This window comes from Hoplias malabaricus, chromosome 4, assembly GCF_029633855.1.
Source record: "Hoplias malabaricus isolate fHopMal1 chromosome 4, fHopMal1.hap1, whole genome shotgun sequence".
NCBI classification, from domain to species: domain Eukaryota; kingdom Metazoa; phylum Chordata; class Actinopteri; order Characiformes; family Erythrinidae; genus Hoplias; species Hoplias malabaricus.
The window spans coordinates 10,312,082-10,456,260 of record NC_089803.1 but is presented as its reverse complement, the minus strand read 5'-3'; the positions used below and the strand labels follow the sequence as shown (position 1 = coordinate 10,456,260).

At 38.8% G+C, this 144,179-nt stretch overlaps 9 protein-coding genes and 1 long non-coding RNA gene across 10 annotated transcripts; all 10 read left to right on the top strand.

Annotated features, from left to right (window-relative positions):
* Positions 1-8,543: 8,543 nt before the first annotated feature.
* LOC136694911 (tenascin) lies at positions 8,544-48,350 on the top strand. Its single transcript, XM_066668740.1, has 18 exons — positions 8,544-8,934; positions 9,743-10,088; positions 10,554-10,771; positions 10,865-11,392; positions 13,545-13,660; positions 24,399-24,552; positions 25,387-25,665; positions 34,173-34,295; positions 35,029-35,172; positions 36,178-36,297; positions 38,984-39,139; positions 39,496-39,638; positions 40,597-40,729; positions 44,769-44,914; positions 45,116-45,212; positions 46,965-47,126; positions 47,548-47,711; positions 48,120-48,350. The coding sequence occupies exons 1-18, from the start codon at positions 8,544-8,546 to the stop codon at positions 48,216-48,218; spliced, it is 3,519 nt and encodes a 1,172-aa protein (XP_066524837.1). The 3' UTR covers positions 48,219-48,350.
* A 3,889-nt stretch (positions 48,351-52,239) lies between these two features.
* On the top strand, positions 52,240-58,974 carry psmb10 (proteasome 20S subunit beta 10). Its single transcript, XM_066668355.1, has 8 exons — positions 52,240-52,464; positions 54,216-54,309; positions 54,406-54,503; positions 56,070-56,210; positions 56,513-56,628; positions 57,361-57,419; positions 57,852-58,003; positions 58,788-58,974. The coding sequence occupies exons 1-8, from the start codon at positions 52,400-52,402 to the stop codon at positions 58,897-58,899; spliced, it is 837 nt and encodes a 278-aa protein (XP_066524452.1). The 5' UTR covers positions 52,240-52,399; the 3' UTR covers positions 58,900-58,974.
* Positions 58,975-59,895: 921 nt separating this feature from the next.
* LOC136695257 (histone H3-like centromeric protein A) lies at positions 59,896-67,024 on the top strand. The gene is made up of 5 exons (XM_066669228.1): positions 59,896-59,998; positions 61,334-61,483; positions 63,329-63,444; positions 64,778-64,852; positions 65,614-67,024. The coding sequence occupies exons 2-5, from the start codon at positions 61,372-61,374 to the stop codon at positions 65,740-65,742; spliced, it is 432 nt and encodes a 143-aa protein (XP_066525325.1). The 5' UTR covers positions 59,896-59,998; positions 61,334-61,371; the 3' UTR covers positions 65,743-67,024.
* Positions 67,025-76,498: 9,474 nt separating this feature from the next.
* LOC136694910 (LIM/homeobox protein Lhx9-like) lies at positions 76,499-80,414 on the top strand. Its single transcript, XM_066668739.1, has 3 exons — positions 76,499-76,515; positions 77,687-77,901; positions 80,085-80,414. Exons 2-3 carry the CDS (start codon positions 77,773-77,775, stop codon positions 80,412-80,414), a joined length of 459 nt encoding a protein of 152 aa, XP_066524836.1. The 5' UTR covers positions 76,499-76,515; positions 77,687-77,772.
* Positions 80,415-88,884: 8,470 nt separating this feature from the next.
* On the top strand, positions 88,885-90,802 carry qrfp (pyroglutamylated RFamide peptide). The gene is made up of 2 exons (XM_066668738.1): positions 88,885-88,892; positions 89,678-90,802. The coding sequence occupies exon 2, from the start codon at positions 89,678-89,680 to the stop codon at positions 90,203-90,205; it is 528 nt and encodes a 175-aa protein (XP_066524835.1). The 5' UTR covers positions 88,885-88,892; the 3' UTR covers positions 90,206-90,802.
* A 2,391-nt stretch (positions 90,803-93,193) lies between these two features.
* On the top strand, positions 93,194-100,357 carry LOC136694908 (zinc-alpha-2-glycoprotein-like). The gene is made up of 5 exons (XM_066668737.1): positions 93,194-93,334; positions 96,167-96,439; positions 97,416-97,703; positions 98,875-99,159; positions 100,224-100,357. Exons 1-5 carry the CDS (start codon positions 93,274-93,276, stop codon positions 100,355-100,357), a joined length of 1,041 nt encoding a protein of 346 aa, XP_066524834.1. The 5' UTR covers positions 93,194-93,273.
* Positions 100,358-102,328: 1,971 nt separating this feature from the next.
* Positions 102,329-104,406, top strand: LOC136695440 (uncharacterized). Its single transcript, XR_010802293.1, has 3 exons — positions 102,329-102,462; positions 102,583-102,654; positions 103,025-104,406. It is a non-coding gene; the product is annotated as an uncharacterized lncRNA (long non-coding RNA).
* A 142-nt stretch (positions 104,407-104,548) lies between these two features.
* LOC136693730 (class I histocompatibility antigen, F10 alpha chain-like) lies at positions 104,549-121,364 on the top strand. Its single transcript, XM_066666864.1, has 7 exons — positions 104,549-104,891; positions 108,097-108,369; positions 110,580-110,867; positions 112,265-112,549; positions 113,202-113,321; positions 116,272-116,316; positions 116,909-121,364. The coding sequence occupies exons 1-7, from the start codon at positions 104,828-104,830 to the stop codon at positions 116,989-116,991; spliced, it is 1,158 nt and encodes a 385-aa protein (XP_066522961.1). The 5' UTR covers positions 104,549-104,827; the 3' UTR covers positions 116,992-121,364.
* Positions 121,365-122,719: 1,355 nt separating this feature from the next.
* Positions 122,720-131,582, top strand: LOC136693731 (class I histocompatibility antigen, F10 alpha chain-like). Its single transcript, XM_066666865.1, has 7 exons — positions 122,720-122,893; positions 125,281-125,553; positions 125,641-125,928; positions 128,017-128,301; positions 128,622-128,738; positions 129,325-129,393; positions 129,775-131,582. Exons 1-7 carry the CDS (start codon positions 122,830-122,832, stop codon positions 129,822-129,824), a joined length of 1,146 nt encoding a protein of 381 aa, XP_066522962.1. The 5' UTR covers positions 122,720-122,829; the 3' UTR covers positions 129,825-131,582.
* A 3,748-nt stretch (positions 131,583-135,330) lies between these two features.
* On the top strand, positions 135,331-143,601 carry LOC136693732 (zinc-alpha-2-glycoprotein-like). Its single transcript, XM_066666866.1, has 7 exons — positions 135,331-135,452; positions 137,506-137,778; positions 138,318-138,605; positions 139,004-139,288; positions 139,543-139,656; positions 140,054-140,122; positions 141,812-143,601. The coding sequence occupies exons 1-7, from the start codon at positions 135,389-135,391 to the stop codon at positions 141,850-141,852; spliced, it is 1,134 nt and encodes a 377-aa protein (XP_066522963.1). The 5' UTR covers positions 135,331-135,388; the 3' UTR covers positions 141,853-143,601.
* The last annotated feature ends 578 nt before the right edge of the window (positions 143,602-144,179 follow it).

Sequence of the window (144,179 nt, the reverse complement as noted above, 5' to 3'; positions counted from 1 at the left end):
GTGTGGTGTGTTCTCCCTGTGTCTGTGTGGGTTTCCTCCGGGTGACTGTCTGTAAGGAGTGTGGTGTTTTCTCCCTGTGTCTACGTGGGTTTCCTCCGGGTGCTCTGGTTTCCTCCTACGCTCAAAAAACACACATTGGTAGGTGGATTGTCAACTCAAAAGTGTCCGTAGTTGTGAATGTGTGAGTGTGTGTCGCCCTGAACTGGATAAGTGTTATAGACAATGAATGAATAATCGTTCCTTGCCTGTGTTAATTTTTTTTTTACACCAGTCTGTGGCTTCAGATCATAAGGGGTTAAAACAGATTCATGAACTGTGGGAAATGAAATCATTCCTGATGATCTTGGAAGGATTCAGTTTTTTTTCTTAGAGTAGAGCTGGCGTTTTTTTGTAGTGACATGATGTAAACCCCTTACACACCGAGAAGTCTGCCATGTTTCTACAGTAGCCTGGAATAAACAAACAAACATGGGCTCTACAGGGGGGTCTTTCACCTTCTGAGATGAAGTCACCGCACCATTCACCGCATCTTCACCTACACACATGAAAAGGGAAGCATGCATTCAAAAAATTATACTTCAAATTTTCTTCATTTTTTAAGGGTTGCATGTAATTGAATCATCTACGTCCAGAGATATAATCTGAGAAACATGAACTCATTCTCAATTTTTTAAATCTGGAAATAGATGGTGTAATTTCATGCTACCCTTTGACATTGAAAATAATTAAGTCATTTAAAAGAGTACTGTTTTTCTTGTGTGTACAGTGATTGCAGTCAGCAGCATCACTACTACATTTTAATCACTTTGTGAGAGATCTAAAACCCACAGAGCCCTTGTTCTATTTCCAAAATGCATCCACAGCACACTGTAGCATGGAGGGCTGATGGGAAAGTTAGGGCTCTGGTTTTGTTTACTCCCTCGGATAGCGTTATTCTGAACTATAAATATAACTAATGGATGTCTGGACTTTTAGAACTGCCCACAATTGACCAGTCAGCCTCCTTTGATTTGGGAATTGAGTCGTGAGTTTAGATGTGGAGAGGAGAGCCCTGATTCTAGGCCAGTTTTCACTGAATTCTCCTGTGTCCACAGTGTCCTACTTCTCCAGGAACAAACAGCACTTATAACAACCAGCGTTTACTTTATTCACCTTCCTCCACCTCTCTTTCCATTCCCCCTTCATCTCTCCATCTTTCTCTGTTGTCCTTCTTTAGCTCTCTCTCTTTATACAAGCGATGGATTTAATTTTTAAGGAGAGGGTAGGAGGGTGTGAAAAAAACTGAGAGGCAGAGAGAGAGAGAAAGAATAGGCAAAAGTAAATGGACACAGAGTAGCTGATATATGAGCGTCTGGGGGAGAGGGGAAGTAATTTCTCCAGCTCTAAGTTTTACAAGTTTTTTTTCCAGACGAGTGAAAAATGAATAACCTACTGCTGTTAACCCCCCACCCTTTTCTCTCTCTCTGTGCTGCTGTCATTTCTGTCTCATTTCTTATCCTTCTTAATTTACCTCCCCTCCTCCTCATCTTCCTCATGAGGGGGACATTATAAACCTGTTGTTGTATTTTCCCATTGCTGGACAGCAGCAGATTATGGAGGTGTCTGCTTTCTGAGCTTGTGGCTTTACCCTTCAGCCGGGGGAAAGGGAGCCTCAGTTCCCTGTGTTGTGTTAAGGTCTGGCACCTGTAGGAGTTCAAGTACTAAAGGAAAATTTGGTGGGCTTGATATTTGCTTTTCTGGGTTTTATTTGGCGAACAGACACTAGAGGTAAAGAACAGATACTGAGTTGCAAGGGTGAGTGGCTACTCCAGGACAGAGCAGTCAGTGTCAGATAGGTCAGACCCCATAGGAAAGAGCAGACAGTGTTGGACAGAGCAGCAGTGTTAGAGAGAACAGTCAGTGTTGGACAGAGCAGCAGTGTAGGACAGAGCAGTCAGTGTCAGGATAGGTCAGACATTGTAGGACACAGCAGTCAGTGTTGGACAGAGCAGCAGTGTTGGAGAGAACAGTCAGTGTTGGACAGAGCAGCAGTGTAGGACAGAGCAGTCAGTGTCAGATAGGTCAGACATTGTAGGACAGAGTGGTCAGTGTTGGACAGAGCAGCAGTATAGAACAGAGCAGTATGTGAGACAGAGTGGCCATAGAGCTGTAAGAACCATAGAGTGGTCACTGTGTTGTGTTGTGAGACAGAGTAGTCCCAGAGCTGTAGGAACCATAGAGTGGTCACTGTGTTGTTCTGAGAGACGGGGTGGTCATAGAGCTGTAGGAACCATAGAGTGGTCACTGTGTTGTGCTGAGAGACAGAGTGGTCATAGAGCTGTAGGAACCATAGAGTGGTCACTGTGTTGTGCTGAGAGACAGAGTGGTCATAGAGCTGTAGGAACCATAGAGTGGTCACAGCGTTAACCACTGTGGTCCATGTTTTTTTTATAGCCCAAGCTCCACATGGCTAACAGAACATCCCTGCTGCAGCGATCAGCAGCAGAGGACAGGGAAGCTCAAATTTAAGGTGGAAGGTCACAGAGCTCCAACACAAGTGTTGAACATGCTCTAGTTTGATGCTGTACAAAATCTGACATGAGGTTTATCAGTGTTCCCTCTCTGCTCTTCTCTTCAATATAGGGTTTACACTGGAACATTGCTGTGAGGATTTGATGGCATTCAGCCACCCAGTGATGTGGTGATGCTGAATGAGGATTCATTTTGCCATGACGGCTCATTCCAGAGATATTAGATAGATCTCCATTACTCCACAGTCACATTTTAGTGTTGCATGTCTTTCTATGAAGGTTATACAAATATCCTTTGAGTTATTTGCTGGAGTGTGTCCTTGCTTTTGTAGAGTCTTTGTATCATCGTCTAAAGGACCATGTAAGGCACGAGTGTCATTTCCTGAAATACAACACATTTCTCCTGTTGTTTTGAAGCATCTTCACAACATTCTCCACATGATTATGATCCGTCCGCTGTTATTATTAATATCATTATGAAACACAGAGCTCCAGAGTCTCCGTGGAGGAACGCTGTCCCTGGATCCCCGGCTCACAGTTGCCTGATGAATACCAGCCTTTTACAGTCCTTCAGGGGCATTAAATTATGAAGCTGTATAAGGAGCTGTAGTAAAAATATTTAAATGCATACATTAAGGTGGGGCTGAGCCTGCATCATGAAAGCAAGCTTTGACTAATGGGCAGTCACTTTGACCTTTCATCTAAATCTTGGTGGAAAAGAGAGAGAGTCAACAGACTGCACACATTAGACAGGCATTATTATTATTATTATTATTATTATTATTATTATTATACACTCATTGACAAAAAAGTAAGATGGAGCAGTTGCAGTTGAATGAAACCTTGTGGCTTTTAACCTGTTTTACCCCTTGGTTTTTTAGCTATTTTGTCATATTAAGACCTGTATTTAAATGTTGTTCATCTGAACTGTATGTGATGCATCTGCACAAATTTGTCTCAATTTGCCTGTGCATATGTATTCACCCCCTTTCCCATGAAGCCCTAAAAAGTTCCGGTGAAGCCAGTTACCTTCAGAAACCAAATGCTTAGTGAAATGAAGTCCACCTGTGTGCAATCTAAGTGTCACATAAACAAAATGCACCACTAACCAAACAACACCATGAAGACCAAGGTGATCTCCAAACATGTCAGGGACAAAGTTGTTGAAAAGCACAATCTAGGGTTGGGTTATAAAAAAATATCAAAATCTCTGATGATCCCCCAGAGCACCATGAAATCCATGATCATTAAATGAAAAGAACATGGTTCCATAACAAACCTGCCAAGAGCGGGCTGCCCACCAAAACTCTCAGACCGGGCAAGGAGGGCATTAATCAGAGAGGCAGCACAGAGACCAAAGGTAACCCTAAAGGAGCTGCAGAGTTCCCATACAGAGACTGGAGTTTCTTTCCATACGACCACAACAAGCCGTACACTCCACAGAGCTGGACTTTATGGACGAGTGGCCAAAGAAAAAAAGCCTTTACTTACAGACAAAAGTATGAAGGCTTGTTTTGAGTTTGTCAAAAGGCATGTGCGAGAAATGAATGGAGGAAGGAGCTCTGGTCAGATGACACCAAAATTGAACTTTTCAGCCACAAAGCAAAACACTATGTTTGGCACAAAACCAACACATCTCATCACCCCAAGAACACCATCCCCACAGTGAAACATGGTGGTGGCAGCATCATACTGTGGGGGTGTTTTTCAGCAGCAGGGACTGAGAAAAAGGTCCGAGTCGAGGGGAAGATGGATGGTGCTAAATACAGGGATATTCTTGGTCTGTCAGTGCTTTGAGACTGTGACGGAGGTTCAACTTCCAACAGGACAATGACCCAAAGCATACTGCTAAATCAACACTTGAGTGGTTTAAGGGGAAACATGTATTTGAATGTTCTTGTCAAAGCCCAAACCTTAATCCAACTGTGAATCTGTGGTTAGACTTGAAGATTGGTGTTCACCAGTGGAAACCATCAACTTGAAGGAGCTGGAGCAGATTTGACTTGAGGAATGGGCAACAACCCCAGTTTCAAGATGTGGCAAGCTCATAGAGATTTATCCAAAGTGACTTGCAGCTGTAATGGCTGCAAAAGGTGGCTCTACAAAGTACTAACCTTAGGGGGGTGAATGGTTATGCACACTGAAGGTTTCTGTTTATCTGATTTGTTGTTTGCGTCACAATAAAAAGAAAATCTAATGTTCAAATATGTAGGTATGGGCTGTAAATTAAGTCAAGTATCAAAACATGAAAATTGCCAAAGACTCCCCATATCATCACACCAGCAGGATTGAAGCACTTAACACAAGAGCTCCATATTTGAACCTGACAGACGCTACATCCCAAACAGAACCTGGATTTGTCACTAAAGACAATTAGGTCCAAGTTCATAACAGTCCAGGTCACTAGTTCACAACACCACTGCTCCCAACTCCGCCTAACAGCCTGGTCAGAATGGCCTAGATGGGGGCAATTCATTGAAGAGGTTCACTACCCAAGAGGTTCACTACCCAAAGTAGCCTCTGAGAGCTGTTTTATAGGGCAGAGTTGGGCACTAGGTAGTATTTCTACTTTAAAAACACAGTTTAAAAATCATTGTGATGCTTCATTGTGCTTTAATAGGGAGAACAGAGCCTCTATTTTTCTGGGCTCGGCACTGCAGAAACAGCACTGTGTCACTACTGAGAGAGGGTGGGACTTTCCACTGACCACAGCGCCCCCACACAGGGCTTGATGTGATATTGGATCTATATCTACTCAAACAGTTTTTTGATGAAGGTAATTGTAGGTTCATTGCACTCATTATTTTATATTGTATCACTATTCTACTGTAGGTTTAGATGATTAGGGCCCTCAACACACCTCCAAATATTCCACTAGGACCAAGACCAGCTGTAGCAGAATGAGAGCGGGAAATCTTCAAGATCTCTCAGCAGAATGGCATGAGGAGACCCCACCCATGTGTAAACAACACAAAAATCTGTGCCATTAAATCTGAAAGCCTTCAAAACCCACAAAGAATAAAGCTCACATTTATCCCACAATGACAAGTGCAGTACATTTGCAAATAAACAACAGTTGTCCCCAAAAAATGCAAACAGTTGTGTTCTCTGTAGGGTGTGTGGGGAGTTAATTTCACCCAGAATATCAACAAAACATGTCATCTGACCACGGATGTCCAAACCTGGGCCAGAAAATATGAAACATTTTCAATCTGCATTTAACCCATCTGTGGGTAGCGAACACACACAGTTAGGAGCCTTGCTCAATGGTGTTTCAGCCATGGATGTTGAGGGAGGAGAATGTGCTGAAACTGAGTCATAAGGCTCTGAAGAGGGCCAGTGTTATTGAATGTCATGAAGAGTTGAAAGAGATGTCTTCAGAGTGACTTGGTGTTGGTTATAACCAAAGTTTACCATGTCCTATGTCAAGCATGGGCTAGAGGGGTATAACCCCCCATCCTCCCCCCAAGAACTGGACTGTGGAGCAGTGGAACTGTGTTCTTTAGAATGGTGAACTTTCATCCAATACCTTCTGGATGAGTTGGAGTGGTTTGTGAGCCAGAACTAATCATCAAACAACAGTACCTGACCTCGCTAATGTTTACGTGGCTGAATGCCATAAAACTCATACAGATGAGTTTCAACATTTGTGAGTAAGTGTGAGTGTAGTCACAAAAACAATCAAGCTTCATCCTTCAACAAACAATTGTGTGAAATAAACAAGTCCTTGCCAATATTTATGTTAATCCAAGGGCAATGACGTACCATCCACAATCCTTTGTTACTCACTTCTCTTTGGCTAGGCATGATGGAAATCTGTGTGTCACGGCTGAATACAATCAAATCCTCAAAGACATATTCCTGCAGGAATGGGCGAATGACCTTCCAGTGTCAGACACCCTTGAGGTCAGTAGATACTCTGGTAATTAAAGTAGCAACAGGCTTTTGGTCATATATCCTGTGCTTTCAGTCTGGATCTTAGAGTAGCAGAGCTCGGGGCAGTTCAGATTTGTGGTTTTTCAGCTTTTATGTGTTCACTTCAGCTCAAGACAAGTTTGGTCAATAACTGCCGAGTTGAATTAGATTTACGCTGGAGCTGGAAAGCACACTGCGCTGTAGAACTGATCACCAAGCTGAGTCATATGTGTACAAAATGGGAACATGCAAAGGCTTCTCAGGATTGAGAACCTCGCTCCCATACTTAGGATTCAAAATCATATCCAAAATCATAGCAGGATTTGGGACAGCACAGTGGTAGGTAGCCACCAAGCTCCAGGGCAAACGTCTCAAAATCCAGGTTCCAGATCAGGATTTATAGATGGCCAACCTGTATTACACTACCAGGCTAGTCAGGTGCATTAGCAGTTGCAGGTATCAGCAGGCCACTTTAAAATCCCGGCTTGGAACCTGGATCCAAAGTCTAGATTTGAAGACTTCTGCTCTATGCTCTCTGGCTCCTGGGTTAGAACCTGGTCCTCATTCAGAGGAAAAAAGAGATGGGATGTAGATAAGGGGCAGCATCTGCAGTGATGCTATCACTGTACTGGACAATCGTGGTGAAGAGGGAGCAGAATGATGCCTACTGAAACCCTCCCACTTGAGGTCTACCAGGCATGGCCTACTGGGAGGAGGCCCTGGAGTAGACCCATGTCCTGGTGGAAGGATCACTTAGGAGTAGCTGGTAGATGCTACAGGGGACAGAGATGCCAGGGTTCCTTTGCTCAGCCAGTTGGAAAGAGGAAGAAATGTTATATGATTGGACTAATTCTCAAATAGCCAATAGATATCTGAGAAATTGCCAATAAAAACCCTGATCAGTCAGCTGTGTTGCATCAACTCTCTGTGTGGTGAAATATCAGGCATCACACAGTAGATCTTGCCTCTTAAGCCATGTCCTTTCTGGTGCAAAATAAGCTTTAGGCAGCACTGAGAAGAAAAACTTGCTTGTGTCATGTATGTGTAGCCGCTGAAATGTCATCTGGATACTTCAAGTGGTTCACAGATCAGTGATGCTTTATTTAGCGTTAAATTGACTGCCCTAGTAGCTGCTTTCTCTTGGATTTCTCCTCAGAGGGAGAAACAATGAAATTTACTCATGTTGCATAGTCACAAGTGGGAAATTAACACCATTAGCACATGCTGTGAGTCTGAGAATTTATTAAAAAAAAGGAGGAGACAGATCACTGTTTGAGAAATGAATGGAAAAAACTCATCAATGTGGGATTTATAGGGAAACTTGCCATTCAGTGAACTGCACAAGCAGGAAAAGACATGGAATATGGACAAAACTGAAAACATTGAACCAAAACAATATAATAAAGGTTTTACTATTTTTACTTAATTTTTACTTAGGACTTGGTTTTATGTTTGAACTGCTTTCCTCATTTAAATAGACAGGAGCCTAATGTTGCACGAGTGGAGATAATTACTTAAGAGCAGTTACCAAAATGACCACTGAGTAACCAGATACTGCTTTAGCCTCTTGAGACCCAGTGTCCTCATATGGGGACATTTGTCTCTTTTGGGAAAACTACTTACTGTAGAAAATGTTGTTTTTTGACTAATTGGTTCCTTCTAATCAAAAATGGCAAGGATAGTTTTTAATTGTTAAAATAAACTACTGTCTCCATTTGTAGACATTGTTTTTTTGCAAAAACGACTTCCTGTACAAAGACAAAATTTAGTTTTTATACTTGTTAGGACATACTAATCCCAAATAGCTAGGAGAAATTAAAAATGCAAACCAAACAAAAGTCTCAGAATGTTGGATGTGTCCAAAATATTAAACAAATATTTTATATTTTTGTTCCTGAGTGTCCCCTTCATTTACAGAGTGTAATTCATATTTACAGCACTGTCCTTCAGGTTCATTTCTTCAATACTTCATTTCAGGTTATTCTGTGGCTTTAAGACAAGCAAAGGACCATCAGGTGGATTAGCAGAGTCCAGAAAAGTGAGGAGGCATTGATTTGGGACTAAACCCAATCAAACTTGGCCTAAAACCTTGATTAAACTTCACTCCAAAGGATCAACATGAACTTTTTCTTCCCCCTGATCCTCCTCCTGCTACCAGCCCCAGCCTTCCTTTCCCAAGACGCCTCTCTGCTCTCCGTGACCCAGAGGATCTCCAGGGACACTAAAACCCAGGGGGTGAAGGTGCTGGTTTCTGAGCCATGTGTAGAGGGCCGTGAGCCGTGTGAGTCCAAAGAGGCCAGGGGGACAGAGCTGGAGCTGGAGCCTGGGGCCCCACTGGTTCTGACACACAGGATCCGCCTGGTCCAAGGTTCTGGAGGCTGTGCAGGCTGCGAGGGGGAATTTGCTGCTCTTCGTGCTCGTATCGAGAGGTTGGAGAAGGAAGTGTCAGAGCTGAGGGAGAAATGTGGAGGTCCTGAGGGGGGCTGCTGTACCTCACAGCAAAGTAAAGGTAAAAAAGGTGCTAAACAGAGAATAATTTTAATGCGTACTTACTTTAGTTTAGTGTCTTCTCAGTTTAAACTGTTTGTATAAGATAAATCACTCCCATGCAGAACTACAGAAGCAAATTTCAGAAACCAAACATGGCTTGGCTGTTTGACTACATCTGAGATCAGCAGGAGATTAAGTGCTCTTAATTTTTCTGCAAAGGACCCCTTTAAAACTGTGTCAAAACAGACCTCACCACTAAACTCTCACTATCTGAGCCAAGCTGTGATCACATTAATAGTCTGGCAGTGTGTGTGTGCACTGACGTCAGGAAATCACTCTCAACTTCGGACCCACCCTCATGATTCACCTTCATTAATACAGCAGACATGAACAGTAAAATCATGCAGTTACTAACTGCATACCAACACTGCCCAATGAATAAAATCTCCATTAAGCATAATATTACATGACAAAGCAGATAGCTTCTTAAATTTTTAAATGCAAGCCAGTTGTAAGATTATTTAAACTTATTATTTCCAAGTCAATCTGAAGCTTTCCTATTGATCCATTTGTTGTGAAATCATGCCCAGTGTCTAAAGAAGCCAGTGGGTTCAAACAGTGTAGAGAAATGGAAATCAGAAAAAAAAAAATCTGGACGAGTTAATAATTAAGTCAAGCTTCTCAAAGGTTCTCCATTGGTGCAATGAAAAAACAATAATGGTCAAACTAATAATGAAATATTGCCTAGTTGCCAACAGCAAAACCCAATCTTACTAAATAATAGGAGTAGTCTATTTCTGGTTTTTCACTATGTTTTCTCCCAACAGGAGTAGTCTGCACCACTGTCCGTCCCCCAACCGATGAGTGTCCAGACGACTGCAGTGACCAGGGCCGTTGCGTGGATGGGAAGTGTGTGTGTTTCCCAGGATTCAGTGGACCAAGCTGCAATGAGTCTGACTGTCCTGGCAACTGCAGCAACAAAGGAAAGTGTGTGAATGGTCAGTGTGAGTGTGACCCGGGCTTTACCGGGTCGGACTGCTCCACTAAAGCTTGTCCCAAGAACTGCAGCAAACGTGGCAGGTGTGTGAATGGGAAGTGTGTGTGTGATTCTGGTTTTACTGGTCTCGACTGCTCATCTCGAGGATGTCCAGGGAACTGCAACAATCAGGGAAAGTGTTTGAATGGGAAATGTGTGTGTGTATCTGGGTTCTTTGGTCGGAATTGTTCAGAAAAATCCTGCCCAAAGAAGTGCAACAACAAAGGCAGATGTGTGAATGGGCAATGCATGTGTAATGCTGGGTTTTCTGGGCCAGACTGCTCTGTTAGGACTTGTCCTGCGAACTGCAACAGTCAAGGAAGGTGTCTGAATGGGAAGTGCATCTGTCAATCTGGATTCTCAGGTCCAGACTGCTCTGAAAGGACCTGTCCTCGGAACTGCAGCAATAAAGGCAGGTGCAACAATGGGCAATGTGTCTGTCACTCTGGATATACAGGTCCAGATTGCTCCAAAAGAACCTGCCCTGGAAGCTGCAGCAATAAAGGCAGGTGCAACAATGGGCAATGTGTCTGTGACTCTGGATATACGGGTCTGGATTGCTCCGAAAGAACCTGCCCTGGAAACTGCAGCAAAAAAGGAAGGTGCCTCAATGGACAGTGTGTCTGTAATGAAGGATTTGCCGGTCCGGATTGCTCAGAGAAGACGTGCCCATCCAACTGCAACAATTATGGAAGGTGTGTGAATGGCAAGTGTGTGTGTGAAACAGGGTTTTCTGGACCAGACTGTTCCACCAAGTCCTGCCCCAATGATTGCAGTGATAGAGGCCAGTGTGTAGATGGACAGTGTGTTTGCGAGGCAGGTTTTACAGGTCCAGATTGTTCCACCAAGTCCTGCCTCAATGATTGCAGTGATAGAGGCCAGTGTGTAGATGGCCAGTGTGTTTGCGAGGCAGGTTTTACAGGTCCAGATTGTTCCACCAAGTCCTGCCCCAATGATTGCAGTGATAGAGGCCAGTGTGTAGATGGCCAGTGTGTTTGCAAGGCAGGTTTTACAGGTCCAGATTGTTCCACCAAGTCCTGCCCCAGTGATTGCAGTGAAAGAGGCCAGTGTGTAGATGGCCAGTGTGTTTGCGAGGCAGGTTTTACAGGTCCAGATTGTTCCACAAAGTCCTGCCCCAATGATTGCAGTGATAGAGGCCAGTGTGTGGATGGCCAGTGTGTTTGCGAGGCAGGTTTTACAGGTCCGGATTGTTCCACCAAGTCCTGCCTCAACAATTGCAACAACAAAGGCAGCTGTGTGGATGGAAAGTGTGTGTGTGACGTGGGATTCTCTGGACAGGACTGCTCCGCCAAGTCCTGCCTCAACAACTGCAGCAACAAAGGCAGGTGTATGAGGGGTCGTTGCATGTGCCGTCGAGGGTTCGCCTTGCCAGACTGCAGTGAGTGTGAAGCTGGCTTCACTGGACCCGACTGTGCAACAGGTCAGTGCTTTACAACTTCTGTATTAACCCCTTAAACGGCAGCCTTCTTCTTCAGACCAAAGAAGAACTGACTATTCTTACCTCCTCTCAGTGTTTTTTCCTTTGAGAAAGGTTTTCTCAACACTGTTGTTTTCTGCTTGACTGTACATTTAGCAGATGTTCTTATCAAGCAACATGCCATTTAACCAGTCTACAGATATAGGTGAATGTAATATTAGGAGTCTTGCCCAAGAACTTTTAATTGTGTGGCATAGTGTGCATGCCCAGGCATGGAATTGCTCATACAGGTTTATGAAAATGTCAGATGTAAAATGTCCTCTACTAATTAAGTTCAGCTGAACTGAGTCATGCATCTACTTGTTATTTGTTTGCCCATGTGTCTAACTATATTTGTGATGTTGTTATATCTGAGATGTTGTCATAACCAATTTTTACAAGACAGCTTCCCAAACTGCATATTTTTTTTCTGCATAGTCCCCATATATGGACTGGTATTTGTAAAGTTTGTTTTGCAACTTTAACAAAGGACATTTCAGTTTTCTGTGAAAAAGGCCCTTGCGGAATAACTAGGAATAGAAACTACTGTGAAATAAATAGGTAAGTTACAGGAGTGAGGAAATGAAGTATGCCTTTAATAAGACAATTAGTCTGACCAGGCAAAGGGCCACTGATTGATTCATCAGATTCGGAAAATAAATCCTCCCAGGCCCAAGCTGTGTTATTTATGGGTTTGTAGACTGGTAGAAGTGCTATCAAAAAATGACAGTCTTATTTAACCCTCTGGGGTCTTGGAACTTTTTCTTGATTATGGCACATCTTTTTAAATTCTCCTGTAACTGCACCTGCTCACTATCTGTTTCATATCATACTGTTCAGAACAATTTCAGCTCTCACTGAACCCCAAGCCCCGTTTGACCCAGAGTGCCCTACTCAGAGATAATTTTCTTTGAAGCTGATAAGCTGGATCCCTCCTTTACAAACTCTCCATCTATCTCTGTGAAAACTGTGGAAATGAGAGATCATCAGTAAGAATCACACTGAATGGAAATGGACACAAGAATCCACCAGTTAAACAGTTAGTGAGAGGCAGATCTAAGATGTAGCTTGTGTGCCTCAGCCGTTATTCATAGTGTCATAACTCCAGATGTGAGGGGCGTATGATTTCATGAGGAGACAGAATGGAAAAGGCAGGGTTTACAGATTTAAAAAAGTGTGTGTGCTGTGATATCACTACAATATTAATAACAATATCCGTAAACTTCAAATCCATAGACCCCAGAAGGTTAATGGATCGTGTTACACCCCAAATGTCTTTCCCTATCATGGGAGCAGTGGGGTTAGAACAAATCAAACAACAGAAGGTGTGAAATTCTTGTCGGGGTACGACCTTCTGTCTCCTTTATTGCATTTACAGTAGTTGCAATTTCATGACAAACTGAACAACAGAAATATTCCAGTATGATCTTGATTCAAGTCAAGATCAATTACAAAAGGAGAACTTTTTTTGACGTTCTCATGTTTCAGATTCCAGAATATGGCATGGGCAGCTTGTCTGACTGGGATGTTCATGTTTTCCCTTTCTCTCTCTCACTCTCTCTTTCTCTCTCACTCTCTCTCTCTCTCTCTCTCTCTTTCTCTCTCACTCTCTCTCTCTCCCTCACACTCTCACTCTCACTCTCTCTCTCTCTCTCTCACTCACTCTCTCTGTCTCTCTCACTCACTCCCTCTCTCTCTCTCACTCACTCACTCCCTTTCACTCTCTCTCACACTTACTCACTCTTTCTGTCTCTCTCACTCTCACTCTTTTGCTCTCTCACTCACCCCCCCTCTCTCTCTCACTCACTCACTCCCTCTCACTCACTCCCTCTCTCTCTCTCTCTCACTCTCTCTCTCTCTCTCTCTCTCTCTCTCTCTCTCTCTCTCACACACACACTCACTCTCTCTGTCTCTCACTCTCTCGCTTTCTCACTCACTCCCCCTCTCTCTCTCTCACTCACTCCCTCTCTCTCTCTCTCTCTCTCTCTCTCTCTCTCTCTCTCTCACTCACTCACTCTCTCTCTCACTCACACTCTCTCTCTCCCTCTCTCTCTCTCTCTCTCTCTCTCTCTCTCTCTTGCTCGCTCTCTCACTCATGCTCTCTCTCTCTCTCTAGCTCTGAGTGGTGTCACTGGTCTCAGTACAAGGGACATCACAGAGTCTTCGGTCATTTTACTCTGGACTCCACCTTCTGTTCAATATGACAATTACCTCGTCACCTTCACCAGTACGGTAATTACTCCACCACACATCTGCACCAGCATCAGGTCTTCAGAAGCTAGGCATCAGTCCAAACCTCTGCTGTCTGGTGTTCTGGATGTTTTCAGGCTCTGTTTGGATTCAGACCAATATCAAAAGCCTGACTAAAGCTGTAACGTCAGCCAAGCGATTCATTGCGATGTACAGTTTCCATTTTCAGATTCAGCCACTTTGTTTCACCACAGTAACACACACAAAGCAAGCATCCTCCACTGGGTGGTTAACCACAGACCACTTCCTGCCTCAGATATAAACCTCTCGCAGTAACTTTCTCTTCCAGACTGCACCTGCTGGCCCATAACAGGTCAAGAGAACCACATAAACACCATGTGTGTGTCGAGGATATGTGGGAGGTTATGTTGTAAAATTATACTCCAAAGTGGTAAACTTTAAAGAGATTTAGCTCCTGTTAAAATTTCAAGAAACACCATAGAATGGCTTTGAACTTTGTCTTTCTTTTTGAAGTTTGGTTTTAAAGACATTGATGCACAATGACATTTCATCTTTGCCTGCTTACAGCAACACTATGTAATATTTTTACCTTCAAATTACAGCTTTAAAATCACTGTGACACTCTACTGACCTGTAACAGGGAGAAGAGAGCCTCTGTTGTTGCTGCTTCAGCTTAGCACTGCAGAAACTGCACTTTGTAACTTTGGAGAAGGGTAGGAACATTTCACGGACAGTGTTACACCAGCCACTCCACCTACCAACGTGTGTGTTTGTTGGTTTGATGAAACCAGAGCAGGCTGAGGAAACCCACGCCGATGCAGGGAGAACACTCCCCACTCGTTACAGACTGGTGATTAGTAATCCTGATTGTGGTCGTTATGTTTTAGTAATTCTGGAGTATTTTCCCTCCGTGTCCCAGCTCTCTGAAGCACATCAGCCATGATGTCATCCCTGCAGGTTTTCCCCAGGGTCCCGACACCAGCTTTAAGACACGTGCCTCTGAGACGGGGCGAACCGAAGTGAAGCGAAGTGAATAGCTCCGGACTGACGCCAGTGCAGATGTTGCAGTGGCCGTATCCCAGACTCAAGGCTAGAGACACTGTCCGCTCAACAGAGACAGAGCTTACATCACTGTTTACTAAGTCAGGCCTCTGTTGTTGTTGTGTTGCTGTGTTGGCAGTGGAAGGGGTCAGTGACTTGCAGTTCTTATGGCAACTGGAGATATGTAATGTCTTGGCAGGGCAGGCTTAGCACTGGTCATTTTTATTGGGGCACAGACATCTGTCTAGTCCTGGGTGTGTGGGGTGATTTTGTTGGACACAAAGTCCAGTCATGTAGATGTAAAATCAAAGGTATTGGCCTTTTCCCTTGCCCCATCACTCAGCACAAAGCTACCTGAACAGTTAGTGTTCTCCTCTGAGCGTGTTGAGCTGATGGAACATTATCAGCGGTTAGTGTTCTCCTCTGAGTGTGTTGAGTTGATGCAACAGTATCAGTGGTTAGTGTTCTCCTCTGAGTGTGTTGAGTTGATGGAACAGTATCAGCGGTTAGTGTTCTCCTCTGAGCGTGTTGAGTTGATGGAACAGTATGGGCGGTTAGTGTTCTCCTCTGAGTGTGTTGAGTTGATGGAACAGTGTCAGTGGTTAGTGTTCTCCTCTGAGCGTGTTGAGTTGATGGAACAGTATCAGCGGTTAGTGTTCTCCTCTGAGAGTGTTGAGTTGATGGAACAGTATCAGTGGTTAGTGTTCTCCTCTGAGCGTGTTGAGTTGATGGAACAATATGGGCGGTTAGTGTTCTCCTCTGAGTGTGTTGAGTTGATGGAACAGTATGGGCGGTTAGTGTTCTCCTCTGAGCGTGTTGAGTTGATGGAACAGTATCAGCGGTTAGTGTTCTCCTCTGAGCGTGTTGAGATGATGGAACAGTATGGGCGGTTAGTGTTCTCCTCTGAGTGTGTTGAGTTGATGGAACAGTATCAGCGGTTAGTGTTCTCCTCTGAGCGTTTTGAGCTGATGGAACAGTATCAGCAGTTAGTGTTCTCCTCTGAGTGTGTTGAGGTGAATAGCTCAATGTATTTTGCGATGTCCCAGGTAGTGGATAGAACAGGCAGCCTCTAAAGGTGGAAATAAAGAGAAGCCAGTCATCCCCAGATTTTGGACACTCGTGTAATCAGAACACTCTGTCTGGGGGAAAGGAGTCGTTCTCCTTTGATATGGCCCTAAAAGAGGTCTTTGATTTAGCACTCTCAGCTGGTGAGAGGCAGTAAAGCATTCAACCACACCAGCATCATTCAGACTCTTGCTTCCCCCAAGCGCAAATCCATGCTTTGAATATAGTACAATCCTATATAAACCTGTCCTTCAGCTGCTGTAACTCATTCGCACAAGAAGAGTCCAGGCCAGGATTTTGTGATGAACGAGGGAATAAATTCAGACTTTATTAGTAAGCTGTGGATGTATGAAGAGAGCCACTAAAAACTGGACATTGATGGAGAGAGCTGAGTGTGAATCCAAGCATTGCAGCTTCTGCAAACGACGTATATTACATCTTCTTCTGGAACAAACAGAGTGGAGCTTACCTTGTACACTCTACAGAGAAAATACACTAGATGTGCCCTTTAAAAAGAGTGGATTCAGCTACTTTAAGGTGCGCTGCGTCAGCCGAGATTCCCAAAACCGAGAGTCTGCCTGAAGGGTATAAACCACACCCTCCCCCAGGGTTGGACTGGAGAGATGGAGCTATGGCCTTGATTCCAAGATGATTACCATACCTCGTTCCCATGCCATCAAACCCACGCAGCAATGTTCCGGTAACTAGCTGGTAAATACACTTGAGTTAAAACAGTGTTAGGCGATAATGAGTATATTATCCAGGCCACAATCTTGAAGAAATCCAGGCTGAACCGACATTTTATGAGCACTGAATGAGAGCTGTACGTCATTTATAAACTGGACGTGTCCAAGGAAAGCTCCTCAGGACAGCTGTTTGGCTCCTGCTTCTGCAGAGTTAATGCAGCACTGAGCACACAAATTGCTTTTGAATGTAAATTTGCCGGACAATCCAAGGCCCAAAGCGAAGGCGGGGGCAGCAGAAAGAGACTGGATGAGGGTGTAATGGTTACTGGAATCAGAACAGTGTGTAAATAAAGCGTCACTAAGTGATAAAGTCACTCAACTCGTGGCTTAAACTGTTTACAGGTCTAATGCCCTCCTCTCATCTCCCACTTACATTTCTCTCTTCAATTAAAGACTGTCCAAATGAAAGAAACGGGCCTCAGTGGGAACAATTCCTTCGCAAGCTGTGTAGAGATATTATGAGGTGTTTTGAGAGATTATGACGGATCATGAAAGATTATGAGTTGTTATGGGTAGCTATTAGACATTGTGTGGAGTTATTGAAAGTTATGAGGGGTTATGGAAAGTCATGAGAGAAGAGATTAAAAGAGGTTATGAGGGATGACATATCGAACTGGCTGGTTAAAGATTGTTGGATTATGGGTTGTGGCATTGGATGTTTCTATTTGCTGAATGCCATCAAATCCTCAGAGCAATGTACCAGTATCTAATGTCACGCAGAAGCTTTTACTGCAGCAAAAGAGGGACAGCATGATCACAAACCTCCATATCCCCATGCTTTAGGGACAGAAGGTAAAAATTGTTTTAAGCCAAAAGATCTGAGCTGTTTATACACGGCCTGAAAAGAACAAGGACACGCGCTCTGATTCTAGACTGTACGTATTGTGGAATTTATTACTGGGTATACATTTTAAGCCACGATGCATTAAGTGTACAGGCTCCAGCTGCACATGTGTGTAATCATGTGTGTGTATATAAAAGCCCTCATTGTTGTTCATGAGTGCTCACACTCAGAGTGAGGGGCTTTATTACCACTGTTCTGCCTTTAGGAACAGTGACATCATGTGGCTTGGAGGATTAATTAATCTCACTGATTTTAAAACCCAAGGTTAGGACGTCACCCTGCCCACACACCCTGGACCGCACACACTTCCACACATCCACACACACATTTAGTAACATTGATTCCAGCAGCACTCAGTTGGAATCACCTCCATGGATAATCTTCACCAAAAAAAGTTTACGTAAAGTTTATTTTATTAAGTAAACTTAAGTAAAGTTAAAGTACATTTCCCTATTATAATATATTTACTACAAAACGTCATATATATATCAATGTGCTGGTAGTGTACTTGTAAGTGTAGTACTACAATTCTTGGAACTAAATTGGCTCACTTTTTGGATTATAAAAGTATACATTTGGTGTAAATGCAGTACATTGTGGATACACAACTAGTTTACATCTAAGTTTTATTTTGTACTACAACTGTATCAAAAGTAAACTAGCAGCTTATATACGTTGTATATTCTATCCCACTTATAATTATAATGGATATTGATAATATGAATTAACCCTGTTAAAACACGCTTAAACCCAACATGTTATTGTGGTTAAAAAAAAAGGATTCCTAAACTGTGTGAAAAAGAGACATAAATATCTGGCAACCCTGAGTGAAAAAGCAGCTTTAAAACTGTCCTTAAACCTAAACCCAAAACTAGCCCTAAACGTAACCTAAAGATTTAATTGCTGAGTCCAGAAAAGCAGTGTTTATGATTGTGTAATGCTGTCATTAAAAGTGAACTCTGCTGTCTTCATAGCGCTTCCTTGCGTGCCTTACATAGAGTCTGAATTCCCCGCACCGAGAGATCTCCATCCAGTGCCTTTGGGATGACTTGGCTATTCTGAACTAAAGATACAATATCAGACATTGTAGCTAAATTGTAGACCAGATTCTCACAACACAAACTGTATTTAAACAGACCTGTCATATTAGAAGATGTAGCTAAATGCTACCTACGAGCCAGTGGTATGACCTCACTCAGATCAGGAGGGCTATTTTAGGCTCAGGTGATGTCATTGATCCAGTCTTTGATTTCTCGTATCTGATCAGTATGAGGTTCCATTGGACAGAGTGTTTGAGCAGTACACATGGGCTACATTAGTATCTGATCTCTACAGGATTGTTTTCTTAAGCCCAAGCTATTCATGCTAATCGCCATTCCATGATTCCTGTACAGTAATTGTCCTGCAGTAAACATGTGTTCTCAATCTGAGCCCGGGGGATGATGCAAGTGGCGGAGTGATAAATCGGACATAGGTCGAACAGGCCGCGACCACCTCACATGAGGAAACGCTTATCTCTTCATCCAACGGTGTTTCCGTTGCATGAAACAAATCCGCACAGCTTCTCTGACTTCCTCTGGGATTACAGCCAAATCTGACAAGACCGCAGGCTTTCTCTGAGGAGTTTGGAATATTATAATAACAGTTATGCAGTAATGCAAGAGAATGGAGTGCTATAACGTGAGATATTGATGGTGATGTGCTGCGGTCAGAGATCAGTAAAACAGTGAAAATATCTCACGTTATAGCACCAACCTCAAATGTATTATTACAATTACACCACAGTTCGTTATCACAGTTTATTATTAAGTTACTGCTTAGAAAACAGAAGAAAATTATTTGTTTATCAAACTTTCATGACATAATATAATTCCATTCAGTCACACATTCCTTTTTGACCTTTTCAACAAAGTCTGGATCTTGACCTGCTTCCGTTAATGATTTTATAACCTTGGTTCTTTCCAGCGAGCCGATCCATCTTTACCCCAGTTTTGATTGGAACCAAGGCTGCATTATTCAGAGCTGTTCTCGGTCTAAATCAGGACAGCGCCAGAGCCAGAGATAAACAGATAGTGTCAGTAAAATGTCATGGTTTATCCACGGCTTACAGCGGGTTCAGATCATAGTGATATACAACACAGGTGTAAATGACGCCAAGTTCTCTCTGTTTACGTTAAGAGTGTGTGCTTTGGAGTGTGGCTCCAGAACCATCAGCTAAGCTGGTGAACGAAAGCAGTGGAGAAAAAGACGAACCTCGACTTGAGTTAAACATAGTCACAGAAACCACACAGACGTAGCATTTTCCTGTTTTTATTTCCTTGCGATTTTCTTTTGTTTACAAATCACAAAGCGGATAATGGGTCCACTGCACCATAACTCTTTACTCTGTTCGAAACCAGGTGTGTGAACTTGAACCGGTACTCTGTTGGTTGAAAAGGTCCAGGCATCCCACCTCTGAGTTGTAAGCGCTGCCATCATTGCTAGGTTACGTATATTTTGCCGAATAATACCAGACGAGCTTAAGTCAGAGTTCCGTTATAGTGCAATATCATCACTTGTGATTTGTGAGTTTGTGAGTAAGTGTAAGAGCGACTGTTTGTGGAAGTAAGTGAATGTGAAAGTGGGTTAGTGTATGATGGAGTGAGTGTAAGGAAATGAATGAATTACCGAATGAGTAAGTGAATGTTTGTGTGATTTAGTGTATAATGGAATGAGTGAGAAAGTGAATGTGAGTGAGTGAATGGATGTGGGTGAGTAAGTGCATGACAGAGTGAAAGTGAGTGAGTGTGTGGGTGAATGGAGGGGTGAGTGAATGAGTGTGCGAGGAGAGAACATAAATGTAAGTGAGTGAGTGAGTGAGTGAGCCTTTGCATTTGAAACCTATGTTTTCAGACTGTTGTTGTGACACCATTAACAGGTGGTGGTGGTGATGGTGATGGTGGTGATTTGTAAACATCACCTTTATAGGACCCAGTGTAAGGCACTGCCACTGTCCCCACTACAGAGATTGTGTGCGTGTTCTGCAGTAGTATGTATGTATTTAGAAGATGCTCAAGCAGAGAGCCGACCTGACAGAGAGTTCAGGGGATGCTTTACACACCTCCCAGGTTCAGTCTTAGGACTTGGGTATTTCATTAGTTCTGCGTCAATCCCAAACACATTCAGTCCACATCCTTTCAGACCCACAGTGTCACATTCTTCTTTTCAGACTGGAAGGATGGAAACAGGTGTTTGTGTGTGTGAGTATGTGATGCTCACATAGATTGACTACATCCACTTCAGACACAGTGTGTATAACCTCTACAGATACTGAGCACATGAGTCTGCTGTCATGATGCACAAGAACAGGCTTGAGCTAGAGGAGTGCACAGTTCCCCCTCTGAGCGTGGAGCGGTGGAACTCTGTTCTCTGGAGCGCTGGAGCTCTTTGAAATACCACAGGGAAGATACGGAATCCAGAACTGATCATCCAACATCTTCAGCTAAGTGTAAAAATGGGAGGAGGAAGGGGTGATACAGTCAAGAGAGAGAGAGAGAGAGAGAGAGAACATTACTGTACTGCAGGGACATTTGGGAATGAACTTATTGTCCAGGACACCAGGATGTCATCCAGAAGATCACCAACATAAAACAGAGAAGAGAGAGAGAGAGAGAGAGAGAGAGAGAGAGAGAGAGAGAGAGAGAGAGAGAGGAAAGCACATTTCTGCCTCCACCCATAACGTGACAGGGGTGGGGTATGAGAAAGACAGAAAGAGTGTGAAAAAATGAGAGGAAGAAGTGGGGACACAAGGGAGAGTGTGTATAGCAAACAAAGGGCATGGACAAGAAGGAGAAAGGGACAGTTATACTGAGAGACAAAGAGAGAGAATCAGAGAGAGAGAGAGAGAGAGAGAGAGAGGAATGAACAAGAAGAGAGAAAGGTCAATGAGGACACAGAAAGCAGCAAGAGCGAGCGAGAGCGAGAGAGAGAGAGAGAGAGAGAGAGAGAGAAGTATATATTGAGAGGGAAACAGGGAATGAGGAGATAGATGAGTGTAGTTATGATAAAAGGGGAGAGAGAGAGAGAGAGAGAGAGAGAGAGAGAGAGAGAGAGAGAGAGAGAGAAAGATAGAGTGACAGAAAGAGAGATAGAAAGGCTTGGAAATGATGAGAAAGAGTGAGTGAGACATTTATGGAAATTAAGACAGAAAGACGGGTGAGAGAGAGAGAGAGAGAGAGAGAGAGAGAGAGAGAGAGAGAGAATGACAGGGAGCGAGAGAGATATTGAAATGCAGGGATATTTGTGGAGAGCGGAAGAGATACAGATGTGGGATGCTTGTTGCTAAGAGAGGCATAAACATCGTCTAAAACATCACGCCGGCCAGAGGAATGACCTCATAGGCCAGCAGCTGGGACACGCAGATGAAAACGAGCGTGAGATGGACAGAGTGATGGATAGAGAGAGAGAGAGAGAGAGAGAGAGAGAGAGCAAAATAAAAGGTGGAGAGAAAGGAGGATTGCCCCCTGTTCACTGCTCAGTGGCGAGGTGCCTCACCTTCTCTTCTGGGACCAGTTGCATTTACAAACCTGCATCTTACAGCTCATCCATGTGTTCTGAGATGAAGGGGATTCATCAGGATTGGACGTTCCTCCTTTCTACTTTTCTGCAAAGGCTTTATGCTAGATGCTGGAAAATTGCTGTGAGCATCTGATGGCGTAGAGCCACATCAGCATTAGCGAAGTCAGGAACTGATGTCGCATAATTAGCTCTGGATCACTCACACTACACTGGAGCTCCCTCCATCCTGAGAACACGGATCCAGTGTTCCACAGCCCAGGGCTGGGACATGACTAGAACTGGGGAGCACCTCCAATTTGGAGCAAGAACAGCAAAGCTCTAATTTTATGGCTGGAAAGTAGGCTTCCTGAAGCATAAAATGAAGAATGACAACTTGAAGTTCCTCTCACTGTGAGGGTCTGAACTCAAATGCTTGGCACGCTTCGAGGAACGGAACGCAGGGACTTCTGATGAAGTAGTGAGCTTATGCTGATGTACTGGCTGGTTCAGCAATGCCAGGCTTAATAAAATACACAAGCAAACCTCAAAGCAGTAGTCCACCGAAATTTCCAAAATTCATCCATATTTAAAGGGGACATACGAACAAAAGAAATTACACATTTTCAGTGCAATACCACATTAATAGCCCACCAACCCACACACTGTGAAGCAAAATCACCCGGCCTGTTTCCTGTGGGCTGAAATCATTGGATTAGCTGTTCTAATTCTGCTCTGCTTCTGACATCATGTGCAAGACTAAAATTGCCCCACGCTCTCATCTGAATCTCTTCAATCACAGAACTCCACCCACATTGATGTGAGTGCACAAAGGCAAGGTTAACCTTAATCTAAATGACCGTACAATCAGAGTTTTAAAATGAAACCACATCTTCCTGTGCTTTGTCATACAGACTGGACCTTCTTTTTTATATTAAAAAATGAATAATTTATGTCATAGTCTCAAACTGCTCAACCTCACTCTCAGTAAATTGGTGTACAACTTCATTCATCTGTGTGTTGTGTGTGAGATTTGAAAACACAGTGGAATTCCTCTTTAAAGCTCCAAACTCCAAGATGGATTGATATTTTCTGTTTTAATTCAGTATGTGATTAAACAAAGTCATTCCTCCATTTGGAGTCATGCTGCGGTCTATTATCTCACACAGTTAATTACTTGAACATCATCAGTTAAAGATGTCCAGAAACACACACGGCCTCCATGTGCTGTTTATTTATTTATTTATTTATTTGTTTATTAATGATTGTGATGTTGGGGTCCTCTAAGGTCCAGGTCTCTTGTTTGCACTGACTCGCTGTGCTGGACAGTCACAATTTTAACAAACATGTCAAATAGAGAAACCACAGGATGACAGATTTGGCTCAACACTTCTCCTATTGGTCAAACAGCATTTTTGTCTCATGTGCAGTCAACAACAAAAAAGAGTTTTGTCATGCTTCAAATATGAAAAGGTTGTGGTAGTTTGGTAAAAAAGCAAATTAAAAACAAAGAGCAGTGTTTCTGTGAATCCATTTGAATAAGTTTTCAAACAAATCCAGTACAAAGAAAAAACATGCAATTTTTTTTTAACAACTAACAGTAACTTTTGTCTATGAAGTGCATCTGAGATAAAGAAACAAATTACTTTCTAGCCTCTTTGTTTATGTAACTGGTTTATGCTCCATAGAGTGGGTCTGTTATTTCACTATAGATTCTCTGCTACATCAAAGTCACTAGGTGTCAGTATAACAGCTGTTTTTAAAAGTCTTTGGAGAAATCAACTATTTTTCATTCATTCGCTCATTCATTAACTGTAACCCTTATCCAGTACAGGGTCATGGTTTGTGCGGAGCCTACCCAGAATCATTGGGCGCAAGGCAGGAACACACACTGGAGGGAGGCGCCAGTCCTTCACAGGGCGACACACACACACACATTCACTCACACACTTACACCTACAGACACTTTTAAGTCATCAGTCCACCTACCAATGTGTGTTTTTGGACCATGGGAGTAAACCGGAGCACCTACAACCCCAGGGTCTTGGAGCTGTGTGACTGTGACACTACCTGATGCACCACCATGCCATCACTGTCTTTTGTATGTTTTTAATTGAATGTAACAATGAAATGTTAATACAAGGATGCTAGGAAATAAAACTAGTCTCCAGGGTTGTCCCATTTCTTTATGAGTGAGTACAGATTGACACCCAACCGTTTAAGTGCAACTGGAAGGAGTTAGAGGCATCAAATATGAAATGACTGTATAATTACAATAATTATACCATAATTATAAATAAACATAATTGTTTGCTTGAATTTAGACTGTGTAAATTTTTTGATAAAGATATCAGTAAAAATGCTCCAAGATAATAACCCTATTAACTCCCATTTTAAATAAAGCATGTTTTCTTTTCACCTGTAAAGTCACCTTTGTCGGGATACAGAGACCCCAAGCAAGAACAGCTTGTTTCTTTGTAGGCAAACCTACTTGTTAATTTATCAACACTAATTCCACCACATCTTGCAGAAAGAGGGCGATCAGAGGATCACGTCTAAAGTGAACGGCAGACTGACCTCCTACTCTCAGTCTGGCCTGGCCGCTGGACAGCGGTACACTGTCACCATCACCGGTGAAAAGGACGGAAAAACAGGAGCCCAGAGTGCGACTGAGTTCCAAACCTGTGAGTCCAAACAACACACCTCATTTTTACTCTGTTTTATTTGATTTGGATAAGAGGAGCACTTCAGTAACTCAGGAACACATTAAAAAAAAAGTTTCCTTCTCCCTGTTTGTCTTAGTTATGGATTACATTTGGTGAAATTATATTCAGTAACTTTATTACAGTACAGTTGCTAATTTTTACCACCAGAAATGACCAAACAATATTAATGAAATTGTTATTATGACATTTTTAACTCAAATGACATGAAGAAAAAAACTTAGTTGTAGTCTTAGATTGAACCTGTTAATGTTTCATAGAATGGGTCCTTCACATGGAGGCAGTCATTTTTAAAATAGGTTTAGTAAAGAAACTCTAACACACATCCAGGCCACTAGGTGTCAGTATAACAACTGATTAAGAGTGTGAAGAACATAAAAAAGACTTGCAGGCTAAAGTTGCATGAATCAAAAACAACAGTTGCAGATATTCTTATTAAATGTGATAACAATTTTAAATATGTTACAGATGTATGAGAATGCAGTGTTAGGGTCTAGCGCAAGTGGTTATTGGTGTAGCATGCTGTTTTTATGTGAGCAGGGAACTGAACCCTAGGTTGCCATTAATCCAATATTTTCTGTTCCTAACAATTTTACAGTGACTTTGCATTTGCTTAATATTTAAATAATTAATATAATTTAACAAACTTAATACTATTGAAGTAAACAAGCATATTATTAGAAACATAAACCAAACAAAAAGGTTTACCTTATCAGATATTTTCGGTTCCTGAGCACTTCTTTCACTTTCTCACTTGACAACAACTCTAACTTCATCTACCATATTCTGTTTTAGTGATTGCTGGCCCCAAAGACCTTGGGGTTGTGAAGACAAGCACAACATCTGTTATCGTCCAATGGGAGCAGGCCTTGGGGGAAATTGACAGATACATCCTCTACGTTTCACCCAATCAGACGGATGGGTCAGGGCAAGGCATACAGGAGATGAAACTGCCACCAGAGAGAAATTCTGCCCAAATTGAGGACTTGGAACCTGGACGTTTGTATGACATTTCTCTGGTGGCCGAAAAAGATGGATCACGGAGCTTACCAGCAACTGTCCAAGCAACTCCTGGTGAGTATGGATAGAAAAAAAGGGCTAAGTTCTCTTTTGAGATTTTGCAGGCTCCTGAGAGATTTGACCATCAAGATGGGACATAGACTCCTTGTTTTTCCCACAGCATCCTGGATAATATTGTTTAGTCTAAACACTACTTCTAAACACTGCTTTTTATCCCACAGATAACAGAAAGTTCCACTGTCCTTAACAATACCAATCAACACTGTACAAGCCATTCTGTAGACCCAGGTCTATGGTCATAAATACACCTTAGGCTAAATTTGATTCAGGTGATAAAATTTTTGCTATAAGATTATTCTCAACTGTGAAATTGATGTTTTCATTTAGTTGCAGGCAAGGAACTGAGAGGTATACCTGCTAAAGTGGAATAAGGGGGATCTAAAGAGTGTCCAATGGGAAATTTCATTAAACTAATTCTCAGTTTACTGTTTGACTTCATCCAAAAATCATTTCTATCCAAACTGAGAGGTTGTAAGGAACCTCCCTGGTCATCGTATTTGGCTGAAGTCATCCAGCTGACAAAATGCTCTTACATCTTGAAATGCCCTGGAAAAAGCCAGACCAACCTCATGCTTGAAATCCAAGCCCTCATTAGTCCAAATGTAGAGCTGCTGGAAATTAGCTTCAAATGAGGTAAGGCAAATGGTTCCGCTCAGATGAAGCAAGCCCATCAGGAAGAGGTAGAATGAAACAATAATATTTTCCCTCTTCCTCTTGTCCCTGGTGTGGTGATGATGATTCATTCTATTTCCATCTCCATAGACGGCCCATCCTTAACAAATATCTGAGTCTTAACAAAAATATGAGCCTTTCACTCATATTTTAAGAGCTAATCTCTCTTCTTACTTCTCTCTAGGAAGGAATGGTGGTGGTGGAGCCATGCTGATATCATACAGTTACTGTGAATGCAGATTATGAAGTAATAAATGTCATTTATAGCTGGTGTAAACAATGGACATTCACCCATAATGCATTAACCTTACAGTTCAATCAGCAGGACTTACCTCCTTCTAGCCAGCCAAGTCAAGGGAGCAGAGGAAGGCTGGTTAAGTTGATTCCAGCTTATTAACTTCATTCATGCCTTTAGGAACTACTACAAAAACATTACCCAAGATGGCTGTGGAAACTGTGACCTTGATGGCAGTACTAGAAAGTGATAGGAGTGATAGCAAGACTTCTGGAACCAACATAGGCAGGACTGCTGTCTTCCGGAAGAACCAAGGACTGGGTGAAATGGAACAGAAGAAGCCTCTCAGAGCTCAGGTTTCAGGATCATCTGAGGATGCCAGTACACTCAATATAAACATATCTTCCCAGTTAGGGCCAAGTGCATCCACTCGACCAGGACAAAGACTGTCTACTCAGCCAGGGCACAGGCCAATGTTTTTTCCCAGACCTGGCAGCCGACCAGATACAATAAGACGACCAAATGTTGGGATGTTGCGTGTCAATGGTACAAGGATACATAATGGAGGAGGAAGAGTAAGTACCTATCCTTTGAAAAAACCAACAGGAAGGTACTTATCTGAAGGGCCAGGTGCAAAGAAACCTTTAGCAGTGTCTGGACTACGACCTCCAATTAGCAGAGAAAGCAAAATGGCCTTGGCCATGAAAGAAACAGGTTCCAAAGGACATGAAGATGAAAGCCCTTCTAGAACGAAACCAGTAAGCCACACAAAGAATGGCACTGATGCCTCTTTCTCCCTGTACCAGCCAATCACAAGTGGAAATGGAAAACACGCAGATTCAGTGAGAGTCTCAGAGGTGTTTCAGACAATCTCAGCACCAACTGAAGAGCCATTGGAGCCAACATATACAACTGAAAGGAACCTCACAGCTCACATCAATGGAACAAAATGTGTGAGAAAGGTCTTGGTAGGGCATAAGAAGGTACACATTAATGGGGGTTCACATGGAAATGGGCAGACTAAAAACATGACAGTCATAGTAGGTCATGTTAATGGAAATGACCTCTTAGAGAAGCTTTTTATAGGTGGGATTTCAAGCACAGTTGATGCACCATTAAAAAGGGCTCATCCCCAACTTGACAAAAAAAAAGTGGAAGAGGTCAAGCATGTTACTTCAGAGCCGACAAGCTTCGCACCAAAGGTGTTTTCGGAAAAGCCCATGAAAGTAGACAACCAAGTAGAGGAAGCTGGGACACGTCTGCCATACAGCTCTCCATCTTCCCCACCACCACCCTCACTTCCTCTAGCTTCCTCTCTGCCTATTCCATTTCCATCTAAAATACCAAAAAGTCACCCCGGTACAAGTCAGCAATTAACAAAAAGACGAACTACTGGAACCTCTCCCAAGATGCCACTAATATTCAGAAACAAATTAGAAAAAAAGACACCTGGGATACAGAACAGGCCATTTACCAATAAAACATCAGCTCAGATCTTCAAAGAGAAGCATCCAATTAGAAACAGCCATTCTGAACCATTGTCTCCAACATTATCACTAGGACCAAAAATCACAGAAGGCAGATTGACCGCTTCTCAGGGATCTGTGAATGATACACAAGGATTAAAATATGAATCTGTCCAACGATCCAGTGCTGCTCCATCATTAACCAAAGAAACAGCACAAGTCATCTCAGATATTAGAAAGATGGGTGCACAAACTGAAGGTGGTATAATGGAACCTGAAAAGGCCAGAAATGGGACATCACCACTATTCCGTCGCACACCATTTAGAAGCACAATCAGGAAAGGACCTTTCCTAAGCCGAACCAGTCCAATTCTGAAGCCTCTTCAACATCCCCAAAGGAATCCACTACATAGACCTATCCTGCCTAGGATCCCAAACAGAGATAATATCACTGTTAGGCAACCTACTCCCAAAAAACAAGCAGAAACTGGAATCAATATAAGTGGTTTAAGTGCCCAATTTAAACCAGGATTCTCAGCAAGAGGAAAAAATGGTACATTCTTCAGACTTTCATCAAACCTTCACAGACAATTAAGGATAAATGCTACCACTATTCCTAGTGGCAATCAAGACAATAAACATGAATTAAGTACAACAGACAATCCAACAGTTACAACTAATGAGACATCTCAAGCTGTTATCAGAGATTCAGAAGACAGCATTGATCATGTCATGCAAACAGTTATAAACAGAGGTGACATCAGAGTTAAGCAAAATGTTCCTTATGACCAAGTAAAACCTGAAACCATCAGCAGCCCCCAAAATGGCTCAAATCTCAACCTTAAGCCAGGGTTTATGCAAAGTAGGAAAAATGGCACTGTGATCAGTCTTCCACTAAAACATACTCAAGTAAAGCCAAAAGCTACAGCTGCTCAGCACCCAAAAGGAAACAAAGAGTCCAAAGGTGAAACAGCTGACAAAGACCCAAATCCTGGTCTCCCAACAGATACAGATAAAGGCAACCTATCCAAAGTAACTCTCTCAACAGAAACAGGTGCCAATAAAGAACCTAAATATATTGTCCCAGTGGATGTATATGCTAACATAGATTCTGAAGTTACCCTCACAACTGAAAAATCTGCAACTGAAACTAACAACACATTTAAAGATAGAGATTCAGAAAGCATCACAGCTAGGCCAAAGGTTACCCAGGACCATATGAAACCTGACACAATCAGTAAGAGGCAAAATGGCTCAAATCTGGTTACACCAGCATTAACACTACGAAGACAAAATGGCACTGTTACCAAAATCCCACAAAAACACACTCAACTAAAACCAAAAGCTACTCTTACTCGCAGTGATCCAAAAAGAAGGATAGAGTCTAAAGCTGGAAAGGGCTCCAATGCTGGTCTTGTAGATGTCAAAGATGCAAGAAAAGACCCTAAACCTAGTCTCATTGCAGACACAAATACAGGCAAAATATCTAGAGCTAATCTCCCAGTAGATATAGATGCAAGCAAAGAACCTAATGTTGGTGTCTTAATAGACAAAGACCCAAAGTCAGATTCAAAATTTATTCTCACAAGAGATAAACCTGCCATTGATACTACTGCTTCATCTCAAAGTGCTGCTGGAGATTCAGAAAAGAGATATGACCCTCAAGCTACGACTATTGCAGCCAGACAAAGGATCCCTCATGTCCAAGTGAAACCAAAAATCATTGGCAGCCGCCAAAGTGGCTCAAATCTCACTGTCAGACCAGCATTACCTGGAAAAAGACAAAACACTACTGTGCTTCGATTTCGACCAAAACAAACTCAAAGTAAAGCAAAAGGCAGTCTTGCTCATGGTAACCTAAAAGGCAGTCAAATGTCCAGTGTGGGAAATGGCTCCAAAGCTGGCCTTTTAGCGGACCAGTATTTAACTAAAGACACTAAACCTAATCGCACACTAGATAGAGAAATCGGCAAAGCCTCTGAAGTTGCTCCCTCGACAGGAAAGGACAAAAACCAAGAACCTAAAATTGCTCACATCGGAGACAAGACGGCAAACAAATCTAAAGGAGCATTTGCATTTTTGAAGCCTTCAGAGAATGGAATTGATCATGTTGGGATTCAGAATGTAACATCTACAGGATTTATAATAATCTGGGGAGCCCCAAGAGGAATATTTCAGAACTTCATAATAACTGTCAGAGAACAGGAAAGAGGAAAATCTGGGCAGGGGGAGCAGGGAAGTGAGGATAAAGAGGACCACAAAGTGGAACAAGTAAACATAAGTGAAGATGCGAGAAAGAAAGAGGAAAATGAGAGGGAAACAAATGTCATCGATAGGTCCTCTAAAATCCAGACTGTGAAAAGGAATGGCAGTGACGATGGTGGAGTAATAAAGACATTTACCAAAGTGGTCCCTGATTCTTTTCGGTTATATCCTGTCACTGACCTCATCCCACAGACTGGATACTTTGTGTCCCTTATTGGAAATGGTCCTGGATTACGTTCCAATACTCACACCCTCATCATCAGTACAGGTACTCAGAACCCGAAGTGACATACTTAAGTCTTTCCTCTCATATTTAAGATACCACTGAAATAGTACTGTGCATCTTTTCAAGGTTATACTTTTTGTATTATGAACTAGTCCTTAGCTTTTTAACTTTGTCCATTGCTTTCTGTGTCATTCGCTCTTCGTAACTAAAAAGAAACATTAATCAAAGCTGTGATTTGTTTCCTAGACTAAGCTTTGATTACATTCCACACAATGCAATTTTAATAAATTGTGAATCATTTCTGTTTAATGCTAACCCTGTGTTATTTGTTGTGTTACAACTGGTGGTACAAGCTTAAAAACAGGCATGTTTTATAAATATTAATGGATTATAGAGTTTAGATCCATTGAACTAATGGATGGCATGGAAACACTAAATCAGCAGTGTGTCATGATTCCTCTCTTTGGGTCAGTGTTTGTCTAGTTTGAGGAGTTTGTTGCATTCTTCCTGTGTCTGCATGGGTTTCCTCCTACAGTCCCAACACTGGACTCTTTGCATTTTGAAAGAAGCTAGTGTGCATTGGCCAATTACAGATAAGATTAGTGAAGCCCAGTTTTATAAAGTAAAATAATAGACCAAATATTTGTAGATACCAGCCCATTCCAACATTCCTTCAAAGAGTTATATTAATGGGTTATTTTTCCCCTTTTGCTAAAGTAACAGCCTTTTTCCCAGGAAGGGTTTCCTGTAGGTGTTGGGACTTTGCAGTGATGATTTGATTGGATTCAACCACATATAAATTTTACTGATGTCAGGTGCTGATGTTGCATGATTAGTTCTGAATCATAAACAGCACTCCAACTGTGGAAGTGTGGAAGGGTCTGTTTTTTAGCTTTGTACACCAGTGTCAAATTCACACCTTTGCGTCGAAGTGTGCGTAGATGTGTCGTGAATATCAGCCTCCATTAAGTTGCTTTTATAGTGATGTGCCCATTTATACAAATGCACAAATGATAAAGAAATTGAGTAATTCTCCTGTATAATTTCATATTTATCAAAGGGATGAAAGTGGTGGTCTTTACCCATTGACTCCTAAACCTTCAAATGGACACCAAGCAGCTTCTATGATGATATTCACGAGACAGTCTATGAAAAAATGAGAAAATAAGACAAATTAAACTCAATAACAGCTATGCTCCTAATCATTTACTGCTGGTTTGATCTTCTTTCAGCCAGGATAACCTCACAGTCAGCCATCCTCACTGATACTCTCTCCACATTCACCCAAATGTGCGGGTAAGACCCAGGCTGGCCCTGAGATGTCCTCCTCCCGAAAGCTAGGGTAGATAATATAAGCACAAGGAATCATAAGAGTGACGCAATAAACATCAATGAGCTAAAACTTATTTACCATGTTAGTAGACATTAGTAGCAAACTATTTGAATTAGTATTAGATTGCACAAATACTATATTATTTTAACCCAATCCATGCCTTGAAACACACATTCACACACACTAGGAGGCAGTAAACACACATGCCCGGAGAAGTGGGCAGCACTAGCCACGGCGCGTGGGGAGCAGTTGGGGGTTGGGTTACTTTGCTCAAGGGCACTTCAGTCATAACCTGCTGACTCTGGGGATCGAACTGGCAACACGCCTAGTTCCCTGACCACCAGGCCACAGCTGCCCCCAGTGTTCATTTTGAGTGTTCGTTTAGGTGTGTAGTATGTCTCTGGGTGAGGGCTAAAGCAGAAAATTATCTACTATGTGGTTCCCGTATTGCAATACCCATAAATTCAGGTCACATGGATTTTGAAGAGTGAACACACAACCATTTCCCAGACTGCATTTCCCAGACTAGCAATGATGAACATGTGTACTGTCACTGAAAGATCACACTGCAAAACATGATGTCTTAAGTCACATTTCATACATTTTTATTTTTCTCATTGTGTGAATGTTGTGAGAATACTATAAGATTATTAAACCTATTTCTGGAACATTTTGTTTGCTTTTCATTTTAATTTTATTCAGTAAAAGTGTCTTATTCTGTTGACCGATGGCCCAAGGCTTCATCCAGTTAGAGTCTTTTATTGGCTCAAAATTTGAACAGGTTTATGAAATCATTTTTAAGCTTATGGTTTTATAAATTGCCAACACATTACTGAGATTAAAGAGGTCTCCACTAGGTGTAAGCTTAACCAATGTCTGAAATACCCACTGTCAAAAATATGACAAGGTTTAACAAAAATAAATAATTTAAAATCTATTTAATATATATAACTTTTCTCATTATGGGAATGTTGTAGATTATGTATGTTGTTTCAGGACATTTTACTTGTTTTAAGTAAGTTTGTATATATATATATATATATATATATATATATATATATATATATATATATATATATATATATATTATTTAGGATTTAAGAGGTTTTTAATTATATTTTTATAAAGTTTATAATTTTGTTGTTCAGTAGCAGTGAAAAATGTGTAGTCTAGTTTGTCTAGTTTAGTCCTAATTTGAGTGATATATTGAGAAATATTACTTTTATTAATATTAGAAAGATTTATGGTGTTTTCACGTAATAAGATATGATGTTTTGCAGTGTGAACTTGACTGAAATCTGGGAAATCCATTCCTTATGTAACAGATATGTTGACTTTCTTTTAGACATTAAGTCATTTTTATGTATTTTTAAAAATGAGAATCAGAACCAGTCAAGTCGCAGCAGGAACGACACAATATCCATCAAATCCCAAGCTCTTTGTCTTTTCCAAAGTGACCTATCTACTGATAAACTTCTTGAACTCACTTCTCTTCTTCATCCTCACGGCACTCACTTCTTCTTTTATGGTTTTCTTTCGTTTTTTCCTAGGATCAAAAGACCTGCATCATCACTACGGTCTACTCTCTCTCTCTCTCTCTCTCTCTCTCTCTCTCTCTCTCTCTCTCTCTCTCTCTCTCTCTCTCTCATCCAGGATAAGTTTCCTTATTAACCCTGAGTGTTGTATTTGTATATAGAGTGGTGTATATACTGTATATATGTTTTGTTTGCACATATATACATCAGAACACATTCTATGTGTACACTAATAATAACCGGCAGTCAACAGTACACTGATATGAAGCTTTTAAGAGATGCTATGAGAAAATTTACAAGCAATTTTTAAAGGGAAGTAAAGGTTATTGTCTGCTTTATTGGCCCCTCTTTCATTCTGTCTTCCTTTATTTCTTCAATCCCTGAATTTGTTTTGTTCTACTTTTTTATTTATTTTTTTCTGCAAAAATATAGTGAATAAATTGAATTAATCTCATTTGGAATTGTTGTAGGAATATTATACATAATTAAACATGTTGAAAGTACATATATGCAAATTAATTTAATTTAATAATTCCATATAAAATTTATCTTAAAGTCTTGTAATATTCTTAGATTATTTCAGTTATAGAGAGTTTCACTAGATGAGGTATAATTCTGATTTTCTTCAATACTTTTTCCCTTTTAGTGCCTTAAAGCTTTTTCTCTCAGTGTAAAAGTTCTCTCTCTCCTCTCCTGTTTCTGCTTTTTTAGTTTTATCTTCTCTGATGTTCCTTATAGTTATTTCTATGTGTTTCTGGTGGTCCCTCAGGCCCTGAGCCCCCTTCAAACCTGGTGTTCAGTAAAGTAACCGACAGCTCTCTGACAGTGTCCTGGACCAAACCTAAGAACCCAGTGTCTGGATTTAAAGTAACTTACACACACAAAGAGGACGGTGAGACGCTTAAAGAAACAAATTTTCAGCATTTACATTTCAAAACATTGATGTACCATTAAATAATATGACTGTGAGATAGATAGAAATCTATGAGATAGATAAAAAGATAGACAAACAAAAACTAGCAAGGAATATTTATGATAGTAATTTAGAGTTTTATAATTTTACAATAAAATACAACAACTTTGTTTTCTTTTTTCTGATTTTATTTGTGTAATCTAATTTAACTAGTTTTAGTAAATGATAATTTGGAAGAAATATTTACAACATGTGAAATAATGTCTGTTCATAACAATTAGACACGTTGGATAAAATAATTTCAATCAAGAAACAAATAATTTACTAAAAATTAAGTAAAAATTATTAAGAAATAATATAGAAATAATTTGAAAAACCTTATACTATTTTAGCTGATAGTTTATCAATAATCTCCTACAGAGACTAAATTGAAGGTATTTTCACAAAAGTATATATTTTATTTAGTGTAGTTTTTATATAATCCGAAGTTTATTCATTAGTTTGGAACTGGAAATTCAAGGCTAATCTTTCTAACAAATAGAGGACACCTATGAACCACAGACAACTTTCCAGACAATTGTTTTAATAACATGTATTATCAAAATAGTTAGCCTATATAAAATGTCTCAGAATTTGAGAATAAGTCGAAATGTCATTGCAAATAATAAACATGTATCATTATTTTATTGATCCTGATATTCTGTGATTGTAGGAGAACCGTTCTCTGTGTCGGTGGATTCTACAGACTCAGCTGTGGATCTTTCCAAACTTTCTCCTGGATCTTCATATGAGGTCAGCGTCATCTCTGTGCTCGGGCTGGATGAGAGTGACCCCATCAGCAGGATTGCATTCACACGTAAGAGTCTTTGGAATGATTTTATAATCTAGTCCAGGTGAGGGCTCAGAATAATACTCTCCATTTTTAAGTTTTATGTTTTAAAATTACAGTAATGCCCCTGACTAATGTGACTGCCCCTGATCAAATGATAAGTCTTGTTGGTTTTCTAAGAGAACATTGGTTAGCCAATGTTAGTACACACGTGTACGTTACTACACATTTCTATTTCATTATTAAATATTTGGGATTTAACATTTTAAGATAAAGTTTGCACTGATCCCAATTCATGTTTATTTTCCCTAATAAGTATATTTAAACCAGGACCTAGGCCTTATTGGACTGTGTTAAAGTATTTTGAACAGAGTCTTTTGAACAGAGACGCCAAAACCTTGCACTGGACTGTTACCTGCTTCAGTGTTTAATGATTTTCTGAGCTTTTAGTAGCAGATTTTTCCAGGAGTATGTTCCTCCCCATTATAGTCCTGCTTTCAAGTTTGCTTTTTAAGAGCATGTTAAACAGTCTCGGCTCGTAATGGCTCTAGCAGGTGCAGAGTCTGGAGAAGTGAGGTTTTAGCGTTTCTCTAAGGACCCTGAGTGGATGCGGCTCCAGAGAGAGCTTGGCCGACGTTAGCGCGTGGATATTTTTGAATGCATTCACAGATCACAGACGTTAACTGAGGAATCAGAGATTTTATGCAATGACCATTCCTCATCTTGTAAAACAACTGCTATACTGACATCTAGTGGCCTGGATGTGTCAGGGATTCTGTGCTAAAACGATGCTACAACAGCAACCCCAATTTCCCTGTTTCCTTTCTTATATACTCCAAAGTCTTTCTGTAATCTTCACTCTTTGGGCCCCTTTTGTCTGGATGCCTCATATGCCCTTTGTTTATTTTTAACTTAACTTAATCCCATTTCCTTTAGTACTGTACGTAGTCAGGGTACTTGTCTTTGTTCATTGTGTTACAGTCATACTTGTCTCCCTCCACCCCCATCATTATGCTGTCTAATTTTTCTCAGTTCCTGACACACCGGCTGATCTCAGGACCATAAATGTCACGGAAACGAAGGCCTTGTTGCTATGGAGACCAGCCTTGGCGACCGTGGACCAGTACGTCATTGTCTATGGCTCAGAGGAAGGTAAGCCACATCTCAGAAACACACATTCGCTAACGGGAGTCTTTTAAAACAGCATGGTCTGCACCAGTACAGCCTTTCACAAGGTGTTTCACTCTCAAAGCCAGGTGGATCTTAACAAACAGGCTCCAGACTACACAGTAAAATCAGCACTTAAAAATATAATTTCCTACAGTGATTTCCTCCAAACCGAGTTATGTTTTTAAAGCCCACATGCTGGTCACTGTTAAAACTCAAGGCTGTGTGTTCAGCTCGAGGAAAAGTGCAGACAGAAAGTAATTTGCACATTAATGTATTGTGTTTATTAAGTTTGGGAACAGTTTAGCAAAGTTAAGGTTCACCCACTGTTCAAAGCTTGTCTGATCTTAATCCAAAAGCATGGAATATAATGAGATGCTATGGAGTAGCTGCATATGAGCCTCAGATCACCATGCTCAGTCTCAAGAGTCCACCAGAGGGACATTAATCCCCACAAAATTGGGCTGGGGAGCAATGGGACTCTGGCCAATAGCTTTGGGAGAAGTCGAAGTGCCAGAACTACTCTTCCAAAATCAGTACTTGAGGAATATTTATGTGGCAAACATCCATCAAATCCTGACTGAAATGTTCCAACATCTAGTGTTAAGCCTTCCCAGAAGAGTGGAGGTAGTTGCTGCACCGAAGGAGGACAAAGACCCTGTTGTTACCCTTGATTTCGGAAGAAATATTGGGCAAAGGTTTTGGATGCTATACCTACTTTAAATCATTCACTGCACATTTTATGAACACTGCTCTGAACACACAGTTGTCCTCAGCCTACACTCGTCCAAATCTCTGGCAGCTTCTTTGTCCCTTTCTATTTTGTGAGCTGTAGGACATGTGTGTTTTCTCACTCAGATCCTGTAAACGGCAGCCTGTTTCTATATGAGGCAATGGTGATGGAAAAATGACTGTGATTTTCTCCAGTCGTGTGACTCCAGTCATTTCCATTCAGTGGGACACCTTATACCCCTTTTTCCATAAGTGAACACAGTTCTGGTTCTTAATGCAACGTCTGTGACCTGCTTTGGTCAAAACCCCCCTGTGTAAACAGCCCTGTTCAGAACGCCCACTTTCAGCACCTGTTCCTTTAAATAATAACGAGACGCTCACTGTTCACCCCGACGCCGAGCTCACAGCAGTGTGGAGCAAGGAGCAGAAACTCTTATGTCTACACACTCAGTTTAAGATCTTTTAATATGAAGGAGACACTGTGTGAATTGTGTGGGGCTGTCAGTGATCTGCAGAACAAACATCATGGACTGTTTATTGTTGCTGGAGATTTCAACCTCAATTCTTCCTAAATTCCATCAGTTTGTGGACTTTGCCACACATTGGACCTTGTGTATACTAACATCCCCAATGTGTACAGAGCGGAGCCACCATTCTCAGGCCACCATTTAACTCCCACAAACTGACCAAACTGACAAACTACCAGCAGGTAGGAACCTGGCCAACAGAAGCCATATCTGCTCTCCAGAAGTGATTTGCGCAAACAATATTGGGAATATTTAGGGATGGGTGTGAGTGCTGAGAGTGACACTGTTAGCTTGGAGTAGTACAGAATCTTTTGCTAGCAACATCGGCAAGGTCTCCAAGACCATCATGACACACCCCCAACTAGAAACTGTGGATGACTCCTGAGATGGGTGTGCTGCTGAGGACCTGTGACTCAGCCTTCGGAGAAGGTGACAAGGGGGCTTTACGTACAGAAGATCTGTAAGGTGTGGCACTTGTGGCAGGTGATTAACAACACTAACATCAAGACAACAACACCATTGTGTGATAGTGATACCTACATGGTTTGAAGCACACAATGATAGGGCAGCAAGTAAGTCCATGCCTCAGCCTAGAAAACAGAGTACAACAGGTGTTGTACCCTGGCTGCAGATGGGAGGAATACTCTGCATAGAGTCAATCCACAGAAGGATGCTGGACCTGATGACATTCCAGAGACATTTCTGATACAGTATTGTATTAAACATTAATCTTCTAGCTGCTACCTGTGACTGCTATTCCTGCACTCCTATTTTGTGTTGCACCATGGTCCTGGGGGATCATTGTCTCATTTTTTTATGTATATTTGCATATAGCTGGAATCAAAATAAAGCCTTCTGAACTTGAACTTGTCTTTGCTCTCTCACATAAACATGGGTCCTGTGCTGTGATTGGACATACTCAGACGAGGGGGCAGGGCAATAGTAAAGACTCTCCACTTGGTGGTCTCCTTTCATAGTGTGTCAGTTGGTGGGCTTCAGATCTCAAAATTAATGTGCACAAGTACCACTGCCCTAAACAGTATGAAACAGTTACAGAAAACCAATGAATAAATGAATGGATGAATGAATGAATGAATGAATGAATGAACCCCCCCCCCCCCCCGAGTGCTGATATACAGTGTGTCCAAATCTGCGCCCTGTTTACTATACAGTGCACTATTTATGGGTTCCGCCATTTTGTATGACTGTCCGAAAACCTAGTGCAGTATTTTCAGTACACTGAATCATTCCCACAATGCACTGCAAAAGTTAGTGTACAACCCATGTACAGGGAGCCATTTCGGACACGGTGCTAGAGTACACAAGCTGGGACCTTTTATCTCTACATGTATCCCTCATGTTTACAGGTGTGTTTTATTAACCCTTCGTTAATGTGTGTATCTCTGTTTCAGTCCCAGGCTCGGAGCTGACTGTCCAAGTGTCTGGTAACGCAGCAGAACAACAGCTACAGGCTCTCAAAGCTTCCACTAAGTACACCGTCACCATCGTGAGCCAGCTGGGAGACCGCAGGAGCCCAGGATCCACCACCTTCTTCACCACAACCAGCGGTTGGTCCTGAGATGACATAACTCAACCTGTCCAGCTCAGTTCTATCCACACGTTGATTCAGATCATTAACAAATTGATTCTTATGATTATTGATAACCTATTAATCCAGCTATTTATAGAAACTGAGAATCTCGTTCAAGAAACACACACATCTTCACCTTAGAATTCCTGATTTATGTCATGGGGATGTGATGTTTGAGTTAAACCTAGTGACCTCCATGTTGTTTACTTTCCAGTTGAAGTTGAAGTTGAAATTATAAACCCTAATTTCTACTACACAATGGATAAATTATAAAAAGTACGTAGGAAAACCGGTATGTAGAAAAAATAACCCAGCCTCCCCTGTCTGTGATAGGCTCAGGTGGAAGGGGGGATGGGCCTCGTAACCTCACAGCCAGTCAGGTGACCCCTCGTACCGCTGTGCTGTCATGGAAGCCTCCTGCTGCAGCGGTGACGGGCTACAAACTGATCTACTTCACTGAAGGCCAGGAGATTAAGGTGAGACCAGCAAATGAGCCCTGTCCCAAAACTAGTATTAGCTGGCTACAGTCTTCAGGCTCTCAGACAGCACTGAATTAAAATCAGATAAGTTTCTGTAGTGGAAATTACTGCATGGGCTCAGGAACACTTCCCAAAGCCACTATCTGTAAACACAGTTCATCACTGTCTCAATAAACACAAGTTAAAACACAAATGCGAAAATAAACCAGATATAAAAAGGATCCAGAGACTTCACCGTCGTCTCAGGACCTGAGTTCATTAAAGACAGACTGAGGTGAAGTTGAAAAGTGTCCTGTGGTCTGACAAGCCAGATTTTGAAATTTGTTTTGGAAATCATGGACGCTGCATTTTCCGGACTAAAGAGGAGATGGTTTTATATACATTTTTCTCAGCATCCCAGCTCTTAAGGTAATGGGGTTTGTATATGACCCTCACAACCAATTCTATTCAGTTCAAAATGCAAGTTTCTCTTTCTACTCTGTTCCCGTTTTCTCTATATTTCTCTTATCTTCTCTGCTTGGTGTATCTCTTTTGCTATGTTTAAGTTCATTGTTGTGCCCTCACATAAACACAGGTCCTGGGTGGTCTTGTTTCTCAGTGTCTTGGATGGTGGACTCCAGATCCAAACATCAAATTGGACATGAACTGAACAAGGGACTGTTTCATAATATGTCCTCTTTAAAGAAATTGGACATAGTAACGCATTCACATTCTAAACTGGCACAAGCAAACAAGACTGCGCGTGTGTGTAATGGAACAAAACAGAAATACTATCACTGATTATAGTGGGGCTTTAGGTCAGTGACTACACTGACACTGTAGCTATTTAAATATATTCACTATTTTGAGATAGTAAATACATTATATATTATTATACTCATAGTTGTATGCATTTAAATGAGCCAGTGAGCTTCTATACTCCGACTAACAGCTGTTTGGTGATATTGCTTTAAAGGAAGTGCTCCTTGAGCCTAACATCACTGAGCACAAGCTGATGGGACTGCACCACTCGTCCAATTACACAGCTCGACTGCAGGCCCAGAGAGGTGCCCTCTACACAGCCGCCATCTCCACTGACTTCACTACAGGTACAGTAGCCCACAGCTCACTTCAGAGTTTATTTTTGTGAGGGATGGCTTTGCGTCCATCCAGTATTAATGTCTAGTGGATTAATGTCATTAATGGTTAATGATAGCAATGGTTTCTCCTCTTCTGCAAAGTGTTTAGACTCAGTGTTAAACAATGCTGTGAGGATTGATGGCATTTGGCCACATGAGATAGTGAAGTCAGGAAGTATGTTTGGATGAATAGTTCACTCTCAGAATATTAAAAAAAAAAAAGTTTATGTATTTCTTACAGTTTATTTTCCATCTCTTTCTCTTTGAAATTTTATTTAAAATACATAAATTTTTATTTGTAATGTTGCAATTGTAATTTTTACTTATATGTAAAAAAAATAGTAATAATGTAAGTATTTGCAACAATAATAATACATGTATTATTATTAAAATATAATATATATTTAAAAGCAGCAGGTAGTGTCTCCATCACAGCTCCATGGTGTGTTTGAGTCCCGCTCCGGGTGATTGTCTGTGAGGAGTGTGGTGTGTTCTCCCTGTGTCTGCGTGGGTTTCCTCCGGGTGACTGTCTGTGAGGAGTGTGGTGTGTTCTCCCTGTGTCTGCGTGGGTTTCCTCCGGGTGACCATCTGTGAGGAGTGTGGTGTGTTCTCCCTGTGTCTGCGTGGGTTTCCTCCGGGTGACCATCTGTGAGGAGTGTGGTGTGTTCTCCCTGTGTCTGCGTGGGTTTCCTCCGGGTGACCGTCTGTGAGGAGTGTGTATATATTGTATATTTAAGTTACACCATGTTACACAGGAGTATATACTACTAACGTAGGTAGAAAAGTATATTTCTTTGAGCTGCTGCATCATCACTAAAACACATGCAGACCGTTTTTCCTGCTAAAGCCCCAGTCAGACAGGGTTAGTTTTATGGAGCTGGAGTAATGTAACTTTACCACAGGATGTCAGTAATATTTATGACGGATTTGCACTGAATACGAAATCTGTGGAGATGGGAGTTTCTACACGATTTAGACATCCCACCAAACAGCTGCAGTGCTACTGGAGTAGCCCTCAATGAGCTTATCTTCCAGTTCTTCTTAACAGACGCTGGGTGAGGTGAGGGCTATAAACTCCACTCCTTCATAATCCTTCACACAATTATTATAACTGCTTTTTACTGTAGGTAATGTTGGTAGGTAAATGAGCAGGATACAAGTTCCTTACATGTATGTAGCTGCAATTTTGCACAGAAGTTTCCCTCCTCTGAGTGATCTTTTAGGTTGTGATATGAATTTGACTGTGCTGCAAGGTTCTCCCTGTGTCTGCATGGGTTTCCTCCGGGTGACCGTCTGTGAGGAGTGTGGTGTGTTCTCCCTGTGTCATAGGTGAGAGTGTGTGAGTGAATGTGTGAGTGTGTGTTGCCCTGTGAAGGACTGGCACCCCCTCCAGGATGGACTCCGGACCCACCGCAACCCTGGATTGGATAAGTGCTTACAGACAATGACTGAATGAATGTGAACATATATATATATATATATATATATATATATATATATATATATATATATATATATATATATATAACCTTAAACTAAAACTTTAATTATGAAATAGTTATGTACTTTTGATATTTTAAAACCAATAACATTTAGTAAATCCTAATATATATTGTATATTTAAGTTACACCATGTTACACAGGAGTATATACTACTAACGTATGTAGAAAAGTATATTTCTTTGAGCTGCTGGATCATCACTAAAACACACAAAATGTGCTTAAATTATTAATAAAACTTAAAATCAAAATTATAGTCTTTATAACAAAGGAACAAACAGACCATGTAAAAAAAACGTGCTAATAAATATGACACACTAACACAAAATATGTGTTAAATAATATTACAGATTACAATAATTTTACATTAGAAATATATGACTTATACTACACTAAGCATATACATATATCTAAATTGTGTTTTAATATGGAAACAGGTGAAAAAACCTGAGTAGAATACTCAATATATATATTATGTGTAAAGTAATATAAATTACATTCCAATATAATAGTGATTTAGCACAAATTAATGTCTCCAGAATAACTATCACATAGAGTCACATTTGTATATTCCCTGTATTTTTAAGAATTAAAAAAAAGCCTAAACTAATTGGTGAAATCTGAAATTTACATTCACATTTATAGCATTTGTTAGTCACACTTATTCCTGAATGACATAGATATCTAATCAGATGTAGAGATGTAGGTAAATGCAGTGTTAGGAGTATTGCCTAAGGACTCTTATTTTGCTATAGGCAGGTTTCAGGCCCAAGCTTTAAAGTGAACTTTCCCCACTACACTTTACCTTCCATTTCATAGCTTGTTGAATCATTTCCTTACACTCATTGTTCACTTTATTACATACAACTGTAATATTTTTATAGTTACAGCCAAACTGCAGACACTTAACTCTAAAACAGCTGACTGTTCAAGAGGTGTTTCTAATAAAGTGCCCATGGAGCATTCATGTATTAATGCTATAGTTATGGTTGTGGTGGTACAGCTCTGTTTTATTACGCATTGGGCCATTTTCCCAGAACCAGATTAAGCCTAAGCCTAGTCTAATTCAGTTTCCCAACAGTCATCATTGCTACTGCAGTTTAGCCCAAACCCTCTTCAGAATGGACTGGTTGATCAGGGGGACGTCTGGAATAAATTCTTCAATAGCAAAATGTTTTTATAACATAACACTTCCTCAGGGACAAAGGTCCGGCCTCTGAATGGCAATAAAATTACAGGATGAGTGAGTTTCCACTGGGTGGTGTTCTCTACTCAAACACACACACAGTCTGTTGTTGCTATTGTCTCCATGCAGACCGTTTTTCCTGCTAAAGCCCCAGTCAGACAGGGTTAGTTTTATGGAGCTGGAGTAATGTAACTTTACCACAGGATGTCAGTAATATTTATGACGGATTTGCACTGAATATGAAATCTGTGGAGATGGGAGTTTCTACCCGATTTAGACATCCCACCAAACAGCTGCAGTGCTACTGGAGTAGCCCTCAATGAGCTTATCTTCCAGTCCTTCTTAACAGACACTGGGTGAGGTGAGGGCTATAAACTCCACTCCTTCATAATCCTTCACACAATTATTATAACTGCTTTTTACTGTAGGTAATGTTGGTAGGTAAATGAGCAGGATACAAGTTCCTTACATGTATGTAGCTGCAATTTTGCACAGAAGTTTCCCTCCTCTGAGTGATCTTTTAGGTCGTGATGTGAATTTGACTGTGCTGCAAGGTTCAGCGCCTGAGATTCACCCTGTACTCAAATAACTCTGATTTGTGCCATACATTACATCACTAATCGCCTCCTCCACCTCCTCCATTCCTGATAAAACCTGCAAGAACCTTCTCTACAAAGGAATATTGAGAGAGTATTCACCCACATGTCAATTCACAGAGGATTAAAATAATATAGGCTCATAACACTCTGGAATCTTTCCTGAAACAGGAGCACACACTCTGGAAAAATCACTGAAATAGTGTGTAAACGGAACAGATGCTGGGGATGAACCACACATCAGTGAGAATAACTGGTTATATTTGGAGGAGGAGTGGAGAACAAGGTCTTAAAATCAGATATTTACCTGTCTCACATATCAGATATCACATTAAAGTATTTACATTGTGTAGAGTGCAGAGACTTTAGAATCGCCCCACCCCCTCATCAGAGTCTGTCCAATCACAACGCTGGACCCACATTATACGTGAGAGTGCAAATGAGGTTTAACACAGCAACAAGCTCAGAGAAATAAGAACACTGAGTAAAAATAATAATGGAGTAGAAAGAGAACAGAGCAAAAATGGCTAAACACCAGAGCTTCTGCTCCTCACTCCTCACTGCTGTGCGCTCAGGTCGGGGGTGAACAGCGAGCGGCTCATTATCATTTAAAGGAGCAGGCACAAAAATCAGACGACTTACAGTTTTAATCCTACAACAAATGCAGGTTTATGGAGGGTAGCAGTGCTGTACATTATATTAACAAATGTAACTAACCACTCCTCAGGTGTCCTGAAGTATCCCTTCCCCACGGACTGTTCCCAGGAGCTGATGAACGGGATGCGACAGTCCGGTGTGACAGAGATCTTTCCTGGAGGAAGAGAACCAGTCAGAGTTTACTGCGATATGGAGACTGACGGAGGAGGCTGGACGGTAAGACGGAGGCGTGTAGCAGTCTGTTACACCTCTAACTGTATTTAAGAAGCTGCTCATACATTCAGTGAAGTGTGGCACTGGCTAAAGCCTTTTTATCTGAGAGATTGTGGTCTCTTACATCAGGAGTCTTTTTCTACTAATCATAAAAACACACCACAGATCAGTGGATCACTTATTTCTGTCTACATCGTGTACCAGGTCTTCCAGAGGAGAAAGGACGGGAAAACAGACTTCTTCAGAAGCTGGCAGCAGTACAGTAGAGGCTTTGGGGACCTGGACGGAGAGTTCTGGCTCGGTGAGGAAGCCCGTCCATCACAGTGAGACTGTTTAGAGATCATCAGCTCGGCTCAGGTTTAATAAAAGCAAACAAAAGCCATTAACACCATCCAAACACCACTGAAGTGTCATAACAGACGAGGAGAAGATGACTTTATGTAATTTACACCCATAACTGCTCCATTAAAGCATTACATAAGAATCAGTCAAACTCCAAACTCTGATTCAGAACCGATTCCACTGCAGTGTCTGTGCACTCAAAGCCCTAAAAACTAAAATAAAGATTTCAGTTGCATCACAGCAGCGTGAAACATTTTTAAAACTTTTTGTGGAAACGACAAGCTACTTTTTTTGGTATTTTCACCAAAATACCTTTAAAGGAAACTTTGTAGCACCAAGAATTAGTAAACTAATTGTAAATAATTTTTCCATGAAATCTCTCATGGGAGCCAAGTTTTATATACGTTTAGATCCAACTCTCCAACCAGGACACTAAGAGTCAGTGTGACTGCTGTTTCACAACCTCAGAAATAATCACAGGAGAAACGACTGCACCCAGACCAATATAAAATTAACAATTTATATATATATAGGTATGTAAATATGCTCCAGTGTTAAAGCTGAGATATTTTTTCTAATGTCGCTGGGAGCTTGTTCCTCTATGGTTTTTTGATCACTGTTTATTGTACTTTGGCTGAAACTGTTTTTTTTTTTCTTGCCAGTTTTTACATTTGACTACTTTTTGTGTCGTCTTTATTAGTCAAAGCAAAACACATCCAAACCACAGACGCTGTGTTTTTCTTTGGTACGAGTCTCGGTTGGCTTCAGTGTTTAGGTTCGCCTTCAGGTTGCTTCCTTGTAGCAGATAGGGGGAGAATCACTTGACTACAGTGTGATAGTGTGGTTTTAAAGGGGCTGTACATGAACACAGTCAGGACACATCAGAATTAATAAATATATAATAATAAAAAAATCTGGTAAAAAATAAATATAATTGAAATAGACAAGATTATGTCGATTAAAAGTTCTGAATTTTAATTAGTTTTCAACTAATTGCCCAGTCCTTATATATGTCTTTGCTGAAGAAATCATCTTTAATCCTGTCAATACATCAAATATGTCTCATTTTGATGTAATTGAAGATTATTGAAGATTACGGTTAATTTCATTTTTAGAAATATGTCTTAAAATAGGCAAAATAATCAGACAAATGTTGTTTTTCAAACACTAATTGTTTGTACTTGATGGATTTTATTTATTTTATCCAATAAATAATATATTTTATTTTTATGTGCTTATATACACATGCTTTTATGAATGAACAAGCATTTGGAAATATATACTTACATTTGCCTTAGAAACATGTTTGAAGCATGTTCTAATGAGCTTTTTGACTGAAACAACGATTAGAAAAAATATATATCCGCGTTCAGACTGAAGATACATTTAGTGTGGTTTCAGTAGAAAAGGTCATCCTGAGTTTATTTACACACTGAGGGAGACATGGGCTTTATTGGGTCAGGAGGAATACACTCTGGTCTTTGGCGTCCCCTTGTGGACAGAAATAATCTGCACTTAGAAAAACTCTTGAAAATGTAATTAAATATCTGTCTGTGTCTCTGTCTCTATCTCCCTCTCTCTACCTCTCTCTACATATCAATCTGTCTCTATTTCCCTCTTTCTCTCTTCCTTTCACTCTCTCTATCCACCTATCCACCTCTATCCATCTCTATATCTATCTCTTCTTTCTTCTCTCTCTCTCTATTCTCAGGTAATGATCTGCTCCACAATCTGACCACTGTGACCAGTATGTCTCTGAGGGTGGACCTGAGATCTGGGAATGAGTCTGTGTTTGCGGCGTACTCCAGCTTCTCTGTGGACACCATGAAGAAGCACTACATGATCGGAGTGTCTGGATACTCGGGAACAGCAGGTCAGACCCTCTGTTAATCCACACAGACCAGAGATCAGGAATTATTCTCACACTGTGAAGTCATTACTTCATCAGCCAGATTCATTCATATCTATACATATGTATATATTCATGTACAGTATATATTAGTAAGGAATTATAAAATATTAATAAGGAAGTATAAACTTGTACAAACAGGGGAATACTGCCTTTAAACTGCAGTTAACACAAGGCCACTCTACACACTTAGAGGAGAACACTGTCTGCCCATTTCTGGGAAAGTCCATTCTCTCCAAAATATAGGCCTTATTTCTTTAAGACCACGTCTCGCCAGCTTCACCCCAAACTGTCTTTTAACTGCTTGGTTTGGAGGTATTTTATTCAGGAGATTATTTAGAGATAGGTTGTTATTATTATTATTATTATTATATCTCCTCTGCAGGTGATTCTCTGAAGTATCATGACAAAAGGCCATTCTCCACCAAAGACAGAGACCCTGAGCCCTACATCACACGATGTGCCATGTCCTACAGAGGGGGCTGGTGGTACAGAAACTGCCACGAGGCCAATCTGAACGGCCTCTATAACACACACACTAACCATCAGGTATACACACACACACACACACACACATGCACACATAAACACACACACTCACACACAAACCTGCCACAAGGCCAAGCTCAACACCTTTTATAACCACACAAACCATTTGGTACACACACTGACCTCAGGTAGGATCATATCTACACACACACACACACACACACACTGCTGAATATTTCTGACTATACAGGTGCTTCCGAAATGTGTGCTTTGCCATCTAGGCCATTGCATGGAGCTCCTTCACTCCAGAGAAGACAGTTCCACTGACCCACAGGCCAGATTACACACCTCTGTCCTGCAAATGGCATTTGGCTTAGTGTGGTTAGGCTCATAGTCAGCCATCCATCAGCATCCTATTTACTGACTGCTTTTGTGCATGTGTTTGTGTGTGTGTGTGTGTGAGATTAGGGCGTGATCTGGACCGCATGGAAAGGGAAGGACTTCTCTATTCCATTCGCAGAGATGAAGCTCCGCCCAACTTCATTTAATCCTCGATCACAAGGATAGAGACAACGAGACAGAAAGAGAAGAGAGAAGAAAGGAGAAGAATGAGACACACACACACACACATAAATCTTGGAACTCTTTTACTTTAAGCTATAAACTTGTGATTTTCAAACGAATGGCATAAAGAACATTTATCAGTATTTTTATTGTACAGTTTTCTGGATCCTGTCTTTTCCTTTTTCTTTGTTCTATAGAAGCCCATTTCTGACACTTTGAGTGAAAGTATATGAAGCCTTGTAACAGGACAAAATAATAAGAGTGTCCACTGATCATGATTTACTACGACATACTATCTCACAGTAATGCCTTGGGATCTCATAGTCATGATGTCATAATGACTTTCTGTCTCTGTATATATTCATCATGACTTTCAAGACGATAAGTCATTATTATGAGATCCTTAGTCATAATCATAATCATGTTCCTGGTGTTATGAGATGATAAATAATTGTTATGAAACGCTACATCATAGTAAATCATGATCATGAAGTGCTATGCCATTATTCGTTCATTCATCCAGTCCGGAGTCTACCCGGAATCACCGGGCGCCAGTCGTTCACGGGGCATCACACACTCAAACATTCACTCACACCTTTGGACACGTTTGAACAGTCAGTTCACCTACCAATGTTTGTGTTTGGACCGTGGGAGGAAACCGGAGCCCCCGGAGGAAACCCCCATGGACACAGGGCAAACACACTACTCTCCTCACAGACAGTGACCTGAGGCGGGGCTTGAGCCCACAACCCCAGGAGCCTGGAGCTATGTGACGTATAATACGTTTAACACTCATTAACTAGTGTCAGAGCTGGGTTTCTGCAGGGACCTGTGCTGTTGTGGTGTGTATGAATATTATGCACTGTCTCTCTCACTATGAAGCTACGCCACAACTCTGCACATGTGCCATGGATATGTAGAGCTGTCTGTATGTACTCGACCTGTATTTGGGTATTCTGGGATGTCTTCTACGTTTCTGCAATGTTTCTATTGGAGTGTTTTGTGTTCTGGATGCTGCACAGATTGATTAAACAAGATGGTGGGACTCGGTCTGAGCAGGTTTTATTACAACAGCACAAACTGAATTCACAATTAGGGGAATTGGAGAGTTCCTATCACCACTGTAATAAATAAACCTGAATCATAAAACACAGCATTTTAAATGCACTTTGCTTACAGTTCAGCCAATGGATTATGCAGACATTACAAATAAATAAATAAATAAAAACCTTCTTTAATATCAACAAAAAGAAAAAATCATAACACATTTTTCTGCCATAGAGTAAACTATTTCCAGAGAGTGACTGAACTACACTGTGAAAAATGTGACCCATTAGTTACTTTAAAAAATGATGGCAAAAAAGTGACACGTAAAATTAAAGAGTAGATTCTAATTTTCAAACTTTTCATTAACATTTATTGAATGAAATAACTAAACTTAAGCAAGAAATTTACGTAAATGTTAATACAATTAACAGTTACAATGTGTTGGATTTAGTAATAGCATGCCAACTTATGAATTAATATAGCTCAAAAATATTTACTAAATACAAATTAATTTCATAAGGAAAATTAATTAATATTGACTAATTATCTGAGTAAACCTAATTAATATTTACTAAATATTTTGCAAGTATTTATTTACATTTACTAATTATCTTGCAAAAATTGATTAGCATGTACTACATATCTGGAGAAAACTTGTTTCTATTTAATAATTATATGTGCCAAAACTATATATCTATTAGATAATATCACGTGTCACTTTGTTACCATATATTTTTTTAAATCTACCAAATATCTTGTCTTTTTGTGCCATGTTCGAATAAACAGATCAATATACATAAAAATAATACCAGGTAAACATTTATTCAAAACGGAAGTATACAACTTCAACAGGGATCACAGGCAGAATATTTTTTGTTAAAATGTTAAATGTTTAGTAAACAGACTCTGATGTCATGGTGTGCACTGTCCTTTGCTGAACTCTTCAATGACAGTTTGAAAGTATACTCTGGCAGAGACTGAGCGTCCTGTCATGGCTTCATTATACCGTCAACAGACACATGAAACGATATGCAAACTACAGAATGCACACCAGCCACTTAAAGTCGTAAATCAGGATTGTAATCACAAAAACGCTTCGTTTTTTAATCAAACGTTGTTCCTCGCCATCTGCTAACTATCCAGTTTGTGCTCGAACCGGTCTTGTGTTTACGAATCACGAGTGTTTGTAAATAAACCGTTACAGTCCGTTACCTAGCTCTCTCTCTCCCTGCTCATAGCAGAGGCGTCTGGTGTTTATTTAGACAACGAAAAGAACTCTAAACGTTAAAGTAACGAAGGTGGGCGGCACGGTGGCGCAGCAGGTAGTGTCGCAGTCACACAGCTCCAGGGGCCTGGAGGTTGTGGGTTCGATTCCCGCTCCGGGTGACTGTCTGTGAGGAGTTGGTGTGTTCTCCCCGTGTCCGCGTGGGTTTCCTCCGGGTACTCCGATTTCCTCCCACAGAAAAACACACGTTGCAGGTGGATTGGCAACTGTCCGTAGGTGTGAGTGTGTGAGTGAATGTGTGTGTCTGTGTTGCCCTGTGAAGGACTGGCATCCCCTCCAGGGTGTATTCCCGCCTTGCGCCCGATGATTCCAGGTAGGCTCTGGACCCCCCCCGCAACCCTGAATTGGATAAGCGGTTACAGATATGTTATGGATGGATCTCTTAAGGTGGAAATGCCTCCAAACTACGATACTGAAAGTAATACAAACATAAACATCTCGAGTTACAAATGAGTGTCTCTGGTAATTTAATCAGTGAATTAAAAACTTACAGACAAGTTAAACTTCATCCACATACAAACTGTCGTTTTTCCTCAAACACATCGATCCACCTTAAAAATGCGGAGCTTAGAACTGCGTGTCGTCACATTTAAGAACGCCTCAAACAAAATACACAGTTTTCGATACAATTTGTTCTTTCCCTATTAATAATTAAAATCCCTTCACTTTAGGACCTCCCAATGAGTAAAATATATTACATTTTCTGGATGTTTGGCGTTATAGATAAAATATCCCAGCTAATTTTATTCAGCTTAAATTGTGTAAATTGCAATTAATACTTTATTCAAATGTGTTAAATTTAGCTCAATTGATTTCAAACTACATAAAGTCTTTTTTATTATGTATAAATCACTTTTAGTTTTTAACTAAATATTAATTGACCCCAGTCTCACTTTTTACAGTGAATTAAATGTTAGTCTTAAGAGCTCAGATGTGATCTCTTAACTATCTCATACACACCCTGGAAAACCTGGTGAACGGCTTGTGAAGACATGTGGCTCAATATGCTGCTAACAATTATTCACGCTGTCCAGATCCTCTGGTCTGTGACAACATCTGTGTCAGACAGCTGTGCTGTGAGCTCAGCCGTCATGTGTTCCTTGGATTTGATTAGACATTCCAGACTCGGGGCTGATGATTTAAAGCTTTCAGTGAAATAAAAATGTAAAATAATGCTTATTATGATTATGAACATTAACCAGCAAGTTAACTGTTAACACACTTCTGGAATTTCATGAATTAGTGTCAGTGAAGGGTAAACACAGAACGGCTGTGGGAGCTGAGTTGGGATTCTTGGATTTTCTTGCACTTCAGAATGAAATGAAAGGAGCCACTGGGGAAGTCAGTATTTATGTAAGACGTCATTATTTCAACAGAACATGTTTTATGATGACTGTATTAGGGAAAACCTGTAAATCTGCCTCACAGTCCTATATTTATATGACCCCAAATCATTTTGCAGATATCTGATGCCCTGTTTGTGATGATACAAGCTTTGTTCACTCACTTGAGATAAATTTGTAGGCTCTGATAACTAGTGCAAAATATTAAAACTATAAAAGGAAACACGCATGGGATCAGGTCTGGTCTTACCACTACTCCTAATAACATTAATATCACAATTCCTCTTCCTCAGTCTCTGAGCTCTTCTCTGATTGGCTGAGGAGCTAAGTCCTCGCCCAAAAGTGAAAGTGAAAGAATGAGGAGATAAATCGCTGACACACCGCTGAGTTTGAACTGACGCCTGAAAACAGATTAAATTCACTCTTCACCGTCTATTTTCAGTCGCAGTGTCTCTGAGAGACGCTGTATTTTTAGGTTAGAGACCAGAGGCGTTGTTAAAACGTTAAAGATGCTGAATTCCTCGACCCATGTTGAGCTGTCAGGTGGAGGATTTTCCTTTGAGAACACTCGCAGGTGAGACTCATCCTCAGCTCCTACACACTTCTGTATTTATATTTCTGCGTTTTATAAGACATCACACAAGACAAGAAGCAGTAAGAGAATCACCATCTCATCAGGGAAAATTAATCAATCCTCAGATGCTTGAAATGTACAAATAATATTAAGTTTCAGTGGCGATTACCTGTTTTTCAGTTGTGTGTGTAATGACCAGTGTTTTAAGAACATCTACCATCTCTGAATACATTTTCTAAAACTTGATGCAATTGTAAAGAATCTTTCCCAAAATAGTCAGTCAACCAGGCTATATTTGGTATCCCAATTTACCTTCTTCACTTTTCCATTGAAGCTTCAAAGGCTAACACGGTTAGCATGTGATGGATGAATGGCACAAGTTAGCATTGTGCTAACCGCGTTCAGTTGTTCAGTAATCTCATGTAAACTGATATAGCTAACATGTGAACACTGCATCAATATTTTAATCCTACTGCTATCACAAATGAGCCTTGTGCTAACTCCAAACCTAAAACATGCTTTTTATCTGTAAACATGGACAAACGTTACATTAGCATAGCCAACAACTGTAGCAGCCATTTTAAGCCTGAGGTTTTTTCTTTGTTTATTCCTGCACATTTTAGTGCCATGCTTAGTGTTAAAGTATTAATATGTTTTTCATTGTATGGCTCAAATCCCAGTCATGCAAACCCTAAAAAGAATGTGTGGTACAGTATCAAATGTAAATATTTAGCCTACAATACCTAGCTTAAAAACTTTTACTTCTGAATGGTTGATAATCATGGTATTAAAGGTAAATGTAATACATTTATTAATCTAAAATATTCCTTTATATTTCAATAATTGAGATGTATTAATGTACATAGTAAAGGAGAGTGTGTTGTGAAATGTTTGAGACTCCAGTCATTTTACAGTGGAGGTGATAGGAACCAGACATCTCCATCTCTCCATTTTATTTCCACTTTACCACCAAGAGTGATCTCCATCTGTCCAAACAGATTCATATGAAATGATGGAACATAATGCGAATAAATAAAAAGACTTTACAAAAAATAAAAAGGTTTCTTTTGGGGGTTTGGTGGAGATTTCATGTCAGTATTTTATCAATATGTTTTTTGTCATTTTTGTTTCCTTCAAAGGGAAATATGTGTTTATTTTTTATAGATTTTAATGTGTTTAAAGCTATGTGAATGGTCCTGGAGAAACTGTTTGTTCCTGCTCTGTAGAAGACTTGATTACTGCTGGGGTTCAGGAGATAAATCTTTGGGTTTAAACCTTGCTCTCTTTAGGGGTCTGAGCATGTGACTCCAACGTATGGGATCTATAGTAACCTCACGTGAACGGTGAATGATCAATTTAATGAAAAAAAAACAGACTGAACTACACATACAAGTACATTGTCACACTGTGTTATTGTTATGGTGACTGTGAGCTGATTTTTGTTTAGAAAAAGTGTCTCAGACTCCAGGTAGTTTATTCATAACCATTTCAAGCAGTAGCTGTTTATAAGGAGATTTAAGTGGCATAAAACTCGTCAGAGGTCAGGTTCCATTCACCCCCACTGTGAGCATGGTTTCTTCAGACCCAACACCCCACCGTATTTATGCCTTCTCAATCCTGTGGTTAATATTTTAATCATTTAATTATTTTTCACTTTGGAAAGATGGATGAAATGGAGGACAAAACATGATTTCTCTTTCAGTATTACTGTAACTCTAATAGCTTTGGCCTGCTCTTCCTGTGATTGGCAGAAATGCGGTGTTGGAGGCAGCCCTATCTGAGAAGGGCTACAAGGCACCAAAGGCCCGGAAAACTGGCACCACCATCGCTGGGATGGTCTTCAAGGTCCATAACACTTCCAGACTTACTGTAAAGTCTTATTATCTTTTAATTATGTGTCTGTTGTGTCATCTGTGTTTGATGTATCCTGTTCATCCTCAGGATGGAGTGATACTGGGGGCCGACACCAGAGCGACAGACGACATGGTGGTGGCTGATAAAAACTGCATGAAAATCCACTACATTGCGCCCAACATATAGTGAGCAACCCATTTCCGTTTTTACATTCCTGTGACCCTTCAACTGATTGGACAGACCTTGAGGACAGATGTTGAGTTATAATCTTGTTTTCACCTGAGAGCTTTTGACGTCTAATCTTGATGTTATTGAACAGATGTTGACATCTAATCTTGATGTGATTGGACAGATGCTGAGTTTTGTTCTTTTTCTTATTGGACAGATGTTTAGTTCTAATTTCCTTATGATTGGGAAGAAGTCGAGTTCTAATCTTGTTCTGATTGGATAGATGTTGAGGTTTTTTTTTTCTGTGATTAGATAAGTGTTGATTCCAATCTTACTCTGATTGGATAAACATAAAGTTCTAATTTCCCTTTGATTGGAAAGATGTTGAATTCTAATCACAGTGACCCTGAACTCGATAAGCGCTTACAGACAATGAATGAATGAATTTCATTGTTCATTTCTGGAAATTTGTCTTTGAAGAGCAAATATTTGATGTTCTTGTGAGGTATGAATCTGTAATGAGTACCAGTTTTTAAAAAATGTTTTAGTAAAGTGAGGTGCAAGGCTATTTAAACATTCTAAATTTTTTTTTCCAAATTTATAAATTACACCTGCAGACACTTCGTAACCCAGAGATATGATTCTGACTGCGTGACTGTTTTTAAAAGTCTCTAATTGAAATGATAATTGAAGAGTTAATCCATGGGAAAATGGGACGGTTGTGTTTCTATGGAAGAACGTTAACTCCAAGATCAGACTATGGAGAGATATTAATCTCTAATCCTCTTCTGATTGGACAGATGTTGACTCCTGGATAAATATAGAATTGTAATTGTTCTATGACTGGACAGATGTTTTAGTTTAATTCGGGTTAAAAGTTAAGTTCCACTTTTCTCTGATTGAACAGATGTTGAGATTCAGTTTTAATGTGCTTGGATTCAAATTGAGTTCTAACTTGCTTGGAATGGACAGATGTTGAGATCTACTTTTATTCTGATTGGACACATTGGCTTTTAATCTGTCTGTGATTACAGGGCTGTTGAATTCTTAACTTCCTGTGTTTAAACAGATGCTCAGTTGTAGATTTGGTCTGTTTGGATAAATTATTAGTTTAAATCTTACTTTGATTGGACAGATGTTTCACTGTAAACATTGTGATTAGACAGATGTAGAGTTTTGGTCTTATTTTGATTGAACAGATGTTTAGTTTTAATCTCTCTATAACTGCACAACTGTTGAGTTCTGTTTCTGCTCTGACTGGATGGATGTTGAGTTCTAATATCTTTCTGATTCAGTAAATTTTGGGTTCTAATCCTGCTCTGGTTGGCTAATTAGATCTAATTTCACTTTGATTGGATGGATTTGGAGTTGCAAGTTTGACCTCATATATGATTTATAATCTCTCTGTGATTGGACATTTGTTAATTTCTAAGCTTGTCTTTAATGGTTATCCCTGCAACTCTGGTCTCTCTGTGATTGGACATCTGTTGAGCTCTGATCTCTCTGCGACTGGACGTCTGTTGAGCTCTGATCTCTCTGCGACTGGACATCTGTTAAGCTCTGATCTCTCTGCGATTGGACAGTTGCTGTGGAGCAGGTGTTGCAGCGGATGCTGATGTCACAACCCAGATGATGTCATCAAACATAGAGCTGCATTCGCTCAGCACAGGACGCCCCCCTCTGGTCGTTACGGTAACACGGCAGCTCAAACAGATGCTCTTCAGGTGAGAGAGATACTTTTCACCTAGTCTCTAGAGTTTTCACCCTCTCTCTCGCTCTTTATTTATTATTTACTCCCTCTCTCTTTCCTTTACTCCCTCTCTCTGACTCTACTTTACTTTCCTCTTTCTCTGCCTTCCTCCTATTTATTCACTGCTCCTCTCTCTCGTTGTGTTTTACGTCTTCTCTCTGACTCCTCCCTTTACTTTTCTCTCTTTCTGTCTCTTTCTATCCCACTCTTTTGTTCACTCCCTCTCTGGCCCTCAACTCCTTGTTGACACAGTCTGATGTTTGTTGTGTGTTGCAGGTATCAGGGGCACATTGGCTCGTCTCTGATCGTGGGGGGCGTGGACTTTTACGGCCCTCAGCTCTACAGCATCTACCCCCACGGTTCCTATGACAAACTGCCGTTCCTCACCATGGGTATGAGCCCTCAACATCTGGACACAGCTGTACACGCTGCTCTTGAGATAACAGTCTAGAAATCTGGAATAATAAAATACAGAAGAACTTGTTTGATCATAAATAATGTAAAGTCAGTTTTCAGCCACAATTCCAATGCAATTCCAGTACGTCTGTAATTTTACGCTGGAGGTACAAGGTGAGACTTCATTGGAATGGTGCAATTTGAGCTGATGATTATGTTATTTCTGAGAAATTTAATTGAATGTTATTTTTAATATTTAAATATTGTAGCATGACCATGAAGTGGATGAATCAGACAAAAGATTTCATGAGTTATGAGAGGAAAGACATTCAAAACAAGTTTCACATTAATTACAGGGGATTGCTTCATAATCATCATACTAATTTTGATTACTAATAATTATGTGATACTAATCACATAATAATTATGTGAAATGAACATGTGTCTCAGGTGATCCCATCACGAATGAACATTGTAAATGTGTCTAGTCTTTTCACATCCTTTTTACTAGAGTAGGGGCATGAAGGCGTCAGTGTCAGACTGTGTAAAGGTGTTGAGCATGGTTAAGGCATGCAGGTTTGTATAGAGTGTCAGAGTGTAAGCCTCAGTTCCTACTTAGCTCAATTAGTCTCTGAGCTCCAGTGCTAAAATAAAGAGGGCAGAAGTATCATTTCCAATATTTCAGTAAATGCCAGTGTTGCAAATATAAATTCATCAATGCCTTTCAGGTTCTGGAGCAGCTGCAGCTATTTCTGTGTTTGAGGATCGATTCAAGCCAAAGATGGAGGTAAATACCCCAGGTTTTATTATTTATTATTACTAATTAGGTCTGAAAGAAATCTTTCTACAAATTTACACACACAAATATTATGTTCATATTTTTAGAAAATATTTGTGACTAAATGTAATATCTTCAGTTTAATATTTATATATATAATATTTTATATATTATATTCCCTTTAATATAATTATATATAATTTAAATGTTCTAAATTATGCCGTGTTCACTCTCTGTTCTCCTTCTCTTTGTACTCCCTCTTTATCTGATCTCTGTTCTCCCGCCCTCTTTCTATCTGCCCTCTTTCTATCTGCTTTTCTATCTGCTCTCTGCCTTCCCTTTATCTCTCTGTTTACTGTTTTCTCTCTCTCTCTCTCTATCTGTCTTTCTCTCTCTCTATTTCTCTCTCTCTCTCTCTCTCCCTCTCTCTCTGTCTCTCAGCTGGAAGAAGCGAAGTCTTTGGTTCGTGACGCTATAACAGCAGGGATTTTCTGTGATCTGGGCTCTGGCAGTAACGTGGATCTGTGTGTGATCACTGAGAAAGGAGTGGATTTTCTCCGTGGTTATGACCAGCCTTCGCAGAAAGGACAGAAGTGAGTTATACCTTTATACACATGCAGACACACACACACATACACCCTAGCAGGCTTATTTGAGTGTGGGAGTTTTGAGGTTTTGTTAGTATAAGGGTTATTTATATCACCACTGTCCAAACAAATATATGTATCTCCATTTTTGTGGATTTTTAGTTTACTTCATCATCTCACTTTGTGTGTAAATTTCATAACAAATCGACCAATAGGAAAGCTCTAAAATTACTTGAAATAATTTTTTTTTACATAAACTTACATTTTATTCTTGAAAGGTAAGGTTATCTTTTTCTCCTGTAAAGTTACTATTTTGGAGTCTGTAATATATAAGAGTAGATCAGAGACTAGATGGGAACAGTAGAAGTACATTTTGTGTTGTCATTTACGTGTTCATATGTTTTGGCTCACTGTCAGCATATAATTAGCAATGTTTCTACATATACACAGTGTAACTAGTTTAATGACACACACATTGTAAAATCTTCACCTGACAATGAGAAAGGAGCACCCACACGTGAGCTTAGAGTCACCAAGCCCAGTGTTGAATATCAGCTAGAGGTTTATAAAGTCCCTCAGCTTTTGGCTGACTACCAGTGGACCTGTGTTCTCTGGAGTGATTATACATCATTCAGTGTTATCTCATACCATGCCCTTCATGAGTTGAGAGCAATGAGGAAGGGAACAGCAGAACAGCGTCCCTGCCTGAAAGTGTTTGAGAATGTAATGTTTAACTGCAAGAATTGTGTATTTGAAATAAGTCTCATCTTTGTTCTCTCTTTTCCTCCAGGGAGGGCAGTTACAGATACAAACAGGGAACAACACCAGTCCTCAGCAAAACGGTCACTCCACTGACCCTGGACATTGTAGAGGAATCAATTCAGACCATGGACACCCAATGAATGAATGAATGAATTATTTTTTTCAATATTTTTAGGTTACTGGATTAATAATAACAAGCCATCCATTAAAGCTTTTCTGTGAATACTTCTGGGATGTTGTTGTTGTTTATATATTTCATTCACATGATCAGAAAACCAGTAGAAAATATTCAGTTTCAGTTACAGAATATCTTGTTTTTTTGTTGTTTTTTTTTCATTAACTTTTTAATTTTATTTATTTTGGGCGGTCAGAAATAAGAATCTGTTTTATTTACTGATTAATATAGGTTGTCTGTGTGCAGATTTGTGCCAGTGTATGAAGAGCATATCCTTAAATTTGGTTAAAACGTATTGTGTTTTAATTTACATGTCCCAAATAATTCCACTGAACACACAAACCAACAAGATAAACTTATTCCATTTTAATTTTAGTTTGATATTAATTGCTTCATAATTTTAAATGCTAAATTGGAGCATATCTATCTTCTGGATTAAGCAACAGATAAAAGTAACTACAGCAAAATTACATGTCATATGGCAGGGTTTCCTGTCTTTTTCCAGTATTTCCAGGAGTGGAAATAGTAACTGAATCAAAGTTGAACAGTATATTACGTTTAAAACCCAGTGTAAAGAAACAGCACGTTTCCATAGAAACATGCCGTTGACTGTATTTTACTCCCTACTTCCTACATAGGGTACTGTGTTGGGGAATTAAAGAAAACGTATTTCTTAACGTAAGAGTACACTTTCTGTGGAAGCCAACATGACATATATATATTACGTCATGAGTTTTACAACTCCTTTTTTAAAAATGTAGTGAACTATTTTGCGGTCATAGATCCTTGTGGGCGCCCTACGAAGGGAGCAAGGAGCCCGACCCTCTCTGCAGCTGCTTTCGTGTTACGAGTTCACTGGCAACGCCATTTACTGATTGGGTGGGAGACTGAACCCTTCTATGACATCATATGCCAAACCGAGCACTGATTGGACAGGAGGACGAGCGCTGCTTAGCCGTTAGGGAGAAATCCGGGCGCTGATTGGCCACCGCAGTGCCGCATTGTTTGAATTCTGAGCAGAGTCTGCAGAGTTGGTTCGGTCGTGCAGCATTCAGCGATAAGAGGTGAGACCCGAAATCGGAGTATTTCTGTTTTATCCGCTCATTTCTCTCTGTAAATCTATAACTGTCCCACTGCTTCGTGTTTTAGACTTTTAGCGAACCGTCCGTTTAGGAATGGGCGACACGTTGTGCTTGAAATGTTGCGTGAAATGTGTAAACACTAAGGGAACGTGAAGTGTAGGTCTTCGGCACGGTGCTGTACACACTTAAAATGATGGTTCTTCAAATATTTAGTATAGAAAATAGTTTTATGAAAAACATTTGGGCTGTAGTAGTTTAATAGTTGTGACCTGTAGACGCTATACGGGATTTAGTAATGATAGTAACAGCAGTATGGGCTGTAGACGTAGTAGTAATACAATGGTAGTGACCTGTGGTTGCTGCATGTGTTTTAGTGATGATAGTAACAGCAGTAAGACCGGTGGTAGTAGTAGTAAGGGTAGTTAGTGCTGGTGATAGTAGTAATAGCTCCCTGGATGATGGAGTTGGGTGGCTTTGTGTGTGTGTAAGGCTTTCATTTACACAGCTTTCAGATGTAAGATTAAATGAAAGGAAGATGGTGTGCTCCAGTGATGAACTATAGTTTCATCAAAGCACATCAAGTCTTTCACATCATAACATCTTTGGACAAGCACTTCCTAAGCTTCTAATTTTTAAACCATCAGAACTAAGAGATGTTTAAATTATGATTCTTCTAACCAGTTTATCAGTGATTTATTCCAGCACCACACGTGTATTTGTTTTGTTCCCACACCCAAATGTATGCAAGTAAATATTTTAAACTTCACAATTATTTATGATAAATCAGTTTTTTATAGTGATGAACTTTTTTTTTCGATTGATGACAAGTTTTCTTTTTCATTCCTTGTGATGTTTTTAATACATTACTCAGTTTCAATGAAAATGGAGCTGTAAGTTAATAGTTTTATATAGAAACAGCCTTTTTAAATGATTTTCTCATCACAGGGGCACTTATGTTTTTGACAACCACTTAAGGTGTTTTACATGGGGGCATTCTGCTTCTGAAAGGTTGTTAGAACAATCAGAGACAGCAGGACACTGCTTTGGACGTCAAAACAACCAAAACTGATGGATGGTTTGAGGTGCTGCATTAAAGCCTGGTCTTTGTGGTGGTCTTGGTTATAAAAGCAGCGCTGAACTTCCATCACAGCGTATCGCAGTGAGAGATTTTCCACAAAACAATCAGTTGTAGTTGAAGATGGAGGTCACCTTTGTTGTGCTTTGTTTTTTTTTTTCTTCTTGCCATGAGGCTGTGTGTACAGTATAAATATTTGTCCATTTCTCTTTCATATTGTGTTTAATTGTATGTTTCTGCAGCCCAAGGATCAGCTTTGCCGTGAGAACTGTCTCCAGTGATGAGGCGTGATTCTTCAGGTCACAGAAGGAAGGCGTCCACTCCTAGACGGCGTTCTCCCCCACGCCCTTCTCCATCCAAAACCCGCACCCGCAGGACCAGCGGACCCTCGGGTGAGAGAGCCGGACAGTTCACCAGCACAGAGTTTTCTTTACTCCTGAGAGGGTGTTCATAAAGCAGGGCCTATGTGTTTTGGGCTTTTTGTGGTCAACACAGAAGAGAAATCAGAACCCAGTTGACTTTTTTAATCGGATGTAATTCAGAGTGAAGTGAGGTGATTGTGTGGACAGTAATGTGGGCCGGACTGATTAAGTTTGATTTGGGGAAATCACATCACACACTTGCAACTCCTCCTTATCCTTCATTCTTGTCACTCACTTTTCCATACACTCTTTTAACCCACCGCTGTCACTCACTCTTGTAACATATACTTATTCTTCACTTCCCCCTCACTTTGCTCAAACAGAGGTCCTGCACAGTGCACTGAGGGTCTGCCATATCAGTCTAATACAGCTATTGCGTGAATCCCATTTATGTTCAGTAAACATAATCCTGTGTTTTCTGCTATCACACCCTCTTCAGAATGTAGAATCTAAACCAAGACGTTATGGGGGAAGGGGTCATGATTATTGGTAGTGAACCAAGCCCTATATTTCTGTCCATGTTTCTGAACTTGTGATGAAGACTGGACTCTGCAGTTGGTCATCACTATATTGGCCCTAAAGTTTATAGTCTGTTGGGTCAGGGTGATGCACAGGGCGGGATCCGGATGATGTTAGTTGATGATGATGATATGATGTCAGTCGATATGTTTTCCACACTTCGATTATAGGGGACGTATATAATTTTGGATAACTACTAATCTCATAGGAAAAAGCAAACCCACCATTTTGTTTTCATTAAAAAACAAAGGTAGTAAGGTGTGTTTGAGTAAGAAGCCAACTGTAGCTTGTTCAGGATTGAGATTTACCTTGTCTGTAAGATGTTCACTGTTGGAATTACCACAGAAACTTATTGGTAAGTTAATCTGTTTACAGTGTTAGTCTGTGTTTACTTTCATGAAAAGTGGAGAGTCTGTTCTACGTTATGTAACATAATGCATATGAAACAGCAAATATCAGTCATTGTTACCTACCTATGAAACACAAGGAGAGCCTCTCCATGTCTTCACATCTCCAGATTATTTCTGTGCAAACTGGAGAGCTAGCTAATGCTGAGGAAGCATTCTCTGAATTTTATAAAAGTGGTTTTTGAATTAAAACAGAGAGCATTGCCTTTAGGATAGGATAGGTGAGTCTTTTATTATCCCACAGTGGCACATTAGCATTTTTACAGCAGCAGAGTATTAAAAATAAAAAAGCTATAGGTAAACAATGGGCCACATTATACAAATACAAAACATAAGATTTGCTGTAGACACACATGTAAACATCTGTTAGATAAAGATTGATGTTTAAAAATTATTCAAAGCAAGAATTTTATATTTAAATTTTGACCCAATCCTTTTACTGTACAAGAACCAATACGGTTAACAGATTGAATTTTCATTTCAGCTTGACTTTAGCTTTTCTGGTGAAATTAAAAAAAACATCCCACAAAAGCAATTCCAAACAGCTTTGACAGTGAAGACATAAACAGAAAGTGGAGATGTTTATTCAGACTGCAAAAGCACAAAGGCTAAATATTTATCTACGCAAGCAAGACTTTGCTCCAGTCAGATAATTAGTGCAAAGGGATATGTAGAGACTGTAATGTGCTCTTTGGTGTCAAGGTTTAGTCCATCAATATGTTATACAGTGTGCAGCTGCTCTACTCAAGTGTTTTGGCCAATAGGTGGCAAAATATTGGCATAAAAATGGAAGGGAACAGCCTGCCAGAAATGAGGGAAATTATGCATGTTTTCTTGTCTGTGAATCGTGGTTGGTTTTGAGCCGAGGTGTGATCTGATCTCTCCTCAGAGGCCTCGCCGAGGAAGAAGCGGAGGTTCCGGCCGGGGATGAGAGCGCTCATGGAAATCCGGAAATATCAGAAATCCACAGACCTGCTCCTGCGCAAGGGACCGTTTTCACGCCTGGTAGAGCATCCCACATTTCATAGCATTTTAAATATTCACATGTGTTTAAAGTACATACAGTGGGATTAATAAAGTGCAGATTTTGCAAGTTTTCCCACCTGCAAAGAATGGAGAGGTCTGTCATTTTTATTGTAGGTTCACTTCAGCTGTGAGAGAGACAATTAAAAAAAAAAAACCTCCACAAAAACACATTGTATGATTTTTAAAATTATTAATTTGCATTTTATTGCATGAAATAAGTATTTGATCACCTACCAACCAGCAAGAATTCTGGTTCTCACAGACCTGTTTTTCTTTAAGAAGCCCTTCTATTCTGCACTAATTACCTGTATTAACTGCACCTGTTTGAACTTGTTGCCTGTATAGAACACACCTGTCCACACCCTCAATCAATCACACTCCAACCTCTCCACCATGCACAAGACCAAAGTTGGGCTACAGGACAGTAGGCAAACAGCTTGGTGAGGAGGCAAAAGTTGTTGGCGCAATTATTAGAAAATGGAAGAAACACAAGGTGGCTGTCAGATCTCACCTCATGGGGTAAGGATGATTCTGAGAAAGGTCAGGAGTCAGCCAACTACACAGGAGGATCTGGTCAATGACCTGAAGAGAGTTGGCACCACAGTCTCAAAAATGGCCGTTAGCAACACACTACGCCTTCAAGGAGGATGTGTACGACCCCAAGAACACTGTTCCAACCATGAAGCATGGGGGTGGAAACATCATACTTTGGGGTGCTTTTCTGCAAAGAGGACATGACGACTGCACCCTGTTGAAGGGAGAATGGATGGGGTCATGTATCGTGAAATTTTGGCCAACAACCTCCTTCTCTCAGTAAGAGCATTGAAGATGGGTTGTGGCTGGGTCTTCCAGCATGACAATGACCCGAAACACCCGAGCCAGAGCAACTAAGGAGTGGCTCCGTAAGAAGCATTTCAAGGTCATAGTGGTCGAGCCAATCTCCAGACCTGAACCCGATAGAGAAGCTTGTATAAAATGATATATAATCAGAGTGAATACAAAAAATATATAAATAAATAATTTTTTTTTCTATAAAGTAGTAGGTGAGAGTGAGTTTGAAGAACAGTGTTTTGTTCAGATTCTCTTTGACTGAATGAATTTGTTAACGATTAAAACTAGGTACTGGATGATAACCTCAAATAATACGGACTCCACGAGGAGAGATCTGGAAAAAGTTAAACACATTCACACAGAGTTTCACACTGGAGTAATGTTATTTGTTTTTATTCTAATGTTGAGTCTCTACGGGCCCTAGTTTTTATTTATTTATTTATTTATATGAAAGATTTAATATTCTCTCTCTCTCTCTCAGGTCAGGGAGGTGTGTCAGATGTTTACTCTGGAGAATCTCAGATGGCAAGCCTATGCCCTGATGGCACTGCAGGAGGTGACCTTTACACACTTTCTCTCTCTATTCTCTAGGAAATGAAACACCCTTATTGATCCTCGTAGGAAAAAAACAATCTGTTGAAGTGAACACAAACACAAAGGGGTGAAAATGTGGTACGTGAACACTAGGGGGCAGCGGACACTGACACAACCCCCACATGTTTTCATTTCTTATTCTGTTATGTACGTTTTTATGCAGATATCAAAGAAAATACATGTGATTTAATTTATGTTTAAATGATTATAAATTGTTATACACTTTCAGTAAAACACACACGAAATGAACTGGTGGTTGGCAGCCCCCTGCTCTGGTGGTGTTCAGTGTGAGTTTACTGCCCCTAGTGTTTGAATGGGTGAAATGCTGCAATTTAATTTCCTATTTTTAATATATATATATATATATATATATATATATATATATTTATATTGTATATGTATGTTTGTAAAATGAACTAAAATGTTTTTAATCAGATTCTCAAGTCTTGTAACCACTCCCAAAAAATTTGTATTAAAATGTAACTGAACATTTCCCTCTTCTCCTGACCTCGGTAACTGAGTGGATAGTTTTCTCCTCCAGGTCTACTGAGCTGGCACAGCGTTATATGTGGGCAGTGCTCAGTTCAGTTCATATATACATATCAACATAAAATGCAAAGGTGTTGCAAATGCACAAGAGCTGCCTTTTCTGGAGGCCCCTTTCCAACATGTGGAGAAGGATGCCTGTATGTGTGCTTACTGTGTTCGTGTGTGTGTGTTTAGGCTGCGGAGGCTTTCCTGGTGCGTCTGTTCGCCGATGCTAATCTGTGTGCGATACATGCCAAGAGAGTGACTCTGTTTCCTCGAGACATCCAGCTCGCCCGGCGCATTCGAGGAGTCGAGAACATATGAACACCACCGGAGATGTGTTTTTAACTGGCTTTTGTTTTCCCCTCTTTCATTTACCCCTCACTCATGAGTTTTTAATCTCCAAACAAACAGAGAGAACTGATCATAACGCTACTGTAGATCTCCTGCACCTAGCTGGTCCTCCGTTTAAATCCTCACTTTATATCCAGTGTCTAAGAGTCTCAGATCATTAAGCAAATATTATTCATTAATTTTTTTTTTTTCTAAATATTTCCCCTGTTTATATGGTTTATAATGGGGAAATATTTTTTTTAAAACTAAAATGTAGCATTGTTCTTAGACTGATATTTTACATTATTTTTATAACAGTTTTGTATCTTCTGAATGAACCAGTTTATGCTTCATAGAGTGGGTCTGTGGTTTAGTACAGAATCTCTGACACATCCAGGCCACTAGGAGTCACTGTAAAAGCCATTTTATAATGTGAAGGAGAATCCCTGAAGAAATGTACAGGTGACCACTTAAAGATCAAGTATCTTTAAAGAACCTCATATCTTTTCCCTCTAAATTCTACCACACTGCAAGAGATCATGTCTTGTTGAGAAAAATCAGAGGAATTCTAGCAGATATGTTTTCCCATTCTAAGATATTTGTAAAAACACTGTTTAATCTTTATCTAGACATTTATACTCATGTGAAGTAAATTTGTCAAGTGCACCCTGATCATATTTCTTAGAGAAGCAGTTAAGGTTCACTGGAGAACACGACTTTATGAAGCAGCCTTTACACTGACACCTACTGACCTGGATGTGTCAGAGATTCCGTGGGGGGACCCTATGCTCTATGGAGCGTGAACTTGTTCATTCAGAAAACACAAAGCAACTTGGTTCTTCATCTCCTGTGATTTTCAGCTCATAGGGGGTAAAAATAAAAATAATGATCACTTTCTTATACCATGTTGGATATGAAATATCGCTCTTATAATAAGAGCAAAAGGATCTGCCAGAGAAGCGAGACACTTGTTAAACGTCCTTAAACCAAATAAAACGCCTAGAAAAATGGTTTAATTATCTTACAATACCTGGACAACAACCTCACAATGAGAATGATTAGCTATAGCTCCAGATATTTACATATACCCTCCTCCCCGTGTAGACAATAATGACAGTTCATTGAATAATTTTACAGTACAATAGATTTTGAAAAGTAATATTTGATCAGTGCTTTACAGATGTAATTTAAAATGAACTTGTTTTGAATCAACACTCAGCAGTGATCTCTCTATTCCTCGCTGAGTTTTCATTGTTTGTTGTCACATGTTTGTACAGAATGTTTGTAAAACTTTATGTAAATAATGTTTTTATTGTTAATAAATGTTTTTTTTTTTATTTAACACATGGTTCTTCCTTTTTTTACAGTTCAGTGTAAACAGAAATTACAGTAGTGAATATGGGCACATAACTGTAAATATCTGGTGTACATCATATAACAAAGATTTATTCATCGTTAAACTTATAAAGCACCTTTCTAGACACCCAAAGACACTTTACAATCAACACTGCTCAGAACGCCATTCCATTTAACACTCGATCTACACACACACACTGGCAAGAAGCGACAGCTGAACACACACAGCGTACTCTCGACCAGGAACGATGGTCCACCTGATTAGAGGCTTATTTGCACCAGTTTACTTATTGTACATAGAGCTGCGTGTGTACACACATGACTGAACATGCTGCTGGGGCAGAGTTAGAGAATCACTGCCACACAGTTCCAGAATGTGGCTGTGTGAAGCTGTCCACTGCTTTGAGCGACTGGGTGGATTTGTGAAACTCAACAGATGTGAGTGGCTGGATGAGTGTGTGAAATTGTTCTCAGATATGAGTGAGTGTGTGATGCCTTATGATGGACTAGCGTTTTTGGGGGTTGGCTCATGACCCTGATCAGGATGAAGTGTCTGCGGAAGATGAATAATTAATGAATAACTTTGGGAGAAATCTGAGTTAAAGTAAAATAAATGATTGGATGCAGGGACTGTGACTCTAATTATCTCCTGGGTTTAGTGGTAATTCAGTGTCAGATTTTCTTTCACCTTTTTTTCTTAGTCTCTTTCAGACAGCAGCTTGGCTTTTGTTTTTTAATTGGTCTACTGGGATGGACCGTTGGTCCTGAGCTCCAGACTCCACCCACTTCTCCAGGCTTCAGCCAATCAGCAGTGTTCACACCTGTTGTTTACTGGTGTACAACGGGCATCATGGGAGTAGAGCAGGGGGTGAGAGAACAGGGTTAAAATAAATCAGGAATCAAACCAACTGAGATCAGCATCTCATCCATCAAGAGGTATTTATACTCTTTATTTTCTTTTTAATTTTGATTAATACTTTATCGTCATCCTTTAATGCAGTTCTAACTGTGGCATGTGGCATCTTCCTCCTGTTTTAGAGAAATTGACTAGATATGAATAATTGCTTGAATAATTATTATGAAATTAATAATATCTGCTTGAGTAGAAATGATGTAGCAAGTTATTTTTATATTATTAATAATTATTTATCTAATCTGGAATAAATTGTTTGTAAAAAATAAGTGATTATTTATAGAAATGTAATTATGTTCATATTAATGCATGTTAACATTATGCAATTATTAAATGATCCTTGTTTAATTATTAATGTGTTTTTAAACTAGATTATTTAGAGTCTGGTGTTATTTATTATTTGTATTATCACTGTTTATGAATAATTAATAAATATGTGTTAGAATTTAAAATTAAAGTGAACATGCATATCTTTATCTATGAAGAGTAAATAAACCCCACTTGTCAGAAATGTGCTATAATTAATATATAGTTACAGAGACAGGTTTGATGCTTTAGAAAACCTTTCAGACTCAGACATGTTGTCAGTGTTGACAGGAACCAGACATCTGCCTTTAAAATCTCCGTCACACAGGTGGTCTAAGAAGTTTTTTTTTGCATTTTAGGATCCAGGCGTCGGAAGAGTTAACCTTTTAAATTCAATTAGAAACAGAAAGTTGTTACATTAAATGTTTAGGTGAGCTGAGTCTTTCTGAAATGCCCTGTTTCTGTACTCTGAATATAAACTTGCATATCTTGGTCATGGAGGGGTAGGAAGGGGACATTTCAAAGCACAAAACATATTCGTCAACTTATGATAGTGGTATACATACTCTTTTGATTGACAGAGGTCCCTGGTGGTCAGTGCTGGGCGTGTGCTGAAGACGTTTAGACGTCTGGTTCCATTCACCACCACTGTGAAGAAACCACAGAGTCTCTCTGTGAGAGTTTTGTTTCCATCTTAAACGCTGTGCTATGCTGAACATTGTGCTACCTCTTTTAAATCCTGTATTCTCATTGGATTTATGACCTATGAAGGCCTGTAGATGAGGACAGTTTACAGATGAAAGAGGATGTCTAGGCATGGTTCTGGCTGGTTTCTAAAGGCTCTCTGAATTAACCTTTTCGTTTGTTTGTTTTCAGAGTGAGAATGATGTCTTCCGATGATAGCACCTTGGACGAGCTGCTCTTCAGCAGTTTCCATGGTCACAGAGAGGGCGTAACTGAGGCTCAAGGCCTGTCGTCTTCTAGTGGGGATGAGGTTTCTACACCCAGTGTAAATATACACACAGTCACATCAAATATAATATATCTTTTATCTTGGTTTCCACTCGTATAAATATCCAGAGAATTTTTTTAACCCCTGTGTCCACTCTGTGAGACACTCCTCCCTCGTTGGTCCACCTTGTAGATGTAAAGTCAGAGACAGTAGCTCATCTGTCGCTGCACAGTGTGTGTTGCTCGTCCTCTAGTCCTTCATCAGTGACACAGGACGCTGTCGGCTGGATGTTTTTGGTCAGTGGACTGTTCTCAGTCCAGACACTGAGGGGTTTAAAAACTCCAGCAGCACTGCTGTGTCTGATCCACTCGCACCAGCACAATACATATTTTTTTCTTCTTAAAAGTCCAGGAACAAACAATAAGTTGATGTGATGAGATCTGAAATGAGATTATAGCTTCATTCTCTCCCCTCTCTCAAAGATGAAAGCTGTCAGTGCTGTTAATGTGATGTGGCTCCAGGTCTTGCAGGGGTTTCAGGTTCGCTGTAGCATTTTATTAATTAAGTCTAGTGTTGGAGACGCTGATTGACATTAATTATCCTGTTTCACATGTAGTGGAGTTGGTGCCCGTTTTGACGAGTAGCAGATAATAATTAAAAATATATATGATGCCACGTGCGTCCTCTTTGTCATTAAGCACTGCTGTAAATAGAAAAACAAAAGAAATGTAAACACAAACAGTCTTTCCAATAAAAAAGAATAAATAAATAAACACATAGTTTCTAAAGATTTAAAAACTTAAATAAATAAATATTGTTTAAATAATGTGTAAATACACTGCATAAAACATTGTATTTACTTAATATTTAATGTCAAAAGGTTGCATAAAATTAAATCATTCATTCATTGTCTGTAACCCTTATCCAGTTCAGGGTCGCGATGGGTCCAGAGCCTACCTGGAATCATTGTGTGCAAGGCGGGAACACACCCTGGAGGGGGCGCCAGTCCTTCACAGGGAGACATACACTCACACACACATACAACTATGGACACTTTGAGTTGCCAATCCACCTACCAACATGTGTTGTTGGACTGTGGGAGGAAACCGGAGCACCCGGAGGAAACCCACGCAGACACAGGGAGAACACACCACACTCCTCACAGACAGTCACTCGGAGCGGGACTCAAACCCACAACCTCCAGGTCCCTGGAGCTGTGTGACTGCGACACTACCTGCTGCTCCACCGTGCCACTGATTTTTTTTAATCAATGTTTTTTGATTATATTTTTATTTAAATCAACATTTAATTGACATTTATAGTTTGCCAAACAATCCAGAAATGTTGGGACAAGAGCACCCTCAACTTTGTTTTCCATCATCCTATATTTTAAGAACACTTAAAGGCATAGGATACGATTTTATTCAGAAGACGTTTCCTCAACATTTCTGCTCTACAGTCTGTTTGTGCACTTGAAATTGGTCTAATGCGTTTATGAAGCCCCAGTGTCTGTAAATAAGTAAAAAATATATACAGAAAGTTCTACAAAACTAAACAGCTCAGGTTACAAATGAGTTTCTGTGGTAATTCAAACCATGAATTAATACTTATTGAAAAGAGGCTGAAAACAAACTGATCCAGTTTCTTCTGTTTATCATATCTCAGCTTGAAAACACATAAAATCCCTGCCACAACACACTGCACTTCACCTGCTTCTGTAATTGAATCCCTGTTGCTTTTATTTTTTCCAAGTGTTGAGCTTGGATGTGTGCTTATAAAAGACTAAGCCTTTTCTAAAGCAGCTAACTTCAAACACCACTCTTGTCTGACATTTTTCCGTCTGTGTGACTTAAATAACCCCTTGTCTCTCTTGTTCTCCTCTCAGCCGTCCCTGTTAGCAGGTCCTGTGGTGTGTGGAGGCTGTGGAGAGCAAGTTAATGACCGTTTTGTGTTGGTTGCTGCTGGTCAGTCGTGGCACGGCTCCTGTTTACGTTGCAGTCAGTGTCAGTGTGAGCTGCAGACCCAGTCTTCTCTCTACTGCAGAGAGGGAAAGATCTACTGCCAACTCGACTACTGCAGGTGAACCTCCCCAACTCTTTTTAGCTTTAAAAAGACTTGTGCAGAAAAGTGAAAGAGAAAAGTTATGGCCATTGTACCATTAAATGTGACCTCTGCATTTAACCCATCTGTGGCACAAAAGTGATTAGCGGTAGTGAGCCTACACACAGACAGCCATCCTCGCGCACAGGGAGCAAGCCATGGATATTTCTGCATGTCAATGGGATCAAACTGATGACCTAGTACCATGCTGGCTCCTCTGACCATTGGGTCATGGCTGCTCTCTCTGCCACGAGTTGCTCATACAATCAGCGCTTTTCAGAGTCTTCTTTCCCAACTTTGTTCATCTCAGTGGTTCTACTGAGTGTTGTTTCCTGTCAAAACCATTTTCCACCAACACAGGGCAAATTGGGTTCCGATTCACAAAACTAATATGAAAGCGTTTGGTGCGTTTCCACATGGAGCATAAGAAAGTCCAGAGGACTATTTAAAGAAATAAAAGGAAATAACACAGTAAAATGCTTCATCTGTGTGAGTTTCTGGGATTGAAGAGGCAGGTTGGCTAATTTTCTCCACTGTTTGCAACACTGCACACTTAGCACTAAGGTATGGTTATATAAGGCTCGTGTTCAGTTGCTTCTTTTTAGTGGTTGGTGCATTATTACTGAGATTACCTAGACTGTGACAATGTCTGTGTCTACAATTGTTGCCTTTTAAAGTAGCTGAATTTAGTAGTACACAAATATTTGATCACATGCTGAATCAGCTCATTTATTTTCATGTTTGCTTTTTCTCAGGCTTTTTGGTGTCGGACAATGTGCTCGCTGCTCTCAGCCAATCCCATCCTCTGCTCTGGTCATGAGGTCCGGGGACTTGACCTTTCATCCACAGTGCTTTTCCTGCCAGGTCTGTGATTAATGATTTCATTATTAAAGAGAGTAGAATGGAGTAGAATACACCTCAAAGTGTTCATATTAGCAACACCACCTGAGATACCAAAGCATCTGATTAGCAACCATCATGTATAACACAGGCAACTGGCAACATCTCAACCAACAAATATACTTAAGCAACTGGTCAGTACACCCCTCCCAGCAACGAGCAAAAATACTCTAGCAACACTCTAGAAACTTAGAAACCTCCTAACAACCACCTGGAATATTATAGCAAAACATTTGCTATGCAAAATAACCACAGCAGCTCACAACTATTTTAGCAACCATTTCAAGACACATAGAAACTTATGAACTGATTGAGCTGTGCGAAATAAAATGCAGTTTTCTAGTTAATTATTGAAATTTAACGTCTGTACGTCTAATATGTAACTCCAGTTTGTTTAAAGCATGAAACACACCGAAGAGTAAACAAACCTGGATTGAGTGTAAAGCTAAAGACAGTATGGCAAGGTGCCTACAAAGAGTAGCTTGCAAACACCTGTGGCAATTTTAAAAAATAACAATAAAGAAGCCTGAGGTACACTCAGAAGTAGGCACCAGCAAAGAGGCCAAATCTGTTCTCAGTAATCAGTAATCACTTAAGGACCATCGACAAGAACAAGAACAAGGAGAAGTCTTAGTACCAACAAAGGAATAGTCCAAGTCCTAGACGCCAAGTGGAGACAGCGTAACACTGCGCAAACTTGGGTTTTACATTAGATTTTATTTTCAGGAAATTAAACTCAATAAATAAATAAATAGTGTGATACAATTTGTAATCTTTCCATACATTTAGCTGAAGGCATGTGTTATTTGTCCAAGTGTTTGTACATATACAATGTATCCCAAAGATGTAGACCACATATTTTATACAAGTCACCAAATCAATGTATATGTCCTCTCTCTCTCTCTCTCTCTCTCTCTCTGTGTGTGTATACTCCTCAGGAATGTGATGTCACTCTACTTCCAGGAAGCCTGTACTGTGTCGAAGGCCGTAATCTTTACTGTCAATCGCATTACAGCTGTGACCTCCAAATCTACAACTCAAACGGTCAGTTAACATCATCATAGCATTTTTTAATATTATTCACATTCTTCCCGCCACTTGTTCAATAATTGTTTACATTCATCTGGTCCCCGACCCACAAACCGTATTAACACTGGGGGTAATTTCTTTACTCGGATAGCAACAGAATTATTTATTTATTTGAATTAAAGCAAAAAAAAAGTATTTTGACCCTGTTTTTGTACTAAGCATCAACAGCAACAGTAATGTAAATGTACAATAAACATAGTACAGCATCAAAAGTCAACATTTAATTGTGCTAAAATATAAAAAGTAAATGTACAAAAATGTTCAAAAATACTAGTAGAGTTAAAAGTACTTTAAATAAATTATAAATATACTGTTATGTAAATATGCTTACTATAAATGTATAAAAATATCATTATTAAATGTTCTTTAAAGGTGCTTCAAATATCAAAAATTAAAGTAATTAAATGATCAAATGTTAAAATCTTTATATATAATACTAGAAAGATTGTGCTGAAGTATCAATAGCAGTAGTGATATTAACGTACTAAGGTAATAATTGGAAATATACTGAAGTATTAAATGTAATAGTACTCAAATATTCAAAAATATCAAACATATAAGTACTTTAAATATACAAGTATATCAATGGTAAAGGTACTATACTATACTAAAGTATCCACTATAAATTTACTTTAAAGAATATACAGGGGTTAGACAATGAAACTGAAACACCTGTCATTGTAGTGTGGGAGGTTTCATGGCTAAATTGGAGCAGCCTGGTGGCCAATCTTCATTAACTGCACATTGCACCAGTAAGAGCATGTGCATCCAATGGTTCAAACATTGTGTCCTGAAGGCGGTGCCGTGTATCAGGACGACAATGCACCAATACACACAGCAAGACTGGTGAAAGACTGGTTTGATGAACATGAAAGTGAAGTTGAACATCTCCCATGGCCTGCACAGTCACCAGATCTAAATATTATTGAGCCACTTTGGGGTGTTTTGGAGGAGCGAGTCAGGAAACGTTTTCCTCCACCAGCATCACGTAGAGACCTGGCCACTATCCTGCAAGAAGAATGGCTTAAAATCCCTCTGACCACTGTGCAGGACTTGTATATGTCATTCCCAAGACGAATTGATGCTGTATTGGCAGCAAAAGGAGGCCCTACACCATACCAATAAATAATTTTGGTCTAAAACCAGGTGTTTCAGTTTCATTGTACATTGTGTGTGTGTGTATATATATATATATAACAACAAAAGTGTATACAGTATCTACTCTACAGCATTATGTTGACATGCTGGGTCAGGCCACAGGACTTCATTTATAAACCCAGGCCAGGAAATAACCGGTATGCCACGCTTGGCATGCATCCACATGCTTGGGATGTCATTACAGGCCTGTTCCATAGCCTGCAAGAAATTTTCTCTGATGTAGCAATTCTTGGTTGATAGTGAACCACTGTCTAACCTGGATGGCATGGTGAAAACTCACAATGCCCCACACAATGACATAGACAGGATGCCCCGTCTGTTCGAAGATCACTTACAATTGTCAGGATACGTTGAGTGTTTTATGGCCCCAATGTGGCATGATGGTGGAGAACCCCGTGATTGCAGATGGCAGCACATAATGTGACAATGGCTCATTAGCCAATCATGTTCCGGCCTCTCCTCCTCCTTTTGAACCCAGCTTCATCCATATAAATATATTCATATGGTCGTTCTAAGGAATCCAGCTGAAACACTTTCAATGGAAATATACATGTAGATTTGTAAGTGGTACAGAAACAGACTTATGCTGTGGAGTAGACTGCGGTATTGAACACCTACCTGTACAAACTGGAATCTTTGCTTCTTAAGCCCTCTCACGATCAATGGTAGAAAGGCTGACGCTGTTGATGCCTTCAAAATGCACATGGTCTTCAATGACTTTCTGCTGTATTTCAAGCAGTTTGATTACATTGTTCTGATGGACCATGTCAATAATGTCAACCCCCACCCCCACAATGTTGCAGTGTTGTGATTCTACAAAAAGAACTTGCAGTTACAAAAAAATACATGGAGCACTAGGCCTAAAAATATATTGGAAAATTCATGTAATGAAACAAATTTTAACAGAACTGTGTTGAGACATGCTGTAAACATATACGTATTAAGCGTTGGCCTATGGTGGACACAGTGAATCTTCTTAGGTTGGGCTGAACTCCTGCTTCCCTCATTCTCAAACCGTGGACAAGAACATCGTCTATGACAGTTGCCCGTAGTTCATCTTAAATAATTGTTCTTTGTCTCATGCCTCCTCTTCCACTGCCTCTCTGACTGTTTCTATCCAGAGTGAAACTTCAACAACCAGGGCTCCTTGTACTGGCTTATATTGGTTTCCTCACATCATTAGCCACATGTGTGATCAGTTTTGAGTTGCTGTGTTTAAACTGAGACACTTTTGCTACCTGTGCTTACCATTATGCAACCCAAGTGCATCACAGTGCATAATGTGTTGTAGTGGGTGAAAATGTGTTTGCAAGTTGTGTCTAACTAGGTGACAAGTGCTCCAGGTTCTGCCTGGTGACCATTTCAATAAACGGCTTCAGGGCGCTGAGCATTTGGTTCACAACAGGGTTTAGTGTCTTAGTTGTTGAGAAAAAACTGTAAGTTCTTAATCAATAGTTTATAGTTTAGTTTATAGTTTATAGTCATATCAGACATACTGGTCATATCAGACATTCCTGGTTAAATTCCCCCAGGAAACCACCAGCAGAAAAAGGCATTCTTATCAATTTCTTAGATCATTAGATCATATGACATCTTGTTAATTCACAGCTTGTTAATTCTTGTGTCATTATTCATAATTAGCTATAGTTAGAGGACACTGTATAAAACGTGAAATACAGAAGTTGATTGTGAGCCAGTTTCCCAGGCAGAGTTCAAGGGAATTTATGGACTATACTTTAAGTAGATTAGTTATTTTCAGAATCAATGTCATCAAAGACTCGGATTAATCCCTGTTTGAGAAAGTGGCCTTTGTTTTATTTTGAGGTTAATTGAGGTAAAAGAGTTTTTTGTGTAAACTATGCTTTTGCTTTGCTTTGTTGTATCCAAAATATTTATCTGTTTTGAGTAAAACCAGTTCAAGTGAACCATGTTTATGCACATTGTCCACACCAGGAATCACACCGCACAATCTCAGGAGCCTTGGGCAAGTGTTAGTAGTCTTTATTATACAACCGTTTTAAAGACATATAAATGTAGTCAGTTTTGTAAATTCTAAGGGTTTGTATCTGGGAGCAAGCCTAGGTTCTTGAACTTGAAATTTGTTTCCAGAAATATATTCATTTAGTATTTATTTTATTATTATTCATAGGACTGTCAATATTCTGTACTAATTATTAAATAATATCTGTACTAGTTAATGAATTCTAGTTATTTAATCATTTCATTTGCTGATGCTGTTATTCATAGTGGGCAGCACAGTGGTGGAGTAACACAGCTCCTGGGACCTGGAGGTTGCGGCTTCGAGTCCGAGTGACTGTCTGTGAGGAGTGTGGTGTGTTCTCTCTGTGTCTGCGTGGGTTTCCTCCGGGTGACTGTCTGTGAGGAGTGTGGTGTGTTCTCTGTGTCTGCGTGGGTTTCCTCCGGGTGCTCCTGTTTCCTCCCATGGTCCAAAAATACACGTTGGTAGGTGGATTGGAGACTCAAAAGTGTCCATAGATGTGAGTGTGTGCCACCCTGTGAAGGACTGGCGCCCCCTCCAGGGTGTGTTCCTGCCTTGTGCCCAGTGATTCTGTGTAGGCTCTGGACCCACCGTGACCGTCAATTTTATAAGGGTTACAGACAATGAAGGAAAATGATAAGAAGATGAGTTAACAGTTTGCAGTACTGAATGTATATTCCAGTCGCAGTGTCATTAAGTGGATATTGAATGATTCATAAGATAAACTAAATAAATTGCAATAGTTACTAATTAAGAGGTCATATATCTATAAGACATTTCAGCTAAAACTAAGGTTGCAATTTTAGATTATTATCTGTTCTTTTAAAGTACAGTGTGTAAAGTGTGGAAATATATCCCTTATGTTCATTAATGTAAATTAAAATGATCCAATTTTAATACACAGTTTCCCTCTACATAGCCACCGCCACAGCCATGGGAAACATGAACAAAACAGGTTTTACTGCAATTGTTTTTTTTATGTTTCATTGAGCATATCAACAAATACATAAGCCTTAGGTTCAATGGTTAAAAAAATAAATAGAAACAATGCCCATCATGTGATGATTTAAAATCAGAGAGACATTGTGTAAGTTGGTAATTATATGGAATTCTGTTCAGTCTTCTCAGGTGTCCTGGTTACCATGGTTTCCTCCTTTCACAGGAGAGGGGGAGGAGCTGGGGAGCAGCCCTGAGCCTCGACTGGATGAGAGGGCCCAGGGGGGCGGGGCACAGAGGCGTACGAAGCGGATGAGGACCTGTTTTCGGAGAGAACAGCTCAGGGCCCTGGAGGCTTATTTCGCTCAGAAACACAATCCAGACGGAAAGGACTGGATCAGTCTGTCGAGCCACACCGGCCTTCCCAAGAGAGTCCTACAAGTAACACGCTTTAATGTGGTTTCAGCTTTACAGGTCTTTTATTAAATGCACCCACCTGCACCAATCGAGTGCAACAAAGCAGTTTTATCTTAACATAAGTAACATGTCATGTTTCTAAGTGTAAATAAATACAAATTATCTAGACATTTTATAAGTTACAAAGTAACATGCTCCTAATGTGCTTTTAGCATTGAGACTTTATATTGAACCACACCCACCTGCCTCTGTAGACTGTAAAACAGTGAAAGTGAATTAAAACTTACTCCTAAAAGGAGTCCTAAAACTCCTGAAGTTTAAGGTACTATGTCTAAAGATCCTTCTTCAGAACAATTGGGACATTTTGTAAAGTGCAGGAAAAACAAGAATCTCTTATGCATTAATTTCCTGTAGCTTTATTAAAGTAGGGCGGCACAGTGGCGCAGTAGTTAGTGTCACAGTCACACAGCTCCAGGGACCTGGAGGTTGTGGGTTCGAGTCCCGCTCCGGGTGACTGCCAGTGTGGTGTGTTCTCTTTTGTCCAGTGATTCCAGGTAGGCTCTGGACCCCCCACCAACCTGAACTGGATAAGGGTTACAGACACTGAATGAATGAATTAATTTATTGAACTAATATATAATTTGAACAATATATAAATTAATGAAGTAAATAAATGTTTTTCAATGTCTAAAGAGATAAACAAATTTAGAATATGATGCCTGCCTTTTCTTGTAGTTATAACCATGAATATACAGACAAAGGACATCACTTTGATAGTAGCAGGTGTGCACTGAGGCACTACCGAAACCATGAGAGATTTTGTCGTTTGCATTTTTTCCTGGACGAACCCTTTTTAATATATTTATACTCGTGAACTCTCAAGAAAACAAGTTAAAATGTGGAAACAAAGTTTTCACTGTTTATTGGACCATCTGAGAGGAGCTCAGAGAAATCTGCCATGTTTATACACATGCATGGCTTTGTAAGAGAGTGTTTTCAGTTGCATTCCTTGATGCAGCAGCAGACGATGGTTTTCTGACTCACTCCCAAACCCATGTGCCTACACGTGTCACATTTGCACGACAGTTTGACTGCTGTGGTCGGAAGGCTTAAAAGACATCCACATTCAAAATAGGTATATGACCTTGCCCTACTCAGACTTCTCTTTATGTTCTGAATCTTCAAATAAATAAACCCTTTTCTGTCTTGCATTGAGAAATGTGTTTATATTAAAAAATAAATAAATAAATTACCAAACAAAAATTGTTTGGTGAAAACATTGAAAATGTTTTCTTTTCTTTGTGCTTTTGTCATTAATCAAAAGTTTAAAAGAATTAACACATCACAGGTCCTTGTTTTAATCGCACATTATGAAATGTCCCAACTTTTAAAGAAATGGGGTTGGTTTTATTTAAAAAAAAATACAACCATGCCTTAGCCATTGAGGTTAATGAATTCTAATTATAAACTGGAGTCTTTCACTCTGTAAACTTTGATACACCAGGAAACGTTTCACTTCCTATGTCAGAAAGGTGTGCTATTCCACCAATGAGGAAACACAGAAAACCTCCAGAGGGTTTTCAGAATGTAAACCGAGCTCTGTCTTCTTGTGTTCAAGTGCCAAAATCTCCTTTTTTACATTTCAGATTCTCAAAGAAGAAATGTGGTTGTGGGCAAGATTTTGGCAGATTATTAAAGTGTGATTCCTTCAGTGGATATATTAACTCATTATCTTTCATGTAATTTGACTTGAGATGTCTGAACTCCCCCGCCATACACCCTGTGATTCTGGGTAGGCTCCAGACCCACCGTGACCCTGAACTGGAGAAGGGTTACAGACAATGAATGAATGAATGTCTGAACTCCTGCACACAGCTGTGCAATATATTTATAAGCTGGAAAACAATTACTAGATCAATCTAAGCTTCATTAGAGGAAAAACAATCAATCCCAAGTTATCCCGATGTGTCGTTTATTAGTCAGGTCTTCATTAACTTCTGAAACAAGACAAAGAACTGTGTTCAAATAATGTAGATAAAAATAAACATGGACAGATATCGTCCTGGACTTCAGCTTAATATGCTGCAGAAAATGTAAAAATGGAACAGTGAAGCTGTGACTGTGTGACTTAATGAACTGAACTGATCCCAGTTTAATGGCTAATCTTCTCTTTGTAACTTTCCCTCCTTTTCTTTCTCTCTGGCAAGGTGTGGTTTCAGAACGCGAGAGCCAAGCTCCGACGCTCCCTCTCCACTGACTCAACAACACATCCTGAGCCCATGGCAACGGTCGCTATGGCCTCGTCTGAGGATGCTATAAACTACCAGACCAGCACCATCGACCAGCTGGAGCTCTCTCTACTCACTGCCCCCATCTCAGAAAGTCCCACAAACCACAGCGTTAGCCATAGCTTTAACCACAGTGACCCGGTGGAATCTTACAAAAACTCAGCCTTCCTGGACTACAATACCCACAATCCCCTTCTACTGTCCTCCTTTGGGAATATCGATCTTGATCCTGGAGTTATAATGGAGTGACACCATGAGGAGTCAGTTCAGGGGAGCTGCATGTCTTTTTAAATAAAACTCTCAACTTAGTTCAGTCCAAAGTTCTACATCTTAATTATATTATGTCTACGACATATATATATATTTTTTAACAAAATCATGAAATGAATACTTTTTCAAACCAAACAGTAGCAATCAATTTTTATAGAAGAATTATTTATTTATTTATTTCAATTTAATTTAATTTTTTGTTCCTTTGTTTTTCAGAACTCATATTCAATGAATAAGCAAATGGATTTTTGCCACTGGTTTGCGCTCTGTTAGTCTGTGTAGACACATCTGGGTCATTACCAGTTTTCATAGTTTAATGAACATTAAAAAAGTGTTTTGTTGAACAGACACTTGAACTATTTTATTGAGTATGTTCAAGTGAACTATTTAAATCATATTTTTCAGACCTAGATTAGACATAGTAACAAAAATACTTCAGCACAATCTTTCTTTGGAGGGACCTTGAGCTTTGTTTCAAAATGAAGTAACACAGTGATGAGTCATCCTCGACGATACACTGTAAAAAAAAAAAAAAAAAAAAAAACATGTCACATACTCTACAGTTCTCCTTTCATTGTCCGTTTGAATAACCTCAACGACCAGGTGCACTAGTTTAGCAATTTCTGCCTCTGCCCTCAGCCGTCCTGGATTTTATTACCCACAATCCCAATCTGATTTTCGTCTTCATGAATGTGTAGATATTATAAGATGTTATTAACTGGAAAAAAAGTTCAGTCATTTTCAGTCAGTCATTTTCTCCAGTGATTCTTCTTCACATCATCAAACAGCTGTTACACTTAGTTAAACTTAGTTTTTTAACATGGCCGCCCCTATATGAGGGGTGTTCATTGTGGGATTAAAACACAGGTTAACACATTTGAGTTATACTTTATGGGACTTGATTTTTATATCAGCTTCAATAAAAGTATAGATAAAATAATAGTCATGTGGTTTATTAAGTTAATTTGGACAAAAAAAAACCTTCAACTTTTTAAGAGATTTCAGATATTTAAACTATTCTTAAAACCAAGTTTAAATGTTGGAATTAATGGGAAATTTGGACTGAACAATTACACAGGAGTTTTTTTTTTTTTTTTTTTCAGAAAATGAATATTACACAATTTTACAAGTAATTAATTGACTGTTTAATTGTTTGAGGGTGTATTTATGTTTCTCTGATCAACTTCACCCTTCACTCACAAAGTGAAAGAATTTTTTTGCAGTAGGGCTGTCACCTGTAATTCGAGATAAAGGTCTCGCCGCAGTAAAAACACTGCTGTTGGAAGCTGAGCTGCATTCATCTTCTGAGTGAAAAGCTCAGTAAAACCCAGCTTTAAATTTTTGATCCAGACTTTAGTGAGCTCAGTAAACACGTCTTGTTCAGCAAACTGTAATAATACACACCTCTCTGCCTCTCACCTCTAGGTCAGAAATTACCAAAATTTATACCTGACCCTGGGACATAAATAGGGTCATTACTATTATTTGTTTATTTTTAATTATTAGTATTCAACTAAATAAAATGAAAGGACTGGTGCCCCCTCCAGGGTGTGTGCCTGCCTTGCGCCCAGTGATTCCGGGTAGACTCCGGACCCACCACGAGCTTGAACTGGATAAGGGTTACAGACAACGAATGATGGAATAAAATGGACGAGAAATGGTTTCATCAGGTGTAATTTTCAGTTGAAAAGCCCCTCTCTGATTGTGAATATACTTTGTCTCTTCAGAAGACAACAATTAAAGCCATGAAAAACTGTTTGTAGCCAAGTTTTCCAGGACATTAATGACCCCCTTAAATTGTAACTCTGTCGTCTTAAAGAATCTTTTTCTTTAATAGAGTTTCAGAGGATAGTGGTGTATTTGCTGTGGGAGCTTTTTGTGTTTTCAGCTCTTAGTGTGAAACTGATCCTCTGTAAATCACATTTTAATTTGTATGTTCAGTGTTCTGTTTCTATTTTAATTTGCTTATAACGCCGTGTTTATTTAAATGAATGTAAAGAATACTGAGATGCCTTTGTTTATGAAGTGCCCTGCAGAAATATGACGTGTTATGTCTTGCCTGTTTTATATAAGACTCTCTTCCTGGTCCACGCCCATGTTTTCTGAGGTTTGTTTTTCAAATGAAAACTTAAAAAAAGTTACAGAATCTGAATCATTGAAGAATTTGAAGAATTTAGAAGGTCCTGTTAAGCAGGTTACAGCTCACGCTTGGCTGTATCTGCTGAATTTGTGTCTGATTTATCTGCAGTGTGTCAGTGTGAATCTTTACTGTGTGTTGGTCTGTGAACATTGTGTGATAGTGGATCTCTACGTATGATGTCATTGTTTCTGGCTTTATATAAACACTCTGCTTCAATGAAAATGTTCTTTTTCAGAATACATTCTGGTGTTGAGGATTTTTTTCCCCCTAATTAATCTTTTTAAACACTAGATTTGGGATGTAGTTCTGTACAAACGTTTCCTGAAGTGAACAGGTATATAAAAATCATGCATCAGGAACAGGGAAGCTAAGAGTTTCTGATCTACCTGCTCTGGGATGGTAGTAAAGTTTCTCTGTGTTTGTGGCAGCATTTTTACACCAAGGCTACCCAAATAAAGCTGTACGAATGGTTTAAAATTATTAGTTTTTTCATAGTTATTAAGAAGTTTAATTAATATTCATTATAATAAACGGTGTGTTCCCGGTTTGCACCCCGTGATTCCAGGTATCCCTGAACGGGATAAGCGCTTACAGATGATGAATGAATGAACACAAGGGTGGTGCAGCATGTAGTGTCTCAATCACACAGCTCCAGGGACCTGGAGGTTGTGGGTTCGAGTCCCGTTCCGGGTGACTATCTGTGAGGAGTGTGGTGTGTTCTCCCTGTGTCTGCGTGGGTTTCCTCCGGGTGACTGTCTGTGAGGAGTGTGGTGTGTTCTCCCTGTGTCTGTGTGGGTTTCCTCCGGGTGACTGTCTGTGAGGAGTGTGGTGTGTTCTCCCTGTGTCTGTGTGGGTTTCCTCCGGGTGACTGTCTGTTAGGAGTGTGGTGTGTTCTCCCTGTGTCTGTGTGGGTTTCCTCTGGGTGACTGTCTGTGAGGAGTGTGGTGTGTTCTCTCTGTGTCTGCGTGGGTTTCCTCCGGGTGACTGTCTGTGAGGAGTGTGGTGTGTTCTCCCTGTGTCTGTGTGGGTTTCCTCCGGGTGACTCTGTAAGGAGTGTGGTGTGTTCTCCCTGTGTCTGTGTGGGTTTCCTCCGGGTGACTGTCTGTGAGGAGTGTGGTGTGTTCTCCCTGTGTCTGTGTGGGTTTCCTCCGGGTGACTGTCTGTGAGGAGTGTGGTGTGTTCTCTCTGTGTCTGCGTGGGTTTCCTCCGGGTGAGTGTCTGTGAGGAGTGTGGTGCGTTCTCTCTGTGTCTGCATGGGTTTCCTCCTGGTGAGTGTCTGTGAGGAGTGGTGTGTTCTCCCTGTGTCTGTGTGGGTTTCCTCCGGGTGACTGTCTGTGAGGAGTGTGGTGTGTTCTCCCTGTGTCAGCGTGGGTTTCCTCCGGGTGACTGTCTGTGAGGAGTGTGGTGTGTTCTCCCTGTGTCCGCGTGGGTTTCCTCCCACAGTCCAAATACACATTGGTAGGTGGATTGGTGACTCAAAAGTGTCCCTAGGTGTGAGAGTGTGAGTGTGTGTCACTTATCAACAGATGGGTTACAGGCGGTAATTTTTAAATTGCAAAGTGCTCCAGCATGGTCAGGACTGTGGACAATGGACAATGAGTGTAGAGACGGGGGAGGGGGGTGTTGGTCTGAATGGCTAATCCTTATCTAATTTCTCTGTGATGTGTGTAACCATATCCACGGACCCAGGCTCCTTTCCTGAGCTTCGTATTGTAACAGAACGGTTAATTATTACTCCACAAACTCCTGAATGTCTTTTAATATCTCAAAGCAAAGGAACAAGTTTCACTTTGAGAACAGGTCTAAACTTGTCTGACTATAAGCTGTATCCTTGACACTAATGGTTCAGGAACATGAACTGATCGGGAATTCATTTCTGTAGAAACCTGTTTTTTTTTTTTTTTGGCTGTGTGTCAATTTGCTGCAGAACTATAAATTCTCAACAGCGCACATAAACTCTTATCTCCACACCCACAAAGAGCAAGTATCAAACACAGAACAATAAAGTGCCAAGGTACAAAGTACAAGAAATTAATTCATGAAGATGTAAGACAAGGACAGCACTCACAACACTGTGATCTGTGTCCAGGGAAGGACAACTGTTGGGCCACTTGGGCACCCATACTTCACTGGACACTTTTGGCCTGAAAAAAACATGACAAGAACATTTTTCTTCTGATGACCGATATGAAATTTTATATATATATATATATATATATATATATATATATATATATATATATATATATACATATTCAAGAATATTAAATAATTAAAAGATACATATAAACATTTTAAAAATACATATAGAAATGCATCACAATTTTACCCAGAACACATCTACAGAAAATTCCCCAGAGTGTTGTATTTTTTTAATCTATTCAGTGTACAGATACTGTCTCTGTCTCTCTCTCTCTCCCCTTCACTCAGAGTCACTCTAGCCAATAACTTCTAGATCACAGACATGAGCAGTTAGTGTTCTCCTCTGAACGTGTTGAGCTGATGAAACAGAATCAGCAGCTACTATAATCCTCTGCACGTTTTTAGTTGTTCACTGAAAACACGCTGAGCTACTGTTAAAAATTCAGCACTAAGTGGTCTCCAAATATGCTGAGGTAATCAAAAATAGTCAGCCGTTAGTGTTCTACTCCAAGTGTGTTAAGATAAAAAAAATGATGTGTGAACTGAGCAAATGCAGAAGTGCAATGTTGAAATCAGGGTGTGTGGGTTTGGGAGGTGGGGGGTGGGGTTGTTGTTGTGGACTGATATGGACTGATAAAATGCAGGGTTGGAGAAATTGCAGCTGTGCTTTTGGTAAAGTGTTTTGCACTATAAAAATAACTGTTGAGAGTCTAGTTTCTTTTTGTAATTAATGAGATTAGATGTGTTGGAGCAGGGGCGCTCCAGCACCAGGGCTGGGAGATTGTATACCATGCTAGTCTATATAATGCTACTGGGGAAAGCTAGTAATTAACAAGTGATGTGTTGATAATCATGAAGCAATTATGTGTGAGCTTAGCAAATGCAGAAGTGAAATCTCCATGTGCTCTGTCTACATCCATTATATCAGAAAACAGTATTGTGTCAATATGGAAAATGCAAAACAAAACAAAGCATTAATTCACATTATTGTCTGTAACCACTTATAAAACAAACAAAAATGCAGCTTTTCTTACATTTACATCATTGCATAGAGCAGGAACCCAAGATATTTTATGTCTTGCTTGGCCTACCTGGAATCATTGGGCGCAAGGCAGGAACACACCCTGGAGGGGGGCACCAGTCCTTCACAGGCCAACGCACACACACTGACACTTTTGATTCACCAATCCACCATGTGTTTTTGGACTGTGGGAGGAAACCGGAGCGCCAGGAGGAAACCCACACAGACACGGGGAGAACACACCACACTCCTCACAGACCGTCACCCGGGGCGGGAATCAAACCCACAACCTCTAGGAGCTGTGTGACTGCGACACTACCCGCTATGCCACCGTGCCGCCCTCTTTTGTTAATATACATGTTTAAAATAAAGGTGTTACAAAGGGTTCTTTGAGTGATGTGTTACAACCCAGTTTAGGGCTGAGCCGTTACAGAATGAGGTATGTGTTGAATTAATGTATGAGAAATGAATAACTGTAACAGAGATGTAAATGGTGACACAAAAAGGACACATACGGAACCACAGAATGTATAATGAATAGAATATATATATATTGTAGATGTATATTTACAATGAGCTCAACACCAGTGAACTTCAGGATGGCCTTAAGCCGACAAAAACAACAAACAAACACCCCTCCTAACTGACCCACAAACAGCTCTAACTTACCTATGTGAAACAAAAGACAATACATTACCATACTCCCTGTCTATACCAGTGGCGGATGCTGGTCTTTTAAGGAGGAGGGAAGCTCAATTTCGGCCTACATCATAAAATGTGTTGGTTTATTTATACGTAAATTCTACCCTCCGTTCCTTTTCAAGAAAATGATCTGTGACCCTGTCGTACCAACAAGGCGTCTTTTCCAGGGACTGGACTAGTGTCCTCTCAATGGCCAGCAGAGCTAGGCTGCTTAAACGGCCTTGGCCCATGTGAAGTGTGTCCGCCTGTGAGTGCTTTGTGACGGTGGAGGGGCTCAGCAGCACCCGCTGGACAGAAACTGTGATAGAAGTCAGAAAGAGTGATAGAAGTCTGTCTCCAAACACAAGCAGCTACAAAAAACCCACCAGAAATAGAAGCTTGATTTGTCGCTAGTCGTTTTTAACAAAGAAAATGCCACTAAGAGGTTTAAGAAAGTCTGGTTCAACTCAGAACAGAATGAAAATGTAACGCTCCCACGGATCTTTACACCAAAGGATCGCTGATTCGCTCATTTCACTGTCAATCAAAAAGGCATTCAGCCTCAGACAGATCATCCAATCATCATGCAGAAGCTGAGCGTCTGGGCCAGCCGAGGCCAGCCCACTGGCCCCCAGAGACGCTGAGCGTCCGATGGGTGGGACAAAGCCCAGCATTTATCCAATCACTCGTCTCGTTTCGCTGCACTTCACTGCTTCTCCATTGAACTCTGTGGACGCTCAGCGTCCTCACTGTTTAAAGCACTGTGAAGCTGCGGGAATGATTGAGAGGAAAGCAGCGTCTTTACCAGTGATAAGAAGCTGATTCTGAACAAAAGTTGAGCGCGTTGTAGTGCATATTTATTCAATGATATGTACACACAACAGTATATATTTGATCACTTATTTTTGACATTTTAGGGGAAGCTGAGCTTCCCTTGCAGTCTTAGAGCAGTCGCCACTGATCTATACACAAAGCCACACACAAAACCCACTCACAAAACAAACGGCAGCCAACCCTACTCTGGTGAAATATACACAGTGTTTACGATACTTAACAACAAATTTAACGTCAGTATTCAAAAGGGGCAAAAACAAACTCGTGGTCGAAATAGGAATGTAGCAAAGTCAGAACCAGGCAAACACACAGAATTCAATCTACACAACACAAATCACAGAGCACAAAACAAAGCTGTATAACGGCGTACACACAGACGTATTTATGATTCCCGCTGAGATGACGTAGATGAAACGGTGACAGACACAACACATGGACTGGATGGTGGACAGGACTCAGGACGATGAACAAATACACGAACTGGAATCAGGAATGAACTCTAGACGGGTGAACAAACACACGGACTGGAACAGATTGCAGAACCTATAATTTGAGAGAGAGAGAGAGAGAGAGAGAGAGAGAGAGAGAGAGAGAGAGAGAGAGAGAGAGAAGAAAGAAAGAAAGAAAGAAAGAGAGAAAACTTACAGCGCAGCATAACAGATGCCATAGAAGAACCACATTTGGTTCCATAAAGAACCATTTTGGTTTAAGAGATGTGTGAGTGTGAAGAAATGTTTATGGGTTTAAATATCCATCACTTAATCCCTCTCTGGGAAACCACCAGATAAGGTTTTGTCTTTGTGTCCCACTTTAAGTCTTTGTTCACTACAAAAACTGAAGAGTATTTCAGTCGAATAGTGAATTATAGTCAAGTTGTAAAGGCTTTATCTTTAGAGAAATGACTATGTATATTTTGAACGATCCAGACTGTCTTTACTGTATGGTAGGAGCTTGTAAGAATATTAGTTCTCAGCTGAAATATGTGATATTCATTTTCAATAGCAAACCCTTTGTTCATTTGTATTGTCTCCAGTTTAAAGTCATTATCTAATGTTAAACAGAGTCACACCCAGAATGAAAAAGTAAACACTGCCAAGGCCTTCAGAGAAAAGTTAGTCACTTCATCTCTTCCTATGGAACCAAATGGGTCTGAAACATCTTTGCTTCTGTTCAGGTTTTCTCAAATTAGTTTGACACAACAATCACAGTCTCATGCCGCGTCAGTGAGGAAGATCAATCGGCTTTTCAGGCTCACATTTCTAGGAATACGTGCCAAACTCAAAGCAGAAAACATGGCCTAATGACTCAAACCCAACACTATGCCATTGAGCAGGTGACAAAGGGATTCTTCTGGTGGTTTCTTTGAGTTCTTGGTGAAATGAACCAATTGAGAAAGAACTTGTGGCTTGTGACTCTTGTTAATGAACATGCGCTCATTCAGAGTAATTGGCCACTTTAGGGTCTCCACTTAGTCAAGCTGTGTTTCCAAGATGGAGGAATGTTGGAAGAGGAAGCTTCTGCGTCATTTTGCTTCTGACCAATTACAGCAGAACGTAGCCCTGGCATTGCATTCCCATTATCTGTATTTAAGGAGAAATAGAGAGAGTAAAGGGATGAGAGACACACTGGAATCTGCAAGGTAATTCCTCACTTTTGTTTCTTACATAGTTTTGCAAATGGAATAAGTTCATTTGTGTGTTTTATGTATTATTGTCTTTGCTTTCATGTAGTTATCTAAGTGAAATGTTGTAGCTAGAATGGACAAATCTGGTTTGCTAGAGGAAAAAAAAACTCTTTTGGGGGGGGGGATTGTTAACTGTGGATTGATGAAATGCAGGGTTGGAGAAGTTGCTTACATAGATTTTTATATATCACTCATATACTGTTGAGTGTCTTGTTCATTTATTTAGATTAGATATGTTAGAGCAGGTGCATTCCAGGACCAGGGCTGTGAGCTTTAATACCATGCTAATCTACTGTATAATGCTACTGGGGAAAACTAGCAACTAGCAGAATTAGCAACTCCCCTTAAGCAGATGTTATTTAACTGTTAAACTGGCCCAAAAGTCTGTAAGATCAATATATTACCAAACCAAAATATCCTTGGTTGAATGAACAGGGAAACACTGAGCTAGGGTAAACAAATTGCTAGCATTAGTCACTAGTTTGCTAAGTGCTAAATTCGTCCTTATACAGAGCTCTATAAGACCTTGTTAATTACAGAGTATTGGACTCAAGTCATAAATTTCATACTGGGGTTGGGTTTTGCTGTTCTATGTTAAATAATGTCAGATGATTTTTTTTAGAATTATGATAAACGTGCAATTACTTTGTTGTGGTAGGTTACAAATTAGAGTAAATGTGTACCCTATACCCTCAAACTCTGCTCCATTTTTTATTGTTTTTTTCTCCACCTCTCTGCAGATGAAGCTCCAGCTGTTACACATCTGCTCATCTTTCTCAGTGCCGTTGCTGCTGTCTCTGGCTCTGTTACTGCTGCCTCCACAAGGTCTGAGCTTACCTTACCAGGCAGCGGCCTACTTGCCTGCACTGGAGGGTCCAGATTGGCTCCAGACTTGGCTGAGAGGGTCTCCAGGGGTCTCAGGGACTCCTGGAGCTGAAGGGTCACGACTATGGAGTCTGATGGGGGACCCAGAAACTGAGGAGCTTCTGGAACTTCTGGCAAAGCTACAAAAGCTTGAGAATCAACTGGGCTGGGCTTCAGCTCCTGAGGGCCAGGTGCAGAGAGCTCAGAGAGAGGAAGTGGGCCCCGGATCTCTAGGAACCTTCCCTAAACACCCAATAGAGGGGGTAGCGTACCACCATCAGGTAGTACGAGACGAGAGCGAAGGGAGCGAGAAGAGGAATGAGGCGCTAATGTCCATTGCTGGAGACCTTCAGGCCTTCAACAGACAGAAAGGGGGATTTGGCTTCCGCTTCGGAAGGAAGTGATGTGGAAAAAAGTGGGTGGAGCATAAAGGGCCAACTTCACTGAAAAAGAGCAACATGTTGAATTTTCTTGATTGAGGTATAAATGTAAGTTAAGTAACACTATATTGACATACACACTCTATGCATAGATTTGGACACACTCCTGGCCATGTTTTATGTTTTCTTGATTTTCTAAGTGAAAAATCATTGAATGCACTTTTATGGATTAGTTACTACTGCACATTTTAATGCACATTCACTGTTAATTTACTGAAATGTACATACTGGCAATAAAACCACACATTGTATGTGTCACATGCAAAAGTTATGGTACATCAGTCAATATTTGAGTCTGTTTGCTTACAGTACACCAATGGCAATTAGTGCTCTCCTTCAAGCAAGTTGAACTTTATTGTGTCAGGAACGATTTGTAAAGATGTGGCTGAGCTTGATATTTAACTGAGGGAACATGTGCTCCTCACATTCCCAGCTTCCATAACATGATTAAGGGGAGTCTCCCATAAGGAGTTGGACTTGCAATGATATAAAATTCCCTTGAAAGTTTGGGAAATCGCAGTAGCACCCACAAAGTAACAACAAATTAAAAACACATTTTATACTTTAGGATTTCTTCCAACATGGTGAAATCTAGAGAAAAATAGAAATACTCCATTAAAAATTACACAATTGTTTAGTAAAATAGTTATATATTTTGATTCAAGCATGTTCCCTGCAGAAGATGTTATATGTGTAATTGTACACATACACACAAAGATATTTGTATGATATTTGTTTAATTGTATTGTATTTGAATTTGTGTTTGGAAATTCAACAAAAATGGATATGACCAAGCGGTGCCCAAACACTTGCACATACACACAAATCTGGCTTTTAGATTAACTTTTGGCAACATTTGTGTTGGTCTACATTGTTATTAATGTGGAAGTGTTCATCAGGACTTATATATCAAGTAAATTCAATTAGTCAATATTTTCAGTGTTGAAAACAGAATGAGATGCAAAAAATAGAAATAAAATCTATGTATTGTGTGTTTGTGTTTGAGTGATAGACATCTCTGACAGCTGCAGACAGAAAGAGAGATAACAGATTTTTGTGTGATCGTCCTCACATTTCTGTACTATACCAAATGCTCTTAAGTGTAAGTGTTAGACTGGGTCTCTTCAGCATGTGACCAAAATAAATTGTCTTTTGACCCAGAAAAATGATTGTGTGCTCTTCTGCTGTACATAAATAACTAACTCTACTAATGTGCTCTAAAGTATTATATACAGTTATATACAGCATATTGAGTTATGTTGGATTAATTCTACCTATTCCCATCTGCCGTTTATTAAAGTATTTTAATGTCTATCTACTGCCCCCTTCTTTACTCCAAACCATTACTCAGATAGCATAAAAGAAAACAGAGTATGTCCCTGTTCAATAAAAGTCATATCGTCGCAGTCCAAAGAAAAACATGTTTCTCAATTCTGGTGGATTTTTCATTTAATACATTGTTTAAACACATCAGCTGTCCTTCACACTGTGTGAAAATTTTATTTTTGGAAATTCTCCAGAATTACTTGGGATGAAATCATTTTACATTGACTTTACTATTACTTTTTCTCAGTTACTATTTGGGAGACACATATTTTTCATTGGACAGCAACGATGTGTTATATTGCACAAACTTGCATTAGTATTTCATAAATTAATATTCAACGAACTGTTGACCAAAATTTGAAAAGACCAGAAAAATGGTCTGATGAATATTTCCAGCAAATGTTTGGTCAGAAAAAACATTTTTAAGATCATAAAGTGTTCAGTTTGGAGTGGACCAGACCAAGACCATAGTGCCTCCATAGAGACAAATGGGAAACATGGAGGTGGTGATGTATGGTTTGAAGGAGATGGGAACATGGTGCAGGAAGAATGTTATTATGAGGCTGTGGGGCATTCAGTAGTGTGTTGTTTATTATGGGGTTGTTTGTAAGTTAAAGAAAGATTAATTTATACATAACATCCTGTTTCCCAGTGTGTTCTTTTAAATATGGAATGGAAAGTTCATTCGAACTCCCAAGACATTTGGCTTCAAAGCACATTCGAGTTTTTATAGAACAAGAAAGTGAAATTTATCACATGAACAATGTTGTCTGACCAGAATCCTGAATGAGGCACAAGAGCCCTTGTTTAGAAACCAAACTTTAAGCTTGTTGTGTTTAACTCTGAACTTTTTATGAAGTATAAATCTTTGTTTTTTATGTTTTGTCAGAAACAATAAATAAATACAAACAAACAAAAAGGTTCATATGGTGAAATCCCAAATTCAGCCAAGCGAACTCTCCTACTGTTTAGGATTGAAGGCCTTTCATGTGACATTAACTAGCAACATAATTAAGATTCGTTTTGATTTAAACAGTTTGGAGTAATTTACTGAAATACATTAGTTTAATTAGTACAGCAAAACAGTCAAGATCTTAACTGAAATAGACTTTAAAAGTCAAACATGAAAAAGAGATTCTAATATATTTAAGAAAAGATTGCTCAATTTTAATATTAATATAAATGTATTTTTTCTATGTTGTTGTTCCCAAAATGTATCAAAAGTTTAAAGCAAACATCATCAACAACATACGGAATTGTGTCTATATTTATAATAATAAAAAATTAATTCAGTTGGCATTGTGTTAAAAAAAACAAATATTATTTATACTGTATATTTACCACAGTTCATAAGAAATGCTTCTTTATAGAAATTTGTTTCTGAATAAAATTTTACAAATAATATCTGCTTATGGAACGGACCAATACAAATAGTCCAGAATCCCTAGTCATTTGTTTATTAAAATTGAATTCTAATGTATTTTAAACGACGTTAGAGTGTAACTCCAGTGTTCGTCTGGTAACTTCCTTGTTGAAAAGGTTTGTGTATTTCTTCTGCCCGGAGACTGATGACGTCGGCTGACTGTTTAATTGTGGGTGTGACTAATCCGCTGTGAGCGCTCCAGGTAGGTTTCTGTTCTGTTTGTCCCGCAGAGTGTCTCAGGTATACATCACAGACAGAAGGAGAGTCGATCGCGGAAAAAACCATGGCCACCGTGGCCTTCTTGTTTCTGGCGCTGCTCGGAGTTTTCGGACCTGCCCTCAGCGGTGAGTTTGAACTTTTAATCTCCAAAATAAAATTAAAATATTTTCTTAAAGTGAAAGGAACCCAGGGTTCTAATGTGAAAGAGTCACATAACTGGAATTACTCACAGTTAAAGCTCACTCTCAACATCTGAAATTAAAGTGTTATATCCCTTATCCTCTTTACACTGCTAGAACTCACAGTTGAAATGTTATTGACCAATCTTAACTTTTAAAAATCCTCTCATAATGTGTTAAAATACTCCTAAATCTTCAAATTATTATTATTTTTTCTCTATTAGGTTTATTTTACTCTTAAACTTTAAAAATAATATTGTTTTTAATTCTTTTGTACATTTGTACATGTAAAATCTCAGTCTGGAAGCTGAAAATGAGCAGTAAATCATTTAAAACCCACACTATCAAGGAAACAAAATGAATAATTGCTGTTTAAAGGCGTTAATCAGCTTCATCGTTTTAAAGTGACAGTAGTGGATTTGATACTGTTGCTGTAGGAATGATTTGATATTATTAGAATTTATAATATGTTAATGTTTTAATATGTTTTCACCAGTTTGTTAAAGACTGTAAGCTTCTATTGATATTTTTACTTAACTATTCCAACAAACCAGAGGCTTGGTTGCCTCCGGCGTTTCGCAGTAAGAGGTGGAATTTGATCCTGAGCACAAACAGAGCCATAAACAACGTAAAGGAAAACGAAAGGGAACTTGGAGGTGCGACAATGTGGCTTGTGCAACATTCTTTTTAAAAGATCTTTCAACCAGACAATAACTCAGCACAATAATCTCAGCACATCTGTCATCTGCTGGACGGATGAAGTTATTGACAGTTCATTTGGAATTGGAAAAAAAAATTGAAATTTGAGGTTTATTATTGTTTCATCTAATTTAAACTTTTCCATTTTTAATAAAATGTATGCCATTTACAGTTTTAAAAAATAATTTAATGACAAATGGATCAATATAAATAATTAGAGAAAATGCAATATTCCTTTCTTATATAAATCTAATATTGAAATATTATTAAAATATAAGATTAAATTTGAACAGCATATTTTTCTTAAAACTTTCAGAAAACAATCTTAGTTTCCATGTCTGAATTATGGAAGCTTTAAAGTAGAGGCCTCTGTAGCCTAAGCATTGTGCTTTTTAGCCACATTCAAAATAATTTCCTTGCCACAAGGGGCGCCAGAGATCGATGAAGTTTAAAGAACTTTAGCCAAAGCCACATTTTCTATTTCAATTAAAGTACGCTAGACACCGATAGACCTCCAAGCCCTGCACTTTTTTTGTTTTTGCCTCATATTGGGCTAACTTGAATGTGCTAACTTTTAAGCTCCATATTGTCAGGTTCAGTCTCACCACACAGACTTTATTTTATAAGTTTCATATGTGAAAGTTTTTCATTTCTATTTTATTTACAGATTGGTTCATTATGAATTTGATGGAAAGAGTAGAGTCTGAAAGGAGAGTGTATTACAGACATCACTCACAATTCAACAATACTGAGTTTTATAAGAGTTTATAAAGGCTGAGGACGTGTCATAAGAACACATTTAGGATGAAAATATGATGCTGCTTTACTAAAAAGCTCTGTACAGTGACACTTCGCTTTTACAGTTCTGAATGTTGCACATTTCCTTCTTAGTGTGTATCCCAACTGTTGATGTATATTTTAAAACATAAGGCCTTAAGTGCAGCATTAAGTAATGTTCACTGTTGTGAGTGTTTAGGTGGATGTTCTGGGTCTGTGCTCCAAAGAGAGAAATGTTCAGGATGAGCTGTCAGTGAGGATAAAGACTATACATTTTTCCTCCTCCCTTAGTCCCTTGAATGTGCAAATGTAGACCAGATCCCCTATTACCATATTTGGAAGGAGAAAGAATCATATAGATTGGGGTCCTAGCAAAGAGCAGAGAGAAAGAGATGGGAGAGACCAGAGTGCACTGAATCAGGACACCCCTCTCACGGGATCCTTAAGAACCCGTAAGACACTGTTTCTGTAAATAAAGATGTATTTACACCTTTAACCGTGTCTCCGGAGATTAATTTTAAATTTTGGAGTGTTTCTATTGGTTCATTCGTCAATAAATTTTCACACAGATGCTGTGTTCAATGCAATAAGTTAAAAATACACAAAAATGGAGATACATGTTTTTTTAATTGGACAGTCACTGATGATATCTTTGTAATAGGACAGGTGCACTGACATTTTACATCCATTCTGAGCCTGTGTTTGAATAAATACACCACACGTTCTGCCCTGTCACGTTCACCCTTCAGTGACTGACACTACAGTCTAAGACTCATTCACGCACTTCACTCCGTCTGCATGAATGTCTGTTTATATCTGTTCTATTTACATATGATTTATGTAAATTTATTAAAATTGGTTGATATATATCTCTAACTTGACTAATATTTTAAATTTAAAATAATTTATTATAATTAAATTTTTATGTAATTAATTTGTTTCATTTAAGTGAATTGGTGCTGCTGTTACATCTATCTATTTATCTATCTATCTATCTATAAAGCTATTTTATTTATTTGTAATTGGATTTTAATTTCATTTAACCACATGAATTTTGGAATGAATGGGTCTTGAAAATGAACATTTATTGAATGTAATTTAAAAACCTGCTCATCCCCACTCTGTGGTCTGTGATTTTGCTTTTTTTATGTTGTCATACCATCTAATGAGCTTCACTGATTTTCTAGCAATCAGCATTAATGACATTTACCAAAACACTCAGTAAGCTTCAAATATATCAAAAACAAACCACGATTGTGAATGTGAACCCCTTGACTAAGTATGTTCTCTCTTTTCCTCCAGATAAACACTCGCTGTACTACATTTACACATCCCTCTCCAAAAATGTTCAGCTACCAGGGATTTATGATTTCACAGCAATGGGTTTACTGGATGACCGAGAGATCGACTACTACAACAGTAAAGATCAGATGAAGATTCCCAAGCAGGACTGGATGAGAGAGAAGATGCAGTCGGATTACTGGGATAAAGGCACTCAGTCTCGCAAGAGCAAAGAGCAGTGGTTCAAAGTCAATGTGGACATCCTGATGCAGAGAATGAGGCACAATCACTCAGGTTAGTGATTCATTTTACATTTAATGATTTTTTTTGTATTTTCTAATCTATCAGTAGATCAAGTCACTGACAACAGCTGTGTTTCTGTGAGCTTTTAGCTCAGAAGACATGGAAAATTGAAATGATTTTGATGGATAAACCCTGTTGAAGCGAAGAACAGCGCTCACATCAGTTTAATTTGTCAAATGTGTGCTTGGCTCAGTGTGTATAGCGTTGGACTCCCTGGACTCCCCATAACCCAGATATGAATTAACTTATTTTACTCATTTTTCTTTGTTATATCTTTATTTTCACCATCTGAAGTGTTTCTGTGAGATTTCTTCAGGCTGCTTCTATTGTAAAAGGCTGGTGTTCTTTATGGACCTCTTTCTGTTAAAACACTCTGGTATCCAGACCTCTCAGTTATTAGTTTTGTTGTACATGAATGAGAGGGACCATTACTGTCTGTTTTGAGTGTCCTATGGTTGTGTCACATTTAACAAAGGTTTAACCTCACACAAAATTTGAAAGGAATATTGTTTTGCTTTTAATCATATAGTATGATTAAAAATATCTGTCTGAATAAACTACATCAACAAATGCTTAGTTTTGTCTTTGAATGGAAATATTTTAGTGTCTGCACTCTCATTTAAAAAAAGGGACGGTGAGGTACATTACTGTCACTAAAGCTACAAACAGTGTAGTGTGTCTTTAAAGGTACAAAAGTGGTGTTAAAGTCCAGTTGTGTTCCCTAAAGCTTCATTACATTCTCTTGTCCAGAAGGAGAGGGGGATCTCTGTAATCTTTCATTAGAGAACTGTGTCAAATAAAAGACCAGAATAAAAGTCCTGGAGATGAATTTGGCCGTATGATATCAACACAATTTTTAATAATAATACAATAATGTACAATTATTTTCTCTAATTACAGAATATGTTCCCTTGTGGGTACCACCACAGTGATTGCTCTGACAGTGTGTATTGTTTCCTTGCTGCAGATCTTCATGTTCTTCAGTGGAGACATGGCTGTGAGATTGATGACACAAATGGAAAAATAACATTCTTGAGTGGCATTGATGAGTACAGCTACGATGGATCAGAGTTCCTCTCCTTTGATGATGAAAACATGCGCTGGGTCGCTCCGGTTCCGGCTGCTGAGCCGACCAAAAGGAAGTGGGACGATGTGGCGATCCTGAACCAGTACACCAAGGGTTACCTGGAGAAGGAGTGTGTGGATTGGCTCACTAAGTTCATGGAGTATGGACAAGAATCACTGAGAAATCAATGTGAGTGGCAAATATTTTCTTGATTTAGATTTGGTTTAAAAAAAATGCCATAGCTGTGTTGTTGTGAGGTTTTTGATATTTATTTTATTGAAGCCTAGTTACAGGTAGGAGCAGGGTAATTAATTATTAATATATAATAATGGAATTATTGAAATAAATAAACTTTTTCATGATATTCAAATTTTATGACCAGCCTCTGTGTATGTTACAACATTAAGTGTAGACTTCTGGGGTGTATGAAGAATGAAATTGTCTTGTTGCCTTCTCCCGATATTGAAAATATGTTATCTTAAATCGTATGGAAGCTCTGAATGGCACAATGAAAAAATGTAGAAGGTGCATTTCAGGTAATAGGTTTCATATTATTATTGTTATTATTTTTTGTTCTGCCTGTTTTACACACCAAAAACTGTTGAAATTTTATTTCTAGAATTATAGGTCATTTTAGCTATCAAAAAGCTGAAAACAGTTTTGTCTTCCTTATTTTTCTTCAGTACTGAGGTGAGTCAGAAGGGTAACATATAAAAAGTATAAATAGGTTAAAATACGTAAAAGTTTTTTTTTTGGCAAACAGGGGGGGGGGTCCATTTTTTTCCCCTCTCTTGCCCTTCCAGGCTTCAGTGGAGCAGGGAACAAACTTTCGTAGGAGCCACGAGTTCTAAAACTTTAGACTGCCAATGGCCATCATATGGGTGACAAATTGTTCAGCTGTTCTTTACTATTTATAATTTTTATATTTATATTTAAGAACTGCTGAAAAATGTGCCTTTCCTGTTGCTCTATGATGGCCAACCTGATCTTGTCTCTGATGTGGCAGTCTATTGAGTGGGTAAAGCTGGTATAACATGTTAATTTTAAACACCTAGCCCTTCAGAAAATAATTGTTTTCTGTTTTCCTACTGGTCAAACTGGTCAAAAAGTGTTTAGACTCCAGTTTAAAGGTGCTTCTGGTGGTTTGTAATAGTGATATAGCAATATTCCTGTTTTGAATATTTAATGATCTTGTAATTTAAAGGGTCCAGGGGTGGAAAGGTAAACCTGGAAGCAAGAACACATTACTCAAGTATAAACAAAACAACTGAAATTAAGTTTGTAACACTGGGACTTATTTGAGCAGTCAGAAATCTGAAGACCTCACTGACAAATTAATAATTTATTTTCTTATTTCCAGCTTCCCCAGAGGTTCATGTGTTGGCAAAGAAATCGTCTTCCAGTCCCGGGAAACTGACCCTGACCTGCCTGGCCACAGGCTTTTACCCCAAAGACGTGAAACTCTGTGTTAGGAAGTTCCGCACTTCACTCCCTGAACACCTACTAACATCCTCAGGAATCAGACCCAATGAGGATGGAACCTACCAGCTGAGGAAGAGTGTGGACGTTGAGGAGGAAGATACAGCAGGATATGACTGTTACGTGAATCATGCCAGTCTTAAAGAACCAGTGATTAAACAATGGGGTAATTACAAATGCTAATATGCTCACTGCTTTTAAGATGGCCTGGACCAGCAACTTTCTATAAAAGAGGCAGAAAAAAACTTTGTGTTCTCCTGGGTGGATCCACCCTGGTGTCTTAACTGGTGTCTATCAAACCCAGACTTTGATTTCTATGGACGTTGTGAACAGTAACAGATTGTCTTCAGTCTTAATTTTTCTTTATGGCCAAAGATTATCTCTTAACAGAAACCAGTTCATATTGATTAGTGTTCTTTTAATAACACATAGTAAGACCTACCATGTTTAAAGAGACACCACATTTTGACATACAACACAAGTAGTTAGTTTAAAGTGGCTAAAAGAAAATAATATTGTACTGAAACAAATTCTTCAGCCATCCAAGAGGACAAGTGGTTTAAGTTTGCTCTTTGATAACATAAGTCTGTTGTTGTAAGGTTGTAGTTGTATGTATGTATGTATGTATGTATGTATCTTTACATTTATATGGCGCCTTTCTAGACACCCAAGGACGCGTTACAATCCACACTGCTCAGAACGTTCAGAACACTCAATCCACACACACACACGGCAGCCAAACACACACAGCGTACTCTCGACCAGGAACGACCGTCCACCTGGAGGACTGCATCAGGCACTAGGGTTTAACACAGGACAGAGCGCCAATCCATATCTGGGCTCACACACATTCACTCACACATATAGACATTTATTCACATACACACTCATTCACTCACACACTGGAACAGCTATTAGAGAAGCCAATTCACTTACCCTATAATAATATAGTAATATACAGAACCTTTAGTGATTCCAGACTTGGGGAACCTAAATTGTGCTAGTTTGGGGCTAAGAACAGCACAGCTGGAAAACCTTTTAAAATTCTTTTAGAAAAGGTAAATTGGTGAGTTTCTGTATCTCTGGAGTAAAGGCTGATACTCAAAGCAGTGTTTTCAGTGGATAAACAAAGCCCAGGGGGTAAAATATGTAACAGTTGAGTGGAGGTCATTTGTCCATCCTTGTAAAACAGAAACATTGTCTCATTGTTACTCATATCTCTGTTCACAGACGGGACCTGCAGGGATTCGTCCGGTAGTATGGGGTTGATTATTGGAGCAGCGGTTGGAGGATTGGTGCTCTTGGTGGCTGTAGTAGGACTCCTCGTTTTCCTTAAAAAGAGAGGCATAATTGGTGAGTTTTAATATAAATTGGTGAGCTAAATATCAGATCAATGTAGAATGTTTCTGTACTTGGAAGGGTTTCCAATGACTGTTGGTAAATATTGGAGTTAATAACTGTATGTTTATCACCTAAATCAGGAAGTCAGCAACCTGCAAGCATGGCTCCTCCGCACGACCCTCAAAATAGTGAGTATTGTTCTCTTGTCTGTACATGCTTGTTAAGCGTTCTTATTCCAGTCTTAATCAGTGCTAAAAATCTACTGTGCACATGCGCACCCTAGTCTGGCAATTAGTTTAACACACCAAGGATTATAAAAGACATGTAAAATATTACATTTACAGCTTTTGGAGGACACATTTCATGGAGTAGCTAAGCTTCATTTATTAACACATTATACAGAACATAAAACCATGCTGATTCCAGACTAGAGAACATTAGTCTTACCCTGCATTCACACAGCAGTCACTTTACTCTTACTACCTGTAAACTGATGCTGACCTTTGGTTGCTATGGCGCAGGAGAAAAAGCATGTTCAATCCTGCTTGATTCTCATTGGGAACCACTGCATTGGTTTTCTTCCAGTTTGCATCAAAATTAAATTTTGCTCAACATGGTTGCCCCACCCCCACCCCACCTGGTTGAAAACATTCCACATTCTGTCTCTTCACACCAGGTGTGAACTTAAGGTTAGAATCAATTCATACTATTGTGTTTATGAAAAAAGTACGTAGGCTTAAAATATTTAGGACTGTGACGATTTCTCCAAGACTGCAAGGGAATCTCAGCTTCCTCTAAAATGTCAAAAATTAAATGTTCAAATATGGACAGTGGTGTTAACATTTCATTGACAACAAATGCGCTAGAACACGTTCATCTCAAAGACAAGTTCATTCAGAATCAGCTACTTACCACAAATTGACTGACCTTTTTTACTTCTCATACATTCCCATAGCATCAATATATTTGCCTGTAGAAGTTGAGCATCTATTCACTTCAACGGATCTGCACAGTCAGTTTTTTTTTCATTGCTTTAAAACTTACCAGTCACTGGATAAATGCCATGATCAGTGTCCTGGGGGTGAATGGAGCTGTGGCAGGTCTGGATGCAGCGCTTCTGTAAGATGATTGGAGGATCAGTCGAAAGGCTGAATCCCGTTTTGATTGACAGCTCTTTTGAGCTCTACACCATCTCTTAATCACTGGGAGCTTCAATCCCATTGAGGATTTTATGAGTGAAGTGGAAAAACAAACTGCAACCCATTTCTTGGTATTTACTTGTTGAAATTACTTGACCATTTCCATTGTTTGTTGTGTAAATTTTATGATGTAAGCCAACATTGAGCTTCCCCTCTTTGAAAGACCAGCAGCCACCACTGACTTGTGGCTGTATTGAACATGTTTAAATTGATAGGTGAATTATTACATTTTGTTAGAACAGATGTTACTACAGATTTGTGGTAAATTCTTTACTAATCTTTTCAGATGTGACGGTTCCTCTGTTTCCTGGTATGGCACAGCCTGTGAAAACTGGTGAGATCTCTTTAGATTTAATTATAATTTCAGCACTGACTGATTTCTACAAACTGCAAATCCTTGCTGCAGCAGTAGCTATAACAATAAGCATTATAGCAAAATCTAAATTGTTTGTGGAAAGCAATGATGTATAATTTGTACAACATAATTTAATATATAAACTGGGGACAGCCTTGACTGAATGGTTAGAGACAAGACTTGGTACAGTAAGGTCCAGGACCTGCGGGAAAATCCACGGCTGAAGTGTCCTTGAGTGAGGCACTGAACCCGCATATGGCTGCCCGCCGCTATGAGTGTGTATTTACAGCCTCTACTGCTCTAGTGTGTGTGTATGTGTGTTCACTGCCACAGATTAAATGCAGAAGAGAGGTTAAATGCAGAAGACACATTCCATTGTACGTTGTTCAATGACAAATAACTGCACATTTCACATTTTTCGTTTTAATTTTTAAATGATGGGTTCAAATTGGATGTTTAAGAAAGATAGCTCCTTGTATTCTCTGTGTCATGTTCAGCTTTCTTTATTGTAACTTTTATACTGATTTTCCATTAGGGCGTGTGGCTGATGATTCTGACACTGGTTCTGACTCTGGTAATTAGCCTTAATTTTTTATTATTATTATTATTATTATTATTATTATTATTATTAGGAATGCATGTGGTCAGTGTTCAATAATTTAATTGCCATGTGTTTTTATTTTTCCTTTTTTAGGAAGGGGAAGCCCTGGTGAATCACACAATAACAGCAGTGAAAATGTTAATACTAACTCATCACTCAGCACTGGTAATAATCCTCCTAGACCTACTGTACTCCAGTTTTCAATGGCAGTGCATTGTTAAATATCCGTAAATATCTACAGTGTCTTTAAGTGAATGCAGTTTAACCCTGATCTCAGGATTAAACTGCATTCACTTGTTTGAAGTTGGATCCATTGAGAGAGGGATCCATCTGAAGAGTTTAATTTAAGATTATAAATGCTCATAGCTCAAAATATCACTGCATTAACCAAGACACACACAAAAAAATAGAGGATTAATATTAGAACACTTCCAGCAAATGCAATAAAATTTAGAGATGTGGAATTTCATAAATTGGTTTTGTGACACTTTAATTTCCGATTTGAAATAAGTAAACCCAAGACATTTTTTTTTAGGTTCAAGCAATGAGCAAATTACAGAGGAACAGCAGACTTTGATGAATAATGAATGAACTCCTGCAGGACGAATAAACGTAAGTGTTCTACAAGTGTGGAGTTGTGTGACTGAAAACACAGGTTTATTTTAGAAACATATAAAAATATATAGAAGTATGAATATCACAGAAAATGCTATAGACAGGATTGGACAAATTATACATTTATTTATTTATTACGAAGTGGCTCTATCAGATAACGATATCAGTAACAGTTGTATCAGTTAAACACAAGCAGATTCAGGTGTCCAGAATAAATAGAGTTGTTGGTTAGTTCTAATAAAGCAGTGAGTGTCAGTAGAAGGGAGGTGTTTCTGATAAAGTGGCCAGTGTGTGTAAATAATGATTTATTCTGTTTTCCAGAGGGAGCTGCTGTGAAAATGTGATCGATTTTTATCATGAGCTGAAGCTGCAGATCTTATTTTACTTTGTCGTTAAACACCAGCACTTTCTGAGCCCAGTTTCCCAAAAGTATCATCTTAACAGGGAGAGAGAGAGTTGTTCAGAATGAGGCTCACTCTACCACTTAACAATCTCCTTTGTTCTAAGATGCTTTTGGAAAACCCAGCCCTGATGTTTCTGTGGGTACCTTTTTATTGTGTAATATGTTCTAATAGTCCCCTAAAAGGACTCTAAATGTCCTCCATATGTACACTTTTAAAAAATGCATTATTTTGTGCATATAAATGTCTTAACATTTTAATGTTACTTAATGGAACTGGTTCATTAAGATGTATTCTTTCTTGTATCCTATAAAATGTAAAAATGAGAAGGAGGGAAAAAACAGCAAAGTTTAACATAATATTTCGATATTTCCATTATTATATTCTTTAAGTGAATTATGATTATAGATTTACAACAATGAAAAACAATACAAATGATGACACAAATGATTGGTTTTGTCATCCTGCTTTATTTGTTTAAAATTATGCACATTAGAAGTCTTCCTTTCCCGATTCTCTCTTTTGTCCCTGTTGGAAAATTCACTTAGAAATTTTGGTTAAAATTAACATTTGTTTTCTTTTTCCAAACTCTTTTTAATATCATGGTATGGTATTTGATGTTATATACTCTATCAAGCAATGTATTTTATATAAGTTCTTTACAAATTGGTTTATTTTTTATAAGTAGCATTCATTCTGAAATGTCTTTTGGGAACTAGATGTTAGATCCTGTCAGATAAAATACAGTACAATAAAGTGTCTTTTAAAATTTGGCTGATGTTTTTGAAGTTTACCCTGTACTTTAGTTTGTATATCTGCATTTTGCAGGTAGTATGTTTACTTTGTGAATTGTTTGTGTACTTTGTAAATTGTTGATAAATATTTTTGAATTTGTTGAATATTTTTATACATTTTAATTAAGCAATATATTTAATCATTGCTTGGTTTTGCTGTTGTTTTTTATGTTTATGATAGTTTCATCATTTTCATTTAAATCATTTTTTTTTGTGTTATTTTCTTTCGTTTCTTTTCATTTTCTCGATCCAAACTCTCAGACTCTACCCAGAAACAACATTTAATGCTTGACATTACATTCTCTCATTGGCTTTCACTTCAGGAAAGGCCGTTACAGGGTGAGTCTGTGCTCTGATTGGGTGAAGGGGGTTGTTTTTCGGAGCGTACTGCAGTAGAGAAACAGGAAAAGAAGGGGAAACTTGCAGTTGTTACTTAGCGGAGATAATCGCCGTTAAAATTCAGGATTTATCCTCATCGCAGGGTCCTCCAGAGCGGTTTATAGCGGGTCTGTGGATATACAGGTGAAAATGGGGCTTTGTGGTGTGGTGGTGATGCTGTCTCTGTGCGGGTTTCTGACTCCTGCTCTCGGAGGTGAGTGCTCTCTGTTCGGACAGCAGTGTGTTACTGCGCCATCTGCGAAAACGAAAGTAAAAAAACAAACGAGGTCTTGTATCAAATATAAAGTCAGGAATGTGACACAGAGTGATCCACGTTCGACGTTAAAACCAAACACGAGCTGAAAGCCGAGTCTTCAGTTTTGTAAATCCACTTTAATCCGATGTTTTTATGAGTATATGTTTACAAAACGGATTCGACAGAGACAAAATGGCCGACTTCCCCCTCAGTCTGAACAAATGATGAGTTCCGCTAATGTACACTTCACCCTCGGTGGACATAGACCTTCATTAACTACAAACCGAGTTGGTGTAATGTCCTCAGACATGTTTAAACTGTAATGGGCAACTTAGAAGTAATGCTGGTTGAGCAGGTGTCCATAAACTTTTGGCAATATGTGAGTATTGCCTGCGGAAGGATGTTTACAAAGGCGTTGGTGTATGAGAAAACTAAACTGCTTAAACTAAGAAGAGTAATATTAATTAGCTAATAAACCATAGAAATTCAAATTTAAATATGTAAATATTTTTAATTTATTTTAATTTTAATGTAAACATTTTAATTTTAGTAAATAATTTTTAACGTTTTAAATTAAATCTAAAATTGATGGGCTATTTAATCTCATGAATAGTTAATCTCCCGTAAATAATCCACACTAAAGAACGACTTTGTTTTTAAAAGGTTATCATAATTTCTTAATCAGTAGCTGGAACGTTTGACAGAACTTGTCCTTTGGTTTCTTTACATCATATCTATATTCCTTCTATTTTTCTAAATACATTTTAACAATGATTCTCTCATTCTCCTTTAATTTGCAAGTGTGTTTTTATTGTGTATACACAATAATATAAAAAGGTGTTGGATTTTTCTGTTTAGTTAATAAAGCACTTTTTGCAGCTGGAGTTGTCACAATGCAGTTTTACAGACTTAATTCCTCCAGCCCATTGTGGCAGGAAATTAATCCTCCAGAAGAGTGTTTAAAAAATAATAATAATAAATAATAGATGTGCATTTTACCACATAATACTAGTTATATATTTACTATATTTAGTCATGTCCATATCTCTCATTGATAGATCTCTGTCTAAGTGGTGAGCCCAAAAACTCTTAAAAAAAATTATCTTAACAAATGAATCTTCTGAGGGTGGCAGAGTGGAATGACGATGGAGACAGTGTTACACAGCTTCAGCGTCCTGAGGTTGTGGGAACCAATATTTCTGAGGTGTTTCCTCAGTTCTGTTTCAAAGCCTCCGATGGAGTGTGATGGGGTTTGAGAGTACTCTGGTACTCCCTCACTGTTGAAGGGTCTTAGAGCCCACTCCCTCTCCACACTCAGTGCAGCTACACAGTGCAGTGACACACATTCTCTCTCTCTCTCGCTCACTCACACACACACACACACACACACACACAAAAATGGACTTTACTGGTGATAGGGACCCTCCAATGTCCTTTGCTCACTGGACACACCTCATCCTGGGGTTGAGGGTGCTGTGGTGCTTGCTCACTGTTGAAGGGTCTTAACCCCTGTTCACACTAACAGCCAACAAAACAACAAGTGTCCAGTCATTTCCTGTGGAAGCACACATTTTGTAGCTGCGATTCAGCGGCAAGCGACAAATCAAGTTGAGTTTTTCTCAACTTTATGCAAACTTTATCTCTCTCACACACACAAAGGGACTTTTCTGGTGATAGGGACCCTCCAATGTCAAATGCCCTCCTTTGCTCACTGGACACACCTCATCCTGTTCACAATCAGTTGTGAGAGTGAAAGAGGGGGGGGGGGGGGCACTGCTGCTAAAACAAAACCCCAGAGGAAACACTGAACTGACAGCAATGGCCTGAAATAAACATCAGTCAGTGATACATGCTGTAAATATTGTACATCGGAAATGAGTTTAGAAATCAAATAAGCTCTATTGAAATGTTTTCTATCACAGTGAATATAATAAAATACTGAATTACTGTCCAGCTCTTCTCCAGATACACCACGACCATGAACATGAATATGTGGGTTCTGAGTTTGAAAGGGCCTCTGAGCTATAATTGCTTTGTTAAAGAATAAACACCTTCTTCTCTAAGCTCTAGTGACAGCCTCTTGGACGAAGTTAAAGTCAACTGTTTGAATTTTCCAGTCAACCTTTTGTGTCAAATTAAAATGAACTTAGATTTCTTATTTAAATTTTCAGATTAAAGCTCCTCTAGGTAAGATTTAGTATTTTTGGTCATGGGCTCCCCCTACAGGTGCAACGTATAATTCATTTTTACAGCACTGCCCTGAAATCAAGGGGGAGGGGGAGTGGGTTGTTTTTGTACCCTTCTCCAAAAGTTACATAGTGTCGTTTCTGTAGTGCTAAACTGGGAGCAGTGATGACAGATATTCTATTCTTCCTGTTATAATGCAGTGTCATAAGCACAGTGATTATGAAGCTGTAATTTTAAGCTAAAGTTAATACGTGTTCTTTTAATTGTCTACAGAGTTCAACATCAGCAGTAGGTATGACTTCCTGCCAAGCTGTAGCTATAGATATACAGGCACTTTCTCATTTATAACAAACTACAACTGTGCATCGACTATTTTGGGACAGACAAGGTCTACTAAAATTAAATTGTGCATTACATATAAGTTCCGGTTTCCTCCCACAGTCCAAAAACACACGTTGGTAGGTGGATTGGTGACTCAAAAGTGTCCATAGGTGTGAGCGAATGTGTATCTGTGTGTCTGTGTTGCCCTGTGAAGGACTGGCGCCCCCTCCAGGGTGTATTCACGCCTTGTGCCCAATGATTCCAGGCAGGCTCTGGACCCACCGTGACCCTGAACTGGATAAGCGGTTACGGATAATGAATGAATGAATGAATGAATTACATATAAGTCAAAGTAAATTTTGTTCATTTCTTCATGCTGCTGATTGTTTAGATTTGTTGTATTTGATCATGCTGTATTTCTAAAGTACCTCAATTACCAACAGATGATTGTAAAAGAAATGTTAACATAGAAAATAGAAAATGAGTCTCAAAGACAGGCTTAAGTTAAATTTTATTTATGATTATGTATTTACCTATTGTTTACAGGAAGTGGTAGAAGACCTCAAATATAACACAGTAAACATGTTTATATATTATAAGATTATATATTAAAACATCTATTAAATAAAAAAATATATTAAAATTTCTCTTTCAGAGAAACACTCCCTGTACTACATTTACACGGCCCTCTCCAAAAATGTGGATCTTCCAGGGATCTATCATTTCACAGCAATGGGTTTACTGGATGACCGAGAGATCGACTACTACAACAGTAAAGATCAGTTGAAGATTCCCAGGCAGGACTGGATGAGAGAGAAGATGCAGTCGGATTACTGGGATAAAGGCACTCAGTCTCGCAAGAGCAAAGAGCAGTGGTTCAAAGTCAATGTGGACATCCTGATGCAGAGGATGAGACATAATGAAAGTGGTTAGTGATTGTTTTACTTTTTGTTTAGTGATTTGGAAGTCTTTCTTATTTCCATCAGTAGCTCCATGTTAACAACCAGGGATCTGTGAGCTTTTGGCTCAAACTAAATAAAAAGGCCTATATGTGTTGTAGTGATGTCCCGATCAAGTTTATTTGCCACGATCCCTATCCAATTCCCAAACCCAATCTTTTAATATTGATTATCTGCCAATATGGGGTTCTGATCCAGTACTTAATTTTCTTAAATATTACTGTTACACAGTGCACACTTCCAGTAAACTCAGCCCAGTGTATCTGCTTGACACTGAATATCTAGTTGCTGCTTAGCTTTTTTTAATAACAAAATGTGTTATGAAAATTTGTGACTTCACATACAGCTCATAAATAAATTCATATAATTTTTTCTTTAATGAAATTATCTAATGTGATTTTATTTTGATTCAGTCAGCTTTGTCATCACAGATGTGTTGAGGGAGAAATTATATGTAGTTCTTCAAAATAAGGTGCTAAAATAAGATATATATATATATATATATATATATATATATATATATATATATATATATATATATATATATATATATATTTATTTTAAGCACCTGTTGCTCTCCGCACTGAGGCAAAACAAACCACTGTAGGAGGGACTGTGACTCCATTGGCAGCAGCACTAAATGATGGACAGATAACTCATTGGCTGCTAATTGTCTAAATAAATATGACAAGCAATGAGAAGCACATTCTCTGTTTAGGAGCCATGGAGTATTTGCCCCTCCCTCCGGCTGAGGGAGCGAAGCATGTCTTAAACTAATCGTGGTCTTAATAGTCTCGCCTTAAAAAATATGGGACTGTGTATATATAACATGGCTTTAGTGTTCAAATACAGGAGAGTTGGTGACTCTGATCACGTCACCTTGCGCTCCAGCTCCGAATCCGACTAACAGGAATGTGCATTGGTGTGGAACAGTCAGAAAGAAGTGTGTCCGCTACGGTGGCCAGCAGAGTCAGATCACAACAACGTTTACAAAGCATGCTACAGGAGGAAGAGGGAGTGTGAGCTTGCCGCCTAGAGAAAATGGAGAATCGGACTTAAGATCGAGCCCAATTAAGCCGATACAGATCAGTAAAATAATGCTGTGATCGGCCCTGATACTGATCTTTAAGATTCAGATTGGGACATCCCTAATGTTTTGTGTTTTTGTGACTTGATTTAATTGATTTCTATAATAATGCTATGTTCTGCAAAAAAACTAATTTTAGCAGTAACAGCTGTCACTCTTTCCCAATGATACAACTGTACTTTTCTTAACTTGTGTAGTGTTGGCTTCCCATAATCTCTTTATTTTACTTATTTGTTCATGTTATGCACCATTATTCTGGCGATCTCAGGTGTTTTTTAGAGATGAGGTCTCTGCCATTTTGAGCCATTTTCATTTTAAAAGGCTGATGTTTTAAAAACACTCCTCAGTTCATATACACTACTGCACCAGTCTTATTTATTTTTTTACACTAGCAAACCATAAAAGAAGAATTAAAGAGACATTTACCAGTTTCCTCTAAAGTCTTTGGATGAGATTTGTTTTACTTGTGGACATGGGTCAAGTTATTAGAACCGGAGTATCTCAGTAGTTTTAATTCCATCTGAAATATGGGGTAAATATAGGGAGTTTTTTACTGGTTTGGAGGATCTGGAGGAGGCATTTAGTGATGTAATACACGGTTCAAATATGAGACTAAGCTCAGCGGCTGAACGACGCGCCACATTCAAATCCACAAAACGACCTAAAGGATCACAGAGTGGAGAGATTTTTCTGCCAGATGTAGGTCATTAAGTTACCATTAAACAGTTTATAACATTAATTATAATAACTGTGTGAAGGATTAGTAAAATTTTTGCAATCTTCTAACCCATTATTTGTTTGGAAGGACAAGATAAGGTCATTGAGGGCTGAATGTTTTTGGTGGAAGGGCTGTTCTCAGTACTGTAGTGATAGTCTAAATACTCCAGTAGCACTGCTGTGTCTGATCCACATTGTGTGACAGCAGTGCGTGAATAATCCATCCCATCTCTGTTATTTTCACCAGGTTTTTATCCTGTGCAAATCCACCATAAATATTACTGCATCTTATAGTAAAATAACATACAATTGTAAAATTATACAAAGGCTTTCTTTATATTGCATAGTCTTAAGATTTTTGTTTCCTTGCTGCAGATCTTCATGTTCTTCAGTGGAGACATGGCTGTGAGGTTGATGACACAAATGAAGAAATAAAATATTTGAGTGGCATTGATGAGTACAGCTACGATGGATCAGAGTTCCTCTCCTTTGATTATAAAACCACGAGCTGGGTCGCTCCGGTTCCAGCTGCTGAGCCAACCAAAAGGAAGTGGGATGATGTGGCGATCCTGAACCAGTACACCAAGGGTTACCTGGAGAAGGAGTGTGTGGACTGGCTCAGCAAGTTCATGGTGTATGGACAAGAATCACTGAGAAATCACTGTGAGTGGCAGAAAAAAAAAATATAGAAATGTGTACAAGTTTGGGGCAAATTAGCAAGGGGATTGCCTCCCAGAGTAAACCACAAGACACATGACAAACACTAACTAGCAGACTAGCCATTACATATAATCACCTTCATATTTATTTGCCTGGATGTTGTCACAACTCATGGTATAGTATGGCAGGTTAATACACCAGACGCTTAACTTATACAGAATTTAGTGGATGTTTGAAAACTGCGTTAGTCATGTTGCCTTTCCCCATTATTCATAGTGTCTATTCCTAACCTAGGATCAGCTTATTTCCCACAATCTACAGAAACTATGGAGCAGTTTGATAAATATAACCATAGATCTATAAAGTCATACATTCATTCTGTAGTCAGCATCATGCCAGTAACTTAAACTCTGGGTCTTGTTGTTGTACTCTGAGAAAATTAAATGGAAGTTTTGAAACTCATAATTTATGCTTTGTGGTAAATGGAAATCTTACTGGATCCTCTTTGTTAGGGGGTAAGAGGCTGAAATGTAAATTTTTGATGCATACTAATAAGCTACATTTGCAGGGCATTGAACTGAGATTGTAAGACACATTACATTTATTGTGTGTTCACACTACTAGGTGACACAGTGACAAGCAACTAGTCATTTCCATTGGGAGAACACAATTTATAGCCATTATTCAGTGACAAGCGTCAAGCAACTTGCTGACAGAGCAACAAGCCACAAATCGAGTTGACATTTTCTAAACTTTATGCAAATACGTTAGAACACAGTGAAGCAACCTTTCCACTGATTTGACAAATTTCTTGGCTGAAGTCCCCAGGTTCTTCTCTCTGAATATTTTGTTCCTACCTTTTCAATCCAATTCTCCACAATGTGGTTTCACACATGGGGGAGAGGCTCATAATCACTGTTTCTCCTTTTCCTGTTTTATATGAGGCGTGTTTACTCATCATCAGGGACAATTTGAAGAAAAATAAAGCATGGAATAAAAGTAGCAGAATCTGTTTTGTGTCTTTGGTGAGCTGTGAAACTTGGAGCTTGTACACACCCACAGGGAACAAATGTGGAGCGACGTAAGCGACATGTCTCCTCTGTTAGTGTGAACATAGGGTCAGACTCCTGTTTAAGGAGGTGCTAGTGGTTTTTTATAGTGTTGGACTGTACTTGCAGGTTCATCATGGATGTAGCATTCTTCACATTTCAGCTCGTTCATAAAATTGTATGAACAACAGTATGAATTTTATTACTGGGAGTGAAGGAAAATTTGAGACCTCCCTCATCCCTCTCCACAGCATTGTTCCTGCTTCTACAGTATATTATGTACTTAGGAGATATATAGATTTTAATGCTACAAAAATACAAGAAAATCATCATTTTTATTTTCTTTCTCAGCTCGCCCAGATGTTCATGTGTTTGCAAAGAAATCTTTGTCTAATCCCAAGAAACTGACCCTGACCTGCCTGGCAACCGGCTTCTACCCCAAAGACGTGACACTCAGCGTGAGGAGATTCACCACTTCACTCCCTGAACATCTACTAACATCCTCAGGAGTCAGACCCAATGAGGATGGAACCTACCAGCTGAGGAAGAGTGTGGATATTGATAAGGAAGATACAGCAGGATACGACTGTTACGTGAAACACACCACTCTTGAAGAGCCAGTTATTATACAATGGGGTAATTATTCTTGATAAATGTTCATAGCTTATTTTTAGGCTATGTTTGTCTCTTGACAGCAACTACATAATTTGCATTTATTGGTTCCCAGTTTACTCCTTTCCTTCTCATGTAACCTGTTCTAGAGGGAAAACACAGATATTAGCAGATTTATGTAATATCAATATTAGCAGCTAATAATTATAAGGCAATTAATGAGCTTTGGACCAGCAACTTCCTATAAAATGGGTAGAAAGGAACTATTGCATTCATCTTGGGGTATCAACCACATAAAGATACATATCATTGCTGTCCAATTAAAAACATGTATCTCATAAAACACTAACTTTACAGGAGAAGAAAAAACCTCCTTAACTTTCAATGGAAGTCCAAATATAAGAATTTAATTAAATTTTTAGTTTGGAGCATGTCTATATAACCTACGTTATACTGGAGCTGGAAAAACAATTACAAAGCTTTTAGAAAAGGTAAAATTGGTGAGTTCCAGTATTTTTGGAATAAAGCTTAATATTTTGTGAGAAAGGAGGCAGTGTGTTAAGTGGATAAACAAAGCCCAGGGGATATGTAGCAGTAAAGTGGAGGTCATTTGTTCATCCTTGTAAAACAAAAACACTGTGTCTCTGATCATTGTTACTCATGTCTCTGTTCACAGACGGGATATGCAAAGAGCCTTCCGGTGGTATGGGTGTGATTATTGGAGCAGTGGTTGGAGTGTTGTTGGTCTTGGGGGCTGTAGTAGGACTCGTCATTGTCATAATGAAGCGCAGAAATGGTGAGTATAAATAAATGATCAGATCCAAGTAGAAAGTGTACTTGTTTAAGCCCTATCTGGACAGGATTAAATTTCCATGGGGTCCTAGGGTAATTCACTGATTTATGGAGGGGGTCTTCTGTAGTTTTATTTCTATCCGAATTGACGATGTGTGTGTTTTCCCCAAAGTCCTCTGAGGAAATTGCAGGCTGAATTACTTAGTGTTTTCACTGAGCCATTTTAATCCTGTCTGGATTTATATCTGAGTTTTAACAGGCAGATCTCACCCTGTGTGGGATGAACTATGAGTTTCTGCTGTGTACCGTATTTAGCTTCTTAGTGCACATTTCATTAGATACTCAAAGAAAAAATTTTCCAAGCAGCAAAACAATACCAAAATGGAAGTGTTACTGAAGCAGTCACTTGGTGCAAGTGTTAAAAGTGCTCCAGGCTTCACCTGGGAGAGTGTTATCTGAAGAAGGGGAAGAAAATAAAATCAATGAGAAAAGGAGATGACGCCTGCTGATAAAAGTAGCAATTATAATAAAAGTAGCAGTTATAACAGCAGCTGAAGGTATATAGTATTACTTTTATTTTGAGATATGCATATATTCATCAATGTTTTCTACTGCCTGAATTTGATAAAAGTTGTGCTTTTTGATCATTATTGATCATGAAACAGTCAGATACAATTCGGGAACTAACATTAGCAATTAAAAACTGAATACGTGAGTTTTATCACAGAGGAAGCATGAAAATGTTTATTACAGAACTCCCCCTGAAAAACTAATCCAATCGCAATGGGGCTTTGGAAAGGATTTTAATTGACTGTTGGTAAACATTGTGGTTAACATTAGTATTTTTTCCTCTAATTCACCTGCAGGTGTAAATGCTTATTTAATTTTCTAATTGTAGTTTTAATGTAGTAAAAACTGCTGAAAATCCACTCTATCATGTGTTTCTTCAACACGTCTTGGCAAATTCAGAATGTTTACATGCACACCAGAGTCTTACCATAAACTTAACACACCGGGCTAGAGCTGGGTGATATGGCCAGAAATGTAATCATGATAAGTTTTTCTATATTGATCGATCTCAATATGTTTCACAATATCACATTAATATTTTGTCACACTGTGACAAAGGACATCCTTCTAAAAATGTAGACTGTATACACCAAGTGTTCATTACTATCCAATATTTAAATGTATATACTCAAGCGTTTAAAGAGACAGAAAGAGTAAATAGATAGTTTAAGAAGAGTTTAAAATAATAAGTTAATTAATAAATAAACATTCCCAAGTGCTGAACTGTAAACACATTGCACTTAACCCTTTAGAGGCTTAGAACTGTGGAAGGCTTTTAGCAGTGGGAAATCTAGAACGTTTTCTTATTCATTCATTGCTTTTAACTGTTCATCCAGTTCAGGGTCATGGTGGGTCCGGGGCCGATCCAGAATCAGAGTGCAAGGAGGGAAAAGTTCCACCCTTGGGAGTGTTTATTTAAGAGAAGCAGCCTGATCTATGGCATCGGATCCAATTCAAATTACGCGAGCGGAGAAAATCATTTTGTGCGAGGAAAACCACGTCAAACAGTGCTCTCGAAAACGGGAAAACATTTCTGGAAGGGAATTGAGTGAAGAAAATCCCAGAAGGGTTCACCCTACGTCCAAGGAAAAGTTTATGTACTTGTGTTCTGACAGGTCATAAGGTCGCCTGTTCATTTACCGTAATAGCATGAGTGTACGTGCCTGATAGCGTGTGGCTGTCTTTGTATTTGGGAATAGAAATGAAGGTTTATTGAGCTCTGTTACTCAAAGCATATCATCTTTATCGAGCAAAAATTAATCATGAAACAAATCAATATCATTTTACCACCCAGCACTACACTGGACAACACATTATAATGAGTTATAAAAGAGGCATTAAATATTACAGAGTGGCTCTAATTTAACTAAGTTTGGTTCGATTGAGGCTTTATTCAGAACATCAAACCATTCTGTTTACGTGATCATAGACTAGAGAGTATTACTCTCACACTGCATTCACACCAACAGCGACGTTTAGCCTCGTCCTTGTCACTTCACTCAACTCAAACTGATTTATGGTTGCCATGGTGCAGGAGATAAAGCATGTGAAATCCTGCTCAATTCTCACTGGTAATCGCTGCATTGATTTGCTCCTAATTTGCATGAAGTTAAACTGTTTTGACTTTTGTTGCATCCCCTTGTTTTTGTCAGTGATATTTCTGCTACCACCTTCATTGAAAACGTTTCACATTCTGCCTCTTCGCTCCTGGTGTGAACTAGGATCACATCATACAATTGTGTGCATGTAAAATTAATTATTTAATGTTTTATTTATTTCATGGTTGCTGCTATTATGCACTATGAAATAAAAAAAAAACTGTCATCATCACCTGTCAGTCAGTGGGTGGGGCCTAACTCTGATCTTTACAGGTTGATTGCTTCTACAACAAAGTAAGCCAGGACCCATTGATCATGCAAGAGCAGAAATAACTCTTAACACCTCAGTAAATTATGTGTTTGACACCTGAGAATCCCTGAAGTACAAAGCTATCATTTACTGTGCTTTACAACTAATCAACCCGTGAAGATCACATTTAAGCCCCACCTACCGTCTCTAATGGGTGTTTTTGACATCCACTGCAAGCCTGAATCCAACAAGTGGTTACAGACAAAGTATGTATGAATATTAATGTTAAAAACCAGTTGAGAGGCTATTTATTCAGTTGCATTTCAAGAGCATTTAGATCACATAGAGCAATTAATCTTGTCAGTGTGTAAAAAAAATTCTATTTAGTGGGGATCCTATATTGTCATGACCACAGGTTTTTCCTTAGATATTTGTCTAAAAATAAACTAAAACCTTTAGCATTTACATTGTATTATTGCACTGTATATTTGTGTTTGTAATTGTTGTCCTTTTCTTCTGTTTTCCAAACCTTTTAGTGAGAAGCGGGACAGGAAATGGCACCACCGCAAATGGAACTCTATGTATGTCTCATATTGGTTGATTATGTTTACATTCTCTATATTTCATTGATATAAACTTAACTAGGTTCAGTAGACTAATGAAAATTCATTCAAAAATATTATTTAAAATGAAGAGTAAATGCATTTCTGATAAAAAAATATTCTACAATTTATTTACACTGAGAAATCTCACTGAGCATGAACGGTTTGTTCGTTAAAGAATAAACTCATTTTAGCAGCACTTGCTCTACTAGTCCATTTAAATAAAATTCTAAGATAATTTACAGTGAATATTTAGAATATATATAGATATATAGAAATATGACCACATGTGTTGGCAGTTTATGGGCTCCGGACTAATCCCACAACCACGGTCTTTGACTCATTTCTCATTTCTTTTTTTTCTGCCGATATTTCTTTATTACACAAAACATATGTGAATGTTTTGGATGGAATCCCACCTAGTGTGTCTTCACAGAAAAAAATTACTGTAGTGGGAATTGTACATTATCCTACATTTGTTTCTTAGATATTTGTCTAAATATAAAATCAGATCTCTAATTGCACTGAATATTTGTATTTATCATTCTTGTACTTTTCTGTTGTTTTCCAGACACTTCGGTCAGTAACGGGACAGCAAACGGCACCAACGGGACAGCAAACGGCACCAACGGGACTGTGTCTCATATTGGTTAATCATCCTTACATTCCCTACATTTCATTAATGAACATATTTACAATGAATGAAGTTAATTATAAAAGTGCCTTGATTCTAAGCTGAAGTCCCAAACTACAGTATGAGCCAAGACACTTAATTTTTCAAATGGTTCATAAGCTGTTAGTGGTCACCTATATTATATACAGAAATTCATTAAATCATGAAGTATGGTCTGATACAGGACAGGTAGAACAGGGCAGAACTATGCAAAGATTTCTCTACTGTTATCAGCAGTTACCACAACATATCTGTATTCTTTAATGTCAACATGAATGTTGCAGAAAAAAATGGCAAAATCTAGAAAATGTTAGATTTTATCTGAAATATTCTTGAATATCTTAAAATTGTCATACTGTGCCTACAGTTCAGTTCATTGGAACATGTCCACTTGCTTATAAAGTAGTCAGAGAGTGGAAGTACAGGACTGATTAAAAAAATGTGATTGGTCTCTATTTAATTCCTCGGAAAGTAAATCATATTTGAGGGCTAAAACGGCAGCAGTTTCTTATGTCACAGACTCAAGTGGTCAAGTCAGAACTTTGTGTACATAAATCCATCACAATAACTGATAACAGTTTAAAAAATTAAATGCGTCATATGCAGGTGAATTTATATTTCTGATTAAAGTGTTTCCACATTTAAAGGAGCAAACTGTAATATATCTACTGTACTTTGTCATAAAATGTCCAGAGTGTGTGATCATAGATTAAGGAAAAAATTGTGCATGACCAGAGACAGAGTAAAACGAGAGGGAATATTGGCAGAGAGTTTGAAAGATGGAGGCAGCTTTGAAACAGTAAAACTACAAAGACAGATCCAGAGTTTTGTCCTGAACAGGTAATGGCAAGTAATTTCTGAAAAAAATACAGATGCCTGTGTACAGATTAAAAGAATAAACACTGCAGATAGTGTGTTGAATATAAAGAAAGGCATAGCGATGTTGGAAAGGTGCCAGGACTGTTTTGTGTGTTTTATACGAAGAACGTGAATAACAACATGATTGAAAAGTCTAGATACCATTGTTCATTTAAATTGAGGCAGTGTTTCTAATGTGTGTTTAATGAGTGTTTCTCTGTGGTGTGTGTTTTAAAATGTTTGTAAAAACAAATGAAAGAGTAAGAGTAGCCTCATATATTCACCTATTTAACAGAGAATTCATGCTCAGTAATACACCACAAATACCACGTTGTGTACACTTGGTCGTGTGTTTTAAACAGATAAAAAGACTAGTTTATAAAACTTAGTGCTATCTTTAGCTTAGTGGCAAAGCTGTCTGTTTAATGTGGACAGATGTATTCAAGTAAGAAGCTGGAGAATAACGCCAATAAGAATCTTAAATGGACCCAAAATCGAACTAAATGCTTGAATGTGAAAATTGTGAACAAGAAGCAATAACACCAGCCTTGTCTATTCTAAATATTTAAGGTGGATGACAAAGGCTTATAAATGCAGGGGAAAATGGTGGCCACTTTTTTAAGTTTTTAAACTTGTCTCCTGCTGGTTTGTGTGTATTGAGTTTTCCCTGTGCATCAGGGGAGGAGGGGGAGGAGGAGGAAGCAGACGGCTCTCTCCACTGTTTTGAAACTGTGTTGTAGTTCCCATTCTAAACGATAGGTGTCAGTGTTACAGATTGCTCCTTTAAACCTGAAAAAGTTAAAATATTTGATATATTTCTTTGCTTTGACTTTTTAAATGCATCATTTGTTTAATCACTTTGGGGTGTGTTTTAATGTTTTTAATCAGTTCTTAACAACATGCTTTATTTCTTTTAAATACTCCTACCTTTAAAGTCACTTGTTTAGCCTTATTAGCAAGTCCATGTATTATAGAAAACATCATGAGTTAAATTTTTAATAATCATTCTGCACTGCTCAGTGCTCAGTAATCACTGAGGATTTTAAAAGTGGTCTTAGAAAAACTGAGCAGGGCGGGACTTTTGTAGTGACAGGAACTAATTGAACAGTCATAGATTACAGCATAAATGAAGGACAAGGTGCGTAGCTACATATTAGCTACTTTTAAATTAGGGAATTCTTTTCATGGAAGTTACTTTTAAATATGTGATTTTGATAAATAGCAATGGGTAATTGATGTTTTGAAGATACTTTTTTTTCTCAGGCATAAGCGCAAAAAGGATGGAAACATGTATAACAAAACTTTAATCTTCCTTACTTTTTTAATTAATCATCTTTTAATTCTCTTGAAGAGTTCCAATTCTATCAAGGTCATGTGAATGTGTATAGAATTTTTTTATTCAGTTTAGTTTTATATATATATAATGACATTTGTAAACACCAGCTCTCCTTTACATTGTGCAAGTTTCTTGATGCATGAACCCATAGACATTGGAAAAAATTTCTACATACAATAGATTTTATTTGAAAGATAAAAAATGAGGCTCTTAGAGAAATGAGGTTAGGGCCAGCAGTGCCTTTACATATTGTCCTTTACATTTCTACTATTAAACACTGTTTCTATCTGGCACGTTTTAAATACATTTTAGAGTACTGGTTTTCGTATTTAATTGTTTGTGTAAGCACTGTTTAAAAACCCAGCAAAGATCTGCAAAGAGTTTGCTCTAAAAACAGGTATGATTTCTCTATATCATGACCCTGCAGAGTGACCATCTTAATCAGCACCATACCAACGCTTGTCTCAGCTAATTTTCTGCTGAGAAATTACAAGAATTTCAAGATCATGTGTTTATTATTTTTAAGATGCTACAGAAAGCTGTCAACAATTTAGTGACATGACTGGATTTAAAAGAAAATCTCAGAGTGGGTGAACCTTTCGAAGTAAAACAGGGAGGGATTCACCACTCTGTAAAAGACAATGCAAATAATGGAACACTAAAACTAAAACATTTATAAATGCAAAATTGTAAAGAACCTGGGCATGTCTCCTTTTACAGTGCATAATATATTTAAAAGTGTGCGGCATGGCAGTGCAGCAGGTAGTGTTGCAGTAAAACAGGTCCAGGGACCTTTGGGGGGAGTTTAGGGTGTTCTCCCTGTGTCTGCGTGGGTTTCCTCCGGGTGCTCCGGTTTCCTCTCACGCTCCAAAAACACACATTGGTAGGTGGATTGGCAACTCAAAAGTGTCCATAGGTGTGAGTATATGAGTGTGTGTAGCCCTGTGAAGGACTCCAGGGTGTATTCCTGCCTTGCGCCCAATGATTCTGGGTAGGCACTGGACCCACCGCGACCCTGAACTGGATAAGAGTTACAGAAAATTAATGAATGAATGAATATATTTAAAAGAGAAAATCCTCTAAATGATGTTCTCCCTGTGTCCGTGTGGGTTTCCTCCGGGTTCTCCGGTTTCCTCTGGGTGCTCCGGTTTCCTCCCACAGTCCAAAAGCACACAATGCAGGTGGATTGGCGACTCAAATGTGTCCGTAGGTGTGAGTGAATGTGTGTGTGTCTGTGTTGCCCTGTGAAGGACTGGCGCCCCCTCCAGGGTGAATTCCCGCCTTGCGCCCAATGATTACAGGTACGCTCTGGACCCACTGCGACCCTGAATTGGATTAGCGGTTACAGATAATGAATGAATGAATGAACCTCTAAATGATAGGAACTTGTCCCAAACCAACACTGGCTGGTTTTGACATTTGGGCCAACAAGGCATACGCCATGGAATTAAAAACATGAACTTAGAAAAATGATCCAAAACAGCTGACTGTGAACACAATTCATCACTTTATCCACAAACACAAATATCTTGCAAAGAATAAAGATTATATAAACAGATAATTTACAATATTTTTTGTCCTCAATGTTCAATCCAGTTTTGTCACACATTGAAAATGATTGTTAAGTTTTTGTGGAGCTGAAATCATTTAACAAACATAGATGGGAAGATATATATTTCACTTTCAAAACTACAGCAATTGATCTCCTCACTTCCCAAAACTTTGTTTCCCAAAATAAGTGTTCTTAAAAGAGGTGGTGCAACACAGTAGTAAACATGCCCTTGTTCCAACATTTTTCGACAGTGTTCCTAACATCCAAATCAAAACAGGCAAATTGTTTATATATTAAAAAAACAGTTTCAATAGATGAATGTTTTCTTTGAAATATATTCAATTAAATAGGGGGGTTAAATTATTTGCACATTTTGTATTTAAATTTCCCAACTGTTTTGGTAAAGGTGATTTTATGTTAGTTTATTTTATTTTGTGAAATTTTGTTGAAATTAACATTTGTTTAAATTATCAACCCAAAGGAGGTCAAAGAAAAATGTTCACACTTGGTCTGTTACTCCCTATTATATTTTTGTTTAGGAGCTGCAAGAGAACTGGTGTTTCATGGATGTCTTTCATTCTCTGCTGTCAATTAATTTATATATATATATATATATATATATATATATATATATATATATATGGATTGCCTATATTAATGTGCTTTGTAAGCTGTATTTGATTAAACATTGTTCACAAAAAGAGTGTATTGTTTATATAAGTTTATTTAACAGGATATCAGATTTTGATTAAACAAAAATCACAGTTTGAATAAAAAAAGCCTTCATAAATATGGAGTTCAGCATAAAAAATTTTGTCCCTTTTGAGCTTGCAAACTACAGTATACAATCGGGTCTGCTTTTTTCCTCACCCAGATTTTAGAATAGGTAATGTCAAAGCAGCAGTACACCTGGTACCAAAACAATAGCATTAATTTTTTCATTCTGGATTTTGACCCATCACAGCACTAAAACCGCTTTAATAAGAGTAACCAAAAACCAACCCAAGCATACACATTGTGTTTTAATGGCAGAATAAACAACAGCTTGCTGTGCTGTATGTTAACATACCAATATATGTTAATAAGAAATGGAGCACAGTGTACTGCAAAATATACTGTAAACCTGCTAAACCCAGATTAGACAACACGACATGCGCATTGTCTAAACGTATTACACGGTACACTTCACCATACAGTTTATCTTATATTAGACGTTTTGTAATTTTACATACTTTTTGTTTGGGTTTTTAAATATAGTTGTCATTTTTAATGCTGCTTAATGATATTTAATGATATTTTACCCATTTAAATGGCAAGTTTCACGTTATTTCACAAATCAAGTGTCTATGGTAATTTCTATAAAAACAAATTTCTGAAAAAAAAAATATTCTTGCAACCTCATAAATGGCATGAGGGGCAGAATAAATAAAGAACCATTCTATTAACCAACCATAGCCAGGGTTATCTAGAAAGCAGTGACATTTCCCTGTTACAAAAATTTAAATTAAAAAGTGTTTTAATTAAACACAACACTAATTGAGCAAACAGCGGGTTTACAAGGATATAAACGTGTTTTTAAGAACAATTACATGTCAGGAACAGCCATGGCCAGAGTAACTGAATTCTAGAATTCTCTTCTTAGAAACCGGTGACATTTTTCTGTTAAATACTTAACTATCTATACAACAAACGCTCACAACCGAAGTGAACTTGTAAAGGGTGTCTCTAAGTAAACACCACGCTGTAAACCCCGCAACTGAAACCTGGAACATTGGCCAGCATGATCTGCTTAGAAACAAGTGACGACTTCCCTGTTTTGTAATCTGGTTGGTGGGCTGCAATTAATAGTATATGCTCTTAGCACAGGAACGGCAAGAAACAGTGACGTAGTGTTATGTCGTATGTAACATAGGCGTTCTGTTTTTCTATTGGCTGAGATTCTGGGCAATTCGCCTGAATGTTGTTGTTTATTTGTAATAGGCTACAGTGAGCGGAGCACTGTACTATTTCAGAGAGAGGGAAGAAAGTCCTCCAGACTGAGTTTAAACTGGGACTGGATCTGAAGATGTGAAGATGATGGGCAGTCCAGCCGTCATACTCCTGTTTCTGTGCGCAGTGAGTGCTCCTGTTCTCGGAGGTCAGTCTGAACCCCCAGCGCCATTTCGCGAAACCGAAAGTAAAAAAAAAATAATAATAAAAAACAGGTCGCCTACGAACGACACAAATAACGGAATATTTACTGTTAACTAAAGACATACGGAGCTCCGCTGCTGACGTCCCTTCAAAGTCGGTTAAATCTTATTCATAGGAACGACTAAATTTGTTTGAAAAAATTTACGTAACGCAATTTTAACTTAAGTGGGATGGTTTTAAAAAAAAATAGGAGAAAGTGGTTTTCAAAAAACAGGACACTTGGGCAGATTCCTTTCCATTCAGCAGTTGGGAATTTAAAATGCTAACAAGCAAACTATTAAAACCAAAATATTTTGTCGTTTCCTGACAGTCTGTGTTCATTGGAAGCCTGTTCCCAGCTGGAATTTCAGCTTTGAGTCACCGTTGAATCAACATCACGGGTCAACGGTGAAATCACCTTGGAATAGTTTCGATTTTGAAAGGGGAATCATGCGAATGCGATGTTGTTTCAGCGTCTGTTTTTCAAACTACAGATTACATCTTATTCTACTGTAGACTGTACCAATGACGTCGTCTTTGGTACAGCCCGCCCAGTATTTGCACATTAATAACATACGTATTTATCCGATAAGGGACGCGCTTTTAGTATTTGTGAGGTGTCCGTCTCCAAAACATTCACGCCCACCTCTCCCCAGCCGACGTTTGTTAATGTCAGTCAGCACTTTTGATCTCCATGAATCTGAAGAAACATTTCACCATGTTAATGACTCTTTAAAGCATGCAAATGTTTCTTAAACAGGGCATTTAAAAGTGTACACAGTTGGGCATTTTATTGCATTCTAAATTAATTAGCAAATTGTGATTTACATGTTTTATTTTTTTATCAATATACAATACACAAAACACGTACAGCTCAGCTTGAATGACCAGACTGAACTCCCTGGAAAGAAAGATTATGGCACCTTCCTGAATAAATGAGGAAATATAGCTGTTTAAATAAGACAGTATTTCACAGTCAGAGTGGGGATGCTCCATGTGGTATGGGAGGGGGAAATAAAAGCAAACTTTAAGATGACAAAATTAACAGTCTACTTCTTTAGAATACATATTTATAGATAGATAACTAGGAACAGTATAATTAAAAAAAAAAAAAAAAAGTTGTGTTTCTTGGGGTCACCACCCATCCTCTCCGGGGCATATTTCAATGTGGACTTAATCTTAATTACCTTGGTAGTGGTTTTAAATGTGCAGATGAAAGCATCTAAAGAGGAAAAAGGAACAACATTTTAGACCTATTTGTGTCACATTCTATGTATACATCAAAAACAACATTCTAAAATTGTAATTTTTTTCTTTTAGGTAGGCTGACATTTAGTTTATTTGTATACCTGGCTCACACTAGGATTATAAAAATCCTAATCGATGTTGAAAACGTGAGACGCCCCACACAAAGGCATTTTTCACAGATTTGTCCGTGCTTGATCATTGTTAGTCCTCAAAGACCCCACACTACCCAATCCACCCTGAATGAAGCACCACACACTTTCTGATCACACAAACTGATAGACAGCTTCGCTTCTCAAAACCTCGCAGGAGTTTCTCCTAAACTGCCGGTCACCTGTACAATAACGCTCCCTAACCAGAATACTTACAACTATGAAGATATTGGAGCAAAAATAGGCAGTGCTTTAAACAAGCAATAAATACAGACATGACACTGCATCTTCCTCTCTCAGAATACTGCCTCAATAGATAGCACTCTGCTCATTTCAGACACAGCCTGGACATAAATGAGAATGGCAGATGCCAGTGAAATAATCCCAGCTCCACTCTCATTGATTTCTGGAATGTCATTAACATCATGTTCAAAAATATGTTCCCACACCATTCTAAGTGTTCCAGAGTGTTCAGTCCTCCAGACATGTGGGCAGCGGTTTTCTCAAAAAAAGGTAGAGTGGTGTAATTAAATTTAGTTCTGTTTGGGTGTATGTAAAACAGAGAATGTGGACATTTCCAGAGTGTGGCTAACGACTAATGACAGATCTGACTTTAACAGCGTAACTAAAAGGAGAGTACCAGAAGGACACACAGAACATATTTTTTACCCAATTACTGACACTGGCTTTGTAAACAAAATAGACCTGGTTTCCAATGCAGACCAACTGGAGAGCAGCAATGGTGAGGAAACATCTGCAGAACTTAAAATAAATATCTGATTTCCACAAATGAGTTTTCAGCCTAGATTTGAAGATTGCAACTGAGTCTGTGTCCCAAGTACTATCTGGAAGATCATTCCAGAGTTGGAGGGTGTCACGTTTGGAGGGAGTACAAATATAACAAGATTTGTTATATTTATGTTTTTTTATTACTTTTTTCCTGATTCCATTTCAGAGAAACACTCCCTGTACTACATTTACATGTCCCTGTCCAAAAATGTGGATCTTCCAGGGATCTATGATTTCACAGCAATGGGTTTACTGGATGACAGAGAGATCGACTACTACAACAGTAAAGATCAGATGAAGATTCCCAAGCAGGACTGGATGAGAGAGAAGATGCAGTCGGATTACTGGGATAAAGGCACTCAGTCTCGCAAGAGCAAAGAGCAGTGGTTCAAAGTCAATGTGGACATCCTGATGCAGAGAATGAGGCACAATCAAACTGGTTAGTGACTTGTCAGTCATTCCACTTTAAAATATGTTCTCTTGTGATGTACCAGTGAATTTAATTGTCCTTTATTATTTTTTGCAGATCTCCATGTTCTTCAGTGGAGACATGGCTGTGAGATTGATGACACAAATGGAGAAATAAAATATTTGAGTGGCATTGATGAGTACGCCTATGATGGATCAGAGTTCCTCTCCTTTGATGATGAAAACATGCGCTGGGTCGCTCCGGTTCCAGCTGCTGAGCCGACCAAAAGGAAGTGGGACGATGTGGCGATCCTGAACCAGTACACCAAGGGTTACCTGGAGAAGGAGTGTGTGGACTGGCTCAGCAAGTTCATGGAGTATGGACAAGAATCGCTGAGAAAACACTGTGAGTATTCAAAGTCTTTTTTTTTTCATTAATTACTTTAAAAATCTGAGGTAAAAATGAGGTCAATCACTACATTAGATAGGCTTACTAGATGAGTCTCCTTTACTGGAAGATAAATCATAATTGAAAGTTAGACAAATTAACTCATGCGATGGACTAGTTTAAATGTGTCCGGCACAGAATCACTTATTTGAGGCTCACTGGTCAGCAGCCAATCAGTGCTTCTGTAATTTTAATTTTGAATGTTTTAATTATATTTACCTGAATGTTATATATTTGAATTTGCCTTTATCAGAATGTTTTATAGTTGAATTATATTTATATGGAATTTGATAAATTTGAAATATTTAATGACGTAATTCAAAAACATAACTTTTATCTATGTTTTTTTCAATATTTTTGTTTAACAAAATTATTCTGTATTAAAATGTAAAGGTGCTTGCATTTAGTATCGTCACAGTTAAAATGTGATATTGCCAACTCCTGTCGTGATCCTGTCAGACAGTTTTCTTTTGCAAACAATTTGCTTGAATGTCATTTCTGTTCAGTGTAGTCTTCAGTTTGATTGTTTTCTAGGAACAGATAATAACAGACTTCCTCTGATCATACACTCTCCTGAACTGCATGAAGGTGATATATATATATATCACTACAACAAGTTAAACAGGGCCTTTCCTTCAACTTTAGTATGTTTTTAAAAAGACACTGTACTGAAAAGACACTCAGGCAATGTGTTTATGTGAGAAAACTGTCCAAGCATGATTTTGTTGTGGCTTTAATAATCAGAATATTTTACCTGTTTGTTGTAAAGTTGAAGTTAAACCAAGACACCGTGCAGACGAACTGGTTAGACAGCAATAACAGTCAGATTTATCCAGTTAAACACTGTAATCCCTCACTCTGTGGAAGTTTAATTCTGCTGAGAAACACCTATGGGTGACCTCTGGCCTAGTTTCATATTTTTTAGTGTTTTTAACTTTATTATTATTATTTGACTTAGTGAATGTGGATATTTCAATACATCACAGTTTATACAAACAAAAATTGTTAAAATCCCAATTCATGGATTACGCTACTAAATACTTCAAATGTAGCAAATGCCATAAAGTGTAATTCAACCATCAATAATTCAGATAATATTCAAAATACAGATTCAAATACTTAAGTTATTTAGAGCCATAATTTATTTATTATTCAGTTGTTCAGCTACCAAAGGATGAATTCCTACAATTTCACACCTATGTTTGTGTGGAGTCCACAAGAATGTTAAAAAGAATGAAAAACATCTAATAAAAGGATGTATCCCTATTGAAATATATTTGTGGTAAGGTAAATTTAACCCTAAAGTACAGGCTTTATGTTTAATGTTTGTTTTTGTTTTCTGAGGGTAGACAAAGTAGAAATGGAGATATCATAATTGAAATGTGATTTTTTTAAATAGGTGCTACCATGTAAGTAAATATGTGCAAAATCGGGTAGAACTGGCACTGTATTTATTTTAATGTATTTGCCAATTGTCATCTTAGAAAAAAAAACAGAAACACTTTGGAATCTACTGACTCTTTACTACAAACTGAATACTGAGAGAGAGAGAGAGAGAGAGAGAGAGAGAGAGAGAGAGAGAGAGATAGCACAAAAAGAGAGACAGCACTGTTTAATGGAAAATCATATTTATACATAAATGGCCAAAATAAGCCAAGACCTCAAAGGATTAAAGGCCACTAGTCTGTTAAACTGTCTTCTTAAACAGTTGTCTAAGTCCTTCATATATCTACATGCTAGGTCTCTTTGTGCTTTTCCAATTTAGTGAAGGCATAGTTGTGGATAATTGGGGCACGGCAATGAAGAGCAGATATAATCTTTCCCAACGTACCACAAAGATACATAACTATGATTCATTTTTTTCACAAAAAAAATAGTAATAATAACTTTAATAATATTTTATTTAAAAAGCATGTTCAAGACACCCAAGTTCACTGTACAAAATGTAAAGAGGTATACATAAGATAATAATAATAAACATGACCTTTGGGAAAGTTTAATAAAATCCTCTTCTAAAATTAAACTAAATATGTTTTTTCTTTGTAGCTCCACCGGATGTTCATGTGTTCGCAAAGAAATCTCAGACTTCCTCAAACAGACTGACCCTGACCTGCCTGGCCACAGGCTTCTACCCCAAAGACGTGGTGGTGAGAGTGAGAAAGTATCGCACTACACTTCCAGAACACCTACTAACATCCTTGGGTGTCAGACCCAATGGTGATGGAACCTACCAGCTGAGGAAGAGTGTGGATGTCCAGGAGGAAGATACAGAAAAATATGACTGTTATGTAACCCACCGCACCCTCAAAGAACCATTTATTAAAGAATGGGGTAAATACTTATGTTACATTTCTATTTAATATTAACTCTTCAAATGTTCTCTAAAAGTTATTGATTTTACTTTTTGTATTTAAATCTGCAATTACACACATGCAGAAGTACATTGTGTATTGTCAGTTTTGTGATCTATTGTAATCTGACCCTTTCCTCATCAGATTAATCTAATCATTATGAGTTTGTTGGAAAATATTCTAAAGTGAGCAATACCAAAGTTTGGTAATTTAATGGGTGTTTAATTTTTTTATTCTTTTAACTACAACAAAGTTCTTACTTAATGTAGCTTCACTTTTTTAATTTTTGTTTCTTTTTAGATGGAAGTTGCATGGATTGTACAACTGGGATCATAATGGGTTTCGCTGGAGGAATTGTGGTTGCGGGTCTTCTGGTTTTCATGGTCATCTTAGTATTCATATTCAGAAAGATGTTTAGTAAGTTTGTTTTCCTGCAATATGTCTTTAAAGTACAAATAATAAAAAAATGCTAAATTCAGTATATTTCATATGTCCAAAGCTGAGTGTTAAATTTAGTATGGCAACCTTAGGCTCCTGTACATTTGCTTTAGTGTAGCATCCTATTGGTCAGTGCTTTTCTGTGGAGATATTAGAGACTTAATTCACTGTTGAATGATTGTGTGAGCAGTGTGTGAACAAATGAAATAGCTGAATTCACTCATAATAAAAGAGTTTGGACATGTAGTGAATATGGTCAGTTTGGCAACTCATAACTGCTTGAGAATTGTTGAGTGATACTTTACAGATACTTTGTCAGTAACTAGGAAACAAGTGCAGATCTCCCCTTTGTCCTCATTCATCCTCAGAACATCAGCATTACTGACTTTCTCTCTGAGAAAATGAAACAGAGCCAGGTCCCTGTGGGCAGAAGGTTCACCTCCAGTTTATTAGATATCATGTATTGGTATTATGTGAATTTCATGATGAAATCTGGGTTGTAATCTAGGTTGTAACAGAATGAACACTTGCCAATTAAGCTTGTACTCTTGTGTTTATTTAACAGGCAAGAGAAGTGATGCTGGATCAAATGCAGAGGGCAAGGGGCCGGTGTCATACATTAAAGTTTCTACAGGTACCCCCCTGTTTTACTAGAGAATCAGGTGTTTGTGTAAATTACTACAATGCAGTTACACATCAGCCATGTACAAACAACAGTTGTTTTTCTCCTCAAACACACTGTTACACCTTAAATGACACAGAGCTTCTGAATGTAAACGAACTACAGAACAGCAATTCCCCAGAGTCATGGGCATTGCCTTTAAGGATCTACTCACTTGCTGTTCCATGAGAGTGAGTGTGGGGGCTAGAGTTTGTTGGGGGCAGTGTGACTGGGTTAGGCCTAATAAGGGGCTTAATTTCTAACTGAAACTGAACCCAAAGTAGGCTTGGTTTTTAAATGAATGTCTATTAAGTGTGTTTCCTAATCTTCTTCTTGTTCTCTACTGTTTTTCAGGGAATGGAGAACAAGATAAGAAAACGAATGGCAGTAAGGTTCAGGGTTAACTCCGTTTCAATGATCTAAATGTGTGAATTTCTTAAAGCTTGTATAGAAGATTGCAGTGGTTTATGGTACATTTCTACACCAATCTGTATCTTCAAAACTGATCAGTATTTCTCTGTGCACTTTTCCCGCTGACTCCACTATAAACCCATAATGAAGCTAAACCGCTGGTGAATGTATGAAGGAGTAACAGTGAACAATTGTTTACTAAAGCTGTGGTACACTTTAAACAAAAGTTGCTGAAGACAGGTCAGAAATCATGAGCTATCGATGTGGTGGGGGAGCTCTGAAGACCCATATTTTACAACTGTGTTATTGTGAATAGCCCTCTTCAGATTTACATGTTTTGTTGATTTTTCTAAATCTTAAAGTGAACACACACTTAAAAATTCCAGTTGTGTGAATACAGCTTTAGAGAAATAAAAATATTTCCCCCATTGAAAAAATAAGCAGTAGCTACAAAAGTGTGTTCTCTTATTTTTAGTTAGGCACAACCAACAAAACATGTTAATTTGGTAATAGAAGGCCACATTTCAAAATATGTATGCTTGATGATTATTTGCACTGATTGAAATATATATATGTGTGTGTGTGTGTGTGTGTGTGTGTGTGTGTGTGTGTGTGTGTGTGTGTGTGTGTGTGTGTGTGAAACATATGATGAAGAAACATGGTTTGTTTCTGCTGCGCCACTATATAATAATTACCAAAACTAAGCTTCAACTTAGTTGTCAGTAGTTCTGCTATTGATTTGATTGTACATGTCATATTACCTTCTATTTAATATATTTTTGTATTATGTTTTTTATTGTTTTGTGTATCACTTCCCTCAGGAAATAAAACTCAACTCTGGTATATATGACTTTCACTGAGAATTTGCACACAGGGTCTCTTTCATGAAAGGCTAGCATTAAGTATTTGAGTGCTAATCGTATGTAAATCAGTTTTTTCATTAATTAATCATTAACAAAATTTACCAAAACACCTCAAGTGTTTGTAATGTCAGAAGAATGCTGAAAGTATCATCTGACCAGACTTTAATTATATAACTAAACTAGTTATAAATAAAAGTTATTAAAATAAATTAAATTAATAAACGCACAAACTAAATGAATAATACATTAATTAATTGATAAGCAAACAAAAATTCACAAACAGGCCTCTTCCTATTACAGATTGTTTATTCAGAGCAACTTCCAGTAGCTAAATGACAATTAAATTTAAATTTACTCATGGTCAGTTACTTGTGTGGGTTATTTCAGTATAAAAGATTTTAGTGTCTGTAACCTTTTGCAGAATGGCAAAAAGGAATGTAAAGCTTTATATTTCCAAATCCATCCCTTAAAGATTTCCTTTGCAGGAATGTATTGAAGTGTATGGTGAAAAGGTGTGTTGTATTTAAAATTGTTGCACGTTTATTTGAGGCTTTCTAAAGATTGTTTTCCTTTTTTTCAGAAGACTCTTTTCTTACTATTCAAGTTTAGTATTTCTTTTGATACATTCATAAAGAAATGTTCAGAATATACATGAAAAATAAATTAAAAATTATAATGTGGACAAAAAAACCCAGAAAACTGAAGAGGTTGAGGTTGGACGGAAATGTGGGTTTTCAAATTTAATTTGATATGACGGCAGGAATTTGTTTTAATAAGATTACGTGTGACACTGAAGCTGGTCATTTGTTAAACTCTGTGTTTATGCATGAACATGTTTGCAGGATGAATGTGTTTGTACTGCTTTACCTCAAATAAACCTTTCTCTTGAACCATATTAGAAACATATTCCTTTCCTTCACAGTCTCCAGTGTCATGTAATGTTCAGGATGATCTGAGGTGTGTGCAGAGTCCTAAATCAATTACCCCTCAAACTGTGGTGTGTAATAAATACTGGCTGCAGTAAAATAAAATACCATCACACTCCACACAGCAACAATGTCGTCACACACAAACTCTTTTACAATCACATACTTAAACCTTTAGTGACATAATTATAAAAAGAATAACTTTTCTTTTCGCAGCTGCCATTTTTCCTGTATTTACAAGTTTTACTTCCCGTTATAAAATGTTCTAAATGAGGCCATGTATGTTCCTTGTATATTTTTGCTTTCCACCATAAATGTCATTGTAGGAAGCAGATGTTTAGTTCTTACTCACAATTGTCAAATGCAAACATTTAGTTCCACCTTAAATGAGTCAGTTTAGGAGTCTTATTGGTGGTATATGCCACTTTCTTACTTGAATGTTCTATTCCACCATGAATAGTGCAAAGCTGAAGCCAGCATTAGCTTTTGAAACTCTTACTTCACACTTTAACCCTTTATACACAGAAACCAAGTGTACATCATGTCACTAAAACATCTAATCACCCTAGTGAAACATGTAATGGTGTCATACGCCAGCTTAAAATCTTGTTTCCACATTAAACAAATATGTGAGGCTTTTGAAATCCAACTCTTACTCCTTAATTACTTTAAAACACCCACCCTGGACATTACAACTTTAATCTACACATAGGTGTCTGTAATTCTGTATTTCATTCAGAATTGACTTGCTGTGTCCACTATTTTATTTACTTTCTGTAACCACTTAACCTGGCAACCCAGTGGGTTTAGACTGTAATATGATTGGACAGAGGGCGGGACCTCAGGCTGAAATTTCAGTAGAGCTCTGCTCCAGACTGGACATTTCTCAAAGAGAATATACTGCTTCAGCCGTGCTCTCAGAGATAGCAGTGCTTTAGCCTCTTTCCTCAGTCTCTGCTCACACACCCTGGACATTTATGAGTGAGTGGAGTAAATATGCAGAGTGTCTCAAAAGTAAGCAGAAGGAAAAGTAAGTAAACACCCACATATAAATCAGTGATCCCATTTTAGACATGATGAAAGGGATGATGGTCATGATTGCCAATTTGCTTCTTTAACTCTTGAATGTCACATCATTTTTGTTTAACTTTCCATGATTTTTTTAAACATTGCATTTTTTTATTAGTAAACACAATTTTAAAGCAATTGATAGCTATATTATAAATACATGAAATATAACTATTAAAGTTCATTAGGGAATAAAAATATTGATTTAATTATTGTTGCATATAGTAAAAAGTCACAGAAACAGAAACATTAAGACTGTAGATTTAGTTTTCATTTCATGTTTTAAATTACGTACTGGGCATTTCTTTAGGAAATCGACAACTGCACGTTTACTGAAATGTGTGTTGTTTATATATTTGTTTATTTTGTTTTGTTTTGTAAATCTTGCTATTTCTGTTTGTAGGTGACTGCAGACGTACAGAGCAGCCAAGCCTGGTGTGTGGTTTGTCATGAAGTATCCTAATGAGTCTTGTTAATCTAGGCATGTTCTGCTGCATCTGTATTATCATTAGGCATTTTTATTAATTAGGTATTACCACAGGCATTTTTATTACATGGTAGTACTTTAAACAAATTCTTGACAATAAACCCAAAGTTGTTTATAATAAACAGATATGGGTAGAGTTTATCCGGATGAATGTAACTGCCCATACTTTACCCCCACACTAGAATATTTTTCCTTGAAGTGAGAGGGCCCCCCTCAAAAACTGTAGCACCCTGTTTTAAATGGAAAACTGAGGTGTTAACGTAGGATTTCCTGTTGTCTTAAGACATTAAAAGTAAACATATTACCACGTTAAATTCCTTTGTTTTTCAGCCTTCAAGTATTGCCACCTGTAGGTAAATCCTTGTAAAGCTTCACATTTGCCCAACAGTAATTCTCAATATCACGTGATAGTAGTGAAAGCGAGGGCTGTGGAGTTGAATGTCGCAGCTGCTTGGGTTGTTATTTATAGTGATGGCAAACCGAAGCTTTCTGAATCTTTCCTCCTAACGGTGTCGAAAAATTGATTCATGATTCGAAGCTTCGTGACACAGTGCACATTGGTGGCCAAAACCTCGAAGTGCTTTGTGTATTTGGGGAACGTCTGTTTTACAGCTTTTAAAACTGCATTACAGTGCATTACAGCCATGACACATGTTGTTTAAATAAAATAAACCAATAAAACTAAACTGTTGTGTGCGTCTTCAGTATCTCATTGCTGTTTTGAGTTATACACATCCAGGGCTCGGCAGAAGACTTTGTTGGATGGATAATGTATTCTGTTACAATATATAAAACAGTAATATTAAAAATACATTTAGAATACACTCAACAAACCTTGATGAGGCACATTGGAGAAACTACACTGTAATTACATCCACACTGTTTAAGGTTGTCACTTCTTGTGATGTATTTATTCTGTTAATATCTAAAAGTCTAATACTCTTACACTGTCTCTTGAGCAGGGCTCTTAGTAACACATCTACATTTATCACAGCCCTAGTCCACTGACTGTTTTTTTCCCACAGGTGAGGCTCCTGTGGGTTTGCTTTGTAAGGTATTTAACATGACAGAATTTTGTGTGAATTCATGTGAAAGTAGTGAGAGTGTTTGTGAAAGGGATTTTATTTTGTGCAGTGATCATATAGTTTACTGGATGTGATTATAGACGTGTACACGTGTCATTTATTTTTTGTTTAGGAATAATGTTTTTTTCCACAGTGCTGGGGTCAAGCTGGTTTATTATTATTATTATTATTATTATTGTTATTTACAACTTCTCCAGATTTTGAAGATATCGCCTCACGTGGGACTGAAGAGGCTGGTGTACATAAAAGCTCCAATGCCAGCTAATAAAGGCTTAGAGCAGAGTAGGCACTTCACCTGAGACAGACATTATCCCCACAACTTTAAAACCATTCATTTATCATTTAAAATGGTGCATATCTTCGTTTTAAAATAATTTTAAATATGTTTTATCACAGGACAACGCTTGGTTTTATGACGACACTATACAGAGAATAAATATGAAACTGCAATTTTTTTTACATATTTAATTAAGTATAAGTTCTGAATTGTGCACATCCTATTAATTTAACAGAACTGATAAAATGGCGTAAATTTATAAGGCAGCCCAGTAAACATTTTGCCGTTGATTCCACGTTGAAATAACGTAATGACTGCCGTCTAATCGACGTATTATTAAGGTTGAAAATGAAAGTTGAAAAGACGTCCAAACACAGACATTGAAAAGACGACTATTAGACGTATTTTGGACGTCCACTGACGTTATCAATTGGTCACCATTTTTAAGATGGATTTTGGACGTCCATTGACGTTTAAAATATGTCCTTGACGGACAGACTACATTTAGACCTACTTTGAACGTCCAGGGACGTTCCTTGTTTACTGGGAGTGGTTTTTTTTTTATCATTTTTATTTTTTCGCTGGTTCCATTTTCACTATTCATCTGTGTTTCAGTCTCTCTCTCTCTCTCTGACGTCATTGGTCACATGATCATTGTAGAACGAATCACGCACTGATACAGTGGTTCGAAGTCTCATTTTTTGACACACCCCGCGAAGCTTCAAATCCAAGGGTGACATCACAGTGAATTTGTAACGGAAAACACTGATCTGGGGACTTTATTATATCAGAGAGAGAGAGAGAGAGAGAGCGAGCGACTGAGTGAGTTTAACCCGGGACTGAGTGTGAAGATGGGGGTCGGTCTAGCCCCCGTCGCTCTGCTCCTGTGCGCGGTGTGTGCTCCTGCTCTCGGAGGTAAGTCGCGCCATTTCGTGAAACCGAAAGTAAACGCGGGCCGTCTAACGGAATATTATACAGAGGAGCCGGTATGGACTCACTGAGCTCTGTTAAAATATATGAAGCAGTGGAGCCAGCAGGAATTAAATACATAACATTAAAGTGTGGCAGCGTTTAGAGGAGCGCGGGTTTGAACAGCCGGCTGGTAAAACATGTAAGCGTTACTGTGGGGGATTTACCCTACATTAAGACGTGTTGTTAGAAAAAACAAAAAACAGTTCAGTTATTCGAAAAATAACGCCTTTGTTCTACACGTGGGTTCAGCCATTTTCAGACGCGCAATGGCTTTTGGGTGGATCACGTCAAATGACGCAAAAGCAGCGAACGTTACAAATAAAGCACCACAGCCCACAATAGTGAGGTCAGGGGTAGCTGTAGCCTTTGTACTTTTTGGAAGTTTCCCATTAGATTCCTAGCAGCCAAAATTATACAATGTATTCTGTCCTGTTTTAGAGCACTCATTTTTCTGGTTCTTTCTTCAAAGTTTCCATGCTCAGCTTCATATTGCTAGCGTTGTCATGAACAACTGCTACTCACTTGTAATCTGGAACAGCAAAGGACTCTCCAAGCTTCTCCAAGCATTTGGGTAATATGAACCCTCGTACGGATCACCTCCATTACTTTGGTTGCCAACACAAAGTTACAAAGTTCCCACTCCTGCTTTATAAAGTGATATGTGACAGCGAGGTTCAAATGTCTGTTGTTAAATTTAATACAGAAGAGTTTTCAACAAGAGCTGAAATTTAATCTCAGAGATCACTGTACTTTAGAGACAAGGCCTGTGAAATGCTGGAGAGTTTGGGGATAGCGTAAGTTTGGGCTCCATCTTTTTCATTAATTGTCTAAAGCCTTTGTCCTTAACTATGTTAAGGGGTCTCATATCCATTGTAATGAACTCTACTGTGGCATCTGTTATCTCTTTCTTTATTTCTATTCTTTGTTATTGCTTTATTGAACTGCAGGATTTGCTGTGTAGTTTTGTTGGTTGAGAATGTTGATGGCTGTGAAGCAGCCGGGGGATACACCTATACGGACAGAGATGTTAATAGGCTGGGCAATTTTTATTTATTTTTGTAACTGATTTAGCCCCTAGTGTTCCCACATTACTGCCCTGTGAAGGACTGGTGCCCCCTCCAGGGTGTATTCCCGCCTTGCGCCCAATGATTCCAGGTAGGCTCTGGACCCACCGTGACCCTGAACTGGATATGGGTTACAGATAATGAATGAATGAATGAATGTTCCCACATTACTCCTTATGTTTTATTATATGAATCAGTTTCAGCCTGTAAGTGTCATGTATAACATTACTTTTAATGTCAGTCAGAGTCAGCTTCACCATCGCAGACACTAGTTAAGATAAGTTTTCTAACAGGAATATTCTCTTCTTTTTATATGTAATGTGTCAAGTAATAATACAGGCTTGTTGTGCCACCATGATATGTGAGTTGAATATCACATATTTGGCACACTGCTTTTGTCTTGTCTGCACCCAATTTGAATAGAATATCCGAATACCAAAATTAAAAACTGAATACCTACTCAACAAGCAAATACCTGAATATTCAGGTCCAGCCCTGGTTTTGTACATGAATATGTCTTGCAACTGAAGATTTGTTGACAGCTGAGCCTGTGTAGGGTGGTCCTACTATAGATGATGTTTGGATGATGAAGATTTGCTCTTCAGTAGATGGTGTTTATTTGCCAGAATGTGCTGTGGAGAATGTGGAAGTATAAAATTTCCTAAAAAAAAAAGAAATTGGTATTAAATAAAAAAAAACTAATAACAATAAACAAAAGTTTTCTGCTTGACATTTATTCATGTAGTTGGACATATGGTTTTACATAAGATTTTAGGGCAGTACATATTAGATATGCAGAAAGTGGCAAACTCGTCGCTGTCCATTTAAAAAAAAAAAAGAAAAATGTATCTCAAAAAAGTGCCTTTTACAGGAAAAGGGGGGCACTTTAACTAGAGATATTTTTTACACCTTTTTTTCTGATTCCATTTCAGATAAACACTCTCTGTTCTACATTTACACATCCCTGTCCAAAAATGTGGATCTTCCAGGGATCTATGATTTCACAGCAATGGGTTTACTGGATGATAGTGAGATCGACTACTACAACAGTAAAGATCAGATGAAGATTCCCAGGCAGGACTGGATGAGAGAGAAGATGCAGGAGGATTACTGGGAAAAAGGCACTCAGTCTCGCAAGAGCAAAGAGCAGTGGTTCAGAGTCAATGTGGACATTCTGATGCAGAGGATGAGGCACAATCAAACTGGTTAGTGACGTCTAAGCCATTCCACTTTAAAATATGTTCTCTTGTGATGTACCAGTGAATTTAACCAGCCTCCTGGGTTCATATCCCTGTATTTGCACTACTGTTGACACCGGTTCTGTTTATATTGGTACTGTCACTTAAGCTCCTCATCAGACCTAACTGTGACTTTTTTCAACAGAACCGGTATGCACTTGTTCACTTTAGTTGTTATATGATTATCTTGCACTATTGTCTACTCTGCCTTGTACATCCAGTATCCTACCTCCAAATCAGGTTATTGTCTTCAGTCAGTGTCCCATTGTCTCATGTATGTCTATCAGTTAGCTGCTGGTATCGTATGTCCTGCACTTGTCTTCTGTTGTCCTATATTTGTCATATATTTATGTACTTAGCTTAGTTGAATTTAGTCTATTTTTTGTTAAATGTTACTGCATCTTGGAGAGGAGGGTAACATAATTTCCATCCTTTGTAAGTCCTGTACATATGCAGAATTGACAATAAAACTCTCTTAACTCAATTGTCCTTATTATTTTTTGTAGATCTCCATGTTCTTCAGTGGAGACATGGCTGTGAGGTTGATGACAAAAATGGAAAAATGAAATATTTGAGTGGCATTGATGAGTACAGCTACGATGGATCAGAGTTCCTCTCCTTTGATGATGAAAACATGCGCTGGGTCGCTCCGGTTCCAGCTGCTGAGCCGACCAAAAGGAAGTGGGATAATGTGACGATCCTGAACCAGTACACCAAGGGTTACCTGGAGAGGGAGTGTGTGGACTGGCTCACCAAGTTCATGGAGTATGGACAAGAATCACTGAGAAATCACTGTGAGTATCCAAAGTATGTGCTGTTAGTTAATTAATGGAAGTTTGAACTAGTAATCTGAGGTTGAAAAGTATAATGTATGGCATATACAATAAATACTCTTCTTCGGTCATTTAAGACTTTCAAGTAACTACTGAGGTTTAGTTAAAGAAATATCTAAAATTTAATCCCAGCATCTACAACCATTTCAGGTGAAGGTATTGTGGTGGTTAATTGGGACACTGCAAGAATAAGTACAAATAAAATCTTCCCCAACTTACCACAAAGATACATAACAATGATGAATTTTTCCAGATCCATCAATGGTTGCTTGAAATAATACAAACATTTACTGAAAGGTCAGTAAAACATGCTTTGAATATAAAAAAATATATAATTTTTTTTTATTTTTTCTCTGTAGCTCCACCAGATGTTTATGTGTTTGCAAAGAAATCTCAGACTTCCTCAGACAAACTGACCCTGACCTGCCTGGCCACGGGCTTCTACCCCAAAGACCTGAAGATGAGACTGAGGAGATTCACCACTTCACTCCCTGATCATCTACTAACATCCTCAGGAGTCAGACCCAATGGTGATGGAACCTACCAGCTGAGGAAGAGTGTGGACATCCAGAAGGAAGATACAGCAGGATACGACTGTTATGTAACACACAGCACTCTCCAGGAACCAGTTACTAAAGAATGGGGTGAATACAGACACTACTTTTTAATAAGATCTGTTCTCTGAACTTTATTCAGAGTTTTTTGTTTTTAAAGCTGCAACGTGTAATATTTTGGGATATGGAGACCTCTCTGGTGGAGTTGTGTAATTACCTTTTCCCCATCAGATGAATCTTATAGTCTTTTCCATTTTTACTAAACTGTAAATGTTAATCTGATATAAAAACTGCAGAATGGCAGATACAGACTCTTCCATTAATTGTTATTATTTCCTTTTTAGATGGAAGTTGCAAGGACTGTAGGATGGGTATCATTGTAAGTTTTGTTGGAGGATTTTTCCTTGTGGTGATCGTGGTCGTGGTTGTCTTAGTCCTTCGACACAAAGGGATGATTTGTAAGTGGATTGCTCCACTCTCAAAGAAGCCTATAAACTGTTTTGTTTTCAGGGTACAAGGAGCAAATTCTGCAGTATACTTCATATTCTGACCAGTGCTAGGCTTCTTTTATACAGACTGAATGCACATTTGAATGTTTCTGTAAGCAAACATATGAACTAGCTGAATTTACTCATTATAGCAGATGCATGTCTCTTGATACTTCACGATCTCCTCTATACTCCTCATTAGTCCTTCAGAACTTGTTAATCTTTACTGTTTGTGTCTCTGAGATAAAATGCTTCCAGCTCCACATTATTACATACTCTGGATGTATTTCATAATTAAATGTGTATTTTTGATTACTAAAATCAAGCACACATAAGTTAAGCTTGTACTCTTGTGTGTATTTAACAGGCTGGAGAAGCGACGGTGAAACAAATGGAGACATCAACGGACCAGTGTCATACAATCAAGTTTCTATGGGTACGTGCATTACTAATGATCTTGTATTGCAGCAATTTACTCAAAGACAATACGCATCTGGATCATATGTGGTGTGTGTAGTAATAAAAAAGGATGCCCAGTAGATCTCTGTTAGCAGATATTTTAAGGGATATATTGTTGAGGAAAGATGGCAGCGCATATGGACATTGCTGCTCAATGCTTTCACTCTCTATCCTTGAACTTCTTATATTTGAACGTTATACTTCACCCTTGTTACATTCTGTCACATAAATAAGACCAACAGCCATCACAGTCTCCTAACAGTAGGAGTGCCAAATCATTTTTTTTGTTTTATATATAGAGGGGTTAGACAATGAAACTGAAACACCTGTCATTTTAGTGTGGGAGGTTACATGGCTAAATTGGACCAGCCTGGTGGCCAGTCTTCATTAACTGCACATTGCAGCAGTAAGACCATGTGCATCCAATGGTTCAAACATTGTATCCTGAAGGCGGTGCCATGTATCAGGACGACAATGCACCAATACACACAGCAAGACTGGTGAAAGACTGGTTTGATGAACATGAAAGTGAAGTTGAACATCTCCCATGGCCTGCACAGTCACCAGATCTAAATATTATTGAGCCACTTTGGGGTGTTTTGGAGGAGTGAGTCAGGAAACGTTTTCCTCCACCAGCATCACGTAGTGACCTGGCCACTATCCTGCAAGAAAAATGGCTTAAAATCCCTCTGACCACTGTGCAGGACTTGTATATGTCATTCCCAAGACGAATTGACACTGTATTGGCCGCAAAAGTAGGCCCTACGCCATACAAATAAATTATTGTGGTCTAAAACCAGGTGTTTATATATATATATATATATATATATATATAGATAGATAGATAGATATAGATCAGCGGCGATTGCTCTAAGACTGCAAGGGAAGCTCAGCTTCCCCTAAAATGTAAAAAAATAAGTGATCAAATATATACCGTTGTGTGTACATGTCATTGGATAAATGCTGGGCTTTGTCCCGCCCATCGGACGCTCAGCGTCTCTGGGGGTCTATGGGGCAGTGGGCTGGCCTCGGCTGGCCCGGACGCTCAGCTTCTGCATGATGATTGGATGATCTGTCTGAGGCTGAACCCCTTTTTGATTGACAGCGAAATGAGCGAATCAGCGATCCTTTGGTGTAAAGATCCGTGGGAGCACAGGCGGACACACTTCACATGGGCCAAGGTCGTTTAAGCAGCCTAGCTCTGCTGGCCATTAAGAGGACACTAGTCAAGTCCCTGGAAAAGACGCCTTGTTGGTACGACAGGGTCAAAGGTCATTTTCTTAAAATGGAACGGAGGGTAGAATTTACGTATAAATAAACCGACACATTTTATGATGTAGGCCGAAATTGAGCTTCCCCTCCTTGAAAGACCAGCATCCGCCACTGATATAGATAGTGCTGGGTGATTGACTGGCGCCCCCTCCTGGGTGTGTTCCTGCCTTGCGCCCAATGATTCCAGGTAGGCTCTGGACCCACCGCGACCCTGACCTGGATAAGGGTTACAGACAATAAATGAATGAATAAATGATCTTGAAGAGGATAAGCAGTTGCAGAAAATGAATGATTTGAACTGGACATTTCAGTAAAAATGGGTTGTTTTCTGACAGAAATGGAAACCAAAGCATGCTTATTATTTTTCTGAATCTTCATCTCTTTTATTTTCCAGAATGTGATGAGATGAACAGTGCCAGTGGGGTTGAAGGTTAAGTCCTTGCCTTTGAAGTCATTCTGTGACCTTACAAAGATGGACCGAAGTGTCAGAACTTGTCGAAGCTTAAGTACTAGTAGAGATATGAAGCAGTGACTAAACTTTTACTGGAGCTGTGTTCAATGTTAGCAATTGGAGCAAATTTGGGAATAGAAAGTCACTAACCATCAGGAAAATGTTTTGTGGGAGTGAAAGAACATTGCTCTTCTCCCTCTGTCCATGGCTGTGTTGCCCTTGAGTAAGGCACCTAACCCTCCTAATTGCACCCTGCTGCCCACTGCTGAGGGGGTATTCACTGCCCCCAGAATGTTATGGAGCTATATTGGGGTCAAAAGGTTTGTTCATTTGAAAAACAAATCTGAAACTAAAAGTTCATATCTGATGTTTCTCATAATCAATAATGCTGTCAGTCATTAGATACCACCCCTCTCTACTGGTGTCCTGCCTCCCATGCGAGAAAAGGGCTAGAAATATGAAACTGAAAAACAAGGATTTGAAAATTAAAATAAGATCTGTCACTGAAAAAGAGATGAAACAAACAAAAAAAATAATTAAGATTTGAATCTTAAAACATAAAATCTGCAATTGAATAATATAAGACTTCAAATATCAAAATATATAGGATAGTAAATTAAAATAAATTTATTTAAAATTTTTTATAATTGAATCAAAATTCTATTTAAACTGTAAAAATCTTCCTACACTTATTTTAATTTTGAAAACGTATTTTTGAAAGTTCAATTTCAAGATTTGAACTCTCCGTTCCTTATTATTTTTTTTTTCCCCTCCTACCTCAAATGAATAAAACTTTCAATAAATATGAAAGTGTAAACTTGTTGCACTGCTGTTTACATAGGTAACCAATATAGGTCAATACATTTCATTGCTTGTATTTATTACTTTTGACTTTGTAAATTCACATTGCTGTGAAGTACCAAACCACCACAATAATGATTACTGAAGCTTTTTTAATTTGAGACATTATTATTTGCGTTATACAATCTGTATTTCTTTAATATTTTGCCTATTTTATTCGTGGGGTAGTATTGCTGGATTCACAGATTTTCCTTTGAGAAGGTACTTTTCTGTTGGTATTTAAACCCAAATGGAAGAATATTTAAATATTTATCATTTTGCAGTTGAAGTAAATGTTAATCCTGTGCTTTCATAATATAATTTTCCACAAGCTTTGTTTTAAGTGTCAGAGCCCACCTGATTCACTTCACCTAAAACAACTGACTTTTAATACTCTCTCTACAATTTAAAACATATGATCCTGACATTTCAAAATGATGAAGTTTAACATCCATCATCTGTAACCGCTTATCCAATTTAGGGTCGTGGGGGGTCCAGAGCCTACCTGGAATCATCGGGCGCAAGGCAGGAATACACCCTGGAGAGGACGCCAGTCCTTCACAGGGCAACACACACACACTCGCACATACGGACACTTTCGAGTCACCAATCCACCTGCAACGTGTGTTTTTGGACTGTGGGAGGAAACCGGAGCACCCGGAGGAAACCCACGCGGACACAGGGAGAACACACCAACTCCTCACAGACAGTCACCCGGAGCTGGAATCGAACCCACAACCTCCAGGCCCCTGGAGCTGTGTGACTGCGACACTAACCTGCTGCGCCACCGTGCCGCTGAAGTTTAACATTTAATTTTAAATATTGGTGCCAAATGTGTCATTGTACTGTTTGTTATGTGTAAAATAAATTGTATAAAAAAGAATGAAATGGAGTGAATTAGGTTTGCTAGTTAGTTGTAGTGCTTTAGCTTATTTTTTTTATAGAATAAATAAATTATATTTGTGTAAATGTGTTGTTTTCAAAGTTTTATTTTTATTTAATATACTTATGCACATTTAACATGCATTTACCAAAGGGAATATTTTCAAGTGTAGAAGTATTGAGAAACAAGTTTGGGCCTGAAGATTTATTGCTCTATTCCTGCTCCCTAGGTGGGTAATATTGACTTACTTTTGCTGTTTTGGATTACTTAAAATAGAATGTCTCCAAATGGGAAGGTTCTAATGGGAAATATAATTTAATAAAATAAAATTCTAATCAGCTTAAAAATTAAAGTTTACATTATGCTTCCTAATAATTTGGTCTAAAGGCACCATATACAGTGATCCCTTGTTTTTCGTGGGGGAAGCGTTCCAAGACCACCTGCAAAAAACGAATTTCGACGAAGTAGAGGAAAGATATATTTTTTATGACTTTTAAAACCCGCTGTGTGCTAATGTGAAAGCAGGGATTGCATTTTAGCTGTGAGCAGTGCTGTTTCTGTGCCACAACTAAAAAAAAAAAAAAGCAA

Excerpts from the sequence above, each read along its gene's own strand:
- LOC136694911 (XM_066668740.1), top strand. The coding sequence starts at position 8,544 with ATGAACTTTTTCTTCCCCCTGATCCTCCTCCTGCTACCAGCCCCAGCC. Across the intron at positions 34,296-35,028 it reads TTACACACACAAAGAGGACG|GAGAACCGTTCTCTGTGTCG; the intron begins GTGAGACGCTTA and ends CTGTGATTGTAG. Across the intron at positions 47,127-47,547 it reads TGGATACTCGGGAACAGCAG|GTGATTCTCTGAAGTATCAT; the intron begins GTCAGACCCTCT and ends TCTCCTCTGCAG.
- psmb10 (XM_066668355.1), top strand. The coding sequence starts at position 52,400 with ATGCTGAATTCCTCGACCCATGTTGAGCTGTCAGGTGGAGGATTTTCC. Across the intron at positions 56,211-56,512 it reads CTCAAACAGATGCTCTTCAG|GTATCAGGGGCACATTGGCT; the intron begins GTGAGAGAGATA and ends TGTGTGTTGCAG. Across the intron at positions 58,004-58,787 it reads CCTTCGCAGAAAGGACAGAA|GGAGGGCAGTTACAGATACA; the intron begins GTGAGTTATACC and ends CTTTTCCTCCAG.
- LOC136695257 (XM_066669228.1), top strand. The coding sequence starts at position 61,372 with ATGAGGCGTGATTCTTCAGGTCACAGAAGGAAGGCGTCCACTCCTAGA. Across the intron at positions 61,484-63,328 it reads CAGGACCAGCGGACCCTCGG|AGGCCTCGCCGAGGAAGAAG; the intron begins GTGAGAGAGCCG and ends ATCTCTCCTCAG. Across the intron at positions 63,445-64,777 it reads AGGGACCGTTTTCACGCCTG|GTCAGGGAGGTGTGTCAGAT; the intron begins GTAGAGCATCCC and ends TCTCTCTCTCAG.
- LOC136694910 (XM_066668739.1), top strand. The coding sequence starts at position 77,773 with ATGAGGACCTGTTTTCGGAGAGAACAGCTCAGGGCCCTGGAGGCTTAT. Across the intron at positions 77,902-80,084 it reads TTCCCAAGAGAGTCCTACAA|GTGTGGTTTCAGAACGCGAG; the intron begins GTAACACGCTTT and ends CTCTCTGGCAAG.
- qrfp (XM_066668738.1), top strand. The coding sequence starts at position 89,678 with ATGAAGCTCCAGCTGTTACACATCTGCTCATCTTTCTCAGTGCCGTTG.
- LOC136694908 (XM_066668737.1), top strand. The coding sequence starts at position 93,274 with ATGGCCACCGTGGCCTTCTTGTTTCTGGCGCTGCTCGGAGTTTTCGGA. Across the intron at positions 96,440-97,415 it reads AATGAGGCACAATCACTCAG|ATCTTCATGTTCTTCAGTGG; the intron begins GTTAGTGATTCA and ends TCCTTGCTGCAG. Across the intron at positions 99,160-100,223 it reads ACCAGTGATTAAACAATGGG|ACGGGACCTGCAGGGATTCG; the intron begins GTAATTACAAAT and ends CTCTGTTCACAG.
- LOC136693730 (XM_066666864.1), top strand. The coding sequence starts at position 104,828 with ATGGGGCTTTGTGGTGTGGTGGTGATGCTGTCTCTGTGCGGGTTTCTG. Across the intron at positions 108,370-110,579 it reads GATGAGACATAATGAAAGTG|ATCTTCATGTTCTTCAGTGG; the intron begins GTTAGTGATTGT and ends TCCTTGCTGCAG. Across the intron at positions 116,317-116,908 it reads CACCGCAAATGGAACTCTAT|ACACTTCGGTCAGTAACGGG; the intron begins GTATGTCTCATA and ends GTTGTTTTCCAG.
- LOC136693731 (XM_066666865.1), top strand. The coding sequence starts at position 122,830 with ATGATGGGCAGTCCAGCCGTCATACTCCTGTTTCTGTGCGCAGTGAGT. Across the intron at positions 125,554-125,640 it reads AATGAGGCACAATCAAACTG|ATCTCCATGTTCTTCAGTGG; the intron begins GTTAGTGACTTG and ends TATTTTTTGCAG. Across the intron at positions 128,739-129,324 it reads CATATTCAGAAAGATGTTTA|GCAAGAGAAGTGATGCTGGA; the intron begins GTAAGTTTGTTT and ends TTTATTTAACAG.
- LOC136693732 (XM_066666866.1), top strand. The coding sequence starts at position 135,389 with ATGGGGGTCGGTCTAGCCCCCGTCGCTCTGCTCCTGTGCGCGGTGTGT. Across the intron at positions 135,453-137,505 it reads GTGTGCTCCTGCTCTCGGAG|ATAAACACTCTCTGTTCTAC; the intron begins GTAAGTCGCGCC and ends ATTCCATTTCAG. Across the intron at positions 140,123-141,811 it reads ATACAATCAAGTTTCTATGG|AATGTGATGAGATGAACAGT; the intron begins GTACGTGCATTA and ends TTTATTTTCCAG.